The sequence below is a fragment of the Gigantopelta aegis genome, unplaced genomic scaffold (genome assembly GCF_016097555.1).
Source record: "Gigantopelta aegis isolate Gae_Host unplaced genomic scaffold, Gae_host_genome ctg4202_pilon_pilon:::debris, whole genome shotgun sequence".
Taxonomy (NCBI): domain Eukaryota; kingdom Metazoa; phylum Mollusca; class Gastropoda; order Neomphalida; family Peltospiridae; genus Gigantopelta; species Gigantopelta aegis.
This window is the reverse complement of record NW_024533734.1, coordinates 1-114,583: the sequence shown is the minus strand read 5'-3', so window position 1 is coordinate 114,583 and position 114,583 is coordinate 1. Positions and strand designations below refer to the sequence as shown.

General features: G+C 31.1%; 1 pseudogene; it reads left to right on the top strand.

The window, feature by feature from the left end:
• The first annotated feature begins 19,290 nt into the window (after window positions 1-19,290).
• LOC121392626 lies at window positions 19,291-94,380 on the top strand (annotated as a pseudogene).
• Window positions 94,381-114,583: the final 20,203 nt, after the last annotated feature.

The window sequence follows — 114,583 nt, the reverse complement described above, 5'->3', positions numbered from 1 at the left end:
ATGAACTAAAACAACAAAATAAGGGGTGTGGTCTATGAATGGATGTGGACCGCATCTACTGAACATCATACAGTTGAAATAATGACATGGATAGTGAGAACTTCCCTTCAGATATAGACTCACTAAAGAACTACCTACTCCTATGGCGGCAAGATACAATATCAACGTGTATTTTTATAATACCTGTGTCTCTAGAACAAGTACTTTACTTCTTGATATGTCTGAAGAACATTGCAGATGGGGGGGGGGGGGGGGGGTGAAAAATTAGGGTAAAAAAAATAGTTTATATTTGTAGGTGTGGGGCTTTGTTACATGAGCGCCTCATACTTTATTAATGCTTTTGAATATATTACTTTAATCATAAGTGATACAATGCACACAAATAACTTAAAACTACAATAACTACTTGAAGCTTTCAATACAAACTTAGTATAATGAATGGAAGTTACCTCTACACCTGATAACCACTACACCATCAAGAATACAAAGAATTTGTCAAACTTTTCATAACAATGGAAGGGAATGTCTATCCACACAAGTTATACATGTACATGTCCTGACTCACTTTCAATGTAACAATGTGTAAACATATTTACCTTGTTATAAGTATATCAACTCTCACTTGAATAATATTCAGTAGGAACTGATGAAGTGTCCCTATAAAGTCACTTAATTGCTTGAATGAGTAATATTCTGTAAAGTTAAAAGTCTCAAGGAACACACTACAATAGCTGCCATGAAAGAAGACATACAGAAAGATATGCATCATCTTATATGTCTTTATAGATCACTGTACAGATAAAGATACCTACAACAAATGAGAAAAAATATAAGAGCAACATTAAATCTTGTTTAAGATTAATATAATGTAAATATCATCTAGATTAAACAGGCTATCCAAAGAACTACCAAACAAAGCATTCTCTCAAAAATATTGTTTTCTCAACGTGAAAACATTGTAAAACTCAAAATCACTAACGAATCAATAAACAAAAAAATGAACTAAAAACAGTCACTTCTATCAAAACTCAATCCAATCACTCAATTTACCTAAGACATCTATAGGTAAGTAGTATCTCACAATGTTTATTTTTTTCAATATAAACATTTGTATACTCATGTATTTTAGATCTGATATTGAAATTAAAAATGATAAACAATAAAAAGCTGTTGAATGTGTACCAAAACTTTGATGATAATAGTTAATACTGCAGTAGTGACATAAACAATAAATTTATTATTACTATATATAATTCTTGTAACAAAGAATTCTAGTTATGACCTGTCAATCAAAGAAGTATAAAAACCTTGTCACAATATGGACACTAATTACAACAAATATAACCTTTAACATAATTACCAGATGAAATCATCAATAACACCATTAACGATGTGAAGGATTATTTCATGTCTGGTATGAATTATTACAGAAAGTTATATCCAAAATATGTATTGTAAAGAAATTATTTTACATATTTTGATATAAGAAATGAAAAGAATGTGAATGGGCCTGTAAATTATGCAACAATGAATATGATACAACATGACTTAGGTTAAGATTAGTATCACTAGTATCTTTATCAAAACAAAGATGTATAAGTTAAATATGTTTTGTCTTTCAATAACCTTTGATCCAACATACAATTACATAACTTCATCACTTATATTCAATAGGACCTGTATTAACATGAACACATCCTCCCACTACCTGAAGGTATGTAATAAAATGATTAACCTAAGAAGACAAAACAACATCATAAATCCAACACAATTCATACTCATACAACAATAGCTTCATTAATAGACTATCTAACCTTTTTCATTATTCCATTGCTGTTCACGTGATCGAACCAAATGAATTATAAATATTAAGTAGTTTCGTTACTCCAATGGCTGCCAGGAATCTTTCTTTTAGAAGTTATTAGAAGAGAAAACCAACACTTGATGAATTATGTGGAACATATTCGTATTGGTAGTAAATGGTATCAATTAGGAATCCAGCTAAAACTGGATCCTAAGAAGTTGCGCGATGATATTCAAAGTTACCAGAAGATTATACTTTATAAAACATCAAGGATGTTTGAGTTGTGGTTAGATACCAAACCTAATGCTACCAGAAGACAAGTGGTAGATGCTTTGAGGAAGGAAGTCATCAAAGAAATCACTATTGCTCATGACTACGACCTGGTCCTATTAAGAAAAATGTGTATCTCTACTGGTGAGTACTAGTGAATGTGGTTGATAAGATAGTATGTGTCATTATTTTCATTACAGGAATGGACTCCTTAGCTACTGAAGCTATTATTATTCTTTGGCACTATAATGATACACTATCACAGTCTATGATCAAATCCTGTAAAAGTGTCTCAAACTCTTATTTAGTAAGGGATGTATCAATGAAGTGACACTTGATGTAATGGAGACAACAGAATGTACTATGGATGAGAAGAAGACAGCTCTGTTATCTGCTATACACACAGCAATATCTTCAGATCACAAGAATTTGAAAGTGTTAGCAAAAATACTGTCCAAGTTTGAGGAGATGAAAGTTCTATCTGAAATAATTATCAGTGAATATAGTGAGAGATCATTAATATAATTAATGATTTATCTTGACATTTTTTCATTTAAAGTTAAAAGATTTCCAGAAGACCAGATAACAATAGCTAATGTTCAAGAGGTAGTAATGACAGGTTATAGTAGTCATGAAGATCATGCCAGTGACATTTTACGTTGTCATTATGGCACTCTCTCTCAATCTCTTCAATATCCTATTAGAGTAGCAGAGATGCTCTGTGGAGAGAGGGTTATTTCAAATGTAACATTGTCTACAGTAAAAAGTACTGCAGAATCTTGGTCTGAAGCAGAAGCATCATTTGTCTTGTTAAGAGCTATACGTCATGGTGTACATAGTAACTATAGTAACCTGGTAATATTTGCTAGTGTACTCTTAAAATTTACTAGCAATGTACCATGTCCTAAGGATTTGTTGAAGGATTATGGTAAGTACATTAATTTATAATCATAACACTAATATTGACATAGAGAAGGCATTTCTTAATAATGAAATATGGATATCCACTCAATTAATACTGTAGTTAGTGAAGGTATAATACGATGCATTAAGATCATGATATCATTGAGTCAAATTAGATAATTCATCGACTACTACATCAGTAGCTTCAGTTGATAGCAGTTGAAGTCAAGGTAATGATAATTTTATTGATATAAAATTGTCATTGAAAGAGTCACTTATTAGACCAAACATTATCTACAGTTTCAATTGACAAACAGTTCAGCCTCAAGTCATGGTTAGTATAACAAGAGTATAGGAGAACTATTTATTGTTACTAATTACAGATAATATGTCAAAGGAAGTTCCAATTCCTCGAAAATTTGGGCCTATTTTTGGATCAATTAAAAGAGAATATGCAATAGCTTTGAGTAATATTCGAGAAGCTATCAGCACAACACTCTCACCTCGGATAAATTGAAACAATTTCTTAGAGATGGTTACTCTCACTCAAATCTCAAATAGCTCATTCTACTCCATTGATGATGTCTAGATGTTGTAAATGATCACTGTACATGATCAATATCAGCTGTTTGGAGGGTATTGTAACACGATTCAAAAATCAAAGAAGCTGAGACACATATACAAGCATATAAAGATGTTTGTCAATCATTTTGTAAAGAAACGAAAGCTTCTCTTGCCTAAATGAAACCTTCAAAGTTACAAACACTCCTGCTCTTCTTCAATGTGAGACAGCTGTCTTTATCTTAAATTGGAATCCTAAAGATGTACATTAGAAGACATCGAAGATATCCTTCAGAATCATTTGAAAGAAATGTGGAGATTCGTTACTTAGCAAAAGGCAACTCCATCATTGTCACCTGCTTTTTTCCACTCAATCTAACACCTGTATTATTGCCAAAGCTCAGGAGACTCTTGAATCAGTGAAGAGGAGAGGATTACTCCAACTTATAATTGGTCATTGTACCATTTATGATCATAGAAGAGACAAGGTAAGTGATGAGTAGATTAGACCATAGTTTACTGCATGTGTTGTATATTGATAAATAGGAGATTAGAACTATGTAGAAGAGAACACAAAGGAGTTGAGAAGTCAACTGGAACTAGAACAAACCATCCGCAAAAAGATGACTATGCAAATATCATCTATTGTCAAACAAAATGAAGGTATATTGTGTACAACTATTGTTTATTTATAGCTATCTATTATATGATATATCTGATTAATAACTTAATGTTGCTTTATATAGAAACAAGAGAAATGAAAGAAAAGACAATTAAAAGTTTGACGTCACTTATGAAAACAAGGAAGGTAAATTAATACAACATCAATCACAAGTCCGATGTTGTCATTATTTTGCATAATATATTAGTGATCAATTTTCTTCTCATTTTATATAAAGATATTGAGAAGAAATATATCGTCAGTGTCTGCTGAGAGACAGAAAGAGCTAGAGACACTGCAAAATTTTATAACGTCATTGATTTTACAAACTAAACGAGAGAGACCAACAGATTGAGGAGTTGAAGGGAAGGCTGAAAGGTAACTGGTATTAGTGACTTTTCATGCACTGTTACTAGATCTAGTGTTTATGCCTAAACCTCATAAACCATTAACTGATCAAGGACTTGAGGAGGCTCAAAACACAGTCCAGTCAGGAAGAGACATCACCTATCACTAAAACTACAGGTAGTACTATTTTATATAAATAGTTTTATAATACTCTTATAGAATCTCTATCAATATCAGAGTTAAAAGATCGTTAAAGGGTTCAGTTAATGATAAAGAAGACAGTTATTACCTCATCTAAGTAGGTTGTATTGTAATTGTATCATAACAAAGTAAACAAATGATTATTAATGTAATATACTAATCTAATCCATTAAATGTTAGTATCATTACAGTAATTTGTTTTGTCTACTAGTAGTGGTTGTAATAAATGATGTCATAATTGAGTCATAAAATTACTACACAAAATCATAATATTGTCAGTAATAATATATTGATAATCCTTAAATTACAAATACTAAATTTATGTATGATCTTGGTTTATTATAATATAAAAATATCTTTATTAATAGAGTATCCAGATGATATATTGAAGGATTCTGATGATAAAGAGTCAATCAAAGGTATGTATCTTTGAACATATGTCATTGTTATTGTTATGACAAATGCAAACAAGATCACAATTATTATAAAAATGGCATCCTATAATTGTGATGTTTAATAATTATTTCCTGATAGTAGTAGACTTCTCATAAGACAATAACCTCTATATATAAGGTTTGTACAAATACTATGAAAAAAGGGTTGCTTCTTGTAACTCTGTAGTTAGTTGTAGTCGAAAAAATATAATAATAATTTCATAATTGTGATTCATTACGAACTAAAACTTATTTCATAACCTTGACTTAATTCATAGCTTTTGAAATAGCTGATGATTATAATAGACAAGGTATTATTTTTCATTTACTAATTCTCAAATTTCTTCTATCAATTCTAAACTAATATTAACTTCATCAGATCACTTACAGTCAGTAAAACTCTATAGTTTACAAGTCTCAAGTTAATATATAAATACTTGATATCCAGTGATGTGTTCTGTTAATATGATAACAATGATAGAATTATATTTATTGTTCCTCTATAGCCATATCAACACTCAGTCAATTAGCAAAATTTAATAATAAGCCCGCCTCATTTACTCGTGGCTATATTAACCATATTTATTAATCAGTAATGGCTTCCTTTCTTCTTCAGTGTGTTGTCTGTGTATTGTAGTGTGGTTATATTATATATTACTATATGTGTACTATACTATATACTAACTCTGTTTTAAAACAGGAGATGATGGAAGTGTTCAGTGGAATGATGATTACAATTATGTTGAACTCATTAGCCCAAGTGTAGTAGAAAGTGAAGATGTTATAAGTAAATTAATAAAAGAAACAACAAACAGGAAAAGAATGGAGTATTAGTCTCTCCTCGTCATCTCCTGAAAGTACTGCAGTATTATAAACAATCTTAATAAGTGTACAGTGTGGAGACTTGATATAAACAACACTTTATTGGACAGTAAGTGTGTATCGATATTATCAGAGATACTAAAAACTAATAAAACAATAAAGACACTACGGCTGTTGTCCTCTTCACTTACTGGTGGTATCAAACAAGTCAGTGATAGTCTCTTTAATAATAAAACACTTGAAACAGTTAGTGTTGTCTAATGTTAATGTTATTGATGTCACACATGAAGATATAAACTCACTTATCTACTATGTTATCAAGTAATACAACTTTAAAAGAACTAGAACTCATCAACTGTAACATCACTGATAATGGAGTCCGATATATCTGTGAAGGACTTAGTAAAAAACCAAACATTGACTATGTTGAACATCGGACGTAATCCTCAGATCACTTCAATTAGTACCAGTACAATAGCAGATCTAATAAAACAAGTACATCACTGGCAATACTATTTATCTACAATACTTCACTGAACAATGACGATATGAAGACAATATGTACATCACTTAGTAAAAATACTACAATAAGGAAACTATGGTTATCAAAAAAACAACATAAAAACTATTGTAAGAGTTAGACAGTTATCAAGTTATTAAAGACAGACTACAGTTTTGGTAATAGTAAGTAGTTTGCTGTTTATTCTTAATCTGTCTTCTCGCTCACTTTTATTTTCTCTATAAATTTCTTTTGTCATTATTTGCTCTTCTTCTTTAACAATTTATTTCTCTAACAAAACTAATAGACAATAAAAATAGAGCAGTTTTTGCTCAACACTTACTTTTCTAATGTCGCACTTTTTTGCTCTCTGACAGCTGGTCATTTAGCGTTTCTGAAACTAATTACTTGCACATGTGGCCCCATTTTAAACCTCTTTATGGAGATTTGTTCACCCACTTTTAACTTTCCTAAGAGAATATTTGAAGAAAAAAACATACTTAATAATTTCTTAACTACTTATAGAGAAGTCAACACTTTCTTTCTTATTTTCAGATGAGCTAGAAGACTACACATTAATAATACAACTAGGACTATTGAGGTCAGTTCAATTAATCAAGTTATAATTGATTTTATATGAATTGTCGCGGTTCAACAATAGATATTTCTGAGATAGAGAAGTTTGCACATTTACATAATGAATAATGGGATGACATTAAAATGGACCTCAACTTACTCTATATTCTATGAACAATGTACATATCACTATTGTAAAGGATAATTATATTGAGGACAAGAGAGGAACCAATTGTATATAAACCTTTAACTGAATACAGTATATTAAATGTGGAATATTTGTGAAATAAGTTAAAGTAATTGGAAGCAATTATTACCCCCCCCCTCTCCTCTCTCCATATATCAGCCATTAAGGTAGTGACATCATATCATTTGAGATGACATTCAATAAACCTCTAAACTTGTTTTTGACATCAAACGTTCAACATGATATCGACGGGATGTCTCGCTAACAGGTTGAAATTAAATTCATCAAAATCTGTGATTATGTTGGTTGGAACAACACAAAAATTAAAAGGCAAATCTTGGACAATATACAGCAATGGTATTTGTCTTCAATTGTGTTAAGTACCTTGGAATCAGAGTGTGCAGAATGTAGTTACATGTCATAAGCGTAAAGATTATAATATCACTATGTTGGACAAACTGATGGCAGATCATTTATGTATAAACTAAACAGGAGGGACCTAATATGAATCTTTGTGGTCTCCGATGGTAACCAGCTTCCAACCCTGAATATCAGAGTCAAGATATACTCTCTGTCTTCTTTCCATCAGGTAGCTAATCAACCATTGTAATGATGAACCATTTATACCAAAGTAAGGCTGCTTTGAAATCAGAATGTCGTGGCTTATACAACCAAATGCCTTGACAGGATCCAGAAATACTGCACTAACGTAATTTCACTTATCTATTTCTTTCCGCCATGAATCAGTGATGTGAATAAGAACACCCTGACTTGAATGTTGAGGTCTGAACCTGATTGCTTAGGTGTCAAAAGATTGTTATCTAAAAGACGAACCTGTATTTACTTATAAATGGTCCTTTCTAATATTTTAGATAAAATTGGTATTACTGAAATTGGTCTACAGTTATTAGGAGACAGATCACCTTTTTGTCTTCATTATTCAAGGTATATTTGCAGATTTCCATGATTCCTATTTCTTCGCATAATTTGATAGTTACTGGGGCAAACTTCTTTATCATTTATTGAATCATCAAGCCAAGTTTCAGTGATAGCTAAAATGTCAATTTTCTCATTCAAAAGTAAGTGGGATACTTCATCAACAATAGATACAAGACATCTTGCATTTATGTGAGCAATTCGAATGCTGCGTTTGTTAGAATTTAATAGGGAGAGGTGTATAATGGTCATGTTGATGAATGAGATAAAGTTGATAAAGTTGATCTTGCAGATAGCAGAGAGAACAGTCATGAATGCAATAGCTGGACTATACATCTTAATCACACCCATGAGAAAACATCTTCTTCAAATAGTCATCATATTGCTTATGTTTAAAACACTACAGCACTTACTATACACCCATAACCCACATTCATTGCACAAGAGAACTTTTTGATTTGATCTTACAGACTGGTTTCATAGGCTACAGGGATGTTTGACTGGACCAGGGTTGAGTGAATTTCGCCAGAAAGAATTATCAGGAGCAACATCAAAGAACAGATCTGTTTGGACCTGAAATCCATTTAGATGTGCGCCACCATTTTACTTTTAAACAGTAAAATGGCGGCGGATTCTGAACGTTAAATAATTGTTATTTACGGAAGTACAAAACGGAAATACAACACTAATTAACAACACAACACAATCAATCATTTTAACAGGAAGTTATGAGCTAAAGTGAAAATGGAGTGGTTACTATCAACTGAAGAACTAAACACTGGGTTAAGCGAGTGTCAGACATAGTAAACTTCAAGTACTACTTCACCAAAACAAGTAGTGAGTGATCTACAGCAATTTCTAAGTGAACATAACTTGTATATTGGTCCTGCTACATTTACTAGTGGGTTTATATCAGTAGTACATGAAGCTTGTCGCTCTGACAATATCAAGTTAGTCAGTTTGTACTTAAACATCACGCAGGAAAGTTTTGATATCAACCAACTTATCGTCTATCCTTATCCTCACCTTCAGCGTCACAATGCTGAATCATAATATCATCTGAAGAGACGCTAGTTCATGCTGTTGTTACAAGTTCCTCGACTAAAATTTTAAAATTACTGGTGTCTCATGGAGCGTCAGTTAATATACCTGACAATTCTTCTCTTACCCCTTTATTAAGAGCTGTTAATGAGCAATCTCCAAACAAAGATTTTGTTGCTATCTAATAAAAGTTGGAGCTGATCTTCACTATCGAGATAATAAGAGGCAATCTGTATTAATGTATGCTTTTAATGGAACAGGACGACATGTCAAAGATATCATTTTATTGCTTCTTAAAGCAGGTGCTGATGCTACTCTAACTGATGAATGTGGCTACAATGTACTACATCATGCTGTAAGTAGTGGTTGTGGTTGTGCAGATAATTTAGGGTGCTTTTGTCGGCAAAAATACAATCTAATTGGTTTCAGCCAGCACGTAAAGCTAATGCTTTATTTTTGCTGATGAAATAAATTTTTATGTAAACTCAAATGATTTCTTATATGAAAATGTACCAAACCCCCCCCAATAATCATCCTAAAGAGATAACTAATGTTTTTCCACCAAGCATCCTCTTTGTCCTCATCATCTCAAGGTTGATAGCATTTTAGTTAATGCTACATTTCTCATTATATTGGAATATTTATATTTAACTCACCTCCTATATATAGCATCAAGCATGTTATGGTCTTATTAAGGAAGGATTAACCCTCCAAGCCAAATTGATGCTACCACCACCTATTATGTCAGAGCCTATCGAAGATTATGGTGGTATATCAGAGGTGATCTCTGTTCAAGAATTAAATGAAAAGTACTCTGATTTAACTAACACTACTACACAATAACCTAGCTTATCAGGCCTATTATCAGAGAACGATGTCTTGGTTATGGTAACTTTTACTGTTATTAGCTCTTTGTTCATGTATGGAGGATGATGATAGTACTTGATCACTTTACTGAGGGTCTTTGTTTATGGCTTCGAGGTACTATGATGCTTCTTTCACGTTTTGAAGAAGGGATTAGAAGTGAACGAAGTGATCTTTTTTTCCAAATTAAAAATGGATGTTACTCTATTGATAAATGTATGGATAAAACTTGTAAAAGGGCTTACAGAGGTACAAGATCTTAGCACTAAGTTTGAAGCAATATGTATAATCTCATAGAGTGTCAAAGAATGAGTTTTGGAAATGCTTGTGAATTACAATGAGGTAAATTACTATACTGAAGTGGATGATCGTCTTGTTTCCTTCTATAATTGGAAAAATTGTTTAAAGTTGCTCGACAGTCTATCTAAAAAAACCACTCAACACTCTTGATGTGGCTAGTCTTGTCAACAAGTCATAGCAAAATGTCCTGTGTTTCCAATCGGGTCAAAATTGAACATAAATGTTCTTGATATTGCTTTATCAGGATATGATATAAGAACACTGAGTGATTGTTTTCTGTCTATATTACTACAGTCAGGTGGTGACGCATTTGTGAACAAGGTTGGGTGGATGGTTGTCGACCTCTCAAATTAGCTCAGACAAAAGAAGCTACATCGTTGTTTCTTGCTCATGGAGCTCATCTTGATGCTGTTGGTATACCTAACATATATATGCGTGTACCTATTAATCCTTATCTCGATGACTACTTTTTGACTCCTCTTCCTCTTGCTTGTCTCTCAGCAAAATGTATTGTGTCTGAATCCATTCCTTATCGATTAATAGGCCTTCCCTGTCATGTCATTGAGTTTATTTCCTTACATGATTCAGATGGTATCAAAGTTAATGTTGAAAGTATAGACAATATTCTTTTTTGTAAAATTAATGAGTTTTGGTATCAGTTTGTATGCAATCAATAATAATTAATATAATGGTAATTTATATTATATTACTCTTAAACAAATGGATTGTTTTAACCTATTCATGGACATCATCATGATTCCATAGTAAAACAGCTCTGGTCCAGTTAGCATCTTATATTTTGTCTAAGATTGTAAATGATAATTAGTTCAAGCCATTAGCTACAAAACAATCAATCCCCATTAGTACATTAACAATCAAAAACAGTGTTATGTTTTCTTTTTTGAATGAAATAATTTTGATACCTACAAATTGTATAGCCATTTAACTATACATGGTTAAATAAACCAACAGCTTTTAAAGTGATATAAGTATCTGTGATAAAATTTCCTTACACCATTTTCAGTTAACGTATAGTTTTTGTACCTGCAAATGATGTACTTTCTCATTGTAACTCTATTTCTCTCAGGATTTGATATTGTTCTGGCAGATAATACAAATTATATACAATTAGTTGATGTCCATCCTTCATCATTTAAATGTGGTCACGATCTTCACAGTTCACTGAGCGGAGTCCTAAAATTGTTACCTTTTAATGATGCTATGGAAAGGCATATGTGAACAATGATATTAAGTTTTCTCCACCGCACAAGCATTCTGAGATTTCTGATAAGTGTCATGATAACTTTAATCCTAACGTGAACTACTAGACCAGTTAGTAGAGATCTCACAGTTCATAGGCATTTTTAACTCTGCATTTTCCAGCTGCTATCATATCTTTAAAGGAAACAGTTCAGCTCCTTCTGGGTACTACATGATGAGAACTGCAAATGGTTCTTTAATATCTGTGTACTGTGACCTTTCTTTTTTAAATTGCTCTCAGATTTTCCATGTGTACTGCTCAGCCCCATCAGGTTATTACACAATACAAGTTCCTAATGGTTCTCTTATATCAGTCTACTGTGATATGGAGGGTAATAACTGTGATGGTAAGGGAGGTTGGATGAGAGTGGGTTACATCAATATGAGTGAACTTGGTGCTACCTGTGCCCTCATGGGCTAACATTACGTCAGTATAATAACATTGATCATGGTCTATGTAGTCGACCAGTCTCATCATCTGGTAGTTCAGCTTCAGTATCTTCTCTACATATGGAGTTATTTAAACAAAGTATGTGGACGAGTGATTGGATATCAGTTGGGTCACCTGATGCTTTTTCCACCAGACTTAGGGGGTCAGTTCATGTTAATAATCCAAATATTGATAACATTTATGTTGATGGTGTTTCTATACATATGGCGTTAACCCTCGTAAACATGTATGGACATTAGGAGCGGTTTTTTCATGCTGACCGTACTAATAGCTATGTTTATTCTTGCCCATGTAATACTGGTAATACAAAAACAACTGTACCAATTTTTGTTGGCAATGATTATTACTGTGAATCAGGAGTAGCTAGTGGAACGTTAGCAGTGTCCTGTATCCTAATGGACCCATTATGGGATGGACAACATGTGGAGGATTAAAGGACCATGTTGTACTAACTCCAAGATAACCATGGTTTATAAAGACACTCAATGAGACTACAAATAAAGATATTGAATTGAGGATAATGGCAGATGAAGGTACCAGTAATGAACGCATACCATTAGATATTATAGAACTGTACATTCACTAACATAAAATAATATACTGTTTTTTAGTGATTGAATTTTATGTTGTCATGCAATGTCCCTTATACTATTCATATATATGGATAATTTTATCACAAAAACTAACCTGTAATACAATTTACCTTCAGCTACTATAATAATATAGGATATTTATCTATGGATGGTGGATGGACAGTGAAGGTGTGCTATATATTTAAAGAATCAAATCCAACAGATCAAGTAAATTCAGGAAATAATGGATTTACTGGAATAACAATAAAACATTATAAGAACACTGGTTCATTGTCATCATTTGATAGTCAAGGTTCAGTATTCTTCACTACTTGTAACGTTAGTCACAATAAAGTAAGTGGACAAGTGAGAACTGCATGGGATATCAATTTGACTTACTTGACCATCTAACTTAGCCAGTAAACACTTAACATCAATACTACATATGTTTCATACTATATACTTTATATTTTGTAAAGGTCCTTATAAAACATATATAGTGACATATTGTGTCACTAATGATTGTTGTCAATGTATCATGACTGGACAAGTTACATTAGAACAACTTACTATACTGTAAGTCAGGAATAGTTGGTGGAGGTTCAAGTAGTGTTGTGTATCTGGTTGATCCAATATGGGATAGGCAATAATGTGGAGGAATAGAAGACCCCCAATGTTTATAAAGACACTCACTCAATGAGACCACAAACTGATGATATAAAGGTGTGAAAAAACTCAAGTAGCAGACAATCACCTAGAGGAAGGACCCCAATTTTATGACAGATATGTCAATGGAGGATACTAGTTGCTCAGCTGATAATTTTTGTTCCTAATAAATATATAGATATAGCCACGTTGATTATTTGAACATGTTACAAGGTCCTTTAAAGCATGCTTCTGTACAATGTGCTTAATTAAGACATTGAGTTGAGAGCAATGGCCATCGATCAATGAGGCTATCCCTATGAATACATGAATTATACATGCTAAATATGTAATGAGTATTTCATATTGTACTGATAACAGTATCCTCATTAATAACCGGTCACAATATCTGTCATAAAATAGTATACTGGAGCCCTTGTGCATGAATCAACATCTGTCTTCTTAATAAGCCTTGATTCTTTATGAGAGGCCATTGAGTGAAGTGGAAGTTGCATATACAGATGTGAAAGCTTAACTCAGCTGCTTGGATGGAGTACTACTTTTAATTCACACATCATTTATTTTCTAAATCAATGACTTTTTTGTAGGAACTCATTGAAGATGGTAACATGCAACCTTATTCTAAGTTGAAAAAAGTCACACAGAAGAGGGAATTACCTCCCTTAGAAAAAAGTCCTTAAAACCAGACAATTATTAGTATTAGTTATTAGTTAGTTGTTATATGTTGGATTCCACTCAAATCACACATACCTGTTGATTACTGCTATATATTACAAAAAAATGTTGTGTCAGAGTTACAATATCGGAATGATGTTATCAAAATTGCAAATTTATACTCCAGAGTATAGAGTTATAGCATATATATGTAACCTTTGATTGAAAGATCCTGTTGTGTCAAACTTAAAATCACATCAGAATACGTGTACATTCCTGTCTCTTGTCTGTGGGTATTAATTGTGAACAATATCACTGTTAAAAGACATCTAAAAAAACAGTTTTATATACATACAATTTCTATATATGCATAACTATTCTATATGTATGGAAACTGTTTATTGATATGTTTTAACAGTGTTTTTTTCACAAATCAGGTCACAAATGTTTGGACAGAAGTGTCCCTTTTGCAAATCAGGTCATGTATTATATAACAACAAAGACATTGTTGTTGTACTCAAAAAATAGCACAAATAAAAAAGTACTTAAGCAACATGTGTATACTAGTTATGATGTAATGTATGTTTTAAGGTTTGAGTGTTTCGCTACAAACATACGAAAACACATAAAATGACAGCAATAAAGAGACCTATAGCAATAACACTAATAATTATAGCAAATACTAGAAACGGTAGAAATTTAATAAAAATATACACAGGTATGAGGATCCATAGCCACACCTTCACGACATGCCCTTCAATAGCAAAGCAAAGACAAAAAGTAACGAACGCAATAATATAAAGACACAAAAAGCAACAATTCCTGGATTAGTAAATGGACTCATGAAGTTCATACAACACTCATCACATTTGTCATTACTTTTAAGTATTTGTGTGTATTATTTATAATGTCTTCATCGATTTTCTCATACTTCTTGACCTGTCTTGACTAAGCTTCACCTCACTTTTCATATTGTCAAGAATATCTATTATCATATACTCTGAATGCTGGCGAATCATTTGTAATGCACTATTATAAAGGCAACTACACTAAGCAGTGGGAAATACCCAACCAATTCCAAACATATACCAAAGCTGAGGACTGATATCTTTATATCCAATGTGAACTTTAACCCTGGGTAATGTAATTTGAGTAACATTCTCTTGAGGATTTTGCTATTAGAATAATCATAATAAAACCTCATTCCAATTGTAGTAAGCATGAATATGTGTAAGATAGTGAGGCCAACCACATGCAAACAGAAATAGATATAAACACTTGCTTTTTTAAGCATTCCTTTGCATGAAACTTTGATATCTCTTGCTTTTGTGAAGTAGTAAATAATCACTAGTACACTTAGTAATCCATTTTAAGTAGACTGCACAAGCATATGCTATATTTAAGCCAAAATCAGCACACACATACATTTTTTCTCAGTTTTGTCATATGTTTGAAAGAATCAGACTGCATTGCAAGGAACTCCATCACACTTACCATAACACTGAGATAATAGGGTAGTTCACCAATTGTATTACCAGATATCCATGAGAAGCAACTGCACAGCCCAAGAGAGGTTACTTAACTGGTTACATTTTGAAGAACGTGAACAGTAACAACATGAATTGGTTGAAGATTTTCTAGTACAGCATTCCTTCGTGTCCTTATAAAGTCTTTTCAATCCGCCACATAAAAGTCAAAAAGAGTCAGATTAATATATTCCAACCTAAAGAATCCAGGAAACTATAAATTTTTTTGTACAAAACAATCATCGTCTTCATCATCATTATCTGGTGTATCAGTTTTACTATATAATAATATCGCTCAATAGTAAGTGCCACACTGAAAATTAACTTCATAATAATAAAAAGGAGCCCAAATATTACCCCCAAACGACTGCTATTGTAAATTTTGTGAGTGGATTTTGCAAGTGGTTAGTTATAAACTAGCATAACGTATATGTTGTACTTGTAATTCTTCTGGAGAATCAGATTTGTTATCATCAGATAAGCATGTATACCCAATGCATCTGTCAATCTGGTAGCATGGTCTTTTTGAGATTTTATATTATCAAAAGCTATTTGATATACATCATCTAGTATACATGTAGACCCTTTTCTCAGTTCATTGTCTTCTCTGGCATTGGAATTATGGTATTGGGGGGTACTTTTAGCTGCAGACTGTTGAGAATTTGGGACTACAAACTTGAGTTGGCTTTGGCTTAGCTTGATCTGGCTTTGATTTTGCTTGATCTGGTTTTGAGCTGCTTGATCTGGCTTTGACTCAACAATTAGAAGCATTTCTGTTTGATTAACCCGTTCAGTTATAGTGTTTCCAGGCCCAACAGTAGATACATGTAAAATCGAAGCTAACAATTGTGCAGATGTTCTTCATCAATTTTCTTTGGAGGATGAACCACTAAAGTTTCTTTTTTAAGGATTCTGCCATTATGCAAAACCTTGATTGACAAAAACGAAGCTCTTTATGAACTAGAAAAGTAAGGAGGAGATTTTATTAGTTTTTCTGAGTGTAGGAGGTATTGTTATTTGTAATATCATTATTCATAGATGTTGGTCACATGCAAGGAGTGTTCATACTCTATGAATATCAATAGTCTATACTTGTTATTAGGAATTAAGGAAATAGAATTTTTGTGACATAACTATACATGTTATTTGTCATTTCAGTAACGAGCAGTACCAATAAAAATAGGATTACATACATTGCCTGCAGATAAAGACAGGATTTATTATGGATAACCTACTAGTTATTAGTTACTAGTTATTAGTTGTTTATTGCACTTTGAAAAGTCAATATTATTGCTTATTTGGAATCATAATGGTGTGATGGAAAAAGGAGCAAATTAATGGTTTAAGGATATTTTTATTTGATTATTTAATTACTGTCCCTGATGTTTAGAAACAATATATTACTGCATAAATTAGTTGTTGTATTCACATAGTTTTTGAGGAAAAGAGTGCCAAGTTTTGAGAGATGCTTTGAGTGAGATATTTTGTCAAAAACAACATTTCATGATACCTTATATTGGCAGTGCTCCTCCCAGTTTAATATACTATAAAAACTAGGGAGTTCACCTTGAAAATTGTTATAGTTATCATTGTCCTACATTGTGGTCTTTGCTGTATATTTAGTATGTTAATTATTAAGCCATATCTGATATTCTAACTAATGCTATTGGTTTCTGTATTAATATGTCCTTAGTCTTTATTGTTGAGGTAATTGAAGATATTTTGTGCCTGTTAATTGCATCTACTGTAATAGAATACATTTTGTAACTGCGTTAGATTCAATCCTTTGAATTTATATGTATTGAAAACTAGTTTAAGCCGTACTTGCTATTTAATTTGCAATGAAAGATGGCATACCACTTTTCTTTGTCTTAACTGAATGATCATTATTTAAAGCATAAAAGTTTTATATTCTTAATACCACTGTATCTATATTTCTGCTAGCCATCCAGTATAAATGGAGCTAATGAAACTAGTGTGTTCTATAAAAAACATGATACAACAATAATAAAGTAAAAAAGTCAGTAACAATAGCCTCTTCTATATGATCGTAATATAAATATTATAATTATGTGGAATTGTAGTATATATTATTCTATATGGGTACTGTTTGTAGTTAAGTTCATATGACTGTAAACTATAAACATATATGTTAGTGCACATGATGTTGGCAGAACATAGGAATTTGTGGTTAAAAGCAAACTACAGCTATAAAGTCTGTAGTAACTATCAAGTTATTGATATTAGTGTATATTGAAGGGAATAATTTGATTGAGCTTTCTTTTGTCTACTTTAAATAAAACACAAATAATTGGTTGTTTAGCATAACTCAATAGATGGAATTCCTATTTTAAGTATTAACTAAACAATTTCATTAAATATTATAAATACGTTCCATATGTGACTATATGTTGTTAATAAGTTATACGGTTAACTGGATTACTTCTAATTCTGATTTTGTATTTAAGATATTTTAATTTTTAATATTTTAATACATGTAGGTATGGATGGATATTTGTGCTCAATTGTTAATTTATCTTATGTTAAATAGGTGCAGTGACTATTTCAAGATATAGTATATAATGATAGGTCTACTGAATCCTACTATTAGCCCTATAGCTGGTATATTTACCTTTTTACAAGTAAGTACAATATTAGTATTATTTTAATACTGATGTTATTTTCATAGGTATTGTACCAGAGACAGAATATGTCTAGCTCAATCATAATATGACATTTGAGTGTCCTACCACTTAACTGAATATACTCTCACATCAACTACTACATCTTGTTGGTGGATCTAGTGCTCCTACATTAAAGCAAACTAATATACCTAAATCTCACTATCTTCACTATAACTAGTACTAACGATGGTACTAGTGTGAGATATTATAGCTAATGACAGTGTACACCACACACTGCACCATTTTTGACTTTATTAGTATATGTTTATGCTCAATGTTACTATAATTAATGAAATATTAAATATCTCATCTCAACTGTTGCATTGTCTTTTCCTGGTCTCCTCCATTCACATTATATCAGTTAAGTATGTGATATCGAGTAACCTAAGTGTAGGAAAGAAGTCAAGTAATCTATACTAGCTAACTATGCTTTTGATAATAATATAGGTAATCTGGCCACTTTTATATATTACATATAAGTATAATTGATATTATAAGTTGTATTACAGTAGTCTAGTGGGGTGTGTCAATTCTAATACTGCTATATATGTACTATACTAGTATTTGCAATATTAGTGACCCTGATTTGCAAAAAGGGACCACTTCTGTCAAAACATTTGTGACCTGACTTTTGAACAAACTAATGTTAAAACATCTCAAACATCTCAGTTTTTTATACATACTGTTGGTACATATACATAACTATTCTACATGTATGCAAAACTGTTTATTGTTATGTTTTAACAGTGTTTTTTTTCACAATCAGGTCACAAATGTTGTGACAGAAGTGGTCCCTTTTTGCTAATAGGTCACATATACTAGATAAGAAAAACTAACTCATTGAGACAAGGTATAGTTAAGTTAACTATATTTTGTATGCCACTAAAACAATTCTGAGTTTTTTACAACATGTCAGTGTTGTATAACAGAGAAATGTATATGTTTCTTTTAACTGGGGAAAGCTAGCCCGTTCTGGTTCACGCACAATTCATAAGCTCTCAGTTTGGGTGTTTTCGTAATATCTATTTAATAGTAATTATTTCGTTTGTTGTTGTTGTTCGTTATATTAGAATCATCAAAAAGATGGATGTAGGTTCACAGAAGCATTAATCAAAAGAAGAGAGAAGGTAGAAGAGCTGTTTGAATTTGAGGGAAAGAAAATAGGTCGGGGAACATATGGTCATGTTTATAAAGCGAGGAAGAGAAGTGGGTCAGTAAATCAAAATGAATCAGCTGTTTTGTTAGATATGAAATGACGTCATATTTCTTCTCTATAGTGATGATCCAAAGGATTATGCTCTAAAAACAAATTGAAGTACTGGAATATCAATGTCAGCTATGTCGGGAAATTGCTGTAAAGTTAGTATTTACAAACTGTATACCTGTATGTTTGTATTATGAGTTGTTTCTGTGACTAGTATAATCTTGTACCTCTTCAAGGCAAGAAACTGTCTGGTAACACTGGATAAATTCTTGACCCTGACAACCTATAAGCATATGGCTAATTTATATATGATTAAAAACATGGTATTAAATGTGAAAAAATTTACTGTGAAATAACGTCTTATTTTTCTAAGCAAGTTTTTTTAATGAAAATCAGTAACACAAAAGAAGAGTTTAAAGTCAATTATAACCTTGTCTTGAAATGCTTGAACAAATCTTCACACAAAGTTTAAACTTAGTTATCACCATTACATTCATACTCACTACTAATATCACTAAACTATATTTTCTCAAATTGGAAGTGAGAAGTTGACTCAATAACATTAGAATAATGCTAATGTTTAGACAGTTTTTACACCATGCAGTAAAGAAGCACACCTCATTACTAAAGGTGAAGCAATCTTTTTAGAGTTTCATTGTTCAAGTTTTACCTATCTTATTTTCTAATCAACTAGTCACATTAAAAAGTGGACTGTACCCAGCAAGACTCAAAACTAGTTCAGCTTCTTATTGTGTAAATACATACTTTGCTATAGTATTGTAGTATTATGGAATGTTATCCCTTAAATTTAGCTGATAGCTACAGAATTGTGTTTGCTGGGAGGTGTCCTATCTGGTGGTGAGACTGGGTTATGAGTGTATTAGTCTCTGAAACCAGAAAGGATCTGGGGAACTGTTATTGAGCAATTACTGCTGTAATGATCATGTGTTTGACTAAATGTTAACCTGAGGTGTAACATTCTATGAGCATATACATTTCTATACATACATGTACATATATAGTAAGACAGAGCTAGTATTCTATTCAAATGTTGTGATTCCTACTCCAAGTCTTTCTCAATTTTGTACTTTTGCCCTTTTGATGTACACATGTTGTATATTTAAACTATACTATTTCTACATGTATAGTATAGAAATTCTTTACATGTATATATTTCTTTTATATTATTATAGTTACTGAGAGAGTTAAAACATACTAATGTGATTAGTCTACAAAGAGTGTTCTTATCACATGCTGATAGAAAAAGTGTGGTTATTATTTGATTATGCTGAACATGACCTCTGGGTAAGTGATACATGTAATTAATACAATGTAGTAAATACATGTACATATTCATAAAATCCTCAATTCCTTAATGATGAAATAATAACCACACCCCTAGCCAGGAATATAAGTTAATCAAAAAAGAAACTTTATACAGAGTGTATTGATACCAAGTGTGAAGTGCAAGGGATTTACTAATTTCTAAGTCAAATGTATGTAGATCCCATTACTTTAGATATATGACTATGTTAACCTTGGTGGGCAACACCCACTTTTAATTAAACAAATACTGAAATGTCAATGATGTGCTCCTTCAAGCTATGATTATCTTAACATTGAGACTTAAAAGACCAATGTTTCTTTGAAAGTTAGGCGTGCCATGAAACCTCGTAAGATGCAAATGTGTTTGCTTCAACATAATGCTTTGTGTTGTACACTTAAAACTTCATATGTGTCTATAGATGATATGTATCTCAAAGTTTTAAAGTGTTCCACCATATGGAAAATGTTGCAGTGTATCTTCATGTCTCAAAGTAGCATCTAATCATATCAATATTGGAAGGGAGTTTATAGACTCACTATATGTAGAACAATTTGATTTGGTAGCAATAGATAGCCATCTAGTACCAAACTAGTACTAGTTTTTATTGTTAAAGTTTGAAGCTTAAGCTGTATAGTTACAACATAGACTTATAATATAGACTGTATCACAGATTTGTGGCATCCAGATTTCCCAATCATTATTGTTGTCACATATTTGTGACATATGTTCTCTAAGTGTTAGTATATTATAATACAAACAAAGTTAATGAGATTATTTTGATGTCACTATTTCATTCAATGTCACTATATACAATACACTACATAATATATATGTGAATATTATATGTGTGTTATATAAATGTACATCAAATTCCCATTTTCCTAGTGTTTCAATAATGTATAACTATTAATGATATATCAATGATTATCAGGAAGAGGTAGCATACACTATACATTAGGTACTACTAACTAATAATACCTCATCTTCAAGCTTGTGTATATAATATATCAAATAAGTATATTATACATAATGAGTTGTTTTAATGTATACAGTGTACATGAACATGGGATCAAGTTAATCTCTAAATTCGTTTTCTTATTATTTTCTATAGCACATTATCAAGTATCATAGAGCTATTAAATCTGGTAAAAAAGCAGCAGTCCAAGTACCTAAGACAATGGTCAAATCTCTTATGTATCAGATATGGATGGTATTCATTACTTACATGCTAACTGGGTCCTTCATAGAGACTTGGTACGTCAAACATTAATATATATTATCAGTGTATGAATACCACTGATTTGGCATACTGATAATAATGACTGTATAGTTTACTTTGGGGAACTAAACTATAATATAGTAGAGCCTCCTAATAGCAGACATTATTATGACAAGATTAATTTTTCTTGTTAACATTTGATAATATGCCTCATTATGAGGTCAAAGGTCAGTGATGAATGTTGATTAGACAGTATTAGATTTTTAAACTAAGTCTTAGTCTTAATTGAGTTTAATTGTGAAAATAAAGGAATAGATTTTTTTAGAGAATTGTATGACTAAGTCATGTTAAGCTTAATTAGTGGGTGTGTGGGTGTATAAATTTTTGATTTTCAAACAAATTTGTTTCTAAACAATGCAACAATGCTGTCACATTTAACAGTACATGTGTATAGTACATGTACTATACATTTACATGTAGTACATCCATTTACTCATGATTACATTCAATTATTATCATTACATGTATTTATAAAGTATACATGTACAGCAGCAGGTTACATGTACTGTATTGAAATATCTATAGAACAATGAAGCTAAAAAACTAAATGACAGATCCTTATAATCAGGCCAATTAGTATGTAAAATCATTAATACTGTACAGTGTATAGTCAGGGATTTTTTCTGTACATAATTGACTATCAAGTTTTCTTAAATGAGCATGTTCTTGTAATAATGTCATTTTTACATTGCTATTCATTATTTAGAAACCTGCTAATATTCTTGTAATGGGAGATGGTCCTGAGAGAGGAAGAAGTTAAAATTGGTAAATCTGCTCTCATGTCTTTCTTTTGTATACAAAAATGCTAAACTTGCTATATGTGGGATGGTTCAATGAATTTGTTGTTATTATATTATATTACTATTGTTTATTACATTGATAGTGATAAATAGAGACAAATCATTCAACGTATATGTGCCTCTGATGCACACAACACCCCCAATGAATTTTTATTAGCCTTATCTGTCAGCACTAAATTAATGGGTGTGGCTGATTAGTTTCAAAACTACATAATTTGTTTTAATTTTTGTATTTTCTCTGTTACCTCTCCAATTCCTAAAAGTGAAATAGTTTTATATAAAATTAGTATCATCAGTACATATATATAAGATGATTTTATTGTAATAATACACTTGTTTATGGCATGTTTATTGTGAAGTATAAGTGTAACACAAAATAATGTTCAACTGACAGTTTCAGTCCTATAACTGTGTACTATAGGACTATGATAATATGTAGATATGGTATGTTATTTACTGTCTCTCTTTGTTAGGCTGATATGGGATTTGCTCGATTGTTTAATGCTCCTCTCAAACCTCTTGCTGAACTAGACCCAGTAGTAGTGACCTTTTGGTATAGAGCACCTGAAACTATTACTAGAGAGCTAAACATTATACTAAAGCCATTGGTAAGAAAAACTAAAACTTATACATGTCATACATGTACATGAGGTTAAACCTTTAAATGTGTAGTGAAAGGGTTAAGTTGTCTGGAAGAACTACATGTACATTATGTATATGTGAATCAGTCTCAGTATATACTGTATACTATAGTATTAGTCAGAATATGTTTACTAGTAGTAGAGTACTTTAAATGGTACCATTTGAGAGATTACATATGCATTTAGATCAGTATAGTACAATACAGTACTGCATACTGTTACAGTACTGTATCATAGATATTGTATTCTAATAGCTATAACTGTATTGTACAGTAATTTATTGTACTGTAATAAAAGGTCAAGTACAGTACCACAATAATACCATGAAACTGAAGCTACAAACTGCAGTATAGTAAAATAGTGCTAAGTCATGAACCTTCCATGTAAATGTTACCAATACAACTATCATTGATGTACACATTGTTTTCTTTTTGTTAGATATTTGGGCTATTGGTTGTATATTGCTGAACTCCTTACTTTTGAACCTATATTTTCATTGTCGTCAAGAAGATGTAGAGGCTAGTAGTCCATATCACAGAGAACAACTTGAAAGGATATTCCTTGTCATGGGATTTCCTCATGGTAGAGTGACACACACATATGTATATCATAATAAGATACATGTACATGTACTTGTTGATTGATCAATAATGAATATTGTGATTAGATTTACTTATCAATTAATGACTATAATAGTCTACATGTACATGTACTTTGATATATTACATGTGTTTAGATCTGTATCTTGTTATTAATAGAGAGAGATTGGGGAGGACATGAAAATATATGCCAGAAATTCTACACTGATGAGGAGTTGAAGGGAAGGCTGAAAGGTAACTGGTATTAGTGACTTTTCATTGGCATTGTTACTAGATCTAGTGTTTATGCCTAAACCTCATAAACCATTAACTGATCAAGGACTTGAGGAGGCTCAAACACAGTCCAGTCAGGAAGAGACATCACCTATCACTAAAACTACAGGTAGTACTATTTTATATAAATAGTTTTTATACTGCTCTTATAGAATTTCTATCAATGTCAAAGTTAAAAGATCCATTAAAGGGTTCAGTTGATGATAAAGAAAACAGTTCATTACCTTATCTAAGTAGGTTGTATTGTAATTTGTATCATAACAAAGTAAAAGAATGTTTATTTATGTATATACTAATCTATTCCATTACATTCTTCAATGTTAATATCATTATAGTAATTTGTTTTGTCTACTATAATGGTTGTAATGAATGATGTCATAATTGAGTCATAAAATTACTAATACAAAGTCATAATATTGTCAGTAATAATATATTGATAATCCTTAAAATACAAATACTAAAATTATGTATGATCTTGGTTTATTATAATAAAAAAATATCTTTATTAATAGAGTATCCATGCAGATGATATATTGAAGGATTCTGATGATAAAGAGTCAATCAAAGGTATGTATCTTTGAATATATGTCATTGTTAGTTACAACAAATGCAAAACAAGATCACAATTATTATAAAAAGGCCACCTATAATTGGATGTTAATAATTATTTCTTGATAGCATTAGACTTCCTCATAAGACAATAACCTCTATATATAAGGATTGTACAAAATACTATGAAAAATGGTTGCTTCTTGTAACTCTGTAGTTAGTTGTAGTCGAAAAATATAATAATAATAATTTCATAATTGTGATTTCATTACGAACTAAAACTTATTTCATAACCTTGACTTAATTCATAGCTTTTGAAATAGCTGATGATTATAATAGACAAGGTATTATTTTTCATTTACTAATTCTCAAATTTGCCTTTCTTCTATCAATTCCTAAACTAATTAACTTCATCAGATCACTTTCAGTCAGTAAAACTCTATAGTTTACAAGTCTCAAGTTAATATATAAATACTTGATCCAGTGATGTGTTCTGTTAATATGATAACAATGATAGAATATATTTTATTGTTCCTCTATAGCCATATCAACACTCAGTCAATTAGCAAAATTTAATAATAAGCCCGCCTCATTTACTCGTTGCTATATTAACCATATTTATTAATCAGTAATGGCTTCCTTTCTTCTTTCAGTGTGTTGTCTGTGTATTGTAGTATTTTATATTATATATTACTATATGTGTACTATACTATATACTAAACTCTGTTTTATAAACAGGAGATGATGGAAGTGTTCAGTGGAATGATGATTACAATTATGTTGAACTCATTAGACAAGTGTAGTAGAAAGTGAAGATGTTATAAGTAAATTAATAAAAGAACAAACAAACAGGAAAAGAATGGAGTATTAGTCTCTCCTCGTCATCTCCTGAAAGTACTGCAGTTATTATAAACAATCTTAATAAGTGTACAGTGTGGAGACTTGATATAAACAACACTTTATTGGACAGTAAGTGTATCGATATTATCAGAGATACTAAAAACTAATAAAACAATAAAGACACTACGGCTGTTGTCCTCTTCACTTACTGGTGGTATCAAACAAGTCAGTGATAGTCTCTTTAATAATAAAACACTTGAACAGTTAGTGTTGTCTAATGTTAATGTTATTGATGTCACCCATGAAGATATAACTCACTTATCTACTATGTTATCAAGTAATACAACTTTAAAAGAACTAGAACTCATCAACTGTAACATCACTGATAATGGAGTCCGATATATCTGTGAAGGACTTAGTAAAAACCAAACATTGACTATGTTGAACATCGGATGTAATCCTCAGATCACTTCAGAGTAGTACCAGTACAATAGCAGATCTAATACAAACAAGTAACATCACTGACAATACTATTTCTCTACAATACTTCACTGAACAATGATGATATGAAGACAAATATGTACATCACTTAGTAAAAATACTACAATAAGGAAACTATGGTTATCAAAACAACATAAAAACTATTGTAAGAAGTTAGACAGTTATTCAAGTTATTAAAGACAGACTACAGTTTTGGTAATAGTAAGTAGTTTGCTGTTTATTCTTAATCTGTCTTCTCACTCACTTTTATTTTCTCTATAAATTTCTTTTGTCATTATTTGCTCTTCTTCTTTAACAATTTATTTCTCTAACAAAACTAATAGACAATAAAAATAGAGCAGTTTTGTCAACACTTACTTTTCTAATGTCGCACTTTTTTGCTCTCTGACAGCTGGTCATTTAGCGTTTCTGAAAACTAATTACTTGCACATGTGGCCTCATTTTAAAACCTCTTTATGGAGATTTGTTCGCTAACTTTTAACTTTCCTAAGAGAATGTTTGAAGAAAAACATACTTTAATAATTTTTCTTAACTACTTATAGAGAAGTCAAACACTTTCTTTCTTATTTTCAGATGAGCTAGAAGACTACACATTAATAATATAACTAGACTATTGAGGTCAGTTCAATTAATCAAGTTATAATTGATTTTATATGAATTGTTGCAGTTCAACAATAGATATTTCTGGGATAGAGAAGTTTGCACATTTACATATGAATAATGGGATGACATTAATGGACCTCACTTACTCAATATTCATATGAACAATGTACATATCACTATTGTAAAGGATATTATGTTGAGGATAAGAGAGGAACAATTTGTATATAAACCTTTAACCTTAATTTAACTGAATATAGTATATTAAATGTGGAATATTATGTGAAATAAGTTAAAGTAATTGGAAGCAATTATTACCCCCCCCCCCTCTCTCTCTCTCTCTCCGTATATATCAGCCATTAAGGTAGTGACATCATATCATTTGAGATGATATTCATATAAACACTCTAACTTGTTTTGACATCAAACGTTCAACATGATATTGACTGGATGTCTGCTAACAGGCTTAAATTAAATTCATCAAAATCTGTGATTATGTTGGTTGGAACAACACAAAATTAAAAGGCAAATCTTGGACAATATACAGCAATGGTATTTGTTTTCAATTGTGTTAAGTACCTTGGAATCAGAGTGGGGAGAATGTAGTTCCATGTCATAAGCATAAAGATTAATATCACTATGTTGGACAACTGATGGCAGATCATTTATGTTATAAAACTAAACAGGAGGGGACCTAATATGAACCCTGTGGTCTCCGATGGTAACCAGCTTCCACCCTGAATATCAGAGTCAAGATATACTCTCTGTCTTCTTTCCATCAGGTAGCTAATCAACCATTGTAATGATGAACCATTTATACCAAAGTAAGGCTGCTTTGAAATCAGAATGTCGTGGCTTACACAATCAAATGCCTTGGCAGGATCCAGAAATACTGCACCAATGTAATTTCATTTATCTATTTCTTTCCGCCATGAATCAGTGACATGAATAAGAACATCCTGACTTGAATGTTGAGGTCTGAAAGCTGATTGCTTAGGTGTCAAAAGATTGTTATCTAAAAGATGAACCTGTATTTACTTATAAATGGTCCTTTCTAATATTTTAGATAAAATTGGTACTACTGAAATTGGTCTACAGTTATTAGGAGACAGATCACCTTTTGTCTTCATTATTCAAGTTATATTTGCAGATTTCCATGATTCCTATCTTTACGCATAATTTGATAGTTAACTGGGACAAACTTCTTTATCATTTATTGAATCATCAAGCCAGTTTCAGTGATAGCTAAAATGTCAATTTTTCATTTCAAAGTAAGTGGATACTTCATCAGCAAAAGATACAAGACTTCTTGCATTTGTGTGAGCAATTCGAATGCCACATTTGTTAGAATTTAATAGGTGAGAGGTGTATAAGGGTGACATTAATGAAGTTGATAAGTTTGATCTTGCAGGTAGCAGAGAAACAGTCATGAAATGCAATAGCTGAGACTATACATCTTAATCACACCCATGAGAGAAAACATCCTTCTTCAAATAGTCATCATATTGCCTTATTTAAAACACTACAGCACTTACTATACACCCATAAGCCACATTTACCGCACAAGAGAACTTTTTGATTTGATCTTACAGACTGGTTTCATATGCTACAGGGATGTTTGACTGGACCAGGGTTGAGGGTAAATTTCGCCAGAAAGAATTATCAGGAGCAACATCAAAGAACAGATCTGTTTGGACCTGAAATCCATTTTAGAGGTGCGCCACCATTTTACTTTAAACAGTAAAATGGCGGCGCATTCTGAACGTTAAATAATTGTTATTTACGGAAGTACAAAACGGAAATACAACACTAATTAACAACACAACACAATCAATCATTTTAGCAGGAAGTTATGAGCTAAAGTCAAAATGGAGTGGTTACTATCAACTGAAGAACTTAAACACTGGGTTAAGCGAGTGTCAGCACATAGTAAACCTTCAAGTACTACTTCACAAAACAAGTAGTGAGTGATCTACAGCAGTTTCTAAGTGAACATAACTTGTATATTGGTCCTACTACATTTACTAGTGGGTTTATATCAGTAGTACATGAAGCTTGTCGCTCTGACAATATCAAGTTAGTCAAGTTTGTACTTAAACATCACGCAGGAAAGTTTGATATCAACAACTTATCGTCTATCCTTATCCTCACCTTCAGCGTCACAATGCTAGAATCATAATATCATCTGAAGAGACGCTAGTTCATGCTGTTGTTACAAGTTTCCTCGACTAAAATTTTAAAATTACTGGTGTCTCATGGAGCGTCAGTTAATATACCTGACAATTCTTCTCTTACCCCTTTATTAAGAGCTGTTAATGAGCAATCTCCAAACAAAGATTTTGTTAGCTATCTAATAAAAGTTGGAGCTGATCTTCACTATCGAGATAATAAGAGGCAATCTGTATTAATGTATGCTGTTAATGGAACAGAACGACATGTCAAAGATATCATTTTATTGCTTCTTAAAGCAGGTGCTGATGCTACTCTAACTGATGAATGTGGCTACAATGTACTACATCATGCTGTAAGTAGTGGTTGGGGTTGTGCAGATAATTTAAGGGTGCTTTTGTCGGCAAAAATACAATCTAATTGGTTTCAGCCAGCACGTAAAGCTAATGCTTTATTTTTTGCTGATGAAATAATTTTTATGTAGACTCAGATGATTTCTTAAATGAAAATTCACCAAAACCCCGCAATAATCCTAAAGAGATAACTGATGTTTTCGCAAAGCATCCTCTTTGTCCTCCTCATCTCAAGGTTGATAGCATTTTAGTTAATGCTACATTCTCATTATATGGAATATTTATATTAACTCAACTCCTATAGATAGCATCAGAGCATGTTATGGTCTTATTAAGGAAGGATTAACCCTCCAAGCCAAATTGATGCTACCACCACCTATTATGTCAGAGCCTATCGAAGATTATGGTGGTATATCAGAGGTGATCTCTGTTCAAGAATTAAATGAAAAGTACTCTGATTTAACTAACACTACTACACAAGTAAACCTAGCTTATCAGTGCCTTATTATCAGAGAACGATGTCTTGGTTATGGTAACTTTACTGTTATTAGCTCTTTGTTCATGTATGGAGGATGGATGATAGTACTTGATCACTTTACTGAGGGTCTTTGTTTATGGCTTCGAGGTACTATGATGCTTTTTCACGTTTTGAAGAAGGCATTAGAAAGTGAACGAAGTGATCTTTTTTCCAAATTAAAAATGGATGTTACTCTATTGATAAATGTATGGATAAAACTTGTAAAAGGGCTTACAGAGGTACAAGATCTTAGCACTAAGTTTGAAGCAATTATGTATAATCTCATAGAGTGTCAAAGAATGAGTTTGGAAATGCTTGTGAATTACAATGAGGTAAATCACTATATTGAAGAGTGGATGATCGTCTTGTTTCCTTCTATAATTGAAAAAATTGTTTAAAGTTGCTCGACCAGTCTATCTAAAAACCCCTCAACACTCTTGATGTGACTAAGTCTTTGTCAACAAGTCATAGCAAAATGTCCTGTGTTTCCAATCGGGTCAAAATTGTGCATAAATGTTCTTGATATTGCTTTATCAGGATATGATAGAAGAACAATGAGTGATTGTTTTCTGTCTATATTACTACAGTCAGGTGGTGACGCATTTGTGAACAAGGTTGGGTGGACTGGTTGTCGACCTCTTAGTTAGCTCAGACAAAAGAAGCTACATCATTGCTTCTTGCTCTTGGAGCTCATCTTGATGCTGTTGGTATACCTAACATATATATGCGTGTTCCTATTAATCCTTATCTCGATGACTACTTTTTGACTCCTCTTCCTCTTGCTTGTCTTTCAGCAAAATGTATTGTGTCTGAATCCATTCCTTATCGATAATAGGCCTTCCCTGTCATGTCATTGAGTTATTTCCTTACATGATTCGGATGGTATCAAAGTTAATGTTGAAAGTATAGACAATATTCTTTTTCGAAAAATAAACTTAATGAGTTTTGGTATTAACAAATCACTACTAATAATATACACATTGTTTTTTTAAAAAAAACTGATTTTAAATTGTCTTCTGTTTTATATTCAAATAAACAAATTTCTATTTTCATTGAGTTTATCAAGTTAGCATTGTCTATTATCATATATAATCTTCTTACTTATAGACAGCAGACAGGCTTCTATTTGATCAAATTGAGCCAGTCAACAAAGTACACTTAGTACTGTTTGTTAATGTTTTGTAATGTTTTTGTCATAATTTACCAATTCATTTCACTAATGGATATTGTGATCATAGATGGAGGGTAGATTTGAGTCATCTTTGAGGGTATTTGGTGATTTGTTTAAAATTAAAAGTAGTTTGATGCATGCATGAGGGTTTTGATTCTTGAGTGGAGCTGGAATGAATACACTTTAACTCATTGAAATAGGTTTTATTGTTAATGCTATTAATTCGTATTAGATTTCTAGAGCAACAACATAATATTGAGACATTCTTTTTTTAAAAAAATAACATAATCCACATTCTCTGGAAATAATAATTTTATTTCGCTTTTGATCAGTGATATCCCTTAAAGCTTGTTAAATCATCTTCCTGGTGCAGTGGTACTAGGATGTACGTAGAATTTTTTGAACTAATGTAGTACAGGTAAACGACGTCACTGATCAAAAGCAAAATGAACTTTACTTCAGAGAATGTGGGACTGTTTCCATTGTCTTTCAATTTTTGCAAAGGATTGCAAATTTTTCATCTTTTTTTCTGGGATCAATGAATTAACGTCATTGTCTTTTGGAGCATCTGTAATGATGTCTTCTGGTGTACTTAGAAGTTACAAGTATGAATATTCACTTAGCCTCTGTGTTTTCATGAGATTGAGGATCAATTGCAAATAAACTGTATTCTTTACACTGCTCTATCAACATCTAGGTTTTTTTTCAGCAGATTAAAGCAGTGATTTCACATCGTGGCTCAAAATATATTTTCTGAAACAAAATGGAAAAACATATAATAGTTTATGTTTCATGGTCCTTATCTCCCTCATCATCTTCATTGCTATTTTCCAACTGAATTATAAGTGCACCTAACGAAGGTAATACCAATACCAAGAGATGAGCGTGATGATACTTACTTTCTTTTACCAATGGAATAAGATATAGTTCAAGCAGTATAAGTTTATTTTCAGCACAATTAAGCTAAGCCTTTTCTTGCTTCTTTTATCATCAGTCACTTTAACATAATAGAATGACAAACTCCAACTTGAATGTTTTGAATGGCTATAGTTTTAAGTGGTTGTTGATGATTTTTTTCAATTATAATTTGTGTGGTCAATATGAATCCTTTTCCTTCATGTATCATGTCTAGGCAGTTTGGACCACATGTATATTTTATATATACAGTTATGCCTAATTAATTGTTGAGATTTTCTTATCTGACAAATAGATTAACACACATAAAGTGAAATATCAACTAATGATATAAACAGTCAATATTGTTAAAATGGACATGACTGGACTTCTGAAAGTTCAAAGAATGTCTTTGAGGTAACTTCATAACTTTTTGTTGTATCTGTACTACGAGCCGTTGATAATGACAGAGTATATAAATATTATATGGGAACCACAATATGTGTCAAAGAGTTTTAAGAACAAAATACCAAAGCAATACACACATTGCAAACTGTAATTAAAAATAGAAAATACATTGAATGAACTTTATACCACCAATTAACAGTATTCATACTGACCACAAGTTATTAAGTATTTTTTATGACACTTTTAAACTATTTACAATAATACACATTTATACAGAACACACATAACATAACTGGAAAATAAAAAGTTAAGATGGGAATTAGCCAAAGAGCTGCTACTAGAAATGGGTATATATTCACAGCAAACAGAAAAATAGCAAAAGTAACTATAAGGGAACCATAGCCCATGGATTGGGTTTATCCAGTTTAAACTCCATAGGCAAAAGCATAGATAAAAAGATACATATAAAATAAAATAAAATGTGCAAATAATGTAAATTAGCGGGATTTACAAAATGGGTGAATACATTTTTGATACCGATTTTCTTTGTCTTCATAGTTTCAAATGACTTGTATATTTCAGATCTCTTTATACTCTTCTATTGCTTTTTTCACTAACCTTCTTTATTTCAGTGTGTCTTTACATTGGTGAGAATGTTTTTATCAGAAATGCTGCCATGGTTTCGTACCCCACATGTAGGTTACCATTAGAACACAACTGCTACTGCTAGTGGTTTTTATGATAATTGTACACAACTAGCATTATACCAAAAGTGACCGCTTAAATCTTTCATTCCTACTTTATTGAATCTTGGTACTTTGAACTTAGTTACAATTGAGTCCCATCATCAAAAATATCTTGATGATTTTGTTTGTTAGAATACTCATAATTAAACCTCATTTACTACGCAGCAATCATTAACATGTGAAGTATACTCTTCCAATCATGTAGAACAGAGAAAGAATATATAGCTGCCCTTTTTGCATGAGTTTTTACACATGTTTTTCCCAGAAAATTGGATGTCTCTCACTTTTGTGAAGTAATAAATATCATAAGCCATGATAACCATCCTTTTTGCATAAGACTAAACAAGCATATGATATATTTAATATGATATCAGCATACACATAAATTTCTCTGTGTTATCATACATTTGACGGAAATTGGATTTTGCAGAACAAAACCTCAAAAATACTAAATGCGGTTTTAGGCTATAAATCCAAGTAGTTTCCCCACAAATGTAGATATCAGGAGATCAAATTATATATTCGATTAACAATTTCAAACATTCTTTGTCCCACATTCTGAAACGCAATTCTTGCAACAATACTGTGAGTCACCTGATCCAGAACTGAACTGTTTTCTTTTGATGGTACTTGCAAAGACAAAATTGTATGCATTTTAAGGCGAGGTAATCAAAGTCCCGCAAGTAAAACACAAGAAGTACAAAATTTGCCTTTACAAAAAAATCTTCGTCGCTCATTATCCTCCATTTTCTGTCTGTTCATCATTTTTAAAAATAAGTGTTCGCTCAATGACAACTACAATACTCAAGATTATTTTAAAGAATAGCAAAAATAAAAAAGAACCCCAACCACCGTTCCGACATAATTGACATTATCAACATTGAGAGCATGTTTGCAACCACTAGTAAAAACTAAACACAATTAATTTTGTCAGCAGATGTTGTTTTTTTGTTTACACAGCAATGTTATAGCCAAACATCATCAATATTGCAGCAATCTTTGCAATAATCGTAATTTTAACATTTTGCTGTATGTACAACAAAGGCCGTTTAGCATTTTTGACAGTCGTTTTTTTTAGTTGTTCTCTTTTTGAATCTGGTGGATATAGCAATTTGCCTTGATATGGTTTTTGTGGAGATTGTGACATCATAATGTCGGTCATTCCGAAGCTCGAATTCGGGTTCAGGTAGTGATGTTATTATTGTAGATTATTTCTGACAATAGGCACTAATACACTTTTGCAGATGTCACTTTTTCGTGTATTTTTGATAGAACACTAATCTGGTCAGATTTATAATCATCAATCTATTGAAACTTTTCTGAAATTTATAAGTTCTTAAAAATTTACAAAGCTATCATAACGATTATAGTGGGTTTACAGTTGAGATGACAAGATGACCTATATCCATTTGAGGACAAAAAAAAAACAAAAAAAAAAAAAAAAAAAAAACATTATATATCGTTCTTCATCACCTATACATGGATTATATATTATATAATATATCTCTATCATAGTATATATTAAGAAAATTTGTTTCCAAAATTCAGGGTATAAATTTTCAAAATATATTCATATATTTTTGTGACTATTTGATTGGCAAAAGTCTTGTCATAGGAAATCACTCGATCAATCATCAGTATCTTGACAATTGAAATTAGGATCTTGTAACTATGGGGCCTATAATAACCTTGAAATAGAAACCTTGACCTAGTCAATAGCTTTGTAATGGGAGCAGTGGCATGTGCAGAACTGAAGCGACCATCATTGCACGATCATGTTTAACTCTTCACAACCTACAATCCTATTTAGGTGTAAAACATAGAACACTCATATGGAAGCAAAGAGAATTTAAATCCATTTACCAAGTCCATTTCCACTAGGATTGTGTACAATTGTGCCATTCCTACTGTAATTCATGTAAGCATTGCTACCTCCTTTCTACTGACCATAGAGTACTGTACACGGGGAGGACGGGGGACGTGGCTGAAGCCCCCACGTCAAATCAGAGGGCTAAGCCCACCTGTTGCACTCAAATATGTAAAACAATAACCTCTTGCTGAATTGTTATTGTTTAATTTGATAATACATTTACAATCAATCACCCACATTGTAGAATGTTGTTGGTCGCTGTTCAACTTCTGTAAAAGATTAATACTATAACAAAAAATTTAATATAACTTAAACGCATTTTTCAACCTATACGCTCTAAATAATTTACCTCATAGTATATCCAAGACTAAACATCTCTGTGATATATACAAATAAGGACCATATTGATCACATAACTATTACTAAAGTAGCAAAGAGTTGTCTTTCCTTTACGGACAACAATTATGGTTTTTTGTGTCATTTTGATTTTTAATAATATATAACAAAATATGCTAAATTATAAGGATCCAGCCACCCCCACTTAAGCTTTATTCCTACTCCTCTGGTAAATTGAGCTCAGGAAATTTTTTCTACTGTTAATTTTTTGCTTGTATACTGCACTTTACTAAACCAGTTTTACATTTTTCATTACTTTCATGCTATTCAAATTATAATGGTGAATGTTTAATCAACTTTTAATTTACTCAAACAAATAAATATACTATTAAAGACAAATATTGACCTACGAACACAGTCATTTAAACAGTAAAAAGTATGAAATGAGAGCTACAATGTGGAGATATCTGCCCACTTTGTTCTTACAGGCCACTAATAGACCTGTCGTTTCTCATGTTTTCAGTTTGAAGTTATTTCATTTCTCTGTTTAGGGATTAGCTGTGCCGGTTTTTCTGTTGAATCTTTTTGATCCTTGTGCGCATTAATGCCACAAGAGGTAATCTGGAGAGTGAAAAATTGTTGGGTCAAGGGTCTTGTTTGAATATAAGTATTAAGATGTTAAAATATATAAAGACATGATCCGAAAGTGTGGTGTACAGCAACTCTAACATATCACATATAACTCTTGAAAAAGTATTAGCTTTTAAAATTTGTGACAGAGACGTCCACCTATTAAGAACTTTGTGGTTGAGGCTTTACTGTGTTTCAGAGTGTTTAATGTGAGGCTACATTATCTAAAAATGATGAAATTCTTTAGTAGTAGCAACATTAAACAAATTGAGAAAAGTTGTTTTGGGTCGCAAAGCATACATTACCATTACAAACTAGTTTCTTATCTTACATAAAGTGTAGTACGTAAATTACATTCTCAGTTTGTACATTAGTTTTAAAGTGTATATAAGACATGATTGTGAATTTTGTAATGTGGGATGGGGTGATACACTCAATATCTTACAATCCAGGATAAAGTCCAATCTTTCAATACTTCCACATGCTAAGGCCGTAAGACCTAGTAGTTTTCCCAAGAATTTAATAAAGCATTGTTACAGTTAAGATGACTATTGCTCTACAATGTAGGGTGATGGATATTTATATAATAGTTTAATTGTATGTCAAATGGTAATTTGTTTGTTGTCACCTCTAGGCATGGATGTTTCCAGTAAAAGAACTCTAATTATCTAAGAAAAGTTCTCTAGCATTTGCTTATTTAGCATTTGCGTTCATAGGCTAGTACAACAACACTCGTCATTTACCTCACCAAGAATTTAGTTCATTAAATTTTTAAAGAATTTCCATAGATTTTGATCACAATAATTTTTGCCATATGGACTCATCCCACAGCAGTAAGTAAACAATACAATTTATATAATAATACAAACAATAAATTCATAATTAATAAAAAATTTCCTCAATCCAAATGGTAGTGCAACAATGCATTATAATTACTGTGAGAGGAGAAATTTTAATTGAAAGGACACAGTGTATATTAGTTAACAATATACATTTAAACTATTAAGCGGAGAAAAGAGGAGCAATTCCTATGACAGCGTGTGAGAAAGTGCCATCTAGATGCTGGGATCTCTATATTTTGTCATAATAGAGGTAGATGTGCATGATTATTATTATTCGTCTTAGAGCTATTTCATCTTATATCTCTTTCGTCCCTTCTTGTCCCTCTGCTTGAATAGTGGATCAACATTCTAATGTTGCTTTCTCGTAAACTGCCTGCATGTCTTATAAATATTTCCATTACTTTCATAATATCGGAGAGACTGCAAGCAACCGTTTAAGACCGTTATACCGAAAGCTCAAGAGTGATAAGTTTATGCTTAGTTCTCGTATGAAAAGGGTGGTAAGTAGAGTAGTTCCATGTATGTAGTGCTACCTAGTCAGTATTGGTTATGAAATGATTCAGCAGTGTAGTCCACATAGTTTTTCTAATGTGAAATCGGTGATGTGTGATTAATTGCTTTCATATAATGGGACTCTGCATACCCCGACGTGGAAAACTATTGCAAGCCGTTATAAATAGATGCTGTCTTGTTATAGCTTGCTCATTTATCGAGCCAGTGACGTGAGTGGAAAGTTGCATATACAAGTCCAAGATTCTGAACTTAACTCACTCTTGGATAAGGTAACTTTAAATTCACACAATCAAATATTTCATAAAGGTCAATGACGATGTTGTGTGTAAACTCATGAAGAATGGGAAAGGTATACATGCAACCCTATGCTAAATTTGAAAAAGTCCACACAGAAATAGTGGAATTCCCACAACCCGTTAAAAAAAGAAGTCCGTAGAACATAAATACTCATAACATTAACATATGTGAAGTATATTTACACATTACATGGGTTACAGATAAAGCTTTAACACAAAACAAATTCATATTGAGCACATAATTATTTGATTTTTGATATTTCATTTCAAATATCTAGATTAAATATTATAGTATACGTAGTGTTTGTGCCTTTTTTAAGTATTACAGTAATTTTCTAATGTTGATTGAGTACATGGAGATCTTCCCCAAAACTACTCAAATCTCTACAATACTTCACTTTTGCTTAAAGTCTAAACTAGTTTCCAAAATTTTATAAAGCATTTACAGTTAATATAGACTATTGATACATTAAGAGATGGACATTTAGAATATTATAGCTTTATTGTATGTCACAATGTATGTGTTATTTTATCCACACTATGCCGAATTTCACCTTTAGGAATCTAAGTTCTCCAAAGAAAAGTTTGCTTAGCTTCTTATCGCAGCATTGACTTTCATAGTCTTAACATAGTGGTAAACAGGCCGAATTGTCTCATGATACTTTTTTATTACAATTTAACATAATAATAATTTTAATCTATCTGTAATGTTAAAGAACTGGATGTCTTTATGTCCTCATCTGTTGTTTACGAGCCAGCTCCAGCATTAATTTTATCTTATATTAAATAGTCAGTACTATTGTCGATATAGTAAGTTGAATAGTTCTCTGACTCCTATATTATCCCGCATATATAATATTATACATATATATTACATATTACTGTAATATATTGTAAGTTGTATTAACAGGTAGTCAGTGGGTGATTTCAATTCTCATACTGCTATATATTACTAAGTCTATGTAATTTGCAAGATATACTGGATTAGAAAAACTTCACTCATCGCGACAAGTAAGTTACGTTAACTATTTGTTGTAGGCACGCTCTTATACAACGCACAATAAGACACAATGATGTCTGACAAGTGGTCCGGATATCTCAAATGAAAATATACTATAAATTACCTTCATACCACAATCTAGTAGAACCATTTGCTGCATATGAATTGTATATGATCCATGAATGTTAGTCCACAACAGATCATGAAGTTATACCTCAATATAAAAAATGTTACTTAACTAAAAACCCAGTAATTAAACTAGAGTATGAAAGCACATATATTGGCATATAGTGGCTGATATAAACTATAAAAGTATATATACAGCCCCCCCCCGTAGCTGACATTATATAAATTGACACATATTATTGGCCAATTGAGATAAATTAAATCTTATGAATCAAATTAATAGCAACCAATCTTAAAATACCTTCTTAAATATTTAACCATTTATAACAAGAGTTGGAACATGGCCAGAGAATGCACTGAATTATTCAACTCATAATAATAATATTATAGTTACTGCATGAAATTAGAACTATTATTTGTACATTATAACAATATAACCTGAGTAGTGCTTCATATGCATGCATAATCACTCGCCAAGCAAGTAACAGCTACCTATGTATGTAGATATAGCCCAATTTTTCTTGCTGGCTATCTTTTTGGATTTTCGTACTTGAGAGCGAATAAATACTTATACACCTAGAAGGTTTATGCGTTTGTACAAGAAGGTTACCACTTCTTATTTTCAAGCACTTCAATGTGAGAAAGCAGTGAGTGTCTAGATAGCTTGAAACGAAACTTTTTGTGAGATGCATGACTTCCACATTAATTTGCATTATTGAAAAATGGCATACATTCATCATGCCACTAAACCAATTCTGAGTTTTAACAACACGTCATTGTTGTAAAACAGAGAAATGTAATTTTTTCTTTTAATTGGAAAGCTATCCCGTCTAGGTTTCACGCACGTATTCATAACATATTTTGTTCGCGGTTTGGGTTGTTTCCGTATATACTATATTTTTAATAGTAACTATTTCGTTTGTTGTTGTTGTTCGTTATATTAGATCATCCAAAAGATGATGTAGGTTTTCACAGAAGCATTAATCAAAAGAAGAGAAGGTAGAAGAGCTGTTTGAATTCGAGGAAAGAAAATAGGTGGGGAACATATGGTCATGTTTATAAAGCGAGGAAGAGAAGTGGGTCAGTAAAATCAAAAATGAATCAGCTGTTTTGTTAGATGTGAAATGACGTCATATTTCTTCTCTATAGTGATGATCCAAAGGATTATGCTCTAAAACAATTGAAGGTACTGTAATATCAATGTCAGCATGTCGGGAAATTGCTGTAAGTTTAGTATTACAAACTGTATACCTGTATGTTTGTATTATGAGTTTGTTTCTGTGACTGGTATGTAATCTTGTACCCTTCAAGGCAAGAAACTGTCTGGTTACACTGGATAAATCTCTGACCCTGACAACCTATAAGCATATGGCTTATTTATATGATTAATTGCATGGTATTAAATGTTGATAAATTTTACTGTGAAATATTACGTCATATTTTTCTAACAAGTTTTTGTACAAAAATCTGTGAACCAAATCTTTTTGAGTTTTCATTGTTCAAGTTTTGCTTATCACTACCTTACTTATATATATAGTTGACTGTACCAGCAAGACTAACAAAACTAGTTCAGCTTATTGTCATATTTTGTTAGTATTGTGGAATGTTATACTATTAAATTAGTTGATGTTACGGATTTTGTTTTTGCTGGGAAGTATCCTATCTGTTATGAGACATGTGGGTCATGAGTGTTATTAGTCTCTGAAACTAAGGTCTAATCCTGTGGAAAGGATCTGGGAAAACTGTTATTTAGCAATTACTTCTGTAATGATAATGTTATGAACTTAAAAAAATTAACCTAAAGTGCTATGTATGAGCACATATATTTCTATACATACATGTACATGGTATGGTAAGATAGAGCTAGTGTGTGTGATTCCTACAGTACTCCAAGCCTTTCTCAATTTTTGTACTTATGTCCTCTTGATGTACACATATTGTATAATTTGAAATATAACTGGAAATTCTTTACATGTATATTTTTTTTTATATTATTATAGTTACTGAGAGAGTAAAAAACATACTAATTTGATTAGTCTACAAAGAGTGTTCTTATCACATGCTGATAGAAAAGTGTGGTTATTATTGATTATGCTGAACATGACCTCTGGGTAAGTGATACATGTAATTAATACAATGTAATTAATACATGTACATATTCATAAAATCCTCATTCCTTAATGATGAAATAATAACCACACCCCTAGCCAGGAATATAACTTAATCAAAGAAACTTTTATACAGAGTGTATGGATACCCAGTGTGAAGTGCAAGGGATTTACTAATTTATAAGTCAAATGTATGTAAATCCATTACTTAAGATTTATATATGTTTACCCTTGGTGGGCAACACCCACTTTTATTAAACAAATACTGAAATGTCACATGAATGTGCTCTTTCAAACTATGATTATCTTCAACATTTGAGGCTTTTAAAAGACCATGTTTCTTTGAAAGTTAGGCATGCCCATGAAACCTCATAGACTGCAAATGTGTTTGCTTCAACATAATGCTTTGTGTTATATGCTTAAAACTTCATATGTGCCTATAGATATATGTATATCAAGTTTTTATAGTGTTTTCCACCATGGAAATGTCGCAGTGGTATCTTCATGTCTCAAAGTAGCATCTAATCATATCAATATTGGGAGGAGTTTTATAGACTCTAGAACAATTTGATTTGGGTAGCAATAATAGCCCTCTAGTACCAACTAGTACTAGTTTTTTATTTAAAGTTTGAAGCTTTAAGCTTGTATAGTTTACAACATAGACTTATAATATAGACTGTATCACAGATTTTGGCATCCAGATATTCCCAATCATTATTGTTGTCACATATTTTGTGACATATGTTCTCTAAGTGTTAGTATATTATATAGACAAGAAGTTAATGAGATTATTTTGATGTCACTATTTCATTCAATGTCACTGTATACAATACACTACATAATATATATGTGCATATTATATATGTGTTATTATGAATGTACATCAACTTCCATTTTCCTAGTGTTTCTATAATGTATAACTATTACTGATATATCAATGATTATCAGGACAAGGTGCTACATTAGGTACTACTAACTAATAATACCTCATCTTCAAGCTTGTGTATATAATATATCAAATAAGTATATTATACATAATGAGTTGTTTTAATGTATACAGTGTACAATGAAGATGGGGATCAAGTTAATCTCTAACTCCATTTTCTTATTATTTTCTATACACATTATCAAGTATCATAGAGCTATTAAATCTGGTAAAAAAGCCAGCAGTCCAAGTACCTAAGACAATGGTGCAAATCTCTTATGTATCAGATATTGGATGGTATTCATTACTTACATGCTAACTGGGTCCTTCATAGAGACTTGGTATGTCAAACATTAATATATAATATATTATCAGTGTATGAATCACTCATTGATTTGACATACTGATCAATAATGACTGTATAGTTACTTGGGGAACTAAACTATAATATAGTGGAGCCTCCTAATAGCAGACATTATTATGAACAAGATTAGATTTTTCTGTTAACATTTGATTGCCAATATGCCTCATTTATGAGGTCAAAGGTCAGTGATGAATGTTGACTAGACAGTATTAGATTTTAAACTATGTTAATGTGTGTTAAGTTTAAGACTTAGTGAAAATCCTTAACTAAGTCTTTCTTAATAGAGGATAATTGTGAAAATAAAGGAATGAGTTTTTAGAGGTATGACTACTAAGGCATGTAAAGTTTAATTAGTGGTGTGTCAGTGTATAATTTTTGATTTTCAACAAATTTGTTTTCTAAACATGCAACAATGCTGTCACATTTAACAGTACCATTGTGCACATGTACTATGGATGTATATATTACATTACTATACATTTACATTAGTACATCCATTTACTCATGATTACATTCAATTATTATCATTACTGTAATTTATAAAGTTACATGTAACGCAGCAGGTTACATTACTATATTTGAAATATCTTAGAGCAACGAAGCTAAAACTAAATGACAGACCCTTTATAATCAGGCCAATTAGTATGTAAAATCAATAATACTGTACATTGTATAGTCAGGATTTATTATGTCGATATATTGACCATCAAGTTTTCTTAAATGAGCATGTTCTTGTAATAATATCATATTTACGTTGCTATCTCATTATTTAGAAACCTGCTAATATTATTGTAATGGGAGATGGTCCTGAGAGAGTAAAGATTAAAATTGGTAAGTCTGGTCTCATGTCGTTCTTTTCGTATACAAATAATGCTAAACTTGCTATATGTGGGATGGTTCAATGAATTTTGTTGTTATTATATTATAATTACTATTGTTTATTACCTTAATAGTGAAATAGACCTCAATCACTTTAACTGCATATGTACCTCTGATGCACACAACACCCAATGAATTTTATTAGCCTTATCTGTCAGCACTAAATTAATGGGGTGTGGCTGGTTAAAGTTTCAAAACTACCTAATTTGTTTTAATTTTTGTATGTTTCTCTGTTACCTCTCCAATTCCTAAAAGGTGAAAATATTTTATATAAAATTAGTGTCATCAAAGCTATTATGATGATGTTTATTATAATAATAGACTTGTTAATGACCATGTTTACTGTTGAAGTATAAGTGTGTAACACAAAATAATGTTCAACTGGACAGTTTTCAGTCCTATAACTGTGTACTATAGGACTATGATAATACTGTAGATATGGTGTCCTTTATTTACTGTCTCTCTTTGTTAGCTGATATGGGATTTTTGCTCGATTGTTTAATGCTCCTCTCAAACCTCTTGCTGAACTAGACCCAGTAGTAGTGACATTTTGGTATAGAGCACCTGAACTATTACTAGGAGCTAAACATTATACTAAAGCCATTGTAAGGAAACTAAAACTTATACATGTCATACATGTAAATGAGTTTAACCTACTTGTATGTTAATAATGATTTTAATTTGTCTTGGAAGAACATACATGTCCATTAGCTTAGTATGTGAATCAGCTAGTACTATACTGTATACTATAGTAGACTTATGTATGTTTGCCTAAGTACAGGGTACAGTATAATACCATTTGGAGCACGTTACAATGAAGTTGTGGTCATGAATTATTACAATACGTACTGCATACTGTACCGTATCATAGATAATGTACTCTAAATCTATATCTTTTATTGTACAGTAATTTATTGTACTATACTAAAAAGGTAAATTACAGTACCACAATAGTACCAGAAAAGCTACCAACTGGCACATAGTCAAATAATGCCATAAACCTTCCATGTAAATTGTTACCCAATACAATTATCAATGATGTACCACATTGTTTTTCTTTTTATTAGATATTTGGGCTATTTGGTTGTATATTTGCGGAACTCCTTACTTTTGAACCTATATTTCATTGTCGTCAAGAAGATGTAGAAGCTAGTAGTCCATATCACAGAGAACAACTTGAAAGGATATTCCTGTCATGGGATTTCCCATGGTAAGTGACACACACATATGTACATCATAATAAGATACATGTACTGATACTTGTTGATTGATCGATAATGAATACCGTGATTAATTTACTTTTCAATTAATGACTATAATAGTCTACATTTGTACAATGTCTTTAGATATATTACATGTGTTTAGATGTGTATCTTGTTATAATAGAGAGAGATTGGGAGGACTGAAATATATGCCAGAACATTCTACACTGATGAGGAGATTTTGGGTAGACAGAAAGTCAAGTTAGTCACACACACACACACACACACACAACACACACACACACACACACACACAACACACAACACACACACACAAACACACACACACACAAACACACCCACACACACACACACACATGCTGTCTCTACATAATATTGCAGACTAAACAATTTTGATGATGAGGTATTGCTTAAAGAAATAGTTAAAAAAAGATAGTGAATATTCCTTTCATGAATTTGTAATTTTTCCAGATAGTTTTAGTGACTGCAATGTTTTATTAACATTCTGCAAGACTGTTAAGTGCTTTGTACATGTATATTTTTATTTTCTATAAATATTTTACACAAACAATTATTGGATAATTTATTCCATCATAATATTGTTTCTCTCCTTTAGTTTTTCAAAATCTACTACTTACAGAAATATATGGATAAACATAATGTTAAACCTGATAGCAATGCTTTTAAATTGGTAAGACTTTAATGTATCATTCTGTCGTGTGTTGAGACTTTGTTGTTTTACAAGCTATCACATTAAACCTACACCACTCACTTTAGCCTCTGAATGCACTATACATAATATAACTCCTTTGCTATGAAAAGGCAGTAAATTAACTCCATACACTTCCAATGGCATACCTTTGGAATTCCTTGTGTTTTCACTTTGTTTCATTTGAGGTATTTCTTTTAGAGATTTGTGGTTGGTTACTACCCACCCACTTTGTAAATGCCTAGTAAAGGCTATACTACTGACTTCATTGATTTCTTTTCTAGCTACTATAACTGCCTTTAAAACCTGAATGTGACATCATATGACCTGTGCTCTCTTGATCCATCTCTATCATAGATATCACTAATCCTCACAACTGAATTATGAGATGTTTTGATGTTGATCATGTAGATACATGTCTCAGGACACACCCACGACCATGCCTAGAGTCAGTGTTTATTGAGGTAGAGTTTTATTTGCACAATGGCTGTATTCGCTCTTGGGATGTATTCAAAGGCAGCATTTATTCAAAGTAGGCATTTAATCCTGTAGGAAATATAGTATAAGAGAGTTAGAATGACATATAGATTGTGAAATTTGGGACACAGACTTTTTATAAATATGGTGACATATCATACAGCTTTCAAAAATGAACTTTATGTGTCATTTTAGCTTGAAGTCTTAGTTGGCTTAATGCTACTGAAAGAAAGTGAACATGTGGTTGGGTGTGGCTTCTTTGGTTGTGGTTTACAAATAAATAAAAACATTACTCCTTGAATTTTAAAGTTTCAGTTTATTTTTTCATATCAGTGTTGTTCAATTACATAAGAATCTTACAATTACAGATCATAATATGTCAAGAATGAATCAATTATGATTAGGGGGGAAAAGCATGATTACAATTATGATTATAGGGGAAAAGCATGATTACAATTATGATTATGATTACAGAGCCATGATTGTGCAATTAAACTACATCATTAAATAGTTTAGTATACATCAGATAAACATTAGTTTTTTAACTAATAGTAGGTCCAATACCAGGAGAAGTCTCAACTAGCTGATGGAAGAAGCTGAATACTGTTAACCTAGTAGCCATGTTTTACCTGTTACTATACTGAGATCATGACAATATATTTAGGCTTTTTGACATTCAGCTACAAATATGGAAGTGTAATCAGTCTAATCACATATTCTCTCATGCATCATTTCATAAATTTATATTAGCATATGCTAATATAGGCAACATGTACTTGTTCCATGTGTTGTTTGTAAAGGTTACTGTAAATGGTGTAATCACTTGTTATTACAGCAATTACTTATGATACAATTATTGATTACAATGTTTCTGGAAAATTGATTACGATTACAATTACAGTACAAAAAAATGTAATTGATTGTAATCAATTATGATTACAATTGTAATTGGCTCCAACCTTGCTTTAGATAATGATGTTTAGTTTTAAGAAGATAAACCTCTTGTTTCTATGTGTTGATATATATGATATTTTTGTGATCACATCTACTGTTCATTATTAAACAAACTACCGTATAGCGGGTTTTTTTCAAGGGGTAAAATTTTCGTGGTTTTTGTGGTGAGAAACAAACCACGAAATATTTACCCACGAAAGTTAAATAGGTCTAATGTGCCACGCCCATTAATGCGTACACGTTATCACGTTGTTGATCAGCGAGTCTTAGATTCAGTATGGCCTTATTTCGATACTTCAAGAGGAAAAGAGCAACCTACCCGATCCTCAGGCCCTTTAGCACCATCAGTACCATCAACCTTCGATTGCAGCTGCCAAGTAGGAAGTTTCAGCATTGCAACTGCAAAAAACATCATGGGGGTTGCCAGTTTCTCTCTGGCATTCAGTTGTTCCCAAATTTAGCATCCCAGATCCCTTTGTACTGATTGTAGCCTATATCATGGCTTGAATTTCAAAGTACGCCATTTGTACACCACGTCATAGGGGGTGTGGTTTAGACTAGATTGCTCGACCACACAAATTTTTACCACGAATCAACAAAATTTTTGACATCTACGAAAATTTTGCCCCCCGAAAAAAAGCCGCTATACGGTATTTTAATAGTAGGAAGTTTCATAAGTACTCTTAACAATGTTACTGTTATGCTGATATGACAATCTGTTTTTTTCTCTCATTAGTTAACTAAGTTTTTAGTTATGGATCCTAACAAGAGAATCACTTCAGAACAGGCAATGTCTGATGTCTACTTTAGTGAAGAGCCACGCCCATCAGCTGAGTGAGTATATTTTACTTTAAATAATATGCATATATGTGAAATTCAATTTGATCAATTTGTGGGTAATGCCTCAGACGTGTCATAAAGAATGTATAGGTGAATGAATACATGTAGTGGCTGGTAGATTGTTTACAATCAATATCTAAACATATCTGTTATTTTTAATATAGTGTATTTGATGGTATGCAAATACCTTATCCAAGAGAAAATTTATATTTGATGGTGAACCTAGTAAAGATGATAAAACAGATCCACATAAAGTGAGTTACTATTCACTGTACATTACACATATTATGATCAGATAAAGTGCTTTAGACCACCATACACACACTTTTCATGCTAAACATAATAAATTTGTAAATGTACATAACTACATGTAGATTGGTTACATCATTTGGTTCATGGTCTTTAGAGTTCTATGCTAACAGAATTAATACATGATGATATACTGATATAAAATGATATAGTTCATGTCTCTTTAACATCTGTGCATTCAAATATAGCAATTATTGACAAAATTAAGTAATACTTTAAGTCAAAACCTTATTATAATGGAGGAGACTTGCCTTGCTACATCAGATTAATATAAAGTAGGCAACTATTGATCTCTATATTAATGACTGTTAGAATCAAGGCTTTGTTATTATGAGACTTTGCATATATACACACACTGACTTTAGAGAAAATCATAATTTTAAAATGTCGTAAGTTCATAACTTGTATCTTGTAGATTTGATATACTGTGTTAACTGGTTTCAATGTTTTGGAATAACATGTAGTGTTTATAACTGTCTACTATTACTTTGTAGTCCAAAATGGGACAATCTGATAGTGGACCGTCTGCAAAAGAATGAAATTAAGTACTGGAGCTGTACCAGTTCATGTAACAACATCTTCTGATGTACCGGTATGTGTGATGTAATGTGTAATGTAATAACATATAATGATGTCTAATGAGTATTATCTCTTGTGTTGAATCTTGTGTCATACATTGGCTTACTAGAAAATGATTCACTGTATAATCGCATGTAGTTTCAATGTCTCTAATGCTATACAAACAGTAGGAGTTACTAACTCATACCTAACTTCCATTATATAATACACAGTAATCATTAATTGTAGTTTGTGGATTCCACTCAAATCACACACACCTGTTCATTACTGCTATATATTACAAAAAATGTTGTGTAGGAGTTACAATATCGTAATGATATTATTGTCAAAATTACAATTTATACTCCAGAGTATAGAGTTATAGCATATATATGTAACCTTTTGATTGAAAGATCCTGTTGTGTCAACTTAAAATCACGTTAGGAATATATGTACACTCCTGTCTCTTGTCTGTGGGTATTAATTGTGAAAATACCACTGTTAAGACATCTAAAAAACAGGGTTTTATATACATACAGTTTCTATATATGCATAACTATTCTATATGCATGGAAACTGTTTATTGATATGTTTTAAACAGTGTTTTTTCACAAATCAGGTCACAAATGTTTAGACAGAAGTGGTCCCTTTTTGCAAATCAGGTCACGTATTATATAACCAACAAAGACATTGCTGTTGTACTCATAAAAATAGCATAAATACAACATGTGTATAATAGTTATGATGTAACGTTTAAGGTTTGAGTGTATCACTACAAACATACAAAACAAAAAAAAAAAGAAGGACAGCATAAAGAGACCTATAGCAATAACACTAATAATTATAGCAAATACTAGAAACGGGCATACATTTATTATAATATACACAGCTATGAGGATCTATAGCCACGTGTGACCTTCAATGACAAAGCTAAGACAAAAGGTAATGAATACAACAACGTAGAAGATACAAAAAGAAGTTCATACAACACTCACTTTTTTTCATTACTTTCAAGTATTTTGTGTATATTGTTTATAATGTCTTCGTCAATTTTCTCATTCTTTTTGAATGTGTTTTGACTATGCTTCACTTCACTTTTCATATTGTCAAGAATATCTATTATCATCCACTCTGTTTACACATAAAGCATTCCTTTGCATGAAACTTTGATATCTCTTGCTTTGTTAAGTAGTAAATAATCACAAGTACACTAGTAATCTATTTTAACTTAGACTGCACAAGCATATGCTATTTTTAATGCTGCCATTATAAGAAACCTTAAAATGAAGCTCTTTTATCAGCAGAGAAAAGGAAGGAGGAGATATGTTGATTAGTAGGAAGTGTTGTTATTGTAATATTATCGTTATTCATTGATGTTGGTCACCCAAAGCAGTGTTCATACTTTATGAATATCACTAACCTATAGTTGTTATTAGGAAACATGGAAATAGAATTTTTGTGACATGTATTTGTACATAAGTTCTCATCATACTTGTCATTTCAGTAATGAGTTGTAACCAATAACAACAGGACTACAACATTGCCTGTGGATAAAGACAGGATCAATTATAGGTTACCTACTAGTTATTAAGCATTATTGCTTATTGGACTTTGAAAAACTCAATATTATTAATTATTTGGAATGTGATGTTGTGGTGGATAAAGGAGCAAAATTAATAGTTTTAAAGATAATTTTTATTTGATTATTTAATTACTTACCTGATGTTTGGAAACAATATATTACTGCATAAATTAGTTGTTGTATTCACATAGTTTTTGAGGAACAGAGTGCCAAGTTTGAGATGCTTGAGTGAGATATTTGTCAAAACAACATTTCATGATAACTTATATTGGCAGTGCTCTTCCCAGTTTAATATACTATAAAAACTAGGGAGTTCACCTTGAATATTGTTAATAGTTGTCATTGTCCTACATTGAGGTCCTATGGCTTAATAAGTAAACATACTAAATATACAGCAAAGACTACAATATAGGACAATGATAACTAACTCATATCTGATATTCTAACTAATGCTATTGGTTCTGTATTAATATGTCCTTAGTCTTTGTTGTTGAAGTAATATATCTAATTGAAGATATTTGTGGCTGTTAATAGCATCTACTGTAATGGAATACATTTTGTAACTGTATTAGATTCAATCGATTTGTAAGTATTGAAGACTGATTTAACTCATCTTGTTCATTTAACAATGCAAAAGAAGACTTACACTTTTCTATGTCTTAAATGACAATAACTGGAATGATCATTATTTAAAGCATAAAAGGTTTATATTCTCAATTCACTGTATCTATAGTTTCTACTAGCCATCCAGTATAAATAGAGCTAATGAAACTAAAAATAGTGTGTTCTATAAAAAAACATGATACAACAATAATAAAGTAAAAGTCAGTAACAATAGCCTCTTCTATAATGATCGTAATATAAATATTATAATTATGTGGAATTGTAGTATATATTATTCTATATGGGTACTGTGTGTAGTTAAGTTAAACTATAACATATATGTGGTTAAGAGCAACTACACTGTTAAGAGCATTTTGTGGTTTAACAGAAACTACACTACATCTATTGCTAGAATTTCCTAGAGCCATTAGTTCAACAATGTTGTACTTGGCTAAGGGTCAGCCAAGAACTACATTTTATTGTTACACATACACTGTTCAGCAAAGAGCAGCTGCAACTAACATTGTATAAGTCATATGTATATTGTATTTTATTAATTTTTGTCATCGTGACTTGCGACCAGACAAAAAAACATGCTCTAATCAAAATAATAGTAGAGCTAAGCACACCAATAGTGATAGCATAATCATAAATTGAAATAGTTATGATAACATTTACGATTACAATGTCTTTGATGTACAATTGAACTGACAAAATGAATGGATTCAACTCCTTGTAGCTACTATTATGCACTGTCATTACTATTGTACTGATGTCAGTAAAACCAATTTTTTTTGGTTGAAAAGGTGACATTGTAGCATGTATAGAGTATTGATTACAGACAGGTACATCATTAAATGTGGTTTAATTGAAAGTTAAGAATTTATACTCTATACTAAAGGTAGTCAATATCACCTAATAACACAATAAATATTCTATCTAAAAAAAGTTAGTATACATGTGTAGTGCTAGACTGAAGTCTAATAGTAACTATCAAGTTATTGATATTGATGTTAGTAATATTGAAGCAATAATTTGATTGAGTATTCTTTTTGTCTACTTTAAATAGAACATAAATAATAGGTTGTTTAGCATAAATCATTAGATGGAATTCCAATTTAAGTATTAACTGAACAATTTGATTAAATACTATAAATATGTTCATATGTGACTACATGTTGTTAATAAGTTATACAGTTAACTGGATTACTTCAAATTCCAATTTTTGTATTTGGGATATTAGTTTTGGTCTAGCCTTCCACTACTTTTTTGTATTCAAGTATGTCAGTGCTAATTGTAATCATCTTGTACTATTCAAGATACATTGTATACATCTCACGACAAACACATGTTCATTAGTTACTTCAGACTTCAGTCCAGCATGATGTGTGTATACTAATTTTTTTTCATACCCTTTAAAATGTGTGTAGTCTACAGGACATGGTTAACATTTCAGCGTAGTTGTTAATTTGCATTCTACTGAACTGTGACATTACATTCATGGCACGCTGTTTGTGACCCGAGACAAATATGTTCCAGATGATTGACCATGTACTGTAAACATGAGTTCAAATATAATAAGTATGTTATAGATATATCATTTGTGAATATTAAATTATAGCTGGTTTATATTCATGGAAAATTTAATTGGTATATTGACAGTCAACAGCAGGAATGTCATATTAAAAAACTATATATTAATTATTCTGTTATCTTTCCACACATAATCCTCTATATTGTATAAACAAAAGTATGTCATTGCTGAAATATTTCTTCAAGCCTCTCAAAGAGTTTTACATATATTAGGTGTATTGTATAGATTTGTAAATATTAGGTGTGGTTATACATGTATAATATATTAGGTTATAATTGTACATAAATATGGTCAGGTATATTGTACAGGTGTTGTATATGTTAGGAGTGTTTATCGAGGTGTTGTCAATATTAATAGACTGTTGGTGTGGTGTGTTAACAAAGTCTGATGACAACCAAAGTTATCTTTAATTAAACTTATTCCTTTAGTCCTCAAAATCAAAAATAAGCAAATTTTCATTTAAATGAATTGATAACATTAAAATATAAGAAGAACACACATTGTTATTATAATTATAATTTTATAGTTTGTGAATAACGAGTTACTACTTTTCTGATGTACACATTTATACATGTATATAGATTGTATAACAAGAACAAGGAGTATGTAAAGTGTGAATAGTTATTGTCTGGACTACTTGGACTATTTAAATAGTAACTATGTGGGTATGTGTATAGTATGTGAGATAACAATGGGATAAAGTCTGAATTGCCATATTATTATTAGGTCTATTGAAAGAAACAGCTGTCTTGAGATCTGGAATACACCAAATACAGGACTAGCTTACTTGTATTCTATATATAAATATATATAGTTATATATTATACCACTTAGATTTGCTATAAAATATTTTTCTACATCCCAAGTCTATGTTCCAATTAGTACAAGACTCAGATTATGTTATTAATTTTATAATTCCTTTCCAGTCCAGAGTACCCAAGTTTTATAATCTGTTTTTAATTCATAATTGGCTTTGGACTTACTTAATGCATACCACATGTTCCATACCAATAGTCCACTCCATTTTATGATAAAGTGTTGTATCCTTAAACCACAAGTATTATACTGATTTGTTGTGTCTGAATGTTAATTATTCTTTGGTCAGTCTGTACTAATGACTTTGTATATATTTTATAGTATATGTGTCTACTTTGTAATTAAAACACTTAAAATAATTAACATGAAGTGGCTATATCCATAGTTATTCATAACACATTTTTAACATTACAATGGATGACAATAGATGACTGTTTGCTTGTGACCATTGATCCCAAATATATCTGTTATTGGAATGCATGTATTGTATCAAATAGTCAACATGTTACACATGTGCCTGGATCAGGTGTTAATGTGTAAAGAATACCTGGATTTGTGGCAATGCTAGTCTAAAGTTCAAAAGGTTATGACCACATATGTTAGTACAGTGTACTGATATGGTATAGCTGATAATATAATTGTTACAAGTTAATTTTCTTTTGATGTGATATAGGTATATCTATGGTATAGTGCACATAATATGGTTCTTATAGGGTGCAGTACTTGTACTGTTGTCTATAAGCACAGTACATGTACATATAATGTGTTCTATAGGATACATCATTGTACTTTGGTCTATAATACAGGACATATGTGGTCTACAGGTTAGGAACTTGTTTGTGGTGTATCTGGAAATATACCTATAATTGAAACTTTGTATGGTTAAAATGTTTGGAAGTACACATAGTATTCTGGGAAATAACCATACAACTTGTATGGTTTCTCTAGTACATATACATCTCTCTAACTCATTCTCTCTCTCTCTCTCTCTCTCTCTCTCTCCAGTCCTCCTCTGCTACTCACACCATCATCCAAGCCAAATGAGAAATCAACAAGGCAGTTCTTATAGTTCAGTTAATCAATCTGCTACTTTCCCATCATCATCTCAACAGCATCATCATCCTCATCAGAAGTACTGATGTAATAAAAGATTATTGACAATAGTGAATAGTGAAACTGCTTTTTATATATACAATGCAACCACTTCATTTAATCTATCATACTATTTGTATTATTCTCATTGAAAATGAAAGTATTCTAAAGAAAAAATGTACTCTTGTCTTACATTGTTATAAGTCTGTATATACCTCCTTTACAGCTGGTACATGTACAGCTGGTACTAATTTATGTGAACTTCCCTTCATAATCCATTCATCCATCCTCTTTTCTTTTGTTTATTTGTCTTTCCATCCACTCATCCATTTGTCCATTAATGTTTATTGTAGCCCCTTTCTAGATACTTCAGTACATTAATGATTTTATTTCTAATGTATGTATATGAATTATTGTTTGCGTTTCAATATTAAGTTCTCATTAAGACAATATAAACACAGTTGATTGCTTTAGGAATATCCATAATATCTTATCAATTTGATAATTTGTGTCATTATGTGTATAAACAACAGTAGAAAGCAGTAGCTATGCTTTTATCGTAACTCCATTAATGTTAGGGTGACTGACATATATTGTACCATATTAACCCTGTTAATATAGATTATAAAGTTGAAGATAAGGTGTGCTACGTTATTGCTTTACAGATATATAGGCTAACTTAACAACAAAATATTAGTAGGATCTGTGTAACAATTATTGTTTACATGTAGTAGGACTATCTTTGTGGTAGAGTGATAGTAGTACATACACATCATGGTTGTAATTGCTGAAAGGTTTCTGTGTATTATTAAGAATTCATTTGGAATTAAATAAGGCAAAGAAAATGCTTTGAATATTGTAACAATAATAATGTTTGTTTTTTTGTATGTGTGCACCTCAGAGCAGGGGAGATACGCCTGTACAATGTGATTGAAAGATGGTTTAAAACAGATGTGAATGATTCTAATATTGTCTGACAACTGTTGCTTTTTTACAATCTTGTATGTATTCGTGATAGTTTCTCTGGTAGTAGTCGTCTCTTATGCAGTCCATGACAATGTGGTCATACTCCATAAAGTATTATTGTGGAATAACCATTGTTTCTTGTCTGATACATTCTTTAATCGAGGTAAATCACTAGAAACTAACAATACATATGTCGTGAACCACTTTCCGTTCCTTACATAATTGTGGATTCTAATAATAACATTGACCCAGTCTCTTTGTGCTACTAAAGGTAGATCATCTTCATTTGTAACAGTATGGTTCCACCTGGTGCTTCAGTAGAGCATTCATTGTAGGAAAAAAGAACTCCACTCCTGAATGAACATTTTGCAAGAAATTTCTTATAAGCTTTGGCTTTCTTGTTGTTCAATATGAATTGGACAAAAGCACGGGAAAGTGCACTGTTTGCAGATGCAGCACTTTTATAAACAGACATATTGTAAGGAATAGCTCCTAATGTCTCATTGGTTAGTTCTACCCAGCGACCTTGATACATTGATCGTACTTTGTACATCAGCCATTTCCTCGATTCGTCCTTTAAGTCAGCAGCATTAACTCCTTTCTGAATAGCATTGCTACCGTTCAATTTACAAGTGTCTCTACAATTTCTCTGTTTGTCATCAAGGGAAGTTCTGTGCCATGAAGACTAATAACATACTTCCACTCATGGGACATTGTTAAAAGCTCTTGAAAACATTCCATGTGAGCATAAAGAATAGAAGATCTGGCATACTCTACTCTAATTTGTTTCTTAGCTACGACTATATTAGGAAAACAGGATGCAAAAGATTTGACAGTTGTTTCCATTTGGCAGGTGATTTTTTGTCAATATGAAAAGCAGTAAAAATTGTGTGGTCGGTACAAGTTTTTCAACGTCGAATGTATTTGTTGTATACGTACTGGTTTATAATATATTAACATTTCAAATGCTATCGGAAATGACTTTCTCTTTTGGATAGGTAAAAATTGTTGACAAAGTTGTTGTACGTTGCTGTACAGTTTACAGTTAGTTCATCTATAAATGTTTCATCTGATATGACACTGTGCCAATGATTTAAAGATGTTCTGACACTTTTCTGAAGAGTGGTATTCCCTTGGAACAATTGAGTACACTGGTAAGAGGACACCGGGTGAGATTATTGACTACTACGAGCTGTGTTTGAGGGAAATTTGAGGAGAATTCGCAATTGCCAACTGAGTTCAAGGCTGCTTCGCTTCCCTCTAATAACGTGTGAGCATCTTTTGCAGTGGAAGGGCTTTCAATTTCTGGAGAAGTAAGTTCCAGGAGGTGATGATGACGAATGAATCGATGGTGTTTGGAGACAAACGCATGTCTTCTCACAGCTATTTTCTCTACTATTAGAGATTTTGCTGATGACCACGTTACATACAGTGCTCCTGTAACAAACCCTATCAGTAAAAGACCAGCGGCCTTAGCAATAATAGCTAGCAGTCGTACCCTCATTGCTAGCCTTGAGACAAGTGAGATAGGGAAGTGCGTGTCACAGATAAATATAATTATTATTTCCAATAATAAAATTAATAATTATTGTGTGTGTTAAGCTATGAAAACAGGAAGTAATTCTTTTATTAGTGGGATATTACTATGGAAGCTATCTAAACCTACAACTACTTCACACTAAATAGAGTATGAAACAGTATCTACTGAATACGGTCCTGTTACTAAAAGAGTATTACTAATGTATTTAAATCACTGTTAAGTTACCTGCCTAATGCCTTGTTGATCTGGTAATGTCTATGTTGTCCAGTATTTGCATGCTAATTAGATCATCACTGTTACAGTTGATATCAATTTTTAGTCAATTTGAATAAGACATTAGAATCAGAGCTTTGCTTAATCCTCATTGTAGTGCTGAACATCAATCTTGATGATTGATGTGCAGGAAGAACTGTCAGCTTACTCCTTCAGCTTCAGAATTCTGCTTTTGCATTATATTCTTCCTAATCTATGGAGTAGTTTCAGCAGAGGCTTAGTTTCAATATGAATATAATTCAATCATTCATTCGGTCTGTATGCATGCCATTCCCTTACTAAATAAGATAAGATTATTTGATTAATCCTTCTGATAACAATACTTTAACTTTTATAAGTAGTCATGCATTAATACTAAATGTCCATATATTACAACAAAAATTAATAAAAATAAAATTTTGATAGTAAACTAATTCTATACATTATGTACATTAAATAATAGTTACTATTGACTGTCTCTCATTTTGGATTGTTCATAATGATACCTTGATGTATGTAGCGTGTGATATTTCATAATAAATGTACTTATCTATTGATCATGACATGCTATAATTTAACCAAGTTGAACAAGGTGCACTTGTATACCTAACATAACAATAGGTTGAGTCAGCTCTACAATCAACTAATTGGATTTGTCCCATGAGAATATTTCTAGAAACATGTGTGATATACCATAATAAGCATGAAAAGTGGGAAAAGTATGTGAGGTACCGGTTTTTGAATTCATTAAATTTAATTGCCTGATAAATTTTCATTGTAAAACATTGTTTAAACAATATCTATAAATTTAAACAGTCTGTTTTATTTATAGAGATGGACTGTATTATCATGCATGCAGAAAAGAAACTTGAGATATAACAAATAATTCTATAATACAAAATTACAAATTATTATAATGACACACTCTAGGCTATGAGTTTGATGATTTCAAATTAAAAGAATGCAATAAGAAGAAGCAACACTTCAACTATTGAAGAAAAGATGTTGTTCCTCATGTGTTTAAAAATATGAGCAGTTCTTTAGTCCATCACTGTACAACATTCTACAATACAATACACAGCATACATGTATATCATGATGATACTAGTATAATACTGCTTCAATGAAAAAAATATATTAACAACAAGAAAGATAATCTAATCAGCATTGTTACAATAATTGAATGAAAGAGTACAATGACTGTAGTACTAGTGTGGCTAGTAATTTTATGGAACCATACAATTTCCCTGTACTCTCAAGAATCTGATGGTTCCATATATCTTCCATTTCTCTATAGAAATATAGTTGTTCATATACTAGCTTCATTTTGATAATCCTTATTTTATAATGTTTTTCTACTGCAAAGATCATAAGAAGTACGATTGAAAGAAGGTGGCAATAATATTCCATAATAAATATACAAAGTAGGAAATGTGTATATGTCTTTTCTGATAATACAATTCAGCAAGCTATCTAGGAGTGTCCTACGATTACATTCTTGAAATTAGGTTTAAGTAAAATAAATTTGAGATAAGAACACAACTACAACAGCTAAAAACATTAAAAAACAATAAATCAGTTTCCTTATATAGTACAGGAGTAATATAACAAAATAAAAGACTCTAAACGATATATTCATACATACATGCATACATATATAAATATATTTATATATATACACATATATATATATACATATAAATTAAAAAGTAATGACATACCAGCTAACAATAAATTATTATGTTAAAAGCAACAATACTTATTCTAAGTCAGAGTCTAAAAGTCTAGAAGATTTTGACATGGCAAGAAATTACTTTTAACGAATATATAGTTCAATGATATCCCAAAGAGTATCTTCATCATAACCACCTTTGATTACCACATACCCTGAGTTCAATGTCTTTAGTGGTAGTCTCATTGAGAGATTTTATAAACCATGGCATCTTAGGGTTAGTACAACATGGTCCTTCATTTCCATTACATTGTTGACCATCCCACAATGGATCACTAGCATATAAAACATATGACCATTTTTGTCCTTCAGGTAATCCCTGTTCACAGTAGTTATCATTTCCAACAAAATTGGCAATGTTTTGTTGAAGCCCAGAGTATTACATAGACATAATCCCCCAGCATAAGTCCATATATGCTTATGAGGATTACTACCATAAGTAATCGTAACACCATCAACATATGTGTTACAGTTCTCAATGTCTGGACTAGCATTGCTATTAAACAATGGCGGAAATCCATCTGGTGACGCATACTGATAACCTCTTACTGACCACGACTTCACTGTAATAATTTTCTCCAGAGGAAAAGATCGTAGATCCAAATGCTCCTGAATTAGAAAGACCACAAACTCCATGATTTATGTTGTTAAATTGTCGTAATGCTAGTCCAGAGGACAGGTAGCACCAGATTCACTCATGTTGAGATACCCTATTCTCATCCAGCCTCCCTTACCATCACAGTTGCTACCCTCCATATCACAATAGATATCAACAACACTACCATTACTTAAAGTGAGGCTATAATATCCTGATGTAGCAGTAGGAAAAGCTTGTAGTAGAGCAATGCAGGAATTATATTTGATACAAGATGTAGGTACTGATGATGGACATAATATGAACTTGACTTCATTGGTTTCTTTCAACTTAAACTTCTTTCCACTGTTACTAGAAATACAACAGTATGTTCATAGAGTGAGGGAGGATGTGGAGTTAATAGACTAGTACAGTCAGCCATACAATCAGAGAAGCTCTCACTAAACATTACTAATAGGTCTGCAAACAGACATATGAAAAAGATTACTTTCATTATTAGCCCTGTTGAGTTCTCTCCCGGATTGAACGAGACACATTCAACAAAATTGTGTTTCCAATTATACGACCTCAATTAATTAAGAAAATGATAATTAGTATAAATAATGTTCAAACAGGAAATGAATGATAATACATAAACAAACTATAGTAAACATTAACATACCGCAGGCCAAAGGTCTTTAACAACAATAAAGAGTCATAATTAATCATCTTGAGAGGGTAACAATAAGGCTATTTTAGAGATTGGTCTCTTGTAGGTTCCTGAGTTCGTCTTCACAGTGACTACTCCCAGGAAATCATCTTTGCCTGCATGAATCTTAATCACTCTGTCAAGTGGCCATTTCGAGGGAATTAAATTATCCTGTTGCAAAATCACAATGTCTCCAACACAATATTTCATGATGGATAGTCCCATTTTGTATAGCATTTCAGACTAGTGATGTACTCAGACGACCATCATTGCCAGAAATGACATACAAGTGCTTGACATAGGTGCCAGCGACGAAGGAGAACGAGGGAATGGTATGAGAATGAGGGATCAGGCAGAGCTTTCAATGGTCTGCCGATGAGAAAGTGCCCAGGAGTGACAGCTCCTATTCCATTATCATCAAGTGGGGAGAGAGATGAGAGGTTTACTGTTAAGACATGATTCCACTTGAGCAAGAACCATAGTAAACTCTTCAAATGTCAGCTTCACACTGCCAATTACACGTCTCAAATGCGTTTTCATACTTTTCACTGCTGCCTCCCAAAGGCCACCAAAATGAGGAGCATGCTCAGGAATGAACTTCCACTGTATATTTTGTGTTGAACACAAAACTCATCTTGCGACCTCTGGGTTTTCAGAAATGCAATAAGTTCTTTGATCTCCCAAGCTGCACCCACAAAATTTGTACCGTGGTCACTCCATATAAGAGTTAGATTCCCTTGTCGAGATATTGAAGCGCCTTAGACAGGCTAGGAAGGCTTCAGTTGTTGACTCTGACACCAGTTCTAAATGCACAGCTTTCACAGAAAGTGAAACAAAAACACTGGCATAGGTTTTAACTACAGTAGGTTTCCTCACATGTCCATATTTGATGTAGAAAGAGCCAGCATAGTCCACACCAACCTTGTCAAAAACGAGATCAGGAGTGAGATGCTCAATAGGTAATGACCTAGCATCTGATGTTGAGGCTTTGCTGAGGTACGTTGACAAATGACACAACTGCGGGTGATTGATCGAATTGCTTTTACGTCCTCCGAGGATGTAGAAATGGTGATTCAGAGGACAGGCTAGTAATGTAGGACCAACATGAAGTAAGCAAAGGTGTTCAAAATGAATCATCAGCTTAGTTACAGGATGTTTTCCAGATAGGATGACAGGATGCTGACTTGAATATGAGACCTTCTTGACACAGTCTCTGCCATCCCACACGTAGAATGCCACCTTGATTACTACATACCCTAACTTCAATATCTTCAACAATAGACTCATTGAGAGATTTTATAAACCATGGCATTTTGGGGTTACACAAACATGGTCCTTCATTTCCATGCATTGTTGACCATCCTACAATGGATCACTGGAATGTAAAACATATAGCCAATTTTGTCCTGCAGGTAATCCAGATTCACAGTAATTATCATTGCTAAAAAACTGGGTGATGTTGTGCTGTAACTCCTAGTATTACATGGGCATAAAAGATTACCTGCATAGTGACCCTCACTTAAACCACCAGCATAAGTCCAGATATGTTTACGAGGATTACTACCATAGTAATAGTAACGCCATCGATATATGTGTTACAGTTTTCATGTTGTGGACTACCACAAAATCAAACAAAGGTGGGAATCCATTTGGTGAGTAGAACTAATAACCCTTATTTGGCCACAAAAACCTCACTGTAATTATTTCCTCCAGAGGAAAAGATTGTAGATCCAAATGTTACTGAATTATTAAGACCACAAAGTCCATGATTTATACCATTAAATTGTTGTTTGTGTTAGTCCATGTGGACATCTAGCATTAGATTCACTCATGTTGAGGTAGCCTACTCTCATCCAACCTCCCCCACCATCACAGTTACTACCCTCCATATCACAATAGACTGATATAAGAAACCATTAGGAGCTCGTATTGGGTAATATCCTGATGTAGCAAGGTTATTCTTTCGTAGGATCTCTAAACATCCATTAGAACCCAAGTAAATTGACTCAGAGATACAGCTTCTAGTAGACCGGTCAACAAGATGTTCAACATCACTACCACACAATGTGTATCTCTAACCTCTACACAATATTGTATGGATAGTAGTCAGTAGAGTTTTTCACAATTGTTGATATCCTTTCCATTACAAGTTAAAACACCAATATCGATGGGAGAAACACTGATTTGAAAAATCACTTAAGGATCCCAAAGGACCTTCATCATATAGAGAGTTATCCCATACACTTTAATAGGAGCATCTAAATTGAAGATAGACACCTACAAACATATGAAAGAAATAGCCAAAAAATTTGCATCACAATTCAAGTAACTGATAGATTTCAAGGCAAGGCATAAATTTTTTTGAATCGATTGCTGATCTTGCTTATGTGAATGTCTATATATGAAATAAATGATGCCTACTGTTTTATTGTTATATATATATATATATATATATATATTATATATATATATATATATATATATAACATAAAAACAGTAGGCATCATGTATACATATTTACACATATCCTATATTATTTTAAAATTATATGTAAAATATTATATACTCTATAGAAAGTAGATTGGTGATTTAACTACTATATGTTATATGTAAAAAAACTATTTCATGTTAAAAAGTTTTGAGACTACTAATAGGCTACTTACTAAATAATTTTAGGCTCAAATAAACAATAAATGAGTTGGTAAGAGACCTGACAATTCTTGAAGTTGCAAAACATGAGTTGAAGATTGTTTTAATAGAAGTAGTCAATTATAACATTGTCATTTTAGATTATTCTATTCATAAAGTTTCTTTATGAACCAATACATGCACAGCAAAACTGAAATTAAAAAAACAGCTAACTTATCAAACTTCATTGATTTAATTTCAACCTTCACATATCATAATATATAATGTAAGTTAAAAGATGATACACAGCTTTAAGTAATTGATCACTTTAATATATAAGTATAGTGTGCATCCTTTGTGGTAGTGTACAATTAAAGATATACATACCATAAGTATTTTTAAAGCAATTAGATGAGTTTAAGAGATACAAAATAAAATATCAAGAGGTCTTCACTGTCTGAGGAGGGTTTTCTGACATTTAATTGCTCTAATTTTATTACTTATCTAATTCCACTGTTACCTTTAAAAACCTTTGTCTAAATGTTTGAAAACCTTTATATGTTACTTTAGTTAATTGTTATTAATTAATAAATGTTAAGACAGATACAAGTACTATATTATGTAATACATATATATGTGAAGTATATACTAAGCTTAAACTTTCAATAAATGGGTTGGGTTATCCCTATGAATAAACATACTTATTGCAGACACTTCCAAGTGATTTACTTAGTTATTCACAATTTGCTATGTGTTGCCATGTTGAGCAAATTAAATGTCAGAAAACTCCTCAGACATTGCTTCTTGAAATAGTTCTTATCTTATTACATCAGTGTATATCATGAGAAGTTATATATGCTCTTTATGGCAATACTTAGGTTATGGATAACAGTTGTGGCTAAATTAAAGGAACAATCAAACATATTGACTGCAAACTTGTGCTGTATATTGGAGCTTGATACCTTATAATTGGAATTTGAACAGTAAAGCTGTAGAAAACAAAGGTCAAGTTAAAATAACATGGATGCACAGACTTTAGTTTACCTATGCTAAGGTATTCAGCAATCAGTAATCATTATGAGAATCTAATAACTTAAGAGATTGTTCCAAGTTTTGGGTTTGGTTATGTTATAATATAGTAAAATGAATGATGAAAATACATTTCTGACATACATCTATGACCTAATTCAAGACTTTTAAATCATACTATGTCTCCTTTCATTATATTACCTAATTAATATATGGTTACATATATCAATATATGATTACGTACTGTTTATATCTTAAAATGAAGACTGTGGGGATCTCTAATCAATAACATCTCAAAATTATGTTAGTATCATTAATTCAGATTATTTCCATTGAATTGTCTAAAATAATTGAACTTGTTTAAACTAAATTAGGTATAACTATAATTATTAATAATTTGTGAAGTTAGAAATTAACTAGCCAAACTAAATTACTATATGAATGTGTCCAGCCATTGTTCAAACAAATTCTTCAAGAGTAATAACGTTGTTTGTCAATCCTTGTTGAAGTTGTGTGATTCTCAAACTTAACTTCCTTCTCTTTTATAGAGCATTGAAGGTAGTCTTTGTCGATGATCTCAGTAAAGGGAGTTGGTAGTTTGGCTGCTCTTTCATCCTTGTCTGGTCTCCTAGAAAGGTGTTGTATCTCAACTTGTTAAAGGAGAGGTGTTGGTTGTATATCATTGTCTGGTCTGGCTTTTAACAGTTACAAGGGTAGCTATAAAAGTCATGCAGTGCTATGTATTACATATATTCCCTGTAGATTAAGAACAGGTTTATGTAATTCTAAATTATTTGAACTATTCAGGATTTTATTTCGTAACTTTAATTGGAATTTAAATGTTTATCATATAATTTGTATTTGTCAGATGTAATATGAAATTGTCATGTACGGATTAAATAGGACTTAATGTTTGGAACCAACTTATTGCACTTAATAATAGTTCCAGAAGGTAGTTCTATATTTGCTTATGACCATGTACATGAATCTATAAACAATTGTATATTATATTATGTCCACTTACAACATAATTTTAATACATTGTTGTATGGAACTTTCAAGAAGAGTTTACTGTTCATTTGTAAGGACTTTCAGTATAATTATATATGGTCATGTTCTATACTGACATGTCATTGTTTGACTTCTCTATGATTACACCTTGCATTGATTGAATGCATGTTTATAATATAATTATACTAAAAAACATTGTTCAATGCAATATATAATTATCATACATAAAACATACTCAAACAACTATATATGAATGTCATTTTAAAAAATCAATTATATAATTTAATATGGGCTGCATACAATTATTAGCATAATGCTAGAAATATGTCATATACATGTGCACAAATACATAATATAATATATAATTTAGAAATGTACAATTTTTTTAAAAATGGATTAAGTTCATGTAGAATGTTATTTTAATCAAGCTTACTTTATTAACTTACATATACAATAATTATCAATAATTTTGACAGCAGAATCACATGAGTTGAAAGTAATGACAAAGTTCACTATAAACAGGTCGAAATATATATATATATATATATAGATGAGAGTGCTCAACTGGGTGCAGGAGCTTAGTATATATATATATAATATATATATATATATATATATATATATTACCTGATTTACAATAAGGGACCACTTCCATGAAACCATTAGTGACCTGATTTCTGAAAAAGACCCACTGTTAAAAATCTCCAAAAAATAGTTTTGTATACATATATAGTTGCTATATATGCACAACTATTCTATATGTATACAAAATTGTTTTCTGAGATGTTTTAATAGTGTTTTGTTAACAAATCAGGTGCTGAATGTTTGACACAGAAGTGGTCCATTTTTGCAAATCTGGTCATATAATTATATATAATATTTATTATAATGAAAAGATATATTGAATTCACTAATTCAATCAATCTATCCACACATACATACATGCATCCTATATACAATACATATGGTGCTATAATTATATATATATATGTATAAGGTTTGTAAATCAGTACTATATTATAAGTATACTCATTTACAAACCTTCAGTAACACTATATACATGCTTTAATTTTTAGCCAATATCTCCCATAATAAAGTTTGTATTATGTATGATTGCTTAAAAATCAAAAAACAACATGCCATCTCAAAATAAAAAGATTTTAAAATTTATTAGCTCAATTGGGTAATCAAAATTACCAATTTGATTCATGAAACTTGTTCATTGATATATGATAAGTATTATTATTTGAATGAGGATGGCTCAACCACAAAAGTTATTACATAAAAGATAGAGCTTCCAACAATAGCAACAACAGAAAAGACAGCAAAACCTACAAAAAGATGGATGCATCCAACGCAGTAGCTGTTGTAATTATATTAAATTATATAATAACAGGGTCAAACTACAACATTCAATCCAACTGACATGTAGAGTTGTAGCAAAGGTTCTACTATTTTTCCTGGAGGGTACAGTTACAACAAGGGATAGCTATGATCAGATGTTACCACTGGTCCTGTCATTGCTATTTATTAAAAACCACACGACTAAAATGACTTTAAATGTTCATATAGGTCTATATGCAAGCTATCATTAAAGGTTGAGTTATGAATCCTCAATATTTTTAAAGTATTTGAACAACCAACCAACATGTATCGTGTTTGTTCTTGTATTTGGTTCAAACTGTTATGATTAGAGTCAAATGTCTTTTAAGTGTGTAGATTGTAAATATGAAATACAGAAAAGTGTACATGATTCTGTTAGGTATTCTAACTAATAAATCAAAGGATCGTTTTGAAAAGACAGTAATAAGTAATGCTTGTAATTGACACGGGATAGAAAATAGTAGATATACACAAACAAACATGGACACTAATTTATGAACAGTGTAACAAGTCATCATGTAAACTGAAGAAAACCTATTGCATGCCACTATAATGTACATATACATGTATTGATTGACTGATAGTTGTCAGGATTAATAACATTTTGATCAGCTAATACTTTAAACACTCAAACAGACCATGTAATGACACCATTCTTTAGATCACAAGCCCGAAAGGGATATAGAATACGCCATGCATGGATGTATATAAGAGTTGGCCATAGAGAAAGCACACTCTAAAAATTGATTGGTTGATTTAACCATTATTTGGTTATACAAGTTGCAATTACAAACTTATTTTTGGTGAAAAGTAAGCATAATACTGTTTTCATTACTAATGTACTACTATTTATGTAGCTACATAGCCACTAATTTCATAACACATTAGTAGTATTAAGTTTACTTTTTGCATATGCACCCATCTAACCATACATTGGCTAAATCAACTGTTCAATTTTTACAGTGCACAGCAACTAATTAGTAGACTTTTAAGACAAAAAATAACATAAATAGTTATCGAATATAAAAATCAATGACTTCCAAAAGAGGATGCTTCATCCCCTGTGTGTTCAGTACCACACATTCTTAGTTCAATATCTTCAGAAGTGGTTTCATTTAGTGTAGTCATAATCCATCATGGCATATATCTCCTTTACATCTTTGACCATCTCACAATGGATCATTGGGGTATAAGACAAACAGATATGGTAATCTTGGAAATAATGCAGACTCACAATAATAATTACTTCCTACAAAGCTAGGTACAGTTGTTCCTGTACTGTTAATATTGCATGGACAATTATACTAAGCAGCATTAACAATAATTTCACTTTTCTCTCTTGCACCACATGCATAAGTCCAGATATGTTTATCTGGTTAAATCAACATTTTTACAGTGCAATAGAATGATTTCTTTGTCTGGTTAGCATAAGCTTCTCTCGGTCAACAGCGTAAAATAAGTGTAACAAATGTCAGTAGTTTATTATACTTAAGAACATCAAATAGGAACTGAACGCTCTTTCGCAGCGTCCAAGAGCTCCGCCACACGCCAAGCTGAAAATTGTCATGCCAACGTATTGCGCATTGCGTAGTGTTCATTGCCTAGGACTCTTCTGTTTATGGTACAAGCGAAGCTTATAGTAGTGCACTGTCTAGCTACTCAAGTCATTTCCTTCCAAAAGAAAAGAGACTTTTGTGTTCCATACTTGGTATGTTTTATTAGTCTATTTGTATTCTATATTACTTATAATGAAAGGGAAGGCAATGACAAATTGGTCATATAGGATCAAAGATCAATCCAATATAGCTCAGTAAGAACCTTTTTAATGTTTATGAGGTTGGCTACTTAGTAAGTATGGATTTGTGCATTCCAGCATTAATCTTATCTTTGCCAATTTCTTTCCTTTTGTTAAAATATAGTTATTGTTTAACCAGTTTATCATCCACATAGAGTACATTCTTACAATTTATAACTTATAACAATATTTAATGTTTCGATTTCTAATCACTATTGAATTGACAATTGGAATCATTCTATAATGACTTCTCTATATAAGGGACATGTGTGGTATGGATATTGATAGCTGTGCAATTATAAATTCCATAGTGACAGCCTTCACACCACAGATATTAGAATAGAATTATGTGTGTGGGTACATCCCTGTATCAATTGACTTCTTGTTGCTAACTAATGCATTAAATAGATACTTCATTTATTAGTTTATTTTCACAATGAAGTGTACCTTTGCTTGTTAGCTTTTCATTATTGAATTATGATATTATATCTTACTCATATCCTCTTGAGATGTCATTTACTGAGCTAAATAAACTACATAATTGAAAATCAAATGTAGCTACAATACCTTAATTTGATCTATCGCAGTGTTCTAAACTTCGATCCATTGTCTCCTCTATATATACGATACTTTTGAATAGTTAATCCGATTATCATTCTATATATCAAGTTTAAATATTCACTAATGGCATCCATGAGTTTTGTGCCTATGGCAACAATCAGTCTAATATATTTAATTTTGTAAATAACAGTGAAATGAATGATTAATTGTGTATAACAGTATACTCTACTCAAATTGTTCAGATTCTTGCATGCAAGAAATCTTGTAATGATAAATATTAATATGTCGACTATTATGATATTGACATATGCCTATACCCTAATCACAATCCTCTTGGATATCTTAGGTTTTCATTGGTTAGCTAAGTAGGAAAGGTAAAATTGGGACCATCAAACCTCATACAGCCATTGTATCAAGTATAGTAACATTTATTAATAAGTTGGATAATAATTATATATTTAAAAACATACACAACAAAAGAAACAATTTGATCTTTCATTGGCACACAAATGGTTATTTTGGAGCAGATGATATATTCAGTGCCAAAAAAATTATACTCTTATCCTATTATTGTATGTTAATGAAGGTCATAAATCCATCATTGTCTTTTAAGCTGATAACAGCAACAGATTATATTATTAAAAAGCATAACTAACTGTGTGTTTATTTTTTGGCAACATCTATTATGCTAAACAAAAATTGAGATAGCAAAGTAAAGACTGAAATATTTCCTTATTGGAAATTATACACTGTAAAAAATTGATTAGTTAATTTAACCAATACATCTGGTTATGTTGGGTTGCATATGTAAAAGTAACCTAATACTACTTTTGATTACTAATGTACTATGAAATTATTGGTTATGTAGCTACATAAACAGTAGGGACATTAGGTAATGAAAACAGTATTATGCTTACTTTTTCTAGCAATAATAGTTTGTTATTGCAACCTATATAACCAAATAATGGTTAAATCAACCCCATCATTTTTACAGTGTACGTATAAATTTAAACAAAGTGTTATCAGAACACTGTAAAAATTGATTAGTTGATTTAACCATTATTGGGTTATAGAGGTTACAATTGTCAACTTATTTTTGAAAATAAAGCAAGCGTAAATACTGTTTTATTGCTAATGTACTACTGTTCATACATGTAGCCACATAAATTTAAAGATCAATTCACTAGTATCGTAAATCAGCAAATCAATTTTACACAGTGAGGAATATCAAGCAAATATCATTTGCACGATAATAACAGCACAAGACTAAGATGAACTACTGTTCTTAGAGTATAAGTCTCTAAATTTGCTTAATTTTTTCATTAATTATTTTTTCATTATTATTTTAACATTATCATTTCTACAGAAATATAGGATAGTCATATATGGCTCAACATCAAAGTCAATATACAAACATTTTGTGAGTGTCTTTTTAAATGATATTATCATCATATGTTGCAAACATGCAGTTATAGGTGTTATAGGTATTTTATATAAATATAGATGTTCTTTTAAAAATTGTTTTCTTTTACCATTATTATTGAAAGCTAATGAAGGACTACTCCAGTGAAATCATCTGATATGTTTATAAACATGTCATTTACCCATGATGAGTAATACTCCCAATTTAATGATTAACAAAATAACTATGACTCTACCCATAGTTTGACATATCTTACTGATGAATAAGACAGTTACACTTTATTATGGCATTAAAAATGCAACATTCCTTTGGACTACCTGGGTATAGTGTGTCAGTCATTTCATTCAAGTCAGCTATTAAGACAATTTGATTATTCAATGATATGAAAATCTCTGGTTACTAATTAATTGAGTCTCACTAACTGTTATAAAATAATACAGAATAAAAGAGGGAGAAGGATGTCTGGTCATCCATAGTAGACACATTGTTTAGGAGTGTACACATAAATAGTCTGAGCTTGTAAACAACTCTGTTGTTGTTTTACTTATTAATAAAGAGCACCTTATTATATTTTGTCCTTAGACAAATATATAGATCTTGTAAATGTTGACAGTATTAATGTAACACATGAAGAGTTTACAAACATTAGATTTTATTCGTTAAAAATTGTTTTTCTCTCTTATATATCCACTATGATCATATTGTGATGAAACTCAAATTGCAATCTCATTTAAAGTAGTTAGTAAGTATGAGCATAATTAGTATTATGAGTTGTTTGATTGTGTATTCATTATTAACCCTCTTTTTACCATTATGATGACAACCCACAAATATATCCTGTAATACTTATTCAGCAAGTAAGTGTGAACATAATTAGTATCCTTACTATTACGAATTGTCTTGATTGTGTATCTTTTATTTATTATTGTTTTTTCGCTCTTTTGTCCATAATGATATATTATGATAGAACCACATTTTTATCCCACATATTAGTATTGTAAGTATGAACGAACATTAGTATTATGTATTGTATTCGTATTAATCATTGTTTATAACTCTTTTATCTATTATGACCACATTATGATGACATCCAATACTCCATCCACATCTTAGGACGTGAGTATGAAGACAAATTAGAGTTATAATTTTATTATGTTCAACTATGTATAATTAATGATCATTATTTTTCTCTCTTTTATCTACGATATATGATCATACTAACAATGGACATCCTACACTCAATCCCACTTTTTTAGCATGTAAGTATGAAAACATACTTTGTGGACATGATACCCTATAAGTTCAAAGTGCAGACATCATAGCACTGTATCCAGATACAAGATAGATGTGATGACTTAGTTAATACTGGAGTTATGACATCAAACAGTGAAGATTTATGCTTATTAAACAAACCAGAGTTGCTGGTATTAATTACAATAAACCCACTTTGAACTTTTTGGTATCCCAACCAACAAAATAAGTTATTGCCCATGCTTTTGATTTTTATTGCTGATACAGAGTGTGTGGTCTCAGGTGTATCAAGGTTGGGCAGGTAACCAATATACTGTGTATTGTATTGTATATTCATTATTAATCATTGTTTTTTCTCTCTTTCATCTACTGTAATCATATTACAACACTCTACACCATATATCCACTTATTCAGCTGGTAAGTATAAGCATACATTTAGTATTATGAATTGTTTAAATGTGTACTCATTCTTAATTCTCTTTTTTGTTTTTTCTACTATGATTATATTAATCCTTACTCTGTATGCCAATAATTCAGCGAGAGTAAGTATAGCAACACATCAGTATTTATGTATTTTAATTGTGTATCTATTATTAATTTTTGCTTTTATTTCTTTTATATTACTATGCATGATCATTTTATGCTGACAACTTATAATGTATCTACTTATTCAGAGAGTAAGTATAAACGTACATTAATAACATATATTTTTTTAATTGTGGTTATTAAAATCTCTAGTTTTTGTTAAAGGTAAATATACAGTTCATAATAAACAAAAGTTTCGAAAAAACTAATTAAATAACAAGAATGGTGTTAAAACATCTCAAACAAGACCAAAGTAGTATGGAGATCCCTACATAGTAGTCACAACTATATCAATGGTATCATGTTTAGTTGTCACGATAGCTGGTAGCAGAATTTGAACCAAACAGTCCATAAGAAGTAAACTAAAAAGACTGTTCAACATAGCATAAATAGAACATTAATTTTGTGTTCAGGTACTTTTGGTGGCTACTATGTATTATGTAAGTATATCCATACTGCCATTCTCACTTATAGGCTTGTTTGAGATCTTTTACCACAATCTCTACATTTGTGATTTTTAAAGAAATTTTTATTTACTTGTTTGTGTTATTTTTATTAGAATTAATAACAAACTGAAAATAAGTTCCTAATCAATTAATATATTACTATCACTTGTATATAATGCTTAATAATGAAAGTAAAGAAATAAAAATGCCATCAAAAAAAAAACAATGTCTATGGTTATTTAAAATGACATTAGATACAATAACATTGTTTTCATTGATCTAGTATCACTATTCCAGGTTTAGAGTGACAGAAAAAGTACGTACTGTAGTTAGAACATTACAAGACAAAAGATAATGTGTATGGTTGTAGATATACATTCCATGTCATAGCTACATAGCCATTCTCATTAGATTTATAGGTTAGAGAAGTAATTAAAAGGGTAAATAAAGTTTAAACTATGTGTATATTAATATCATTTTCTCTTCTTTATTTACTATGATACTATTCACATTACTACACTGTATCCAATTTTTTCAGCGAGAGTAAGTATGAAACACATTAATTAGCATTATTTATTGTTTAATTGTGTATTCACTTATTATCACCGTTTTTCTCTCTTTTATCTACTATGATTATATCATGGTAACATGCTTTCACTGTATCATACTTTTCAGTCAGTAAGTATGAATGCATGATAGCATTATGTATTTTTATGTATATCATAAATATCATTGTCATTCTCTCTTTTGTTATTATGATTATGTATATGATGACTTTATTGTATCCCAATTATTCAGTATGTGAGTATGAAACAGATGTTATACTATATTATTTTTAATTGTATTATCATTATTAATTATTGAGACATGACACAATAGATAGTTCAAAGTGCCAACACAATGCATTTTTAAACTTGATAAAGTGGCACCCATAGAACAATATCCAAATACATGCTGTGTTATCAGATAATACCAATCAAACTCTATAGTGTCAGGTCACAATTAAGCAATTGCCAAGTATCTTAGGATTTATCATATGATAAACACTTATTGTTTGGGCAATAAACATATACTTTATTCTTCTTTTATCTATTATAACCATATTATGACAAAATTACTCCATATCTACTTATTCAGATTGTAAGTATGTACACTTGTTAGTATTACATATTATTTTATTTTATATTCTTTATCTAAATCATTATTTTTTTTCTTTTTATCACCTATTATACTTTTATGATGATGTTCTACACCTGTATCAACATATTCAGTCAGTAAGTATGAACACACATCAGTGTTTTTTTTTATCTAGGCACTTCAGTAGCAAGTGCCTATGTAGGTGATAGCCGGGATGTCCATGATTTAATTTGCCTCATCTAAAAAAACCTAATATATCGGTTCTTCTATCATATTTGCCCAATGCTCACTGATTTGCAGATTAGCTTAAGGCAAATGTGTATAGGATCTTTGTATAAACTATGTGATTTTCTTATCTCATGTTTTACAGCATTTGAAATGACATTAGTGATTAGTGAATCATTCTCTCATGTAGATGCGCATTGACATGTATAATTACAATGAATATTTGATATATAAAAATATGTGCTCAGGGTTGTCTAGTTGATAATTCTCACAAGTCTCTTAATACCTATTATAAATTTGAATATTTTTTGTTATATATAATAAATACTAACAGACGTAAAAAAGTTGCAACTTTGCATGCATCATTCCTTTTAATTTTTCAAAATGAAAGCAAATTTTAAGATTGACCTAATACCATATCCTTTAAAAAAATGCAAACAAGATCGTCAACACTGTAAAAAATGATTGCTTGATTTAAAACCATTATTTGGTTATTACAGGTTGTACTTACAATACTTTAGAAAACTTGTTAGAAAAGTAAGATTAATATGTTTTTCATTACTAATGTCCTACTGTTTATGTAGCTACATAACCAATTAATTTCATAGGTACATTAGTAGTATTAAGGTTACTTTTATACATATGCAACCACATAACCATGATTGTTAAATTAAATAATCAATTTTTACAGTGTATTGATGGCTATACATTATTCCTACATAATAGAACAGGTGATCAAAAATAATATCTTTAATTTAAAATTAATAAAAATAATTAATATTAATTTTAAAGCATAATAATAGTTACTAGTATCAGTATTCTTCACTCCTGTGCTATTATTGTAGAGATGATGCAACTGTCATCCACTACTATCTTGTTTGCATTCTTTGTAAGGACTGACATTAACCATCTTTTTGTTTGCTTCTTTTCACAAAATGTTTTTATTTATTTAATTTCATTGTGTGTATCATTATCAATCACTGTTTGTCTCTTTTGTCTCGTATATCATATTATGTGTTCTACATGTATTCTACTAATTCAGTCAGTAAGTATGAACAGACATTAGTATTATTATATTGTGTATAATTATATATATCCATAATAATCATTTTTTAATCTTTTATCTACTATGCATGACACTGTTCTATGCTGTATTCTATTAATTCAGTCAGTAAGTATGAACAGACAGTAGTATATAGTATGTATTGTTAATGTGTATTAATTTAGACGGTAGATATGTGCATACATGCAGTATTATGTATTGTTTACATGTCTATTCATTATAATCATTGTTTTTTGATTCTATGACCATATAATGATGACAACTTATATTGCTTCCAACTTATTCAGTCAGAAGTATGAACACACATTAGTGTTAAGTATTGGTTAATTATGGATGAATGATGTAGCTATAGGGGATGACAATGGTGAAAGGTAAGATACAACTTAGGGATGAATACTACCGGGACTACATCTACACAAAATAGCCAATTAGTATCAGTCTTACAAGCTGTTATTCAATCTGGGTTGTATCTCAACTATATAGCAGTGTTGCTAACAGTGTTATGGTTTTATTAAATCCTGGGAATCACTAATGCTCTGAAAGATAGTATGTAACATTTAACAGTATATTTAACATTTATATTGTAACGTCTAACAGTTTTCCTGATTTTAAGATTTGACTACTTATGTATGGATTTTGCTTTCATCCCTAACTTTTGTTTCTTTCCCTTTAATTTGGCATCGTATCCCTTTAAAAGTTCATACTTTGTTGTGAAATAAAAGTAATATTTTTTGGCTGCAAACAATATTGCAGGACAAACAGCAACATAAAAACATTTGGCAATCTGTTAAGTCTTCATGCCAGCAAAACATGAATGCATGAAAAAACAAAGCTGCATAGTTATGTATAGTTGATGTTGGACTTGAGTTGCAGCTTACAAGAAAGTACTTACTTGTGAAGAAATTTCGAGTTATGAGAAAGTTATTTCAGAAAGTATTTTAAAAGTCCATAAGTATATCCTTGATCATAATGTAATGGACTGAATGTCACAGACCTTTTTTCAGGTCCATTCTACATATTAAGCACTATTGTATGTAATGGAAATGTTTAATTATGTATTAATAATTTATCATTATTTCTCTCTTTATCATATAATGATGACATTCTACACTGTATCCTACTTATTCAGTCTTAAGTATAAACATCCACATAGTATTATGTATTCATTAATAATCATTACTTTTCTCTTTTAATCTACATATAATATTATTATCAAAATATATTGACTGTATCCCACTTATTCAGTCTGTAAGTATGAACACACATTAGCATTATGCATTTATTATTTAATTGTTGTTTTTTCTTGCATCTATTACATATGCTCAAATAATGATGATGTCTGCATATTGTATGCCCTTTTGTCAGCGAGTAAGTATATATAGACAATAGTATATGTATGTCTAATTGATGGTTGTTTTTTTCTCCATTTCATCTATTATTAACATATGATGATGACATCGTGCATTGTATCCACTTATTTAGTCAGTAAGTATTAAGCAAATATTAGTATTATGTATGTTTAGTATCCATTGTAATCATTGTTTGTATCTTTTTATCTACTTTGATCATTATGATGATGAATCCTATTTTTATTCCCTGTAAGGGTATGAAAACACCAATTAGTATTATATAAATAATATGATATAGTTTAATTGTGTATCCATTATTTTATGATGGTTTTTTTTCTTTCCATCTACAATAATGGTATGACGGTGACTTCCTGCACTTATTCAGTCAGTAAGTATTAGCACAAATTACTATAATGTACAGTTTATTATGTATTGTTATTTTTTTTATTCTTTCATCAATTATAATTTTTTTTTTTTTTTTTTTTTTTTTTTTTTTTTTTTTCAGTTTTCTTTTTATTTTATCAGTTTTTTATTTTTTTTTTTTATTAGTGTTTTTTTTTTTCATTAATTTGTTTTTTTTTTTTTTTTTTTTTTTTATTGAATTTCTCATGAAATTGTTACGATGAATCCTATACTGAATCTTAATTTAGCCTTGTAAGTATAGGAACACACAACAGTGTTATGTTCAAGTTCATTAATGTATATCAATACTATATTTTGTTTGGTTGCATGCATGTGCTCTAAGACAATTATGAATCATGATATTTGGTATGCTCATAATTTCATTTAAATGTTCAATATAGCATTATTGAATACAAGCTATGAGGTCAATGAATGAGGTTAAAATCAGTTACTCTTGACTCATTATACTACAAACATTGTTTCAGAACATATATATTATATATTTATGCTGAGATTCTTCTAGCTTTCTAATTTCAGTTATAGTGAAAACATAGTATTAAATTCAACATCAGTACTTTTAAAACAATATATTTAGATGACAATAATTGTGAATTTCTCATTATAATATAACTGCAGTAACTTTAATCTTTGTTTTATTTATAGGCTAAAAGATGCAGTGTTGTGCAAGGTAGAAATTGTTTTATCAATTGAATATTTTGTAGTTTTTTAATTTTTAATGTAAACTGTACCAGTTAGTTAAGATGGAAAACATGCCATAATTACGGTATCTATTTATTGTCAAAAGTGAAATAAATTACCCAACTGCACCTTAATTATGCATGTTAATTTATATCTTATGGCCATTACAATAAGAAAACATGACTTCAATAGGCATGAGTGTGCTTCAAACAAATGTTACAATTATGTTGGTGTTGCTCTTTTTTGGTTTATGAAATTGTATTTTGTCGTTCTTTTCTGTCATATCAAAAAACTAACTGAATTCTAACTTCACCCCTTTTATAGATACTGCATATCGAAAAGCTCTAGTGAAAGGAGAAATGAATGTAGCATATGCCAGACTTATGTTTCTAGGAGCAGTGGTGTTGGAAAAACGAGTTTAAAACGATCACTCATGAAAGAAACCTTGGAAACCTGATATTAACAGCCACAAAACATCTCTGATATCTAATACTCTAAGACCAATTGGACGAGAGTGGCAAAATTTTAGGTAATGAAAGACGAGGGAGAAATGGAGAGAAGTCACAGAAGAAGATGAGATGAATGAGATGCAGAATTGCTGGCTGCTGTATATCAAAACAGATCCAAAGTTTCAATGAGTTTAGTAGTAAAGTGATTTTTTGCTGCTTACAAAGTGTTTCCACATCTACAATCTAAAAACGGCTTAGTTTCAGAAGAAAGATTGAAAAATTGAGGAATCTCACGTTGAAACTGTTCTCTCAGAAGCTAATTCCACACGTGCTAATTCTATACTTGTAGTCAAGCAAGAAATATTACACCACAACCATTTCTTTATGTTTGGGATTGTGGGGGTCAGCTATTTTTCTAGAAATTCTCCAGTTCTTTCTATCGTACTATGTTCTTCTCCGTATGCCTCTATTTGAGGAAAAATGCCCCCCCCCCCCCCCCCCCCCCCCCCCCCCCCCCCCCCCCCCCCTCCCCCCCCCCCTGTATGGATGCTCTACGAAGTTTTGACCCCCCCCCCCCCCCCCCCCCCCCCCCCCCCCCCCCCCAAATGGCAGCCTGTAAGGACAGGTTACAAGGAGGGAGAGGTTTAAGAAGAAGCTAGTATTACCACAGTTGATCTCCATCTTAATGGCTGTCCAATATTCAATCATCTTGCAAAGTACGATGAGAAGGGGAGCATTTAAAATTATCCTCGGTACAATGTATTGGGACACATGGGACAAGCTTAAAGCTATGGGGTCAAACTTATGACCAAAAGGTAAAAGAATATGAGGTCTCTTGCCAAGAAAAAAACATTTGAAGTCTTATGATGGTTTTTATATAGTGATAATACCACGCTGGGGAGCGGTAAAGATGAAGATGATAATTCTCTGAATGAGAGGTGCAAACGTGATTTCACTACAGCAAGCTCAATTGTCAAAACGACCATCAGCTGGGTGCTCTTTCGTAAAGTTATTCAAGCTCTCAAAGCAAATATTCTTAGTTGAAGAGCCCATGCCATTGCCAATGGCATGCAAAATACCCCAGTATGTGTCCTAAAGTACTCCTTTTTTACCATGACTTAGGAGTGCTTCTTGTTCTCCCCTCACATTAATGGTTCTAGAAAACGTAGTATTCTCAGTCCCCAAATGGTTTGTGGAAGCTCTTGGAAGGTGTTAACATTAAAAGGAAGGGGAAAACATAAGACCTGGCTTATGGGGGACCCTTTGCGTCAGAGGGATACTCAATCCACCCTTCTATGTAGCTGCTTGGGAGGAGAAGTTGAAGGACTGATCCAGAGTCTTGATTAATTTATTGGTTCACTTCGCCTTGCTGCAGAGAGTGAAGATGATCACTTTTATGATGTCAGTTGTAACGCAAGAATTTTCTTACTCTTTAGTATTGCCATCAGTCAAGGAAGCCTTAAGTTCATCAGGATACTTCAAAGAGCTACTTCTTTGATCTCACTTTTTTAGAACGATTTCGTGCCTCCAGGGTTTTTATACCGTTTGTCACGACCATTTTGAATCACCAATATGTGAAATCAACTTCGATAAAAGGAGTACATCCGCAATCAAAATAAGGATTGAATTGGAGACACCCATTGATCAAGTAATTTAAGAGAGCTACTCATGCTATTCAAAATGATGTCTGTCGATATGCACCTGAAAGTAAAGAGATTTGACCAGTTTTACTCATGTCTGCAAAACAGTTGTGTAGTTTTTTAAGGAAGTAGCATAAGAAGTGACATATGTATATTGCAAGTGAGGGCAGAGATAATGATATTTATGACAATGATGAGTCTGGCAAAGTCTTCCAAGAGGTTCGTTTATATGTTAATGCACCAGAGTGTCAGTCCCTATACAGGTCTTCATTATTTAAAGCACAAAAAAAGGCCAGACAGTGGATCTATATCTTTATGTTGAAAACAATGACAAGTATCGCCACGTTTTGCCTGAAGAAGGCTTCTTGGTTCCTAAAAAGACAAAACTGCAATGAAGGTGAATACTACTTGTATAATTTTTAAATGATTGTCATATTTTATGATTATGAAGAAGACCACCAAATTCCAGGAAAAAAGAGATGCTAGATATTAGCAAAAAGATTCCAAGCCAAGAAAAATTATTTGAGCTTGCTGCAAGTGGAAATGACGCAAGATTTAAAGTTAATTCTTCAAAGACCCTTCTAAGCAGAGAACGAGCTTGCTTGAGCTATTGTATGAGTGGGTAAATAGTAAAGGAGTAGGGTAGTCGTGATGATATATGTAGAGTTCTACGAGAAATAGATTTACTTACCTTGCTGGCTTTGTAAGATGTTTTTGCTATAAAATATATAATATCTATATCAATAATATGTTTTAAATTAATTAAGGGTAAAAGAAGGTGAATATGATCTGCATAAGTTAGAAAAAAAGCTAATTCAAAAAAAGGTTAGCACTAATAGATGTCAGTTTTTTTTTTTTAGTAATTATTACAGGGTCATCGAAAACCATTGGCAAATCCAATCAATGTAACCTCTTAATGTGTGTGAATCTGCCAGCTGTGAATTGGTGGACCCCAATTTCCACCAACAATCACACCTGAATGTACTTTGATATCCTGATATTGATCTTATAAGATGCTCTCTTCACATAACTGGAAATGTATCCCTTTTGCTGGTTATCTTGGTATCACGTCTACAAGTTTAGAGGAGATTGAACGTGACCTACAGAGAAGCGGAGACACAGTCTATATTGGGTATAAAGAAATGGCAAGGATTACTCCAAAGCAATGCTAGTCAAGATAATCTTTATGAAATTTTTGCTTGCTTTGGGATTTCACAAAGCTGCTGAAAGGTATCTTTTGCTTATTACATGCAAATATATTATTGCTTTATTTTTAGTTTGATGAATCAAAAGCTGTCACTACCAAGTGAAAGTCTTCCACCAATGAAACTCCACCATCGAGTGAAAGACCAAAAAATGTCTCGTTCAATGATTGAAATTGTTTTAATCTCAGATTAGTAATAACTCTATATAAACTATTTTCTCTAACATTTATTAAACTATGTATTGCTAATAACTATATTAGAATCAATGTTATGGTTGTTTTGGTATTTTCTGTAGCTGAAACAGTTTATTTATATTTCACATTGTATAAGTTAATATACTTAGACAATGGGCTCAGAATATGGAATAGTTACAGTAGTTAGTATGTGGTTCTTTTATGCTGTCATAATTTAAATTATGGCTTCATATTCTATCTCTACGCTGTTTTTCTTTGCTTTCATTATTATTTAGCCACTGATGATAATATATTGTTCTAACTATTGAAATGGTTGATGAATAAATGTTTGTGTTGGTTGAAAATATGATGAATCTTTCAAATATTGCTTTACCCAAGCCATCATGTCTTTTCATAAACAATGTGGTAAATCCTTTAAAAACATAGTTCTAACTACAAAGACAATTATATGTATTACACTGGTGTTAATTCTGTCTCTCTGGCAGGCTATACATTTAAAACACTTGTCACAGACCTATTTGCACCGACATGTGCATAGTTATTATCACATGATCACAAACATGATCTTTTTGTGAGGTCAGAGCCTCTATGCATCTCACACATACCACCATATTGTAACAAAAAAATTAGTTTGAAAAATGCATTTCTCTCTCTCTGTTCACTCTCTCTCTCTCTCTCTCTCACTCTCTCATTTTCATGGGTATCATTCCATGGCAACGTTATAGGCATCAAGATATGAATTCCCCGTATCTTGCAGTTTTTTTTTTACAGAGTTTCTTCAATCTGGTCCTGTTGTGACAAATAGATGTTAACTCTATTATCATGCTTACCATCTCAGTCAATTGTAGTTGATATCCCATACCTAATAAAAGTAGGAAGAATAACCAGGACATTAAAAATTATAAATTGATTTTGTAAATACTGTAGGGATGGCCAGTCTGAGGACCAGACTAGATATTTATAACTTTCCAAGTCTTGGCATGCACCAAAATAATATTGAAAATTATGAAAGCAATGATAGTATTTGTAGATGTTTATTTGTGTAATCACGAGTATTACATGGATTATGTCCTGAAGTAATCGATACTATAAAAGTTATTCATACAATTCAATAGTATCATCCCATCCACTTTTGAGAGAGACAAAAGTGAAAAACTAGAAGGAAATGTCAAGTCTCACTAGTTTTGTTACTGTTGTTAAATGAAGAGAATATAGAGTCAAGAGATATTCAAATGAAAATAAAAGACCAAGACAATATATTAAGAAACAAAACAAACTACATATTCTATATTACCAGAAACTTAAGTCTGTGTTTAATAACTTGATAACCGTCTAACTTCTCACAATTCTCTTCATGTCGTCTTGATAAGTATAGTGCGCGTACTGTAGGTACTTTTAGCAAGCAATGAACATATTATCTTGATATCATCATCCTTCAGTGAAGTATTGTCAAGATCTAGTCCTCTTCAGTGATATAGTTGTTTGTATTAAATATGCTATTATACTGGTACTAACTGAAGTGATCTGAGGATTATCTCCAATGTTCAATGTAGTTAGTTTTGGTTTTTAGTGAGGTCCTTCACAGATACATTGGCCCTTTATCAGTGAGTGTTACAATTGTAGAGACGTAGCTCTTTTAATGTGTTTGTTACTAGCTAACATGTTAGAAATATAGGGCATATCTTCATCTGTAATACCAGTACATCCAACAACACTAAAACTTAAGTGTTGTATTAAAAGAGACTATCACGACTTGTTTGATACCACCAGTAAGCCGTTATAGAACAATATAGCTTTAATGTCTTTATTGTTTTGTTATTTTTTAGTATCTCTGACAGTATGGAGACACATTTTACTGTCCAATGTGAGTGTTGTTTATATCAAGTCCTCTCACGGTACATTTTACTTATAAGATGTTTATAATAACTGCAGTACTTTCAGGAGATGACGAGTAGAGACTAATACTCCATTCTTTTCCTGTTTGTTGTTCTTTATTAATTTACTCATAACATCTTCACTTCGTAAAATGCTTGGTGAGTTTAGTATAACTCTATTGTAATCATATCTCCACTGAACATGTCCAGGTGTCTGCTGTTAAAAAAAGAGAGTGTAGTATAGTATACACACATAGTAATGTATGTACTAATATAGACTATAACACCCAATACAAACACAAGACAATGCACTGAAGAAGAAAGGATGCCATTACTGTTATTAACAATGGTTACAGATGTAACAAAAATGGGCATTTAAAAGGGAGTAGAAGATAGAACTTACAAGGTTATACTAGTAATGCAGTTTCTATCTGTCTTATTAAGGGTCTTAAGAGGAACCAATATTTATTATAGTGGACTTGTTATACAGCATTGTTTCCATGACATACTACGGAATTGAGATATTTGTAAATGTCTATATTTTTGGCTAATTTTTTTGTCCTTGTTGTATATTAAATTAGAAACTCGTTATTAAGGATACAGTTTAGCAAGAAACGTATACTTCACTTGTTATACTGATATCACTCATTATATCCTAGACAGCGCGTAGCGCTGTCAAAATTTTTAACCTAATAAATATTCAAACTATTTATTATTCATAGCAGACCCTTTTAATTGTAAGATGTGGCTGCAAGAATTTGCTATGAATATACTTAAAATAATAATTATGCACCACAGGTGTGGACTGAATGATTGACTATGAATATCATTATAGTATAAAACGGGGGGGGGGGTGCCTGTGTACCCAGGCACCCCCCTAGATCTGCCAGTGTTAGTTAGCTATCATTATAATACAACTTACTTGGAGGAGAACTATCATTTTTATTAACAGCTGACCTTTTTAACTGTTCTTTCAACTCTAATATTGGTGGAGACTCTACACGAGTGGTCACAAAATTTAAATAACATTTAATTTAATTGTACCTATAGTTCAGGTGTGAACTCTTCTTGATTAAAGTTGGTTTTGGGTCTCCTCAAGTCCTGATCAGTTACCATTTTATGAGCTTTTGGTATGAAGCTAGATCTAGTAACAATGACATACAATGAAAAGTGACACTTACATAATATGGGTTACCTTTTTAAGCTCTGCTTTAATTCCTCAATGTGTTCATCTCTCTCTCTTAGCTGTAACGTTGAATGAAGTTATTATCTCCTGTAGTGTCTCTATTTCTTTCTGTCTCTCTGAAGACGCTGATAGTAACCCTTTTTCAGCAGCTAAAAAGGAAACAATTTATCACATACAAATTTTATCAAAGTACTTAACAAATGATTGATACAGACTGGACTTATGATAATTAGAGTATATACCTTCCTTTGTTTTTTCAAAAGTGATGTCAAATTTTCATCATTATTTCTTTCATTTGTTTTGCTTCTATACTGACACAAATTGTGATCAGATATGTAATAGACGCACAATGTTCAAATACTGTACCTTCATTTTGTCTGAGAATAGATGTCATTTCCATAGTCATTTTTCTACTAATAGTATGTTCTACTTCCAGTTGACCTCTCAACTCTTTTGTGTTCTGTTCTACAATAGCTCTAACCTCCTATTATAAATAAACAACACATGTAGCACCTGTTGTCTAATACTACTTATCTTTTACCTGTGTCCTTTGAAATTTATCATAAATGGTGCAATATCCAACTGTTAGTTGGATTAATCCTTTTTTTCTTCACTGATTCAAGAGTCTCCTGAGCTTTGGCAATAAGCCAAAGTTGCTAGACTGAGTGGGAAAAGAAAAGCAAGTAACCAACAATGGACTTGCCCTCTCTGATATCATGAATCTCTACATTTCCCTCAACTGATACAGAGAGAATATCTCGTATATCTGCCACTGTGTAGTCGTAGGATCCCAGTCCAAGACATAGATAGCTGTCTCACATTTGAGAAGAGGAGTTTTTATCACCTTGAAATTTCTCCCAGACAAAGAGATGCTTTGGTTTCTTCACAAAATGGTCTTAACCTCATCTTTGTATGCTTGAATGTATCTCTTAGCTTCTTTGATATCAAATCGTTCCACAATACCCTCAAAGACAATTGATATTGATCAGTGTACAGTGTTCACTCACAACATCCAAGACATCGTCAACAGAATTGGAATGAGCTATTTCAGTTTTGAAGTGTGAATAACCATCTCTAAGAAATCGTTTCAACTTATCCAGAGGTGGAGAAGTTTTATTAATAACTTCTCGAATTGTGCTGAAGGTTACAGCAAACTTTCTTCTAATAGACCCAAATATAGGGTCTAACTTTCGAGGTATGGAATGCCTCTTGTCAATGAAGTGTCATCTACAAAAAAAATGGGAACTGTTTAATACCTTGAGCTCAAAACTAACCTTGACTTAAAGTTGATTGATTCTCAATTGACAATGGATTACCTAGTGTTTGGATTAATGAAATACACTCTTAATTGTAATATGACTACATGTACCTTCACTAACTCCAGTAGCACTAGATTGTACTTCTTCATTATCATCTTCAAATTAATACTTTCTCTATGACAAATTATTTATTTTAACAATTACAATACATAGCATTATATACTTACCATAATCTTTTAAGATAGCCTTAGCACATGGTACATTGCAAGTAAACTTTAACAGTACACTAGCAAACACTTTTAGATTATGGTAGTCGGTGTGAACAGCAGACGTACAGCTTTAAGTAGAAGAAAAATGCTTCTTTTCAAAGTGAGACTGTGCTCTAGTTTTCACGTTAGATAATGTTGTTTGTGAAATAACTTTTTCTCCACATAGTAACTGTGCTACCCTAATAGGGTATACAAGAGACTGAGAAAGAGTGCCATAATGATAACGTAAAATATCACTGGCACGATCTTCACAACTATGACCTTTTATTGTTGTATCTTGAACATTAACTGTTCTCACCTCATTATCTGGACACTTTTGAGCTAAGCAAAAAGAAACAATTGTAAAGTAAGTGACTGATATTCTTACCATATTCACTTATAATTCTTTCAGATAAATGTTTTGTCTCTTGAAATGTGGACAGTACTGTAGCTACCAATTTCAACTTCTTGTGATCTGATAATACTGCTGTATGTATGGCAGATAACAGAGTTGTCTTTTTCTCATCAACAAAGCCTTCTAATGTCTCCATCTTATCAAGTGTTTTCTTCACTGATACATCCCTTGCTAAATAAGAGTTGGGACACTTTCACAGGATTAATCAGACACTTGACAGTGCATTAATATGGAACTGAAAAATGGTACTTGCATTTGTGGCTGGAGAGTCAATTTCTATAATAAACACAGCACATCAAAGTTTTAAGATAAATACTTGACTCACCAGACATGCTACAAGACTTTCTCAGCATCTGCTCATACTCATAGGGGCAACAGTGTTTTCTTCAATGACTTCCTTCCTCAAAGCATCTATCACTTGTCTTCTGGTAGCATCAGGTTTAGTATCTAGCCACAATTCAAACATTTTGTTGTTTTTGTAAGTAGAATCCTCTGGTAGCTTTGAATATCATCACGCAACTTCTTAGGATCTAGTTTAGCTGTATTCCTAACTGATACCATTTACCACCAATACGAATATGCTCACATAATTCATCAATAGTGGTTTCTCTTCTAATATATCCTTAAAAGAGAGGTTTCTTGCAGCCATCACTCGTTTATCAAAGTACGAGGTGACACACCCCACATAATATCGCCTGGGCGGAGATCATTAAGTTTTATGGCCACTTGAATGGAAAGGTACAATAGAGCAATTGTGTCTCTTCCAAACATTGTTATAGATGTATAATATGGAATATTTTTGACCTAGACTGGTGTCTTAAAATATCCAGCTGAGAAAGCACTCATCACATATATTTATCTACAACACAACATGAAAGGTTGGAGGAAGAATTATTAGAGGTTGATTTAATTTGATCAAATTGACAAACTACCAATACAAATACATATTTTATATGTAACAAATCCTTCATGAAAATTATACAGCTGCTGTTGTGTTTTATTATTATACAAAGAAAACAGTTTTTAACAAATTCTATTGTAGTTTCTATTGTACTTAATCATTACATAACCTATTTAAAATATTACATAACTTAATAATTTAGTATTTTGTTTGTGTATCTATATAGTGGATATATTACATGTTTCAACATAATATATTTAAAATCTCATTTTTGATTGCTTTCATTAAGGCATAATATCTCTTGTACTTTGTGGGACACTCTAAAATCCATATTTAATATCACCAAATAGAGCTGGAAAGCCTGGTCATAACTGAGGAACTGAGAACCATGTGGTGCAAATTCTAATTAATAACTCTTTAAAGTGTTTTGTTTGCTATAAAATGCTTGACTGTGACCACAAATGGCCGAACATTGTGGTGATCAACTTTTTAATATTAATATTTTTAGCATAATACATTAAAATATATTTTACATAGTATCTTCATTATCATCGTTGACACTGTCACTTTCAGAGTCTCACTATCCTTTCACTTACAAGTCCATGATAAAAAAGATTATAACTTAGAAGCATAAACTCCAAGATACTCAGAACATCTTATTGTTTTGCACTTTTAATCTTTTGAGGACTGGTATAGAGTGGTAATTGCTCAATCCTACCCATGTTTGGAGGTGCACCTTTTTCCTCTTCTTTTTTAAAAACACTTCTTCCATTCTTCCAAAGAATTCAGAGTGTAATGATACTGAAAGGCTACAGGATCATCTTTCTATACCCTAATCCATTGCTTTTTTCAGTCAGTTTACTTTTTGTTTCTTGGTGTTGACATTAAGATTAATGATAGCCTGGAAAAGATTGTCACACGAAATGAAGTCATCTATTGTCATTTTTGTTATAGTCAATGGATGTCTTGCCTTTGATGTAAGACTACTCCATCCTATGGAAAAAAATATGTTGTTTGTTACATCTAATTTTTTAAATATGTATCAACAAGTAAGTATGAATGTCCAACCACAATATACTTTTGCGTCAACAGTTACTACATTACTGACACTATGTACACAGAAAGAGACAAGATTAAAGTTGCAATTTTGCCTCCCACATCAATCACTGTACGTTATAAGATGTGTGGTAGTTGGATTGCTTACTTTAATGTACTTGAAAATACAGAACCTGATTTAACATGATTCTGTTGATGCTACTCCTTCATGTGAAACATATATGCATTCAACACACCTATGAACTCCAAAATTGTATGTCCAGAGTTAACTGTTTCGAAAAATATCACTTATGACTTAAGAATATTTGAAGAAATGTTTTTGACAGATATAAGTTGACTGTAGCTGCTCATGAGAAGGTACCAGGTTGATGATTTGAAGATAGAAATTTTAGTGAGTATACATGTTATGTATAGTGGTAAAATACTAGCTAACAACCATATACATGTACATTTCAGGAATGTTATAATGTTTAAGTTAAAAAATTAATTATTTATTAATTACAAATTTTGAAGTAATATTAGTGTTAATTGTACATTATTTTCCATGTAATGGTAATGGTAATTAAACTCATTGTCAAGACATTGAGCAACACAAAATATAATTTATATCTTGTAATATTGGACAATTAACCACTCAATAATATATGTATTGTTAGTATACATATAATCATTTATAGAATATATTATCTTACAATAATACATGCAATATAATTAGTATGGATATCATTACATGATGTATTTATAATAATCTCCAAGGTTCTTTGATTATAGTCAATATTAATTAAACTTAATTTAGACTATCTACAATCATAAGATCAAACTTCTTATTCTGGAATGTAAAAGAACTTTTCTTATATCTGCTCTCTCTTATTTGTGTCTTTAGTTACCATGTATTAGGTCTTTGTTGTGCTCTTAGTTTTTGATAATGGTTTATTTGCAAAATTGATTAATGCAAACAAAATCAACCTGGATGAGTGTCTATGTCCAAATCTAGCCCACACACATTGATTAAAATACAAGATAGTACTCATAATATAAATGTTTCCTCTATTTTCTTGCCTTATTAACACTCATGTGACTAGATCACTTGTATTTTTACTGACGTTAAAATATATAAACACTACTACACGAAAAAGAAGCCATCAATAGTCCTTGTAAATATTGTGTCTAGTTCTAATTTAATTTTCCAATTTATGCACTACTATCTATGTCATCTACTATCTACTTCCTGTATTGTCTATAGACACTTGACATAGGGACAATGACAGCTAAGGACCTACACTATTCAAAATGTCTCAGAGAGAACTAGTAAGTCTATAATGTTTCTATTATTATGTCATTATACCTATATATCACTGTGATACTAACTAAACTCATATACAGTGTTATTACATGGACAGAATATCTTCTTAAAAGATGGTCTTTTAGTTATAAGGCTGATCTGTATACTCACTATACTACAGTATATGAAACATATTTGTCTTTAAAATAGAATGGACAACTGTATCATGCAGCTTTTACTGAAAATATAGAAGAAGTAAAATGTGCTATTGATCGAGGTGCTAATGTAAACTATCACAATCCAGACTATGTAAGTTACTAGCTCTAATATTTCAATATATGTTTACAGAATATAACCTATTATCATATACATTGTGCTTTTATCAACAAGTGTATGATCCAATAATTACACATCACAACACAATGTATCATCATTATAGTGTGATGTTAGTTGAGGTATAATATATGGGATGGTCTACATTTCATAACACAAAGTCTTATGTCATTTTAATCAATAGTGAAGTAGTTTATATTTTCCTTTGCTTTTCATTTTTTCTCATTATACACTCATGATAGTAATAATAAGTGTTAATATTACTGACATGATGCATACATTTGTTGATGTAATAACAATGTTGCTGAATAATTCTAACAGAGCCAGTCCATACAAATCATATGACACAAATGTTTGAAGGAAAATATTTTATTATAAATTTTCTTTAATGTGGCATTTATAAATGCATTTTCTAGATTTATTACAAGACTTTTTGCCACACCCACATTCATTCACTCACTGTCTTCATAAACTTACAATCTACCAAAAATGCTGGTAAAGCTCTGATAAGTGTAACTTGTTTAAGTATCAAATAGAACCCCTTGATTGTGATTACACTAATAAGTCGAAAGCATACCTAACTACGTTCTATTTTTATAAAGAGCCCTTACATTTTTTATGTTTCAATATTTGGATTTGAGAAAGAACATTATAATTTTCATTTTTAAAAACTTAAAAAATTAAACAATTGCATTAAATTCAACAAATGAAATGAAAATTATATACATCAGATATTTAGCACAATATTGTACATATTTGGTCTATATTTAATATAGATTGTACAGAGTAAAGTAATATGTTTTCCTTATCCTGTTAAGTAAATAACTTAATTAAGTCTACTAATAATTGTATCTTGTGATTTAGTGTATTTTTATCATTAAACAAAAATTATACCAGCCATATTTTTAGTATTCATAATTCAATATATTAAATGTGTTACACTACAATTTTAAACACTTACATGTTATTATGGTAGTCATTAAAATTAGTATACATAATAAATTTCAACATTAAAGAGATTGTGGTAACATATAAGAAATAAAGATTTTGGTAAAATGTTATTCATTTTCCAAATCCTTCACTCTCCAGCATAGCATAGGTATAAGAAATCACTAACATTTATTTTTGCCAAATTTATTTTGATCTATAGTATCTTTCTCCAAAATTGCTTGCCATAAGCATTATACTTCATCTATAGACTGTCACATAAGGAAATATATTTGCTTAATAACACTTTTCAAGATAATAATATTCATTGGACCATTTTGTAGCTTTGTGTGTCTCGATCTTTAACCAGTAAAGATTTCCCATCTTGAGAACCACATCAATTATTCTGTCCTTCTATTGGGAAAAGTCTTTCTAAATTCTGATTGTAGTTTATGCCTAATCAAGTGGTTGTACATCCATAACAACTACCTCTCAAACATTTTCTACCCTTAGATTACCTACCATAAATAATAAGATAATGGTAGTATGTTTACACAGTTCCAAGCTTTGTGTTTGACTGTTGCATAATATCTACATGATGACTACAAACCCTTAATACTGCACCATTAGATTTAGCTCTATATAATAAAGTGAACTGTTCATAAATACTGACATCTCACTTTATGTAGGAAAATGATACTCCTCTTCACTGGGCTGCTTTCTACGGTCACGATAATGTAGTTGATGTGCTAATAAAAGCAGGTGCAAGAGTGGATGCAATTAACAATGTAAGTATCTCCATTATTGAACATGTAATCATTGCTATAAATGACTGTATTTTGTATGTTTTATTGTTGTTAATACATGTAATTATGTAGTTACTTGTGGTTTAATCACCTCCTATAAGTTTATATATATACAATATAATAATTATAAAGACAAAAGTGGTTATTATATTAGCTATAATTAAGACAAGATGACACAGTGTTAGTAATTGACAGTATTTAAATGAGTTGGTTGATGTACAAGATTTATTAACAATGCATTTTTGCAGCATGTAGTAAAGTCATATTGTGCTTATAATTATGTTTATATGGATAAACTCTACTAACCTAGTGACTATAATTAGCTAGAATGAAATTATCTCCAAATTTAAAGAGCCTATATATATATCTGAAGACGAAATCATATTATACTTTTGTACAATACTTTGTATAATAATGAGAGAGAGAGAGAGAGAGAGAGAGAGAGGAGAGAGAGAGAGAGAGAGAAGGAGAGATCATATTCTGATCTTGGACTGTTTTACTAGGCTAGCATTTGAGTAGTCAACTAAAAAACTAAAACTCTTTTAGTTTAGACCATTTGACTTTTAATCAATTAACTATAAGTAACTAAATTTTTCACATCCGACAATTAACTAACAAAAATAATTAAAAGTTTTTTGAAAGAAAACTAACTAAAACTAACTATATTAATGTAATAATGGTAAAAACTAACTAAAACTAACTATTATAGTTAGTATACTGAATTAAAACAACAGACTATCAAAACTGCACAAAAAGATAAACCAAGATGTGACGTGATAACTTGTAAGTGATATTTTTAAGTTAAATGATAACTTATAATAAGGAATAATATTAGTTAGTTATAGTTGAGAAAGTTAGTTAAATTTAATGCATTATAAGACAAAGATATTGCTCGTTTTTCTTAAAAGTATTTCAGACTTTAAATTTGTATCTGCCAATCAGTTTGTTCTATCACTTGATGCATATCCAGCTTTGGAAGAGGAATCTTGTTCCATTAGTAGATCACAAAATTTCTGGTTTCCACTAGAATTGTTGCAATATTTGCACTACTAATCAATGTAGATAATGTCTCAGTTATTTTCTAAATTATTTGATGTAAGAAGATTTATGCAGCATCAAAATGATTAAGGCTTACTTGCCTGGCGTCATTTTTACCATTACAAGTATCCTTAAGACTCTTTCTTTCTCCAATAACATAAGTATCAGCAAGATATTAGCTCAGGTACTGTTTTAAATTAGTTGGATTTTTTCTTTTATTTTATTCTCACATTCAAACTTCTTTGAGGTCTCAATCTTGTAAACATTATTGTTTGGTGCTTCATCATCATCAAAAGTATTCCCAAACTGGGCTTGTTTTGATCTTCCAGTTGACATAGCAGACATAACAGAAGTTTCTACTTCCTGTCTTTTGTACTGCCTACTGATGTATGTCCAGCACACAGTTGTATGTGCATTGTGATAGCTTATTGTACAGCCAAAGTGAAATGTATACATGTGCTTGTATTGAATTGTGCTATCTTTGTTATCAGTTAACTTATGACAAGTTAACTTATCACTAGTAGTGATTTATCTTTTGTGCAAGTATGACAATTATTTATTGAGTACAGGTATCTGTTGTTTTAGTTCAGTACTAACTATAATAGTTAGTTATAGTTAGTTTTTGCCATTATTATATTAATTTTAGTTAGTTTTAGTTTAGTTTTCTTGGTTTCAAAAAAACTTTTAGTTAGTTTTAGTTAGTTAATTGTCAGACAAAAAAGATTTAGTTAGTTATAGTTAGTTAACTGAAAGTCAAATAGGCTAAACTAAAAGGGTTTTAGTTTTAGTTATAGTTAACTAAAACAACACTAATGATAACATATTAATAATAATATGTACAATAAGTGATACTGTACATCACTTAGAAAATCATTAACTCAGTATTACAACAAGCAGATATTATGTGCGCTCTTGACATTTTTTTATACCAAATTTCTGTATACAGTCAATGAACATTACATGTTTGTACTATGAAAAATACACTTGTGAAGAAGTAATAAGTTCTAATAATTTGTCAGTGTTATTGCTTGAGAAATAAGACAATTATTTGTGTAGTAGTAAAAAATGGATTTAAATTATGACACAAATCTAGTCATAAATATTATGACTTTTGTATACATGTCGTCACTCATTGTAATGTATTGTTTTTTGTTTGATATATATATTAGTGTAGTAATTGTAAGTTGTGAAAATGAAGACTGTTACAATAAACATATATGTTAAGTGATGACCTAAGATTGATGATAAGTTTAACAGGAAATATATATTTATTATGACTGTTATTTTTAACTATTATGTATCATATACAAAATATATCTTAGACTTAATGATACCAATGGTTTTAAAAAATTCTTTGTTGTTACTTAGTTAGTTTTTTATAATAATTATATTGATAATATGACTGGAAAGACATGTTTCAATTTTGTTAATATATGTATGATTTTTTTGTAAATTAATAAATGAGTTATTAGTAAAACATTATATATTATTGTGTTTATTATAAAATATCAATACACCTGTAATTAACAACTTTCAATGTTTATGATGTATGATTTATTTCATTATATAGGATGGTGACACCCCATTACACGATGCATGTTCTGAGGGTAAAATGGAATGCATCAAATTACTATTATCTAATGGAGCTAATGCTACCATTAAGAACAAGTATGGTAAAGCAGCTACAGACAAAGTTAAACCTGAAGACAACAACAGAGCTTCCATAATACGTTTGATTGATGAAGCCAAAAAAGGTAATGTTGTTCATAACCATAGACATGTACTTACAGTGTAAGTAATACTAATATATGAGGCATGAGTATCTTATGAAACTACTGCCTCCTCAATCCAGCTAATTAAATAGTTATAATTATGTTTGTACCTACATGTAATGTCATCTTCTTTAGTATATTTTTAAATGTTGTCATATTTTGATGTTACATTATGATACATAAATTGGTAACTTATTATATATATATATATATTATATATAATATTTGATATAACAAGGTCATTCCTCTCTAATAAATTTGATGCAAGTAAAAAGCTACTTGTAGATTATAGTGTAAGAAAACAATGTTAAAATTCATTTATTAGAATATATTGTATTAACTGCTGCATAGTATTACAAAACATTGGGGTCATCTTCTGTATATTATTAGCCCTTAGTAGGACTGATACTATAATATGGTTACTTGGAATTAGAATTGTAGCTAATCATAATAAAGTTAACAGCAAGTTAGCATCTCAACCACCACATGTCAAGTTTAAAAATTGCTCCTTGAGCAAATTCTGATTTTTACTCATAATTATAGTCATTACTAGAATCTGTTTATTGTCAGTTATACACTACAATATCTTTGTGATGTATAATAGTAATAGTATCATGTCAATTCACAATTGTAACAACTATCCATTAAATATTTAATATCCATTTAATATTTGTACTCAGTCTCTTCTTGTCTAAAGTACAGATTAAAAGTATAATTATTTGATTTCAAATTTAATCTGTTTTGTTTAAATGCAAAATGAAAATTCTCTATTATTAATCAAGTTGTTTGTCTCTTTTCTATAGATTATTCTAAGTTGCTTGACAAAGCTTTTGATGAAGAAAAATTACAGCAAGGTACTCAATGATGGCTATGTCAGGAGCTCCAGGAACAGGGAAATCATCAGTTTTGAAGCTTTTGCTAAATCAGCACCTCCAGAAAGTCATCACAGTACTCCTGTAACAACTGCTCCTGAGATAAGAAAGGTGAGACCTCCAGTGTCATCAGTGGATCTGATCCATCAAGTTCATCTACCACCCAAATATGGGGCAAGGTAGATCGGTCATCTTTCAAAAACATGCTCGCTAGAACAGTAAAGAGTATGCTACAGTCTACTACATCTGAATGTATTACCTCTCCAGTTCATAATAGTGAAAATGAGTCATCACCTGATGATGATAGATCACAAGGTTCTTCTTCATCAATGTATGAACCACAATCGGGTGAAGTCATCTCTCATGAATCACCACCTCCACCTGTATCAGCAAGCTCAAACGAGTTTGTCAAAATCTTACCTACTGTAAGGAGTCACCTGAGCTTTGTAACACCCACTGGATACATTGTATTGACTCTGGTGGACAGGCAGCATTTTTGGATATAGCTCCAGCATTGCTACATTACAATCAAGTCAATATACTCACACAAAAGCTAAATGAGAAGCTTGATGATCAACCTAAATTTTACTTTAGCTTGAAAGGTCAAAAACTGGTGTATACCAGTGGAGCGGCAAATTACAAATTTACAACTACTTGAGTCTTCCTTCCGTTCATTAACTTCCATAGATCAGCCTGATTTGCACAAAATTCACATCACCTTTTCACATCTTCAGCCTTCCATTCTTGTTCTTGGGACATTTTTTGATAGAATAACAGAATGTGTGAGCGAGTCTTTGGAGGAAAAGAATGCTCGTTTTGTGGTCTACTTTAAAGCAATTTAGAGATGTGCGTATGAATTATTGTGAAACTGAAAAGCAGATAATATTTCCTCTCGACACAACAGCCAGAGGTGAATCTGAAAAGAAGATTGCAGAGAAAATTCGTACAATTGTGTGTCAATCTTACATTGAGGCAGAAATTCCAGTACGATGGTACCTGTTTCAGCTTGAGCTATATGAACTTCAGGAAAATACAAAGTCAATGGTTGTAAGTAAGAGAGACTGCTTGAGAATTGGTTTGACAATTAGGATGGATGGCAAGGAGGTAGAAGCTGCACTGATGTACTACCATGATATGACTATCTTCTTGTATTTTCCTACTGTATTACCTGATGTAGTTTTCCTCCATCCCCAACCACTTTTTAGTAAGCTATCAGAAGTAATCAGCATCTCTTTTACAGATGCTGTCAGTTATTTAGATGAATTGAATGTAGTTCTTCCACCGTATGCTCATGCACAAAACTCAAAGCTGAAGGTATTTTTTGCACGCAAATTACTCGATTGTCTTCCTGAAGGTTTCTCACCTGATTTTACTGCAGATGACTTCTTAAAGTTAATGGAGGATATATTTGTTATTGCTCCATTGCCAGAAAAAGTAACTTTTTTCTGCCAAGTGTTTTGCCAACGGGAAAACGTCTCTTTTAGAGAATATTAGAGCCCCATTTAATAAAGCCATTGATTGCCTTATTTTCACATGGGATGCAAAGCCAATTCCTCAAGGTCTCTTTCCTGCCTTGGTTGTGGGTCTCCTTAAACGAAATGTCGCACCACATTTTAAGCTTCATCAACCATCAATGTCTGGAATGCAGTATCGTAATGCTATTCGTTTAACATGGTGGGGGGGGGGAGGGGGGGGGGGGGGGGGGGGGGGGGTGGTCCTGGGGAGGACTTTTTACTTGTAGATGCTATCTACTGGATGGAAGTATGCTATTCTGGCCCTCCTAGAAAGTGCTCCACTATCAAAGATGTCATCTTTGAAGTGATTGGAGATGTTTGTTAAGAAATTTCATTATAAGCCAATTCTCTCACTGCTCAGGAACGTTTCCTTTGTTCTATATGTCCACATCCAACAGACCACCTGTGTCGTCCAGATGAAGGTAAAAATCATTATAACTTGCTGTAAAGATGGCACATCAACCAAAAGCATAGATCGAGTGTGACAACTTCCCTGGATTGATAACTATGCTGCTGCTGCAGTTGAGAGTGAACTTGGTAAAAGCATTTGTTTAAATATTTTAATCTACATTATATGCATACATACATACATACATACATACATACATACATATATATATATATATGTATATATAATAATATATATATATATATATATATATATGTTACATTTGTGTTATACTAAGCCCTTTGTCTGACTGATATTATAGTATGTTTATTAGAATAGTAGGTAATCACAACAAGTAACATGATATAGTAAAGGGAAGGTTAAAGAATGTGCAGCACCCACACAAATAATTGATATGTCCTCATTTTTCACGCTAGTCATGTTACTTGTTTGAAAACATACATGCCTGGGGACTTGTATTTACATCAAAAATGTCTCTGCTAAAGATTTAACTATAACTCTCGTAGCTGTTCTGCTGCTTTGGGAAGTTTCACATATGCCACAAGCTAAAGAAGTATATTTCACAAACATTGCATTACATACCAATATCTTGTTTCATGGTGAAAAAAGGAACAATATTATTGGAATATTTAAAGCAAAGGTAAAGCAAACCTGCACAATGAGTTATAAATCAGCTATTGTTAATTGTACACTTATTTTTTACCAGTTCTTGTTTAGTTAAGTGTGTCTCTAAAAATAGAAATATGACTAGTGTTACTTATGTGTGCACTTTGATCTTCTCTCCCTTCCTATTTTTTCTGTTCCTCTTAATGCTAATAATTTTGTGATATCACTTTTCTAGAATCATTTCCTGCTCATATGAATACAAAAGATCCAAGAGGCTCACTATCTGTCACAGGTGAGTAAATACAGCAATTAACCTATATCAAAACATTACGATTGTAAAGTATATCATGACTGCATTACTATTACAAAAAGCCTCTTCATGTCAAAAAGACTATAAATATGTAATCATCTGATACAGACTAATCATCTCATTATATGTAATCTATGATAATATATTACTGCTACTTCTATGTTTTGTCTCTTCATCCTACAGATGGTACTCTAAACTCTGAAATAGGTAGAAGGGTATTAGTTCAATGTACTGATATTATTGTTGAGTCAAATATTGATCCCATTACCCTAGCAAGGAAACTGTATTCAAAAGAAGTTATTACTGAGAATATTTTCAAAAAGATTAAAGACACGAACACAGGAGACTAGTTTCAGATCGTCTTGACCAGATTCTTGATGATCTAAAGGATCATGTCAAACACAACGTTAGCATCTTTGCAATTTTCCTAGATACGTTTAAGAGATGATAGTTTAAATCAACATGACTTAGCTGACAAAATATTGTACTAAATATAAAGGTCTGATATATTAATTTTTAATACTTATGTATACTTTATTAATTATACATGTTGTTTCAGAATTGGATTACACCAATGTATTGAAAAGGAGTTGGCAACTTTCCAAGTTACAAGCAAAACATCATTTTACATAGTATACATATTATATATCAAAGCTAATAAATGTAATATTACAAAATCATTACAACATAGTTTATAATACAGTAGACATAATATTAGAGAAGACGTACTATAATATAACAAGAATGCAGTAATTACAATTAATTAATTACAATTAATTGCAATACACTTAGTACAATGTACTATATTAGTCTAATATAGTACATTGTACTAAGTATATGGACATGACCTATATACAACTATAGGGTCAAGTACATCCAAATTGACTGTTTATATATATATATATATATATATATATATATAATCAGTCTTGTGTGGCCAGATGTTTGACACAAGACTATATATATATACCTATATATAATTGCAAAACCTAAAACAATCCATTGGACATGTTCTAGATTCTGCTGGCATTGTAGGGTGCAGTGGATAAAAGTTGACCAATTTTATTAATGTTACTGTACGAATTCTTAACTTTAGTATGAAAGATTAATTATATATACTTACTTAGGACCACCTCTGCTTTCAAGAGGCGTGGCAACGAAGTAGTGGGTGGTTATACTACTGGACTGTTTTCTCTATATTATTGAATGCTGTAGTAGTACCTACTTTCTATGATTTAAGGAAACTTCCAGAAATGTGTAAGCAATATACAAATATCTATTATTCAATGTGTAATATAATCGTTTTTCTCACTGGACCATTTCTATAATCTTATACTTCATAACGGTTATGGTATTTTGTAAGTGGAAAGAGTACTATACGAGTAGGTGTGGCTAGTATTAATACTGGTATGTCTGTGCTCAGCTAGCTGAAATGAAGTGGAATAGTTGCCTTGAATGGCTCCATGTTTGCACATTGACTTACGAAAATGTAGCTGTTAATGGCTTTGCTGGTGGTGATGGTAATATCACCAATAATAATATTACCATACAGATATTTATGGATTGGTGTCTAATTATATTAAACTGAACAAAAAGGTTTCAACTGCCTCTTTGAGTTGCTACACATATTTTTTATTTTACTAGAAAAGAAACTCTCTTGAGGAAGGTAAATTAAAGGTTTTGAACTAAACAGAGAAACTGAGAAATGCTATTAAAAGTATCAATGTAGGTAATACTCTGTAGCCATCCTTCAGCCATATTGAACACTGTCCATGCATGCACAGCTGTGCTCCTGACTTAGTGTTTTTTTGATATGACAGGAGTCTTTAGAAGATGGACAAGTGTTTGTTAAACTAGTTTCTGGGTACATAGCTACTGTTGTTGTGATATTTAAAACATGTTTATAAATATTAATTTAACTACATGTAGCATTTAATCTAGCAAAGTTGTTTTTGCTGATCTAAATTTTAATGTGAATAATATGTTACGTTATCCTCCAAAGATATTCTAAAGACTAACTTAATTAAAAGAGCTACATTAAGTTTTATTTAATTTTTTTGTTTAGATGCTTTGACATACAGCTTGGCACATAGCTTGGTAATCTTCTAAAATAACTATTATAAACAAAATTCACATTAACATGCTAATGTTAAGTTTTTTTAACAGTACTTTATTATGTTATTTTATGAGAAGTACTACCATTAGTGGATAGCTATCCAATAATGGTAGTATTCTCATAAAATAAAATATTAATAGTACTGTTTAAAAAAACTTAACATTAGCATGTTAATGTGAATTTTGTTTATATAGTTATTTTTAATGGATGGTGTGGATACCACTATTATTATGAGATAGCATTACTATTCATTGTGTGTAAGGGCTGTCACTATGGAAGTTATAATAAAGACATTCTTACATACACAGCTTTTGACGTTCTTACATAGAAGCGTTGTTCCATAATCAAAAACATATATAAGTTTGTTAATACTACATTTAGTGAAAATACATGCAACTCATTTGGCTCTGACTATGTTACAAAACAAACAATCTATTCATTAGTCATATAACTCTCTCCTGTCCGATTTTTAATTGCATCATCAACTAATTTTTTCAAGCATAAACTGTGTCAATAATTTTGTCTGTCTAAATATTAATCTATCTTCATTAGAAAATTTGCATATTTTTTGTTTCAAATTAGGCCTACACATTAAAAGTTGTAATTGCTCAGTTACACAATGCTTTTCCTTATATTTTTTGGCATGATCTTTATGAAAACCATCATTTCATTTGTTGATGTGATATTCAAATAAAAATAAAAAAAACATGCAAACAAACTTAAGCAAATGTCTATAAATGTACGCAACACTAATAGACACATACTATTGATTAAAGTATAACATGGACAGTGCAGGTTTACTTTGTAAGTAAAAGTTAACTGACATTAACTTAATCATTTTATAAAGTAAACTAAATGTAATTAGTCTGTTGATTCAAGTGATAGTCCCATTTCTCTTCTGTATTGATCTTCCTGATCGATATATCTTTCATAATGTTCCTCAGCTATCAAATGTACATTGATCTCATTTTCTCTCACTCTAAGCTTATAACGTTTGGCTAGTATCAGGAATATAAGAAGTATTATGAGAATAATGAGAATCTTTAGTACATGATAGTAAAGACTTTTGGCAGTGTATTTTTCCTTGGCAATTGAAGGGATATTTTCCACTAATATTAATAAGATTACCAAGTTCAAATGCTGCATTCCATAGTCCAATCAAAAACCCCCTCATCTCATGTGGACACTGAGCTATCGTGAACTCTAATGATGTTGGAAAAATGAAGCAAAAGAAATCCCATGTAAAATTTGGTGAACCATAAATGCTTTGTATGAAGTAGTATTTAAATTAAAATCTCTCTACAAGCCAACATGACAACATAGTATAATGTAGTCAATAAAGCAATAATAAGTCCTAAACCAATTCTCTTGAGCATGCTAGGAATAAATTTATAGAAACATGGATATATCAACAAGTTATAGAGTAGAGTAAGAACTATAGCTACCGAGAAGTATAACAAATCCTTGCTGATATAACATAAAATGAATTGTGATGTATTCTTTGGAAGTAAAACACTATTCACTGTTAATTTCTCTGGCACAGTCAACGCCACTAGAGAAATTAATAAGGGAATTAACCTTAAAACTGTTTTAAAACATCCTCTACCTCCTCTTCTGAGAAAGGTCCACCATACTTGTCTTTACCTAAGTCTAGACGTGAAGGATAGTCTTCCTCCCAGTATGTTAAAAGCACTACGATTTCTTGGATATTTGTTTTTTCTGGCATAATTAAGTACTTGACTAATACGTTTGACTGGATTGACAATATGTAGAGTAGTATCAAGCCAATGTTTAAAGAGATAGTTAGTTATTAATACTACAGTTACAGTGAAACCTGACACGACATAATATATAATAAAAAATTGTTCAAACAAACATTGTCCAATTTCAAAAACAAGATTAGATAAAGGTATGCATGTAACATGCCAATAGATAATAGTACTTAGTTCATCGGCTGATGCTCCTATTACTTGATCAAGACTGTATTGAACAATATTAGAGTAAAAACAACAACTACCAATCACTTCCAGTATAAAAACTATACCCAAGGCAATTAAAGAAAGAGTGTCATATTCTGGCAAGTATGTCTTAATACTATATGACAAGCCAATTGTTATCCAAGACCAAAAAAATGAGAAATGTGCACCAACAATGGTAGTTTTATATCTACCTGTCTTTACATCAGCAAGTAGACCAAAGAGTGGAAATGAAAGGCATATCAAACATAATCCAATACTGTAAACAATGTACTGACTTTCATGATGTTCAACTTTGCTGTTGAGGTAGACTGTTTCACCAATATATTGTAATGAATTGACATGGACAAGCATTAAGAAATGCCAGAGAATGAGAAGTATCACTGATTTAGAACTAATTCTTCGCTTAGAGCAGGTTAGACAAAGTGTCTTCATCTCCAAACAATCAATAGTGTAATTTCAGTGTAAATATTAAAATGGAATAACAATATTGTTATTCTAAATAGCAAATCATTTTTGTTGATATAACTATGCTGTTTATACGTAACAGGGGCATGAAGAGCCTGGCAATGAGGTACAAAATGTTCAAATTAGTAAACTAAATATAGTAAATATCAGTATACTACTAAAGATATGAATATTGTCTTAATTAAAATTGTTAATTAATAATACAATTAATTTATGAGAATTATTTTATTATAGGTGATGAACAATCAAAACTGAGTTACTTTACTTTACTTTATATAAGTTCACACACACGAGGTCAAAGTGTTAAAACTAACTGACAGAGTTCACAAGCTAATAGCAAACGTATACATGTAGAAACATTATTAAAATATTGGAAATAAACAGATATATGCTTTTGCTGTTTACCTGTAGTACAAACAAAAAACACAAAGTAAACAAAAACATTGCTTACTTAATTAATGGGATTAATTACAATTTCATAGTTGGAAGCCTATTTATATTAAACAGCAACCTATTATTTTGTATTAAGATGTATAATGGTGTAATATTGCCTTTGTAGGGATAACATGATACTCTTTCATTCTTTCTTTCTTCCTTGATAACTTCAACAACATATACAGAAGGCTTTGAAATTAAGAAATATTTTTGAAATGTAGAAAGAGTATGTATTAATTGAAGTGTCATCATAACATGAGGTGGTTGTCTCAACTACTTACCTGGAGTGCTATAATTTGTGCGAAGAACAAAAGAACAATGCATATATACATGTACGTATCCCAATTAACGTAATCCTAAATGTGATAATAATAATAATATATTGTATTACATGTTACTAGAGCTACAGCTCAAGCAGAGCAGCTGGAACTACTACTAAACTCCACCTTACAAGAGCACCTAGTGGTAGTAGTCAGATCTATATGTATATTATGCCAATTATAGGTTGACAACTAAAAGGAAATCTATCTATTTTTATCCATCAGGCTAAGTTGTACAGCTCTGCTCAAAAGCTCCATGTATTACTGTTGTGATAAGACTAGAAAGACCTTTTGCTAGCTGAAAATGGTTGTCTGTAAATGATCCTAATATGCCACCATCTTATGATCAAGCTGTAACTGCACGTATTAGGATTATAAAATTTGCAGAGTGGTTGGGTTTCAAAAAGTAATTACTGTACTCTAGAATGTTTTTCACTTACTACTGCAGTTGTTAAAGAAAATAATGATCTTAATGATCTCAATTGTTTTTTCCAATAGGAATTTAAAAGTAATTACCATACTAGTGAGCAGATATCCACCAAAACCCTACCCACTTCATATAAATGACTGCAACTAAGCAGTTGTGTACCTTACATGATGACTTGTGTGATCAGTATGACAAATCTTGGCATATTTTAAAGTGACGGAAGCAAATTTTTGGTATTTAGTGAGCAATTATAAATAGATAAACATATTGGATAGAATACTTATAATTAATGAAATTATGGTAATGAAACTGTATCCTACATTATTACTGATATATAACACTAAATGATCTGTTGTTCAATAGTATATAGTGTGGACATTCAGTACTTCATTTATTTATTCTTAAAAGATGGGCTCCTTATTAATGGGTTTTTCTAGTTAAGGATATCTTATTAATGTTGCTGCTGTCAAATGTTACATGTACATGTAACTTAGATGTGTGGTGTGACATTTGTTCAAAATAGTCATAATACAGCTATGTCTTTTTAATTACTTATGATCTAATAAGATCTTGTCAAGTGGTACCTACAGTGAATTGTTTTATCAGAGCTCAAATATTTACTAAATCTGTAATATCATTACTTCTGTATATGAAACCACCAGAGAGAGATAAATAAAAAAATATAATAACTAAATACAAAAAACATATGATGCAGTTAATTCAATCTAATGTAACAAAATTATTTTTCCAGATCTAAATTGTATGTGTAGAAAAAGACATACAATCTCTTCCAAAAATATACTAAAGACCAACATAATAAAAAAAATAACTACCAATAACTTTTATTTTATTATTGTGTAGACAGACACTTGTGCATACATGCAGTACGCTACAAATATTATAGAATACTTCCTTTAAAAAGACCCCATAATACTTCTGGTAATATAAATCTAACATAGAACTATTAATAAATGTTAGGGTTATAATAACAGTCATTAAACGAACTATTGCTGTATTTTATATGTTATGCGAAGTCATGATATGATTCATCAGTCCGATATACAGACTTAGCAAATACAGACTCCGCATAATAAACAATATCTTTGTAAGCTTTTTTTGAATCTTATGCAGATTGAATGTAGAATATTCCACAACGCGCTGTATATACACGGATTCTTTTTGAGTTATCGAAAGTGATGATGGTTAAAATTAAAGATTCACGTGATTATAGAGTCACAACCACGAGGTAAGTACAGTTAGTCTGTAAATAATAGCCCGAAAAGGAAATCCGCATTTTTGTTTCTTTATTGTATCAATATATTGTCTGTTTTGCTTTAACTGGTATCCATTAAAGATGTCCAATTATGTAGTTAGAAAAAAACGCATATCAATAACCTTTAAATAATATTGAAATGCTTTCAGATGTTGTGATATAATCAAAAATAAGCTGAGACTAGACTCAAAACCTATGTAGTGTATACAGTATGCGCTGAGTGGGGTTAATTGTGGTTGAGACTGCTATCTCAAAACTTCCAAAGAATATGAAGAGATTTTAGTGCTAGTAATGAACACTTTTTTTTTCTATTGCATTCTGAATTTCATCTCAAGAATGTTGCATCTGCAGTACTGTATGTATATAGCATCTACTTAATTGCACTATATAACTAGTTGCTGCATCCATTCTATAGCAGTTGCAATTTGCATTTATTACGACAACAAAGCAACATTGGATGGAGATAGATCAAAGTACTATCTAAGAATGGAGGGTACAAATGATAGATCTAAAAAATCATAAATTCTAATTACAATTGGTCTATCCATGTAGCAAACTATTATGTTTTAGATAACTATGAGTAATTAAATAAACATATGAAATTAATTGAATTGGCTGTGCTTTTTATAGGAAGCACTCTATTGGGAATTTTGATCACAGCAATTTCCAATTTATATTCTTATTATGTTATAATATTAATTTTGCATGCAAGTATTCATATATTTATAAATACTTATATACAAGACTAGTACACAATCACTTGCATATATATAGTGTACATATCTACCAGTACTGCATGCACTGGTTCCTATAGCAAATGGATATAATTAATGTCTCAGATATTTATTTTTATTTACAATTTAAGCTATACACCAAATTAACGAGTATAAGGTATATTTGAGTTTGGGGAGACAGTTGACTTATACCCAAATGCAAAGTTTTATATATTAACCTTGTATGAGATAGGAACTGTAAGTAGATGCAGCATTTATAGTTATAGAAATCATAATTTTTAATGACATTGTGTGATTATATGACCACATGCATGCAGTTCCAGTTATTTTAATATAATGATTAATTAAACAGGAATATTAATCGATTTATTTAATCAGCTGTGTTCACAGGCATTCTCTAAACAATTGGACTTCGATAACAAGGTTAGTGCAACATAATACTGAACTGACTTCGATTTCTATTTTGTATGCAGTTGTTAAAATTAATTTTTATGATTTCAATAAATTATAATGATGCTTCAAGCACATCATATCCTACACTATTAGCACAAGATTTTACTTGGACTAAATCTATTCTTAATAACAAGAAGAAAGGAAAAGTAAGTGCAAATTTCTAATATCACAAATTATATTCTACATGTATGCATGAACGAATTAATTAATACAACTACATAATGTACATATACTTACATATATACATACACACCAACTAACACCACACAAAAATATACATACGTAATATATATATATATATATATATAATATATATATATATAGATATATATATATATATATATATATATATATATATATATATATGTATATATATAACCAAATAATGCACAGAAAAAAATAGCATATTATAACAGGTTTATGTTAATGATAAGGGAATGATCAATGTCTGTGGACAGTATTCTGGTATATGGGTCCCTGCTTTTAGAGCAAATGTTAAAGACCATGAAAAAGAGCCTACAAAGCTAAATTTCAAATAACATTGCTAAAAATCACTTAGTGACTTGTAATTGCAAAATTGTTGAAATGAAATGTTGTTTTCATTACAAAAGTTATGTTTTATGATGTAACCACAAGCAGAGAGATTAAATTATCTGTATAGTGTGCCCTAGTATCAAATTTACTATAATGTGCTTCACATAGCAGACCCTTGAACAAAAGATTGACAAAGCAAATGAGTCAGAGGAAAAAATGACCAAGGTGGTAAGAGATAAACAATAATACAAAATGCACAAAACTTGACTTTGTTTAGATGAGGAGTGGAAAACTATTCAGTAGTTTGATCAATGAAGTTAATGCCCAAAAAGTTAATAACCTTGCAACAGAGTCCACTAAGCTAAATTTTGAATAATATTACTATAGCATGCTCAGTGAACTATATTTGTTGAATTGCTTTGGCAACTAGAACATATTTTTATTTTAATAAAATTCTGGTGTAACTACGATAACACAACTGTCTTGATTTATACTAACAGTGTTCATAGATCAACAAGTTCGATTATAAGGATAACATTCTAAAAATAATAGTATAAGGATTAAAGTCAATACTAAAAAATTGATTAAAAACAAACACAATTACTTGAGAAAGTTACATTGTGACATGTACAATGTTGTGATGTCACCACTTGAGACTTCATTAACAGTCTCTTTTGACACTTTACCAAAGGTATACTTCGCAACATCAGCACAAATCTATAATACACGCACACACATTAGGATAAAGACAGATAAAACAAATAGCAAAAGTGGGGAAGTGATTAATAGAAGGATATTATATGGCAATTATATGCTATAGGATGACTAATGATATTGTGGGACACAAGGATGATAACATCAATATTGCTTTACTATAGTAACAACTACCAGCTATATCGAATAGTGACCACCAGGTTAAAACTACCAAAAAGAAATAAGGCCATTTTCTAGATTGAGTGTTACAAAGAAAATACTAGTTATAGAGTTAGTTTAAATAACATTACAATTGTATTTTATAATAAGCACTATTTAATTCCTCCATTCTGTGAGTTGCCATCTTACTCTATCACAGTAATTTTGAGCTTAATTTTAAAGAATGTAACAATGGAGTGAATGGAATGGTAAGCTTGTTTTGCTTTCTCTCCGCTTTCTTAGCAAGGTTAAACTACAAGCATGCACTTTTTTCACTAATAAATCATAGCCATCCTTCAGGGAATATTGATGCTTACCATGCATGTACAAACGGCACTCCTGACGTATGACTATGTATATGAATTGAGTCTTAAGACAAATGGACAAAGTGTCTTAATTGAAATAGTTTGTGTTCCATTAGCTGGGTAATAATGCTGTATCTGTTTTAAATATTTAATCTTCTACATTTTTTAATCACTAGTAAGTTTATATATTTTGGTTTCCCCTGAATATATTGTCATAATATCTCATACATAACAATATTCTCTGTAGTTGTTTGTATCACAGGATCCCCCTGAAAACTCGTCATTTCAGATTTGGATGTGATGTGCAGTTGCAATTTTTAACAAATAAAAGCAAGCAACAAACTTAAGCAAATGCTAATAAAGTTACAGAATTTAAATTACACACATATAATATTGATTAAAGTATAACATGGGCATGTTATTTACTTTTGTAAAAAACAAACTTTAAGCAAATGTCTAATAAACGCAAGTAGACCAAATACTACTACTGATTAAAGTATAACACAGGTTTACTTTATAACTTAAAGCCTTAACTGACACTAAATTAGTCATTTTATGAACTAAAACTAAATGTAATTAGTCTGTTTGATTCAAGTGATAGTCAGTCCATTTCTTCTGTTTGATCTTCCTGATCCAGATATCTTTCATAATGTTCCTCAGCTATCAAATGATGTTGACTTCATTTTACTTCTGACTTCTAAACTTGTAACGTTTCGGCTAGTATCAGAAATATAATAAGTATTATGAGAATAATGACACTCTTTAGTACATGATAGTAAAGACTTTGACGTTGTTGTGTATTTTTCTTGACACAACTAAATGGTACTTTCACTAATATTAATAAGATACCAACCAAAGTTCAAATGCTGGTAAACCATAATCCAATCAAAAACCCTCTCATCTCATGTGGACAACTGAGCTATTGTGAAACTCTAAATGATGATTGTGGAAAAATGGAAAGCAAAAGCACATTCCATGTAAAATTTGACAGGAATAATAAGAGCTTTGTATGAAGTTGCGTTTAAAATTAAAAACTCTCTCTACAAACCAACATAGCAAACATAGTATAATATAGTGAATATAAAGCCAAAACAAATAATAGTCTAAACCAATTCTCTTGAGCATGCTAGGATCAAATTTATAGAAAATATGGATGATATAAACAAGTGATAGAGAAGAATTAGAGAAGAACTAAAGCTACCAAAATAAGTATAATGGAGTTATTGTTGACAAAACATGAAAATGAATGTGAAGTTTTGTTTGGAAAGTAAAAAATTATTCATTGTTTAATCTCCAGCACAACTCAACGCATTAACATACTATCGAAAATTTAATAAGGGAATTAACCTAAAAACCTGAAACTGTTTTAACAACCTCTACCTGCTCCTCTGAGTCAAAAGGTTCACCATATTGTCTTACCTAAGTCTAGACGTGAAGGATAGTTTCCTCCCAGTATGTAAAGCACTACGATTTCTTGGTATTTGTTTTTTCTGCAATAATTGAGTACTGGACTAATACGTTTGACTGGATGAAATATATGGAGTAGTATAAGCCAATGTTTAAAGAGATAGTTAGTTGTTATTAATACTACAGATTTACAGTGAAACCTGATACGACATAAGATATAATCAAGAACTCCTTCATCAATAAACATTGTCCCAATTTTAAAAAAAAACAAGATAAGATAAAGGAGTGGTACAATAAACATGCCAATAGACAATGGCACTTAATTCATCAGCTGATGCTCTATTACTTGATCAAGATCTGAATTGAACTAATATTAAGTAAAACAACAACTACCAATCAATTCCAGTATAAAAGCTATACTCAACGTTTATTAAAGAAAGAGTGTCATATTCTGGCAAGCATGTCGTAATAATAACTGTCAAGCCAATAAATTATCCAAGACAAAAAAGAGAAATGTACACCGACAATGGTAGGTTTATATCTACCTGTCTTTACATCAGCAAGTAAACAAAAGAGTGGAAATGAAAGGCATGACAAACAACAATTCTATACTGTTAAAAAAAACGTACAGGACTTTGATGATGTTCAACATTGCTCTTGAAGTAGACTGTTTCACCAATATATAGCAATAAATTGACATGGACAATCATCAAGAAATGCCAGAGAAGGAGAAGTATCACTGATTTAGAACTAATTCTTTGCTGAGTGCAGGTTAAACAAAGTGTCTCATCTCCTTACAATCATAATAATAATGTAATTTCAATGTAAATATTAAAATGGAATAACAATATTGTTATTCTAAATAAAATCATTTTGTGGATATAACATTACTAATATACATAACTAGGGACATGAAGAGGTATACTGAGGTATAGAATGTTTAGATTAGTAAAAACTTATAGGCGTATCAGTTATACTTATAAGATATAAATATTGTCCTGATTGAAATTAATAGTTTGTACCAAATTAGGATAATTATTTTACTTATAGTTGAAAGAACAAATAACTGAGTTACTTTGATCCCGATTTTAGTTACGAACACAAGGTGACTTGTGTTGTCAGACATTTAAGCTAATATTAAATGTATACATGTAGCAAAGATTACTGTAATTGAATTAAAGAAACTCTATATCTTGCTGTGTTGTCCTATAGGTAAAACAATAGCATATATCTAGATATATGCTTATTGTTTACAAAAATAGTATATGTCTAAGTATATGCTAGTGTTTACAATAGCATATATAAATGTATGCAATTGTTTACAATAGTATATGTCTAAATGTATGCTATTGTTTACTTATAGAAACAAACAAAAAAGATAGATATATGTTATTGTTTACCTATAAGACAAACAACAAGTCAGTTTTTTATAGTAAACAAAATATTGCTTATTTAATTAATGGGATTGATTACAATTTAAGAGTTGAAAGAGTATTTATATTAAACTGAAATATATCTGTATTTAGATGTATAAGGTGTTAATATTACAATTACAAGAATGACATAATACACTTTGTTCTTTCTTTCTTACTTAATAACTCCAAAATCAAGTAGATTAAGAAATATTTTGAAATATAGAATAGTATGCATTAGTTTGAAGTATCATCCCATCACAAAAGAGAAGTGTTATGATTGTTATCTCAACTACAACTTCTGTATCTGACAATACCTTGAAATGTTATATTTCTGTGAAGAACAAGAGTGGAACAATGCTTTATCTTTGCAAATGTGCATTGACAGACCAATAGTTGTTGGAATAATTTGTGGTCATCTGTATCAGACTGAATCATTTGGATTTTTTTATTAATTAAAAACATGTATGAATATAAAACTTCAATGTCCAGTTCTTTATACTTTCTGAATATAATGTTATATATACATGTACATATACCAATTAGATTTAACCCTAAATGTGATTATAATAATATATTTATTACTGTGGTTTGAGAATTATGAATATAATTTATGCTAGTTGTGGTTTACAGTTTATAAACACTTGTATATATATATATATATATATATATACATTATTATATATACATAAATATCAATACTTGGCTCAGGCTGTTTTTGGTTGTCAGGAAAAGATGGAGTACTATGTGGGTTAAATTGAAATGAAAAACTAATTATTATGGGTCTGTTAATTATACCACATGCTAAAAAACTTACAGACAATATTGAATCAAAAAATTATGACAGAGTAGTGAAAGGAGCAGAAAGAAGCAAAGATGAGATTAGCAAGATTTGGAAAAAAAAGAAGATTAAAAAAAGCAACAAAAACACCAGGATGTGGATGTAAAAAGAAAGAAAGTTCAAAAGAGGAAAGGGGAAAGAAATTTAGGCAAGGTGATGGATCTTTGATATAAACTTAGAAACCATCAGATAATTAATTTTGAAATCTTCCAATTACTTGGAAAAACATCCAATGTATAATTATTACAAAGCTCTCTTTAATACAAGAAATAGCTATGAATTCTAAAACACTCTATTTGCAATAATACTTTCAGAAAAAACCTTGACATATGTATTTATGCCAACAGTTGATGTGTGTGAAACACACTCATTTCTTATTGAGGCTTGCCTACTACTTGCAATACATGCTACTAGTTAGCAATCAATTATAATACAACTTACTTGAAGGAGAAACTATCATTTTTTATTAACAGCTGAACTTTTTAACTGTTCTTTCAACTCTAATATTGGTGGATCCTCTATATGAGTGGTCACAAAATTTTAATAACATTTAATTTAATTGCTACTTATAGTTTCAAGTGTGGGACTCTTCTTGGTTAAAGTTTATTGGGTCTATTCAATCATTCATTATTCAGCATTAGTCATTATCAATATAATAGTAAAACAAAATCAGTCCTGTGGAACAACAATAGGACATAAATTGACCAGTACACAACACACAGAAACAATTTTATCAATTTTAGCATCATTACTGTCATCAGTTATCAGTCTTATTTGAAACAATACTCTGTAATATCTTGTATTTCTGCTTAATATACCATTTCAATTTAAAATTCTGACAATCGATAACTCTTTACTCCAATCTACTTATAACTGCTCCAGCTGTTGCCTGGAGGTGTTTTTACTTCAGTCATTGCTCTTCCAATATGTTCTTGACACATGAATTCCCTATCTGCCAAAACTATGTCACCTTCCAAAAAAGAGTAATCTAACAAAAAATATAAGATGTCTTAGCAGGGAGCAAATAATTTATTAAGCTAGAACACTCAACTATCTCCTTATTGGACATTCTTCCTCCAGCACACTGTGAGATGTATGATATTGTTCCTTGTGGTGTTATGCCAATTAAAAATTTTATTGTGAAGTGGTGCTTGTAGTGCTTCACATTTGAGGATGAGCAAGCAAGCCACTAGGTCTTTCAGTAAAATTCCTGTACAATCTATTATGACAGCACATTTCTGGAAAAATTTACAAAAATAGGCAGGCATTGTTATAAGGAGAGCTTTATTAATACATTTCCAGATATAACAAATGACAACCATGATAATTTAAATAAACTTCAGAGTCACAAGAGGAAGGGGGCATGAAATAGAAGTTTTAAATGTTGTGCATTTCAACTAAGGCCTCGTATATTTATAAATATTCTGTAATACCATTACAACAAAGCCAACTAAGTCTAACTCAATTGTATAAAGCCCAATAAAAGGCAAAAGGTAACGTTTTGCAGTGTATTCCAAAATAATTCAAGTCATGCATGAGCAGATAGCATTTCAAATGGTCAAACCAATATATTTGCTATTTCAATTGAATCAGCTGTAACAAAGGCATCAGTTGATATGACATAATGCTTTTTTAAATGTACCATATGTTTCATTATTGACAACAATTCGTAATATGATACAAACAATGATATGAAACATGAAGATTTAAAAGAAAAAATCTAATATTGCATGCTATTAATGTTTTGAATATAATTTTGAAATATAATATAATACTAAATTGGAAGCATTCATTTATTAAAATGGAGCGTAATATCTGGCATTACATAAAGGCTCTGTCGTCATTCTTTATCCAATCAGAAATGATAACTCTTATATAGAGAAAAAAAGTGAAATTTTTATTTATTATAATTGTTTCTTCACATAGATTACACTCAGTGTAACTATCTATTTCATGTTATAATGAAGTATTGGAACAAGGAAACGGAATATTTTAATTACAAGGATAATAGAAATCAAATATATAATGCATTAACATAGCATATTTTAAAATAAATCCAATTTATCACATAATTATACAAAACACAAGATATCAACTGCACAGCCCCATATAGGGAATGAGTAAACAACAAATGGACCAGTTAATAAATGCAAACAAAGCCCCATTCATTCAACTCTTTCTTCTTATTATCAACACTCCTCTGAGAGGCCTGAAATTGTAGGAATTGTATGTACTAACTTATTAAAATACAAATACATACCCTTATAAGACAAATCATACCAGAGATTGTGCCAACTAAGGTCAGTGGTCCTCCAAAGATTACAAAAAAATTATCATCAACATTATTGAAACGGACACAACAGCAAAACATTCTTTATTCAAACATTTGACATCTGATGATTCTTGTGTCACCTGGTAAACATAAAATAAATGTATTTTAAAAAATTAAATGGCATTTACATTTTCCTGTTCTTGTAAATTCACTGTTACTGGATGAAAATTGACAGGCTCTAAGTAATAATAAAAAATATTATAATTGTATGACCAGTCATAGTGTTTGAATTGGAGCAAGATTTTGCTGTCCAAGAGTCTGCGGAACTTGCCATTGAACATAATAAGGTACCTGTATTATGAACATTATAACAGATAAACAATAAATAATTGCTGTAAGACTTTTAAATGCTTTTATGAAACATGCATATTATGGAGGATATTACAGGATACATCAATTTTTGTATGATCCACTATTCAATAAAGTAACATTACAATAGATCCATTTTTTCAACTTATATATAATTTACAGGATGTTATATAGCTGTGGTAGTTGGTACCCACTGTTGTGTTACTTCTTATGATAATGTTTGTGGATATTGAGTTTGCTATGATATAGAAAGGTCAAAGTATATTGATATATACAAAAAATCTAAATTTCACAGTTCTGGTTAGCTCCACAATATTTAGTCTCTCATTTTTAGCCAAGGTTAATTCAAATGTATTGACACGATCAAAGCCACTAACTAACTAAACGTGAGTTATAGTTCTCCCATGTTTTCTTACATGTAATGTATTTTATCCCTAAAGATCAAATAATAAAAAGTGGTTTTATTTTTCTTGTGTGGAATTAGTTGTATAGTGGGCTGGACCAGTTTAAAATCAAGATATCTAGGTTTAAAACCAAGTAGCAATTTAAAGCAGCCATTCCATACATATAACAATGTATTATACATTCATTTACTTTGCTAGCTGCATTGTCACAATTAATTGGTTCATAAATATAACAATTCTATTTAATAAAAATATGAGAACTATTGTATTAAATAAATTATTTGCCTCCTTAGGAATAGCCAGTTGTTCATAATTAAATTGATTATAAAAAATGCACATACACAAAAATTAACTACTGGTAATTCCGACATCTTATATAATTATTATAAATTATTTTTTAAATAACTAATTTGTAGCTCACATGATGAATTATTTTTGACTCTAGTGATCATGTGAATTACTAACTATATAATTTATTACTTAATTGTAATTGTAGATCATGCCAATACATTCAATAGTCAATAATAAACATGAGCTCTAGACTCCATAGTAATCCACTCATGTAAGCTACAAATAAGGTAAATATGTTAAGTAATTGTTTTTATTTAGTTCATTGTTTATGCATGAACAACTATTATATATCCAAATTAGTTTTTATGTTATGACATCTAATTTATTTAAATATAAAACATATATATGTTATCTACATTTCATATCTTACTATCATGAAAAATTAATAATATAATTGTTTTTAGTAAAATACATTAACACACATACTATAAATACAAACTAAATGACAACCATGCATGATAATTACAATAAACCGTAGAGTTTTGAGAAGAAAAAGGCTATAAAGTAGCATTTCTAAACATTGCGTCATTTTAACTATGTGTATTAGTTACATCAACATGATGTAAGGCTGTTTACTCCAAAGCTAACCTACTCTAACTCAACGTGAAAGCAAAATAGAAGCCAAAAAACGTAATGTTTTGTAATTTATTGCAAAATAATTGAAGCCATGAGCAGATACTTTGTCAACTGAACTAACCAATATATTGGTTAGTTCAGTTTGATTTAGTAATAGTTGTAAAATGGCTGAAGTAATATGAAACAATGCTTTTAAAGCATATG